This window comes from Pongo abelii, chromosome 3 (assembly GCF_028885655.2).
Source record: "Pongo abelii isolate AG06213 chromosome 3, NHGRI_mPonAbe1-v2.0_pri, whole genome shotgun sequence".
Classification (NCBI taxonomy): domain Eukaryota; kingdom Metazoa; phylum Chordata; class Mammalia; order Primates; family Hominidae; genus Pongo; species Pongo abelii.
Window position 1 is genome coordinate 103,730,115 of NC_071988.2, and position 114,947 is coordinate 103,845,061.

Here is a 114,947-nt window from a genome sequence, read left to right on the forward strand (position 1 = left end):
TAAAACCACAAATGATAATAAAAGGATGAACTTAATACCTTTTTTGGAAAGTTCATAGGCAGATGGCAGAAAAGGGTATATCTTAATGATATTTAAGGAGTAGTTGGAAAATGAAGAAATGAGAAGATTAGGCACTAGGATCTAGATTAGAAAGGAATTGAATAAAAAGGAAGGCACACAGCATCTAGCCAGCAAAGGATTGAGGTGGAGAGGCATTTTACCGCCCATGTACACTGAGTAAGGAGGACAGAAAATAAATAGATTTCAGGAATTAAGAGAAAGTTGAAGTATCAGATTTATTTTGCAAAGTAAGGGAAAAACTAGTTGAATGGAATCGTTTTTAGATCCTAGGAAAACCATTCACAAATGATAGAGAAAGTTCTTCACAAATGATGAGAAAGGTCTTCACAAATTCACAAATGATGGAGAAAGATAAAGTAGATTGGCAAGAGAGGAAAAATACCTATCACTTCCAAAAAGAGGACAAAGGCACTAAATTTCCTCAGCCTCTTGTTTGCAGAGAATACGGGGGACAAAAGCCTCTTAAAGTCGTGGCTCTTTTTATTCCTGTTTATTAATCCAGATGTACTTCTGTTGTTCTCTTTCCTACAGTAGCACTGATTTCCAATCTTGGGTCAAAGCCCAGGTTGGTTTTTTAGAAGAGAAGCCCTTGACAGAAAATTCTCTAATCTTATCAACATTTCTGGAGTAGCAGGACTTCCTTTTGGTCTGGAAAGCTGGTTTTAGTTGCTACGCAGAATGTCAAATATGTAGTTGCACAAGGAAAGGTTGAAAGCCACTGGCTTATTGCCAGGGCAGATGCACGGCAGCCTTTCCCCAGCAGATGGTGCTGTTTCTCCAGACTTGATATCAAGTATGAGGCTCCACCCCCCCACCCCACTCCCCCACCCACCGCCCCGTCGCCCGCCAAATACAGCAGATGGAGCTAAGAGAGAGAAAACTATATTTTGTTTATCCTTACAAGCCAAAAGCTTGATGTTGCAAGAGTTGGAGTAGTTCGGAAAAAATGGCAGCAATCCTGAATGAAATCCAACTATCTAATATTCCTTTTCCTCAATAAAAAATTAGTGATTTTTAGATAGCCCCTTTTTCCAGCGGCAGTGTTAAAAAGGGATTGTTTTCAGGGCTTTTTTTATTCCCACGAGTACAAAGTTGAGTATAATATATTCCAAAAGTTTGTTAACCTACCACCTGTGCCCAGATGGCAAAGTGATATTATCCTCAAACTAATATTTAAGAATAATGTGGAGTTTTTATTAAGACACTTGGAGTAACTAACAGAAGTAAAATTTCTACCTTACAAATTCAACCCAAATTTATTCCTTAAATATTTATTAAGCATTTACCTTGCATCCCAGATCTGCTATGAGGGGACAAAGTTCCTCTCTGCTCCCATTGTGCATGCATTCTTGGAGAGGAGAGACAATGGTGACTAATGACAAGAAAAAATTAGATACTAGTAAGCGCTCTGCAGAGAACATAGGGTAGAATAACTTTACGGGGGGGGGCGATGAGAAGGTGACATCTAATCTAAATGATATGGAAGACATAGGAAACTAGGAGAACTGGTGTTCCATGCAGATGGAACAGCATAGCACAGATCTAGGGCAAAGCTTGGCCTGTTTAAGGAATTGAGAGCCCAGTGGCTGGATACCATCAGAGAAGTGGGCCGAAGCCTGATGATAGTGCTTTATACTCCAGTAAGAAGTTTGAATTGTATTCCAAGTATGGTAAAAAGCCACTGGAGGATTTTGAGCAGAAGATAACCTGGGTGGTTTACATATTTAAGGAATTCTGTATGGAATGGAGAGTAGTTTATAAGTGAGCATGAGTGGATGCAGGAAAGTGAGTTAAGTGTATCAGGGTTGAGTGCTGCAGGCAAAAATCACAAGGAGTTAGGTGTATACAACATCAGTGGAAGAACTGGCAAAAGAATCAGGGCAACTACCACTGGACTGTGGAGTTAGAGGACACCTCACAGTGGTTAGCTCAGGAAGCCCGCTACCATTGCCACTGCAGCTCATGCCCACGACGCTGGCCAGACTCTGGAATGCCAGGCCCCATTGCTGCAACCTCTCCACACAGAACACTTCCATCTCTGACCTTGCTTACCAGCAGCGATAGCAATAGGAAGATTGCCTCTGTCTTGCTTCTCTTGACAAACTTTGCGCTAGTGCATTTAATTGACGATATCTAATTCCAACCCCAAACTACATGTAAGGGTGTCTGGGGAGTGCTTTTAATTTTCCAACTTCTGGCCGGGTGCGGTGGCTCATGCCTGTAATCCCAGCACTTTGAGAGGCTGAGATGGGCAGATCACTTGAGGTCAGGAGTTTAAGACCAGCCTGGCCAACATGGCAAAACAACATCTCTACCAAAAACACAAAAAATTAGCCAGGCATGGTGGTGGGCGCCTGCAATCCCAGCTACTCGGGAGGCTGAGGTGGGAGAATTGCTTGTACCCAGGGGGTATATGCTGCAGTGAGCTGAGATTGTGCCACTGCACTCCAGCCTGGGTGACAGAGTGAGACCCTGCCTCAAAGAAAAAAGAATGATAATTTTTCAACTTCTTCAATTAGGGGGTAAAATTGGCACTTGAGAGAGTCAATCTGCTGGGTCTAAGAAGGCTGTTATAGTAATGAAGGTAAGGGATGGTGGTGGCTTGCCTTAGGGTGGTAAAAGCAGAAATAGAAGTGGAAAGATTCAGAATAGGTTTTAGACACGACAGTGACCACTTATTGATTGGATTTAAAAAGGTAACTCTTATATTTTTAGCTTAAGCAACTGGATAGATGATACTACTGGAAAAATAGCGGTGCTGCTGATAATAACGTAAAGCTGATGTAGATCCTGATGTCGACCGAAGAGCAGTTGGATGTAAGTCTAGAGTTCAGAATGCTGGCCTGGCTGGAGATCAGATTTGAGAGTTCACTGGCATAGAGATGCTATTAAAAGCCATGGGATGGGGTCGCTTAGGAAGAGTCTGTTGATAGAGAAGAGAGCCTAAACAGCCCGTAGGCTCCAACACTAGAGGTCAAGCCAAGCAAAGAAGCCAGCAAAGGAGATGGGAAAGTATTGGGCATTGAGGAAGGAAAACCAGGAGAGTGGCAGGGGAGCCCATTAAAGAAGGAACTACTCAAATGTATCAATTGCTGCTAGGAATTCAGTTGAGAATAGCAGTGGCCCTGCAGTCTAAGTGGAGTGGTAGGGACAGAAGTAAGATTAAGTTGAGGAGGTGAGGAGGGCCTATGAGGTCTAGCTAAAGATTTATCCATTTTGTTGATCTTTTTAAAGAAGAACATTTGGTTTTGTTGATTCTCTATTTTGTTTATTTCCACTCTAATCGTATTTCCTTCTGCTTGCTTTGGGTTTAATTTGCGTTTCTTTTTCTAGTTCCTTAATGTGGAAACTTATGTAATTGCTTTGCGAGTTTTTGTTTTTTCTTTTTTTTGGGACAGAGTCTTGCTCTGTTGCCCAGGCTGGAGTGCAGTAGCACAATCTCAGCTCACTGCAACCTCCGCCTCCTGGGTTCCAGCGATTCTCCTGCCTCAGCCTCCCGAGTAGCTGGAACTACAGGCACCTGTCACCAAGGCTGGCTAATTTTTGTATTTTTAGTAGAGACAGGGTTTTGCCATGTTGGCCAGGCTGGTCTTGAACTCCTCACCTCAGGTGATCAGCTCGCCTCGGCCTCCCAAAGTGCTGGGATTACAGGCGTGAGCGACTGTGCCCGGCCATTTTTTTTTTTTTTTTTTTAATGTAGGCATTTACAGCTCTGAATCTCCCTCCGAGCATTATTTTCACTGTATCCCTTAGGTTGAGGTATGTTGTGTTTTTGTTTTCATGTGTCTCAATATATTTTCTAATTTCCTTTGTGATTTCTTCCTTCACCTGTTGGTTGTTTAAGTGTTTAATTTCCACATATTTGTGAGTTTTCCAAATTTCCTTCTGTTACGGATTTCTAATATCATTCCCCTATACTTGGAGAACATACTTTGTATGATTTTGATCTTTTAAAATTTAACACGACTTTTCATAGCCTAACATATAGTCTATCCTGGAGAATATTCTTTGTGCACTGGAGAAGAATTTAAATTCTGCTGTTATTGGGTGGAGTATTCTACGTGTATGTCTATTAGGTCTAGTTGGTTTATAGTGTTGTTTGACTCTTCTGTTTCCTTGTTTACATTCTGTCCAGTTGCTCTATTATTGAATGTGAAGTATTGAATGCTCCCTCTCTTATTGTTAAATTGTCTATTCTTTTCTTCAATTCTCTTTAGCTTCATCTATTTTGCTGCCCTGTTGTAAGGTGTATGTATATATGTTTATAATTGTTATAGCTTCTTGCTAGCTTCTTTAACATTATAATGTCCTTCTTTGTCTCTTTTAACAGTTTTTGTCTTAAAGTCTATTTTGTCCAGCATTACTGTAGCCACTTCACCCTCTATTTACATGGAATATCATTTTTTTTGAGACAGGGTGTCACTCTGGGGCCCCCGGCTGGAGTGCAGTGGCAAGATCATAGCTTACTGCCTCAATCTCCCAGGCTCAAGCGATCCTCTCACCTTAGCCTCCTGAGTAGCTGGGACCACAGGTGTGTGACCTCACACCTAGCTAATTTTTGTATTTTTGTTGAGATGAGGTCTCACTCTATTGCCCAGGCTGGTCTCAAACTCCTGGGCTCAAGCTATCTGCCTGCCTTGGTCTCCCAAAGTGTTAGGATTACAGCCCGGCCGAATTTATTTTACCATCCTCTTTCTATTTATTTCTGTCCTGAATCCAAAATGTGTCTTTTATAGATAATATGTAATGGATTATGTTTTTAATTCATTATGCCAGCCTCTGCCTTTTAATTGAAGCGTTTAAGCCATTGACATATAATTACTGACAAGCACTTAATTCTGCCATTTTGCTATTTGATTTCTATATTTTGTGTATCTTTTTTGTTCCTCAGTTCTTTCATTGCTGCCATTTTCTGTGTTAACTAGATATTTTCTAGCATACTGCTTTAATTTCCTTGTCATTTCTTTTTTGAGACAGAGTCTCACTCTGTCACCCAGGCTGGAGTGCAGTGGTGCAATCTCGGCTCACTGCAACCTCTACTTCCCAGGTTCAGGCGATTCTCATGCTTCAACCTCCCGAGTAGCTGGGGCTACAGGTGTGCACCACCACACCTGACTAATTTTTGTAATTTTAGTAGAGATGGGGTTTTGCCATGTTGGCTATGCCGATCTCGAACTCCTGACCTCAGGTGATCTGCCTGCCTTGGCCTCCCAAAGTGCTGGGATTACAGGCGTGAGCTACCATGCTCAGCATTGTCATCTCTTTTAATATATATATTTTGAATTATTTTCTTAGTGATTTCCCCTGAGGGTACAATTAACATATATTTATAACATTCTAGTTCTGATTAATACCACCTTAGTTTTTGTTTGTTTGTTTGTTTTGAGATGGAGTCTCACTCTGTCCCCCAGGCTGGAGCACAGTGGCGTGATCTCAGCTCACTGCAGCCTCCGCCTCCCGGGTTCGGGCCATTCTTGTGCCTCAGCCTCCCTAGTAGCTGGGATTACAGGCGGGAGCCACCGTGCCTGGCCAGTACCACTTTAGTTTGAGTAGTATACAAAACTTTGCTCCCACATAACTCCATTCTCCACCATTTAAGTTGTTATTGTCACAAATTACATCTGTATATATTGTGTACCCATCAACATAGATTTATTACTATTGCTTTATGCAGTTGTATTTTAAATCAGGAGAAAAAGGAGTAGCAAACAACAAATACATTTATACTGTCTTTTAATATTTAACTATTGTATTAGTTTCCTAGGGCTGCAAAGTATTGCAAATTGAGTGGCTTAAAGCAACAGAAACTTAGCCTCCCAAAGTTAAGCAACAGAAACTTAGCCTCCCAAAGTTCTAGATGCTAGAAGTCTGAAATCAAGGTGTTGGCAGAGTTGGTGCCTTATGGAGGCACTGAGCGAGAATCTGTTCCATTCCACCTAGCTTTTGGTGACAGCTGACAATCCATGCCATTGCTTAGGTCATAAATGCATGACTCCAATTTCTACTTCTATCTTCGCATGGCATTTTTTCCTGTGTGTCTGTCTTCACAAGGCTATCTTAGGAGCACACCAGTCATATTAGAGGAAGGGCCTACCCTAAACCAGTATGATCTCAACTAACTACATCTGCAGTGATTCTATTTCCAAATAAGGTTGCATTCTGATGTACTGGGAATTAGGATGCAGCATACCTTTGGGGTGGTGGGGGGACATATTTCAACCCATAACACCAAGAACGTCAGAGCTTTTCAAAGCCCTTGTTCACCAAAGCATCACTAGCCTTTTCTGTCAAGCGTTTGGGTTAGACTGCTGTTTGCTCCAACTATTATCCATTGTTCCAGGGTTGTGATTAATACATTTGCCTTTAACTGTTTTCATCAGAGGACCCTGGTAGCTGCCTCAGAACTGGCAGAGTTCCAAGTTAGGCAAGATAATGGTAAGCCTATTCAGCTAAGGAGCCACCAGATAAGTTGCTATGGACTTGACTGTGTTCCCACAAATTCATATACTGAGGCCCTAGCTAAGCCCCAATGTGACTATATTTGGAGATAAGGCCTTTGGGAGGCAATGAAAATTAAATGAGGTCATAAGGGTGGGCCTTAATCCAATGGATTGGTGGACTTATAAAAGGAGGCGGAGACACCAGAGAACTCTACGCCATGTGAGGACACACTGAGAAGGTGGCATCTACAAGCCAGGAGGAGCCTTCACTAAAAGCCAAATCTGCCAGAACCTTGATCTTGGACTTTTAGCTTCCAGAACTGTGAGAGAATACATTTCTGTCATTTAAGCCACCCAGTCTGTAGCATTTTGTTACAGCAGCCCAAGCAGACAAACGCACAGCTCAAAATGAATGACCACAATTCTTTGTGAATGAGATCCATTATTCTGCTCCCTCTGGCATTCTTACCTGTACTAGAAACCTGGGCTCTTACCTTCAAGGCCATCACCACTGAGCACAGGAGTGGTGAGGTAGAAGGAAGGTAACTTAAAACACCACAGAGCTTCCTGAGCTTTTGCTGAGATTCAGATAGTTTTGTAATTGCCCAGCTGGGTTCTTCTTGCCCACTGCCCGGAAAAGCTAATGCACTAAGAGCAGCAGGAGTGTTGCAGCAAATAATTTCATTATCAGAGGACTCACCAAGCAGATGGATAGGAAATAATTCTCAAATCCACCTCCCTGAGAATTTGGGGACTAGGGTTTTTCAAGGATAGTTTGGTGGGCAGGAGGCTAGGGAATGAGTAATGCTGATGGGTTGGGTCAAGGATGAAATCAGGGGGTTGCTATTCTTTTGCTGAGTTCATATCTGGGTGCAACTTTTTTTAATGGGTGGTGCCAGTTGGTCCATACAGAATTCAAATCTGAAAAATATCTCAAACATCAGTCTTAGGTTTTATAACAGTGATGTTATCCACAGGGGCATTTGGGGAAGTTACAAATCTTGTGACCACTGGCTATGTGACTTCTGAGTAGTAAAGAGTTTTTCTTTTTTTTTTTTTTTAGATGGAGTCTCACTCTATAGCCCACGCTGGAGTGCAGTGGTGCCATCTCGGCTCACTGCAACCTCCACCTCCCAGGTTCAAGCAATTCTCTGCCTCAGCCTCCCGAGTAGCTGGGATTACAGGCGCCCACCACCACACCCGGCTAATTTTTTTGTATTTTTAGTAGAGGTGGGGTTTCACCATCTTGGCCAGGCTGGTTTTGAACTCCTGACCTCGTGATCCACCCATCTCGGCTTCCCAAAGTGCTGGGATTATAGGCGTGAGCCACTGCGCCAGGCCAAGTAGTTTTAAAAAGGCAAGTTATAAAACAATGACTGGTTAGAGTTTAACTCTGCCTACATCTTAGCAGAAGAAACAATGGCTGATTAGAGTTTGTGCCTACATCTTAGCAGAAGAAACAATGGCTGATTAGAGTTTGTGCCTACATCTTAGCAGAAGAAACAATGGCCGATTAGAATTTGTGCCTACATCTCAGCGGAATTCAGGGTCCTATCACATTTCTAAGCTTGAGGCCTTTGGTTAGTTTTACAAAAGCAGTTTTGGTCCTGAGCAAGGAGGGGGTTAGTTATGAGAAGGAACTATTTTCATCTTTGTTTTAAAATTAAACTATAAATTCGTAGGCCAGGCACGGTGGCTCACACCTGTAATCCCAGCACTTTGGGAGGCCAAGGTGGGAGGATCACTCAAGACCAGGAGTTCAAGACCAGCCTGGGCAACATGATGAAACCCCATCTACCAAAACAAAACAAAACAAAACAAAACAAAAATTAGCTGGGCATGGTGGTTATGTGCCTGTAGTCCCAGCTACTCAGGAGGCTGAGACAGTAGGATTGCTTGAGGTTGGGAGGTCGAAGCTGCCGTGAGCCATGAGTGTGTCACTGCACTCCAGCCTGGGTGACAGAGTGAAACCCTGTCTCAAAAAATAAAAATAAAAGTAAATACAAAATTCCTCCTATAGTTAGCCTGGAATGAGCAAAGACAGCTTGTGAGGTTAGAAGGAAGATGGAGTCAATTATGTTAGATTTCCCTCACTGTCATAATTTTTGCAAAAGTAGTTTCAGTCTTTCTTGATTAAGTTCTTCTGGTTGCTGTAAGCTTTTGCTTAGGTTCTAGAATTCTGAGAAAGTTGATTCTGGCAGTTTTTGCCAGTTTATTTGTTGCTTTTTTGGAGGGACTTTTGATGTTCCTTATTCTCCGTTTTCACGGATGTCACCCCCACATGCTTTTCTTACAAAGTGACTTTTACACTCCTCTCACCAAGAGTTGGGGCCTATGTTCCATTCCATGAGACTGGGTGGGACTTATGACTGCTCCAACCAAAAAAGGACAACAGAGGCCATGCTTTGTAACTTTCTAAGCTAGGTTATGATACAGCCTCTAGCTGACTCATTTTTTCAAGAGCTGGGGTTAGACAATTGCTCTGGGGAAGTCAGCTACCACGCTGTGAGAAGCCTGGATTCACCCATGTGCAGAAAAACTAAGGTCTCAGCCAGCCTTAACCTCCAGACACAAGAACAGGCTGGTCTTCAGATGCTTCCAGCGTCCAGCCTTCAAGCTCTCTAGTAGAGACCCCAGACTTCAGAGAAAAGCTGTCCCTGCTGTGCCCTGTCTGAATTCCTGACCCACAGAATCTGTGAGTGTAATAAATGGTGGCTTTATGCCACTACATTTTGTGATAATCTGTTTGGCACCAATGTGAATCAAATAGTACTAAGCAGTGGACAGGCTTTTTCATCCCTTTCAGCACAGCGAGGCATTTAAAAGGCCTCTGCGGGGGTATGCAGTTAGGAACATCGAGATTGTCTCATCATTCTCCCCTCTCTCCTTCCAAATGGTGGCATCTCTTATTTTCCTACATTTTGCAAGTGTCCCCATCTTCCCAGTCATGCAGGCTTGAACCTTCAGAATGTCTTTGACGCTTTCTTCCCCTTCACCCTCCTCCACAGGCAGCAAGTCACACCTGTTGTCTTTTGCACAGTGCCTCTCAAATTCATTTTCTTCCCATTCCTAGCAGCCTGTGCTTGAAGCTCCAGTAGTTATTCCTACAAAATAAAATGCCACAATGGAAAAAGACTGCCGATAATAAGCATAGTGCTTTCAGGCTTTACACTAGAAAAGGGTACTGCTTAAAGCCTTCCAAGGGCAAGTAATGATAATGTTTATGGATACAATAAGGAAGTCAAATGTATTTTGAGAAAGCTATCTCCTAGGACAATGCAAAAAGCAAATCACCAGCTAGTCTCTATCTGGAGTACTTCTAGTCACTGAATCCACTTATTCCTGTGTTTAGTCAAAGCCCTTTTCCCCCAGTGCTCTTAATTATCCCCGGCTACAAATCTAAATATAGTTTACAAAAATCTAGTCATCTTAGATGTTATTCTAATATTGACTGGTAAATAAATCTCTTAGTTCTGCTTTATACAGAAGTATTCATTGAATACCTTACATCTTTTCTTTATTCTGACCCAGATAGCATTTGTGGGTGGAGTTGTTGTTGTTGCTGTTGTGTGATTGTTGTTGTTGTTGTTGTAATGGAGTCTCGCTCTGTCACCCAGGCTGGAGCACAGTGGCACAATCTTGGCTCACCACAACCTCCACCTCAAGCAATTCGCTTGCCTCAGCCTCCCGAGTAGCTGGGATTACAAGCATGCACCACCATGCCTGGCTAATTTTTATATTTTTAGTAGAGATGAAGTTTCACCATGTTGGCCAGGCTGGTCTTGAACTCCTGACCTCAAGTGATCCACCCACCTCAGCCTTTCAAAGTGCTGGGATTACAGGCATAAGCCACCGTGCCTGGTCTGTGGGGAGAGTTTTTGATGAGTTAAATTTTAAAATCTGAGTATGACCTACAGAGTCAGCTCAGCTTCTTATTTTTATTTATTTATTTATTTATTTATTTATTTATTTATTTATTTTTTGAGACAGGGTCTCACTTTTTCACCCAGGCTGGAGTACAGCGGCACAATCTTGGCTCACTGCAACCTTGACCTCCCAGGCCCAAGCGATCCTCCTGCCTCAGCTTCCCAAGCAGCTGGGACTACAGGTGGGCACCACCATACCCAGCTAATTTTTTTGTATTTTAATAGAGAGGGGGTTTTGCCATGTTGCCCAGGCTGGTCTCAAATTCCTGGGCTCGAATGATCCGCCTGCCTTGGCCTCCCAAAGTGCTGGCATTACAGGCACGAGCTACTCTATGCCCAGCAGCTTCTTGTCTTAAAAACATGAAACACATTTAATTTTTCTCAGGAAAGGACTTAGTTATCCTTAATATTTTATTTTGAAGCTACATGAGAGGCAATCAGGTACTAACTCAGGGTTTGCATTAGGATATTTCAAGTCTTATTTAGAATTTGGGTATTTAACATGTACTAGTTGCTGCAGACATCATAAAAAATAACTATAATTGACCAGGCACAGTAGCTCATGCCTGTAATCCCAGCACTTTGGGAGGCCGAGGCAGGCGGATCACGAGGTCAAGAGATTGAGACCTTCCTGGCTAACATGGTGAAACCCCGTCTCTACTAAAAATACAAAAATTACCCGGGTGTGGTGGCAGGCGCCTGTAGTCCCAGCTACTCAGGAGGCTGAGGCAGGAGAATGACGTGAATCCGGGAGGCGGAGCTTGTAGTGAGCCAAGATTGCGCCACTGCACTCCAGCCTGGGCAACAGAGCAAGACTCCGTCTCAAAAAAAAAAAACAAAAAAACCCTGTAACTTAGAACTTCCTCTGAAGGGGGTGGGTCGCCCCTTCACAGCTGTGGGTGTTTCTCGTTGGGTGGAACGAGAGACTTGGAAAAGGAAAAGACACAAAGTGAAGAGAAAGAAATAAGGGGACCCAGGGGACCAGCGTTCAGCAGATGGAGGATCCCACTGGCTTCTGAGTTCCCTTAGTATTTATTGATTACTTATCGGTGTTTTTTAGAGAGGGGGATGTGTCATGGTCACAAGACAATAGTGGGGAGAGGGTCAGCAGACAAACACGTGAACAAAGGCCTTTGCGTCATAGACAAGGTAAAGAATCAAGTGCTGTGCTTTAGAAATGCATAGACATAAACATTTCAATGCTTTGTTAAGCAGTACTGCCGCCCACATGTCTCACCTCCAGCCCTAAGGCAGTTTTTCCCTATCTCAGTAGATGGAACGTACAATCGGGTTTTATACCGAGACATTCCATTGCCCAGGGACAGGCAGGAGACAGATGCCTTTGTCTTGTCTCAACTGCAAGAGGTATGCCTTCCTCTTATACTAATCCTCCTCAGCACAGACCCTTTATGGGTGTCGGGCTGGGGGACGGTCAGGTCTTTCCCTTCCCACGAGGCCATATTTCAGACTATCACATGGGGAGAAACCTTGGACAATACCTGGCTTTCCTAGGCAGAGGTCCCTGCGGCCTTCCGCAGTTTTTGTGTCCCTGGGTACTTGAGATTAGGGAGTGGTGATGACTCTTAAGGAGCATGCTGCCTTTAAGCATTTGTTTAACAAAGCACATCTTGCACAACCCTTAATCCATTTAACCTTGAGTTTGACACAGCACATGTTTTAGAGAGCACAGGGTTGGGGGTAAGGTCACAGATTAACAGCATCTCAAGGCGGAAGAATTTTTCTTAATACAGAACAAAATGGAGTCTCTTATGTCTACTTCTTTCTATACAGACATATTAACAATCTGATCTCTCTTGCTTTTCCCCACATCCTCAAGACCGAGAAAGCTGTTTGATGGGACTAGCACGAGGACAATTGTATCCTCCGAAATTGATTACAATAGCACTGTTTCTTAAATGCCTCGAGTGACTGAGCAGCTCATATATAATAGACCAAGTATTTTAAAAACATCTGGGGTTGGGGGTCGGCAGCTACCAGTCATTTATTTTAGAAATAGTAAGTACTTACCTATATGCCAAGCACTGGTTCTAAGTACTGGCTGCATATATAGCAGACACAAATCTCTGTCCTCCTGGAGTTTATATTTTAGCGGTAGAGAGAGTCAGATAATAACAAAATAATAAAATGTGTCAGTATTATGCACGTTAGAATTTTAACTGATTACAGGGTATGTTTAAAAAATGCTATACCCAGGAGATCAAGGCTGCAGTGAGCTATGATGGTGCCACTGCACTCCAGCCTGGGTGAGCAAGATCCTGTTTAAAGAAAAAAAAATGCTAAAGAGCAAAATAAAACTGGAAAGAGGGATAGAGTGTACAGAGGTGGGCTTGCAGGGAATGAATTTCAGAGAGGTCGGGGTGTCAGTGAGAATGTAACATTTGAGTAGGTGAAGAAGGTGAGAGATTTAAATACATAGGGGAAGATTGCCCAGGGCAGAGGTCACAGCAAGTGCAAAGGCCCTGTATTAGTTCCTTCTCACACTGCTATAAAGAATTGCCTGAGACTGGCTAATTTATAATGGAAATAGGTTTAATTGACTCACAGTTCCACATGGCAGGGAAGGCCTCAGGAAACTTACAATCATGGCAGAAGGGGAAGCAAATACATCCTTCTTCACATGGTAGCAGCGAGGAGAAGTGCAGAGTGAAGGTGGGGAAAAGCCCTTTATAAAACCATCAGATCTTGTGAGAACTCACTATCATGAGAACAGCATGAGAGTAACCACCCCCATTGAGAGACAGGACTAGCTGGATTTCCTAGGCCGACTGAGAATCCATAAACCTAGCTGGGAAGGTGACCCCATCCACCTTTAAACACAGGGCTTGCAACTTAGCTCACACCTGACCAATCAGGTAGTAAAGAGAGCTCACTAAAATGCTAATTAGGCTAAAACAGGAGGTAAAGAAATAGCCAATCATCTATCGCCTGAGAGCACAGGGGGAGGGACAATGATTGGGAGGGACAATGATTGGGATATAACCCCAGGCATTTGAGCTGGCAAAGGCAACCCCCTTTGGGTCCCCTCCTGTTGTATGGGAGCTCTGTTTTCATTCTGTTAAATCTTGCAACTGCACACTCTCTGGTCTGTGTTTGTTCTGGTTCGAACTGAGTTTTCGCTTGCCATCCACCACTGCTGATTGCTGTTGTCGCAGACACCGCCGCTGACTTCCACCCTTCCGGATCCAGCGGGGTGTCTGCTGCACTTCTGATTCAGCAAGGCGGCACCCAGTGCTGCTCCCAATCGGGCTAGAGGCTTGCCATTGTTCCCGCACAGGCTAAGTGCCTGGGGTTTGTCCTAATCAAGCTGAATAGAGCTATAACACTCACCATCTGGCCCAAGATTCCATTCTTTGGAATCCATGAGGCCAAGAACCCCAGGTCAGAGAACAAGAGGCTTGCCGCCATCTTGGAAGCAGCCTGCCACCATCTTGGGAGCTCTAAGAACAAGGACCCTTCCAGTAACATTTTGGCAACCCAGATGGGAATCTCCAAAGTGGTGAGTAATATTGGACCACTTTCGCTTGCTATTCTGTTCTATCCTTCCTTAGAATCAGAGGAAAATACCAGGCACCTGTTGGCCAGTTAAAAAAACGATTAGCGTGGCTGCCATACTTAAGACTCCAGTGTGAGGCTGTCTGGGAAAGGGCTTTCTAACAACCTCCAACCCTTCTGGGTTGGGAGCATTGGTCTACCTGGAACCAGCTTCCACTTTGAATTTTCCTGGGGAAGCCGAGGGCTGAGTAGAGGCAGAAAGCTGTCGTTCCGAACTCCCAGTTAAGATCATGGCATAGCCAGAAGTCTTTACTCAACAGTCGCCCATGTCTGCACCCCTACCTCTCCTTCTGACCCATATCTCCTGGGTCCTGACCACGACTTTCTTCAAAGTGTAGCCCCAAAATTCTCCTTACCTCTGAATCTACTTCCTCTGATCCCTGCCTCCTAGGTACCAATGCTTCAGACTTTCACTTCGTCTCCCAAGCATTAGAGCAAGTTGTATCTCCAAAGGGATCTAGGGAAGCTCGATGCTGTGTCCTTGGGCATCTAGGCTATGAACCCAGGGAGTCTTGTCCCTGGTGCCCCTCCCAATTTAGGTATACAGCTCTCGACATGGGCAGTTATGTGAGACCCATTCCCCACCACCCTTGCCAGGGCCCCAAGTTTGTAAATGGCTAGGAGGATTGCTCTCCCATTGTGTAGATGCTCTCCTCCCCCAATTTCTACCCAGCTTACCCCTCTGCAATACAATCTCCAAGCCTTGGCTCCTTGGCCAGGGCCTTAGAACTGATAACCCAGTACTTTAACAACTGGAACTGGGTCTACGACAACATAATAGATCAGGATGAAAGTGAATTGAGTAAATTAAAAGGGAGGCGCATATTCCTATGGTGGATGGGGGCAACGAGCGAACATCCTTCTGCTGTGTTCCCAAAATATATCTACAAAGAAGAGGGAAGGAGAGAGAGAGAGACAGAGAAGAGAGAGAGAAAAAGAGAGATTCAAAGAGAGAGAGAGAAAGTCAAAGACAGGAAGAAAGAGATCCTAGTAGTAGCAACTTCTTTGCTAACAAAAGAAAGTAGAAAATTAGCCTTTAGAGGAAACCTCATTGTGAGCACACCTCACAGTTCAGAACTACCCTAAGTCAAAAAAAGCAAAAAGGGTAACTTACTAACTCAAAAATCTTAAAGTATAGGGCTATTCTGTTTAAAAAAGATAATTTAACGTTAACCACTGAAAATTCCGTTAACCCGGTAGATTTCCTAACAGGGGATTTAAATCTTAATTACCATACAAAAGTCCGCCCAGACCTAGGAGGAACCCCCTTCAGGACAGGAAGATAGATGGTTCCTCCCAGGTGATTGAGAAAAAAACACAATGGGTATTCAGTAATTGAGGGAAACTCTTGTAGAAGCAGAGTTAGGAAAATTGCTTAATAATTGGGTCTGCTCAAATGTGGGAGCTGTTTGCACTCAGCCAAGCCTTAAAGTACTTACAGAAAAAAAAAACTCTATCTCAATCCTGACTCAAAAGGTTACCCACACCCTCTCTGAAATGAATTTGCATAAGAACTGTTGTTTGTGGGAATGCATCTTGATGGGGCAACTGGGTTGTTAGGAAATACTCAGGAACCCAGCCCAGCTCTAGAATTCACCTCTGAGCGCAAAGGCAATGTTGGGCACACTGGTAAAGGACCACTAGAATCCAGCAGCCCAGACCCCTTTCTTTGTGGTCAAGAAAGGTGGGAAAACAGGTGCAGGACTTCTACGTCAGTGAGCGTAACTAATCCAATAAGCAGAGGTCCATGGGTGGTTATGCACCCTGGAAAGGAATAAGCATTAGGACCATAGAGGACGCTCTAGGACTAATGCTCATTGGAAAATGACTAGGGGTGCTGGCATCCCTGTGTTCTTTTTTCAGATGGGAAACGTTCTCCCTAAGGCAAAAACACCCCTAAGATGTATTCTGGAGAATTGGGACCAATTTGACCCTCAGATGCTAAGAAAGAAGCGACTTAATGAACTTCTGCAGTACCGCCTGGCCATGATAGCCTCTTCAAGGGGGAGAAACCTGGCCTCCTGAGGGAAGTATAAATTATAACACCATCTTACAGCTAGACCTCTTTTGTAGAAAAGAAGGCAAATGGAGTGAAGTGCCATATGTACAAACTTTCTTTTCATTAAGAGACAACTCGCAATTAGGTAAAAAGTGTGATTTATGCCCTACAGGAAGCCCTCAGAGTCTACCTCCCTATCTACCTCCCTACCCTGGCGTCCCCCCCCAGCTCCTTCCTCAACTGATAAGGACCCCCCTTCAACCCAAACGGTCCAAAAGCAGATAGACAAAGGGGCAAACAATGAACCAGAGTGCCAATATTCCCTGATTATGCCCCCTCCAAGCGGTGGGAGGAGGAGAATTTGGCCCAGCCAGAGTGCATGTACCTTTTTCTCTCTCAGACTTGAAACAAATTAAAATAGACCTAGGTAAATTCTCAGATAACCCTGATGGCTATATTGACGTTTTACAAGGGTTAGGACAATCCTTTGATCTGACATGGAGAGATATAATGTTACTGCTAAATCAGACACTAACCCCAAATGAGAGAAGTGCCACCATAACTGCAGCCTGAGAGTTGGCCATCTCTGGTATCTCAGTCAGGTCAATGATAGGATGACAACAGAGGAAAGAGAACGATTCTCCACAAGCCAGCAGGCAGTTCCCAGTGTAGACCCTCACTGGGACACAGAATCAGAACACGGAGGTTGGTGCCACAGACATTTACTAATTTGCATACTGGAAGGACTCAGGAAAACTAGGAAGAAGCCTATGAATTTTTCAATGATGTCCACTATAACACACGGAAAGGAAGAAAATCCTACTGCCTTTCTGGGGAGACTAAGGGAGGCACTGAGAAAGCATACCTCTCTGTCACCTGACTCTATTGATAAAGGCCAACAAATCTTAAAGGATAAGTTTGTCACTCAGCCAGCTGCAGACATTAGAAAAAAACTTCAAAAGTCCACCTTAGGCCTGGAGCAAAACTTAGAAACCCTATTGAACTTGGCAACCTTGGTTTTTTATAACAGAATCAGGAGGAGCAGGTGGAATGGGACAAACGAGATTAAAAAAAGGCCACCGCTTTAGTCATGGCCCTCGGGCAATTGGACTTTGGAGGCTCTGGAAAAGGGAAAAGCTGGGCAAATCAAATGCCTAATAAGGCTTGCTTCCAGTGCGGTCTACAAGGACACTTTAAAAAAGATTGCCCAAATAGAAATAAGCCGCCCCCTCATCCATGCCCCTTATGTCAGGGGAATCACTGGAAGGTCCACTGCCCCAGGGGACAAAGGTCCTCTGAGTCAGAAGCCACTAACCAGATGATCCAGCAGCAGGACTGAGGGTGCCTGGGGTAAGCACCAGCCCATGCCATCACCCTCACAGAGCCCCAGGTATGCTTGACCATTGAGGGCCAGGAAGTTAACCGTCTCCTGGACACTGGTGTGGGCTTCTCAGTCTTACTCTCCTGTCCCGGACAACTGTCCTCCAGATCTGTCACTATCCGAGGGGTCCTAGGACAGCCAGTCACTAGATACTTCTCCCAGCCACCAAGTTGTGACTGGGGAACTTTACTCTTTTCACATGCTTTTCTAATTATGCCTGAAAGCCCCACTCCCTTGTTAGGGAGAGACATTCTAGCAAAAGCAGGGGCCATTATACACCTGAACATAGGAGAAGGAACACCTGTTTGTTGTCCCCTGCTTGAGGAAGGAATTAATCCTGAAGTCTAGGCAACAGAAGGACAATACAGACGAGCAAAGCGTGCCCATCCTGTTCAAGTTAAAGGATTCCGCCTCCTTTCCCTACCAAAGACAGTACCCCCTTAGACCCGAGGCCCAACAAGGACTCTAAAAGATTGTTAAGGACCTCTTGTTTCCAATCTGGAGACAACCCATACCTCAAACCTCACCTGTGTAAATGTTAGCAATTCTATAGACACAATCAACTCCCAATGCATCAGGTGGGTAACTCCTCCCACACAAATGGTCTGCCTACCCTCAGGAATATTTTTTGTCTGTAGTACCTCAGTCTATCATTGTTTAAATGGCTCTTCAGAATCTATGTGCTTCCTCTCATTCTTAGTGCCCCCATGATCATCTACACAGAACAAGATTTATACAATTATGTTGTACCTAAGCCCTGCACCAAAAGAGTACCCATTCTTCCTTTTGTTACCGGAGCAGGAGTGCTAGGCGGAATAGATACTGGCATTGGCAGTATCACAACCTCTACTCAGTTCTACTATAAACTATCTCAAGAACTAAATGGTGACATGGAATGGGTCATCAGCTCACTGGTCACCTTGCAAGATCAACTTAACTTCCTAGCAGCAGTAGTCCTTCAGAATTAAAGAGCTTTAGACTTGCTAACTGCCGAAATGGGGGGAACCTGTTTATTTTTAGGGGAAGAATGCTGTTATTATGTTAATCAATCCAGAATTGTCACTGAGAAAGTTAAAGAAATTTGAGATCGAATACAACGTAGAGCAGGGGAGCTTCAAAACACCACACCCTGGGACCCCCTCAGCCAATGGATGGCCTGGATTATCCCCTTCTTAGGACCTCTAGCAGCTATAATATTGTTACTTCTCTTTGGACCCTGCATCTTTAACCTCCTTGTTAAGTTTGTCTCTTCCAGAATCGAAGCTATAAAGTTACAAATGGTTCTTCAAATGGAGCCCCAGATGCGGTCCATGACTGAAATCTACCGTGGACCCTTGGACTGGCCTGCTAGCCCATGCTCCAATGTTGATGACATCAAAGGTACCCCTCCGGAGGAAATCTCAACTGCACGACTGCTACTATGCCCCAATTCAGCAGGAAGCAGTTAGAGCGGTCATCGGCCAACCTCCCCAACAGCACTTGGGTTTTCCTGTTGAGAGGGGGAACTGAGAGACAGGACTAGTTGGATTTCCTAAGCTGACTAAGAATCCATAAGCCTAGCTAGGAAGGTGACAGCATCCATCTTTAAACACAGGGCTTACAACTTAGCTCACATCTGACCAATCAGGTAGTAAAGAGAGCTCACTAAAATGCTAATTAGGCTAAAACAGGAGGTAAAGAAATAGCCAATCATCGATAGATGATTGAGACCAGATGATGCTTGAGACCACAGTGGGAGGGACAATGATCAGGATATAAACCCAGGCATTTGAGCCAGTAACGGCTACCCTCTTTGGGTCCCCTCCCGTTGTATAGGAGCTCTGTTTTCACTCTATTAAATCTTGCAACTGCACACTCTCTGGTCCGTGTTTGTTCCGGTTCGAACTGAGCTTTCGCTTGCTGTCAACCACTGCTGATTGCTGTCATCCCAGATGCTGCCGCTGACTTCCACCCCTCCGGATCCGGCAGGGTGTCTGCTGCACTTCTGATCCAGCGAGGCAGCGCCCACTGCTGCTCCCAATCTGGCTAGAGGCTTGCCATTGTTCCTGCGTCGGCTAAGTGCCTGGGGTTCATCCTAGTCAAGTTGAATAGAGCTATAACACTCACCACATGGCCCAAGATTCCATTCCTTGGAATCTGTGAGGCCAAGAACCCCAGGTCAGAGAACAAGAGGCTTGCTGCCATCTTGGAAGTGGCCTGCCACCATCTTGGGAGCTTTAAGAACAAGGACTCCCCCCGGTAACACCATGATTCAATTACCTCCCACTGGGTCCCTCCCATGACACATGGGGGTTATGGGAACTACAGTTCAAGATGAGATTTGGGTGGGAATACAGCCAGACCACATCAGGCCCTGTGGCCACAGCATGTCTGACTGTTGGAAGAACACAAGGAGGCAGAGGGATGAACAGAGAGAAGGAAAGGTGTAAAGGCCGACCTTGTTAGGCCTTGTAAAGCATTTTAATGATTGGGGTTTTTAGTCTCAGTACAAGGAGTTCTGAGTGCTGAGTGATGGGTGCTGGAGGGTTTTAAGCAGAGGAGAGATGATGATGTAAGTTTTTTGTTTTTTTTTTTTTTGACAGGGTCTCACTCTGTTGCCCAGGCTACAGTGCAGTGGCACAATCTCGGCTCACTGCAGCCTTGACCTCCCAGGCTCAGGTGATCTTCCCTCCTCAGCCTCCTGGGTAGCTAGGACTACAGGTGTGTGCCACCATGCCTGGCTAATTTTTTGTAGAGTCGGGGTATCACAATGTTGCTCAGGCTGGTCTTGAACTTCTGGGCTCAAGTGATCCTCCTTCCTCAGCCTCCCAAAGTGCTGGTATTACAGGCATGAGCCACGTCAGGCCTAATTTAGCTTTTAGAGAGATCATTTTGACTTCTGTATTGAGGACACACCTTAGCAAATGATGGAAGAAGACAGACTAATTTTTATACGTTATTATAAAAATCCAGGAGAGATAGCAGTGGTTTGGACTAGATAGTGGCAGTGGATGAATTCTAGTATACTTTAAAGGTAGAGCAGACAGGATTTGGGGTGTGCAAGAGAGAAGATATGAGGATTGCTCCAAAGTTTCAGTGTGAGCAACTGAAAGATGGGTTGTCTCTAACTTGGGTGGGAGGAATACATTTAAAGAGATTAGATCAGAATGTGTTAAACTTGGGATGCCTTTCAAGTGAAGATGCTATAAGGGTAGTTGACACAGGTCTATGGTACTGAGGATAGAGGTCCGGCCTGGAGAACCTGGGAAACGTCAGCCCACGGCAATATTTAAAACTGGAATACTGGACGAGGTCACTCAGAGAGTGAGTGTGGGTAGGAGTGTGTGCCAGGACAGAGCCATGGGGTACTCCAGTGTTGGGATGGCAGGGAGAATGTGGCCCAGCAGAGGAAGCTGGGTGGAGAGAGAAGCAGGAGGCAAATTAAAAGGGCACAATATTCTGAGAGCCAAGTAAAAATGCTTTAAGCAGAGAGGTGGCGAGGGGGTGATCAAATTGTGAAGTGTTGCTTATCGATCTAGGTACGGTAAGAAAAGCACTGAGAATCAAATAGTGCCAACCCCACAGATGGTTTCTTTCCTCTCTTTCTGAATTATGATGGCTTCTCTAATGATTCTTTGGAACTTGCGCCTCAAAGGAATGACAATGACTAAAGAAGTTGAGGATCCTGTGGTGGTCACTGGGCTGTTCACAAATGCATCTCCCATTGTGGGCACATGGTAGGAGTGCCATGCTTAGAGAAAGCCACTTGGTTTCCTTAGCCAGTGAAACGTAAGCTAAGTAAAGTTTGCCATTCCTGGCAGGAGCTCTGAGAACCAGGGAGCAGTCTGCCACATTTCCTTGGCAGTGAGCAACTGTGGGAGCATGTGCCGAGAGGAAACATCTATCAGCCAAGGTCGGAGTTGTTACAATGAGCAGAACCCCCTACTGAACTTGGATAGACATCCAGTATGAGAAATAAACTTTAGTTTTATTAGTTTTATGTTGCGACAGCAAAACCTAACCTATCCTGAGGACGCAATGCCTAAATACAAAAATAATATAAACAGTGGTATCCAGTCTCCATTGATAACCAGTAGATTATACATTTCAGGATACGAAATTTTACTTTTCCACACCAGGGACGAGAAAATCCAGCAAATAACACAGATGATAAAACTTGACCTCATTGTAAGTTCGCCTTTTTTTTTTTTTTTTTGGAATGGAGTCTCGCTCTTTCTCCCAGGCTGGAGTGATGCAGTAGTGTGATCCCGGTTCACCGCAACCTCTGCCTCCTGGGTTCAAGCGATTCTCCTGCCTCAGCCTCCCAAGTAGCTGGGATCACAGGCATGCACCACCACGCCCGGCTGATTTTTGTATGTTTTAGTAGAGACAGGGTTTCACCATGTTGACCAGGCTGGTCTTGAACTCATGACTTCAGGTGATCTGCCCGCCTCGGTCTCCCAAAGTGCTGGTATTACAGGCGTGAGCCACCTTATGGGACCACTGTCTTATATTCAGTGCGTTTTTGACAGAAACATTGCTATGGGTGCATGGCTATATTTGGTCTTTGTCCCCAGTTCTTGCACAGAACTTCTAAAACCTTTGAAGTTTACTGAGAGAGGTGTCTTTTGTTCTACATAATAAGCCCTTTTTGCTCACACTTGAGTTTATGCTAATGAGGTCATTTAGGGTGGGGCCCCGGATAACCTCAGGCTCAGGCTGGTCAGCAGAAACACCACCTGACCTTTGAGCTTTGGGAAGAGAGGGCATCTGGAGATCCAGCTCCATAACATAAACTCTTGAATGGTAAGATTTGGAGAGCTCCCAGGCAGACGAACACAGTGAGGTGCTGGGGAGAGGATGCGCTCTGGGTGGGAGTGGAGCTCCAGGCACCTCCCCATGCCTTGCCCTAGCTTCTTTTCAATTTGGCTCTTCCTAAGTTGTAGCCTTCATCATAAACCTGCAAATGTAAGGATTTTCCTGAGTTCTGTGAGCTGTTCTAGCAAATTATTTGAACCTTAAGCAGGCAGTGTGTGGGAGCCCCTTCGACTTTGTAGCCAATATGGACAGAAGTGAGGGTCACCTGTGGACCCAGTATTTGTGACTGGCAGTGGAAGTGAGGCAGTCTTGTGGGACTCAGCCCTTAAACCTGTGGAATCTGACACTAACTCCGGGTATTTAGTGTCAGAATTGAATTGTAGATACTCAATTGGTGTCCGGAAGAATCAGAGAATTGGTTGATGGTGTTGGAAAACACCGTACCAATATAACACTTAAGTTCATTTTTAACATAATGTCTGACTGGGTTTTCACATGTTTTAATATTAGAGAAGAAATGGTGGTGTAAGAGACAAAGAAATAACAATTACGCATAAAAGAATTTTATTTAGTGGCCAGATCCCAATGAATAATGTCAGTCATTGCTTGGTTCTGCTAAAATGTGGTATTAGATATATTCTTAAGAAAGTGTACAATTGCATCACCAAAAGCTGTTTAATTTGGATTGTGTAGAATAAAAGAAAACTACATAAGTCTTTGTTCTTTGATAAAAATTTTAAAATATAAAAATGAAAAAAGAAACCCAAAAGCAGTATTCAAAACTAACAAATGTCACCTTGGACTATTTACAGTAAGACGCCTTTTTGACAGGAGAATCTTGTTCTCAGCTTGTTCTTTTCCTCACATTTTACTTACAGGGATTCTCACTCCCCCATCTGATCCCTATTCATGACTTCTTCCATTCCTGTCTCACATGAAACAGCCATCTTCCATGCTCTCTAACTCATCTTTGAGTCTCTCTCTGACACTCCTTTTTCCTACTCTTAAATTATCAATAATTCTATTCAACAGACATTTATTGAGCACCTAGTATGTGCCAGGCACTGTGCTAAGAGGTGGGGAACAATACAGAGATGAAAAGACATTGACCTTTTCCTCAAGAAATTCAGACTTTGGGTTGAATTAAAAAATGTTTTTCTTTCTTTTTTTCTGAGATGGAGTTTAGCTCTTGTTGCCCAGGCTGGAGTGCAATGGTGTGATCTCGTCTCACTGCAACCTGCCTCCCGGGTTCAAGTGATTCTCCTGCCTAAGCCTCTTGAGTAGCTGGGATTAGAGGCATGCGCCACCACGCCAGGCTAATTTTGTATTTTTTTTAGTAGAGACGGGGTTTCTTCACATTGGTCAGGCTGGTCTCGAGCTCCCAACCTCAGGTGATCTGCCCGCCTCGGCCTCCCAAAGTGCTGGGATGACAGGCATGAGTCCCACACCCAGCCTAAAAAATGTTTTTCATATTATATTCCAGGTAATCCCAGACCTCTATGGGGTAAATCTGGGGATTTCTTGAAAGAAAGTGCACTCGTGGAGGGTCTGTCCACTTGGCTCACTCCAACACAGTTTGAATTTGGAATTCTGCTCTTCTTCATGAAGCACAGTCTCAAAAGCCCACACATACAGTCTGAGTTCTGAACGCTCAGCAGGTGGGAACTGGGAACTGTGGGTTGGCTAGCAGCGGGGCCAGCTATGTCAATTTGGTTTTTAGGAAGGGTATTCTTTTAATTGGCTTCTACAAATTCCAAATTTGAAAAGCCCTTAATCCAAAAAAACCTACTAAATTTGAGCAAAAGATACATATTAACAGAGTCTCCTCTGATTTGGACTTGCAACAAGATACTATAAGATGCCTATCTTTGATAAATGTCCAGCAGCAGCTCTTTTTATTACCTCTGCACATTCATATTTCCTTCCATTTTTCTGTGATATTTTCTTAGTTTCCAACGTAAGCCTGCAGGTGACCTCAGTTTTTCTTTGATTATGGTTGAACCCAAAGCAAGCTCAGCTCTTGCATTTGGTCTACATCTTTGTCCATGAGGCTTAGAGAGACTCATGGTAGTTACTTAAAAGAAAAATAAACTATGAAATATAAAACACTGTACATGGCATACTATGAAAGCAAACACTAAACCATACCTTCACTGCCCCCATCTTGTTCCAGGCCTGGCAGACCACGTCCCTACACATATTCACATTTGGAAATCATTCTCAGTCACAGTGTATCAAGTCCAGATCACGGTGGCGGGCTTTGCTCTCACAGTCTGTGGCATATGTCTCTCCTGGGATCCACACAGCCGACCACTGAACAACGATGAAGGGGGCTTTCGTGGGAAAGTTCTTCTCACTATGCCTTTCCACAGGTGACACAGGGTCACATCTCAATACAATTTCTGTCCTATTCTATGATACACTATTATCCATTCAAGAATATTAGCGCCAGATTCAGAACTTCCTCACGAGCTGGTTCCAAGCCCTTTGGACCTGAAGGCAACGTCGGGAGTTGGCATTACTCCCAAGGAACATCTGGCCTGCCCTACTCGGTAGGGTGCTTGAGACATGTGGAAAGAATGGGAAGAGGTGGGAGTGCTGGGAAGGGGACGGATAAGAAGTGATCATGCACAAGCTTCTTGCTCTGTCGTGCATATATTTTCAGTGTAACAGCGTGTATTTCGACACATAAGGGCTTGTGCTTTTTCATTAAAGAAATAACTCGCCCTGAAAAGCTCATTTGGCAAATGTGGCCATGAATGTGTGTGTGTGTGTGTGTGTGTGTGAAAAATGAGGTTCTGTGTCAAGTCCCGTGAGTGTGTCCTACTGGCCCCTCCCCCACTGTCACACCCACCTCACCAGCAAGGAAAAACTGATGGTTTACACCTGGTCAGTCTGATATTCAGAAGCTTCTGACAGGCTTTCTGAGAAGCTTAGGAAATTCTCCTGGTACTCAGAGCAAACAATCTCATAGCGGTAATGCCGGAACTCCACGGCAAAGGTGCCAAAATAAGACAGGAAGCACATGACCAGGCCCCACTGGACCCTGGCTGCATACATGTGGATGCTTTGGGCCATGAGGATGAAGTCTGCGGAGAAGCAGTCAAGGAAAATACCCTTATCAGCCACATTAAAACTGGAATCTTTTCAGGGCAGAGACAGATTATAGGAAAAGTCTGGCTCTCCTCATCACCAGCAAAACTGGTAGCCTGCTAGAGCTTGTTGAACATGAAAATCTATATGAATAACAAGTTAACATTATTGAGCTCCTATTTGGTGGTAGGCATGCTTTTAGGTGCTTTCATGGATAGTATCACTTAATCCTCACAACAATCCTATTATCGTTGTTTTTGTTTCTCATTTTTAAATGTTCTATTTGCCCTTAAATACTCTCTTATCCAAATAATTGTCAGTTTGTTTAAAAATAGGGAAACTGAGACCGAATGGGTAAATAACTTGCCTGAGGTTACACAGGTATTAATTGCCCAGGCTGGGCTCAAACAAGCACTCTAACTCGTGCGCCATGTATTCAATAGCCGTACTCTGTAGCTGCTTACGAAACTGGGAGATTAGGAAAAGGATTACAATTCCAAAGTAATTAGTTGGCCAGAAAAATTAAGCTATTTAAAAAAAAATCACTGCAAATGGTGAGCCAAGACCGGCCACTGCACTCCAGGTTGGGGGACAGAGTGAGACTCCATCTTAAAGAAAAAAAAAAAAAAAGAAGAAAGCACTGCAAATGACTATGAATTCGTAGTTATCATTATATCTGCAGAAATAATTTTCAACATCAAATTACTAACTACCAACATGTAAGTTGTGTTTGGCTCTGCAGTGCTACTAACAGTGTCTGAGTGGCTGGCCTGTCTGTCTCTTCTAATTTTCACTATTGTTTTTCAGACAATACTGTATAGACTAGTTTCATTCCTCATATCACGTCTAAACTTGTATGATAAACAGATGAGGCCAGATGGGGTAGCTCATGCCTGTAATCCCAGTGCTTTGGAATGCTGAGGTGGGAAGATCACTTGAGCCCAGGAGTTTGAGGCTGCAGTGAGCTACGATTGCACCACTGCTCTCTAGCTAGGGTGACGGCAAGGCCCCATCATTAAAAAAAGAAAAACAGATGAGACTCTTATGCCTGGATACATATATGGAGTGTGTGTGTGTGTGTGTTGTGTGTATCTGTATCTGTATATACACAACAGAATAAATGGAGAGAGGAGCTGGGAAGAATGGTAAAAAGTTCATAGCATGATTTAGTGAAAGGTCAAGTGTCTGAGGAACTAATGCATTTACTTAGAAAGATCAGAAATGTCTCCTTAGAATTAGTTCTATCTTCTGAAATTAGACCTGAAATCGGGAAATTTTCAGAGAGCAAGAATGTGAAATTACTTCAGCCAAACTTTGCTTTGCTAACTGGGCCTTCATCCATTCACCTGAGAACCAAAGAAAAAAAAAAAGATTCCACGTGTTCAGAAAGAGCATGAATCAGAATCATTTGGTGAAAGCTCAAAACGGGATAGGCTGGGCAAGGTGGCTCACGCCTGTAATCCCAACACTTTGGGAGGCCGAGGAGTGTGTATCACTTGAGCCCAGTAGTTCGAGACCAGCCTGGGCAACATGGCGAAACCACGTCTCTATTAAAACTACAAAAATTAGCCGGGTGTTTTGGTGTGTGCCTGTAATCCCAGCTACTCTCGAGGCTGAGATGGGAGGATGGCTTGAACCCAGAAGGTGGAGGTTGCAGTGAGCCAATATCATGCCCCTGCACTCCAGCCTAGGCAACAGAATGAGACCCTGTCTTAAATCACAAAAAACATCTCGGAATGATTTAAAGTCTGCACATTCTTCTGAACAAGGGTGTAAATATTGCCAAAGCAATATTAACTTATTACTTAAATTAATAGAGAAAGCATATCTCCTTTTTTCTTATACTGGCAGAGTTTTGATCTTTTTGTTCATAAAGTATTTATTAGGTTGCTAGCAAGAACCAAGTTTTTTGGCTTGAACTTAAGTCCTTAAATGTTCTCTATCTAATGTGACTGTAGAACTTTGGAAAATCAGCAAAATGGTGGAACGGGAATTTGTGAATGAAGAAGAAATAAATAGTCCAAGTACTCCACTAACTAGAGAATGGGCTCTGAACTGTGTGTGTTTTCATATTTTATTCTTTCCCCCCCTCATCTTAGGGTCTGCTTCTATTCATATTTTAAAGCTACTTTCTCTTTCTTTGAATTGATATACTTTATTTTTTTCTAGCTATTTTTGAACTTTTAATTTATATTTATTTATTTATTTATATTTCAATAGGATTTTGGGGAACAGGTGGTGTTTGGTTGCATGAATAAATTCTTTAGTGATGATTTCTGGGATTTTGGTGCACCCACGACCCAAGCAGTGTACAGTGCACCCAATTTGTAGTCTTTTATCCCTTATCCCCCTCCCATCATTTCCCCTGAGTCCTCAAAGTCCACTGTGTCATTCTTAGGCCTTTGTGTCCTCACAGCTTAGCTGCCACTTATGAGTGAGAACATAGGATGTTTGGTTTTTCATTCCTGAGTTACTTCACTTAGAATAATGGTCTCCAATTCCAACCAGGTTGCTGCAAATGCCATTGTTTCATTCTAAAGCTACTTTCTCTAAGGTGGGGTCCTGAAGTGGTTAAGAGTGCAAGAGCTGAGCCTGAGTTGAAATCTTGATCCACCACACATTATCTGTGTGATCTTGGGCAAATTAAACTTCTTTGTGATTCACTGTTCTTACATGTTAAATGAAGATAAAAAGAGTTGATACATTTAAAGTACTTAGAATAATGCCTAGCACACTGTCTAAAAATTGGTGATTATTACGACTGAAGATGTGTAATTGCATTGTCTGTACAATCTACCCTTTAGGAACCTTGATTCCTTTCTCTGGTTTCCTGAGGAGGGCCTTACTGGAGTGAACACTTCTTTTATTTTTGCCTTTATTTTATTTTATTTTTTGAGTCAGGTTCTCACTCTGTCACCCAGGCTGGATTGCAGTGGCATGATCACAGCTCACTGCAGCTTCAAATTTCTGGGATCAAGTGATCCTCCCCCCAAGCCTCCCAAGTAGCTTGGACTATAGGTGCACACCACCACACCCTGCTAATTTTTCTAAAACAAATTTTTATAGAGACCAGGTTTTGCTATCTTGCCCAGGCTGGTCTTGAACTCCTGGGCTTAAGCAATCCTCCTGCCTTAGCCTCCCAAAGTGCTAGGATTACAGCATGAGCGATGGCACCAGGCCTTTCTTATTTATTTATTTATTGTTAGAGACAGAGTCGATCTTAGCTCACTGCAGCCTCAAACTCCTGGGCTCAAGCGAGCTCACCTCAGCCTCCTCAGTAGCTGGGATTACAGGTGCTCGCCCCAACACCCAGCTGATTTTTAGATTTTTTTTTTTTTTGTAGAGACAGGGTCTCCCTTTGTTGTCCAGGTGGATCTTGAGCTCCTGGCTTCAAGTGATCCTCCTGCCTCCGCCTCCCAAAGTGTTGAATGCTTCTGATTACTCCACTCCATGGAATGAGTGACTGATCTGACTGGTGGGATGGGAACTGGCAGGCTTCTATTGGGCCACACTACCAGTAGGTGAGGTCACTGCACTCCATCCTAAGCTAGACTCTCTCTGGGATCTGTGTGGGGCTAAGCGGAGTGAGGTGCTCTCCTCTGCCTTTCCCTGGTTTCTCTGCTTGTTACTGGGTGGTTAAGTTGAATTCCAAGGTGTGAGAGAGGAGACCTGCAGCATTTTCCTTTCCAGGTTTACTAGGATAAAGGCTGATTTCTTCATCCCCATCTGGCTCCTAGCATCTATTCTCAATTGGTTCAAACTCTGAGCGGAGGAAGGGAAATGAATAGCACCCCAAAACCTCAAATATTTGAGGAAAACTACACATGCAGCGTTAATCCAGTGCTTGAATTTGTCTTCCAGAAAAGCTTCATTATTTTCCTGAAAGATATAAATGTATTGGTTCTCTGAAATTCATTTCAGAGCTAATAAATGAAATGAAATAACAGGGCCGTTAATAAAGTCACAAATGCATTTTTTTAAGCTGGAGGAAAAAATGACAATTCTCTTTTGGCTATGCATTCTCTGATTTTCACAAATAAGAACTTTTACATCATTAGTGAAAGGAGAATGTATGACACCATTCCTGCAGACTGAAACAATCTGGAGAGGGCAGACCTCGTTTTATTTTTATTTCGCCATCTCCCCTTTGGCATGAAAAATTGGTGTGAGCGTTTTTGTTTTTATACCCATTTACCTTTGCCTTAAGATTCTGAGAAGATCTGGCAGAATATCCTAACCCACTGGGTTCTTCTACAGAGACAACTTACTTGTTTTCATCTTACTGGCAAAAGAAACTTTTCACATTCAAAGGATACAGAGGACCACACAGAGAGTGATAGATGCCGACAGAATAACCCGTGGAATTCCAACTCTCCGTCCTTCATTCTTGATGTTGACCTTGAGTGTCAGCGCAGCCTGGATCCAGCAGGTCAGTGTGCCAAATCCAAAGGTCAAGGAAGTTCCGACATTATGGATTTCTTCGTCATTCGTGAGCTTAGGGATGAATGGATAATGACACATGAAGGCCCATTCAGCAAAGAAGACAGGCAAGTTGAAGGAATATATCAGCAGAAAAGATAGGAAAAGAAATATCCCAATAATGGGATGATAGATTGTAGAAAGATTAGCTCCTTGTTCTATTCTCAAATGGTTTGAACTCTGAGGGGATGAAGGAAATAAATAATACCCCCAACCCTTAAAAACATTTGTGTAGAAAAAGTAAAAGAAAACAGCAGGAGAGTTACAGAAAAAGAAATGTTTCTACAAGCATACACCCCAAACTTTGCCAGGATAAGAAAATTAGACCAGGGATTTGGACATGGTTTTTTGTTTGTTTATTTGTTTGTTTGTTTTGAGACAGGGTCTTTACTCTGTCTCCCAGGCTGAAATACAGTGGTGTGATCACGGCTCCCTGGCTCAAAGTGATCCTCCCACCTCAGCCTCTGGAGTAGCTGGGACCACAGGTGCATGCCACTATGCCTGGCTAATTTTTTTGTTTTGAAGGAAAATTTGTATTATTTTGTTTTTTATGTACAGAAAACTCAACAGTGTACATTTAACCCAGCTTGGTGGCAAGTTCCTTAGCCTTTGCCTTTTTGAGCTTAGTAATGTGAGCCACAGACTTGGGACCCAGGACATTGCCTCCCCAGTGACGGCGGATCTCATCAGATCTGTTGTTGTAATTGGTCCTGATAGCTTCCACCAGCTTAGCCAAAGCTCCTTTGTCTTCCAAGTTAACCTGTGTGAAGACAACAGTGGTGCAGGTCTTCCTGTGGACTAGACGTCCCAGTCTTGCCTTCCTCTTGATAATGCAGCAAGAGACCCCCATTTTACAACACAGGGCAGGCAGGAAGACAACTAGCTCGGTGGGATCCACATCGTGTGCAATCACCACCAGCTGAGCCTTTTTGTTTTCCACCAAGGTGGTGACAGTGTTAACTCCTGCTCGAAGGGCAGGTGGTCTCTTAGTGGGGACATCCTCTTTGCAGGCAGCTTTCTTCTCAGCCCGGGCCAACAGCTTCTGCTTCTTCTCTTGCTTTGTCTCTGGTCTGTACCTGTGGGCTAGCTTAAGCAACTCAGTGGCTGCTTGGCGGTCCAGGGCCACGGTGAACTGGTTAATTGCAGGAAGCACTTACAGAGGTTAATTGCAGCCGCTTATAGAGGATGGCTGTCTGCCTCTGCAACCTGATACAGTGGGGCAATTTCACAAAGTGAGTGAGGTCACTTTTGGGCTGGATGTCCTGTCCAATGCCAAAATTCTTAGGCCTTTTCTCAAACCAGGGATTCACCACTTTCTTGGCCTTCTGCTTCTTCACGACAGCAGGGGCTGGAGCCACCTTCTTCACTTTAGCCTTCTTTCCTTTCAGCACCTTTGGCAGTAGGAGGAGAGCGCTAATTTTTTATTTTTTTATTTTTATAGAGATGGTGTCTCCCTATGTTGCCCAGACTGGTCATGAACTTCTGAGCTCAAGTAATCCTCCCACCTCGGCCTCCCAAAGTGCTGAGATTACAGGCGTGAGCCATCAATCCTGGCCAATATATATTTACCGATGGAGGACAGCCAATTCTAGGCAAGTCAATATTTAATTGGCACAGACAACTAAAACCCTTTAAGCTCTGTTCTTCACTCTTGCAAAACTGGCCCGTCTATGTAATGTGACTAATTCATCGTTTGTTTGTTTTTTTGAGACGGAGTGCTCTGTCGCCCAGGCTGGAGTACAGTGGCATGATTTCGGTTCACTGCAATCTCTGCCTCCTGGGTTCAAGTGATTCTCCTGCCTCAGCCTCCCAAAGTGCTGGGATTACAGGCGTGAGCCACCATGGTGCCTGGCCTAAATAATTGTTTTTTGTTGTTGTTGTTGTTGTTTGTTTGTTTGTTTGAGACAGTCTCACTCTGTCACCCAGGCTGGAGTGCAGTAGTGCGATCTCCACTCACTGCAACCTCAGACTCCTGAGTTCAAGCGATTCTCATGTCTCAGCCTCCCAAGTAGCTGGGATTACAGGCATATGCCACCATGCCCAGCTAATTTTTGTATTTTAGTAGAAACGGGGTTTCACCATGTTGACCAGGCTGATCTCAAACTCCCAACCTCAGATGATCCACCTGCCTCGGCCTCCCAAAGTGCTGGGATTACAGGTGTGAGCCACCACACCCGGCCCTAATTCATTGTTAATGAAAATTTTTTTTAGTTTTATTTTCCCATAGTAATAAGAAAAACTGACACCATGAGCTTTTGCCACATATAGAGACCCACGGTAGGACAACAGTATTTGAAGATTTATACTCAAGGCTTTTATAGAGGACTCCCATTTAGGTTATTGCCATTGGTGGTTATAGATGTAAACTCCCCAAATCATTACCCACTGATATTTAAAAAATATATCCATCACTTAAAACTCTTGTTGTATTTTCATGTGTATATATACATATATATGTATGTAAATATATATATTTTTCAGATTATCACCATTAGATCATAATTTTCTCAGTCACTCATACTTCACCAAGACTATCCACTTCTCCAAAAAAAAAAAAGCAAAGTCTATCCACGTCTTCATCAAACCTAGCGTATATGTTTGTATATATATATGTATTTGAGATGGGGTCTTGCTCTGTTGCCCAGGCTAGAGTACAGTGGTATGATAAAAGTTCACTATGTATTTACATATTTTTTAAAAATTTTCTTCCTTTTCCTTTTCTTCAACATATATTTTTTAATTGCACATATAAGAAAGTAAAATCTCTTGTTGAAGACATGGCTTTTAAACCCATTGTGAAAGTATTATTTTTTTGAATTGCTATTGCCTTCAGATGTTTTGCTGTTTGACATTGTTGTTCATAAAGGTTGCATCAAATCAATATTACTTTCCTTTTACAATTTTTCCTATTGTTTTTGGCTGTAGAATTTTTACCTCTTTTTTGGAAGAAGCCATGTTTTCTCTCACAGTTCAAAAGACATATTTTCAAAATTATTTAAAATAATGATACCTGAAATCAAATTTTGCTTCTAGAAAATTGGTTTTCCATGCTATATAAATCTATTAATTTATTATTTTTAATCTTTAAAAAAGATAATATAGTTACATAGTTAAACTTAAAAAAATTATAATGAGGGATAGATTGAAAAGTCTGTCTCCCATCCCATATACTAGCCACCTGGTTTCTCCATGGGAAACTGATTTGTCATTTCTCATGTATTCTGTTATATTCCAGCAAACGTTCTTCATAAGTAGTGTCAACATTCATGGTCTTGAGTATTTGTGGTTCACCAAAGCCACCCAATCTTGGGGATTTTTCTAGGACTTTCGTAAAGAACAAAATGTGTTCTTAGTAACTCATCAAAGCCCTGGTCGAGAGAAACAATAGTGATTGAGCACTTTACAACATGCCTGTACCCTCAGCACAGGCCAGCAAGTGGGGGAAAGACTCCCACCAAAATTTCAGTTAAAATGCCCCATGCCTTACATTTTGGATCTTAACAGGATAAATAAACTCTCAAATATTCTCCTGGTAATCACTGCCTCAGCCAATATATTCTAAGAATGCAGCTTTCTGGTTGCCTAGCTGGATATAGATGGGAGATAGAATAGTTAGAGGAATTGGTGGGATTGCCCATTTATAACTCACCAAGCAAAAAATACTTACTAGGTTGCTACTATGTGCCAGGGGAAGTCTTTGGGAATGAGTGATCCTGGTTTAATGAATCGGCAGTGCTGAGGGTAGGACAAGAAATGGCCTTCGAAAATCCACTACTATTTTCATTAGGAACATTACTAAATGAACACTAGAATGCTGAGGGGCTTGAATGCCTATGCCATTTGGGGTTTCATTCAACAGACAGGGGGAAGAGTGTCAGGATCAGTGTTTGCCCTCAAGGAGGAAGTTTCTAGCTGTAGTATAAATAGCATAGGTTGGAGGTTGGTGGGGAGGGAGGGAAATCAGTCAACCACTGTCATAGTACAGAGGTTTCCTTGTCTATTTCACAAATAAAGTCATTCTTGTCAAGAGTTGGGTAATGGTATTGGCAAGGAAAATTATGCTTAAAGGTTGTGACCTTGGGCTTCTGAATTTCTAGGAAGAAGAGTTAGGAGTAGTATATCTTTATACAAGTCGTAAGTGTTCTGGAGAAATTCTGGGCTTTCAAACTGGACTTCCACATAAACTTGCTAATCTGAAAAGCATGCTTTTATCCAATAAGGATGTCTGGTGTTTAGTTATAAAAAGGTAATGATCCTATTGGTTTGCTAGAAAGGTACATTAGGATCCAATTTGTTACGAAAAAAAGTATAAACCACTTGGAAATCCTCTGTAGAAAATATACAGCTGTTCTAGTAGCTGCTTTTCCCAGTAGCCACACTGTATTTCATAGGCATATTTAACACCCTCGCGCATTTAAGAGAACTCAGGAAGACCAGGCTGAGAGACTGGAAAGGCTAAACTCTGGAGAACCTGTGCATATTAGGAACCAGTGTTCCTAATTTTTTTTTTTTTTTTTTTTTTTTTTTTTGTGAGTCTGATCTTATTTGTTACTCAAAAAATCTTTTTCCTGACTAGATTCAGACTTAGAAGTAGAAGCTCGCAGAGAGGAAAGTCTGCGTCTCTTCACAGCTTATTCCTTGCACTTCTCTTTAGCCTCCTTCATTCTCTCGGCCGAAAGTTTAGCATATTCTGCAGCCTCTTCCCTATTTTTCTTAGTACACTGCTTCTTCAGAGCAATAGGCTGCCATTTGTGCTGCAGGACATGTGGAGTAACAAGACGCTGAATCTTGGGTGCTTTGGTCCTAGGTTTCTTACCTTCTTTGTTTAAGGGCTTTCTTACAACATACTGACAGACATCATCTTCTTTAGAGACACTGAAAAGTTTGACCAGGCGCGGTGGCTCAGGTCTGTAATCCCAGCAACTTGGGAGGCCGAGGCAGGCAGATCGTAAGGTCAGGAGATCAAGACCATCCTGGCTAACATGGTGAAACCCCGTCTCTACTAAAAATACAAAAATTTAGCTGGGCGTGGTGGCATGCCCCATGGTCCCAGCTACTCAGGAGGTGGAGGCAGGAGAATTACTTGAACCCGGGAGGCGGAGGTTGCAGTAAGCTGAGATCTCGCCACTGCACTCCAGCCTGGGCGACAGAGCCAGACTCCGTCTCAAAAAAGAAAAGAAAAGTTTGCGGATTCTGCTAGCTCTTTTAGGCCCCAGGTGACGAGGCACCCTAGTATCAGTCAGTCCAGGTATAGCCTTCTCTCTTTTTTTCACAATAACAAAGTTGAGAACGCTCAGATTGGCATTCACAATGCAACCACGAACTAATTTTCTCTTTCTTTCTCCAGCTCTCCTTGGTCTGTAACAGGAATGTAACAGGCAGGCAGGCATGGCCATGGGTCAAGATACCCTGCTTGTTTTTCCCACCAACAAACAAGAAACCTTGTTTGTTGTTCCCACCACTGATTCGGACTACATAACCCTTCCATTCTTCACCCAGAGCATAAGCAGCAACTTCTGTGGCCATATGCTTCTCATAAAAAGTAGGAAGTTTGCGTTCATCTTCCACTTTAATGAGTTTCTGGCAGCCAATGGCTAGGAAGGAGATGTTCAGCTTCATCTTGAAGCAGCTGAACGCCTCCGAGTTGCCATGGAAAAGAGTCTTAGTTTTTAAAAAAAGGTTTGTGCAGAATTATATGGGCCATATGGTGATTATACCTCAATAGCTTTGATAGTCTCAGAAGTGAAGGTCTTACCAGTGTCAGAGGGAGGTGAAAAAGGCCAAATCAAGTACCTGAAAATTACCAAGTAAGGTCATTCCGAAGGAAGCCAGACACAGAGCCACCAATCCACTAATATTCAGCCACGGGTTTAAAACCTTCGGTTTCAGTTGTATAAAGCGCAGAACAGCTACCACAAGGGCTAGGAATAAAGCAAAGTCTTAAAATGAAAGAAATTAAATCACACACCTAGACTGTGAGGCAGAATTCTATTATTATTATTTTTTTATGCTGCACTATTTTCTTAGGTAAGAGGCAGAATTCTAAAGCCGCAATGTGCCAAATTAAACTTTTCACCACAGCACAGTTTACATCTCTGGAATGATCCACAATTTTTCAAAGAAAGTTTCCATGCAATGCTTATGACTATTTAGATGTTTTATTATACTCAATCTGGGGAAAGCAGAGAGGCAGAGAGGACTCAAGACAACAGGGCTGTATGTTACTTGGGTGAGGCAAGGATGATAGGACTATGAATAGTGTTGTTCTCAGAGTTTTCAAAAACAAGGTCAGCACAGGACAGACTGGCTTAGGAGAGCACTGCAGAGGCTTGGCACACAACAAATAAGATGGGATAAAGACAGACCGACTCAGTCATCCTTTAGCTTAGAACAGTGTGGAAAATAATGACAGGGCAGGAACATAATGGGAAGAAGACAAGGTTACCACATCTAGACAAAACTGCTGGTGCCAGCGCCATAAACCATTCCTGGGAAGAAAGATAATGGAAAGTGTGCAAGTTCCTTTATTACTGGTTTTACTCTCACTTCCCTTCGATTCTACTTGGAGGTGTTCACTGTCAAACAACAAAGATAGTTAATCCAAATTAGAAAAGTGACAATATTTATACTTATGAAATCTGTATTTTAACATAGCAGATTGAGGGATTTGGTATGTACTAAAAATCGTACCTAGCATATCAAGAAAACTCAATCCCTGAAAATAATATTAATTACTCATTTTAAATGTCCATTCTATCTTTTGAAGCAAATTGGTATCTGAGAATTTGAAGAGAGAATGAGGGAAGTTACTTAGATTTCAAATCTGACTTCTAATAGTAACCTTGGGATAGTCCATACTCAAGGCCCTAATCTAAGGATGACCTTTTTTTTGCCTAGTGCAGAGGTATTTTCATATTTATACAAAGAGTTGGGAGAGGTTAGTCTATAAATGATGAAAAATCACTTTCAATTAATGTAAATTATATCTACATGTAAGGAAACAAACTTACTACTAAGATAATTTATTTTGATGTTAAGGTTCAGCAGGAAAGACAATTAGAAATTCAAGAATTACCCTATTTATACAGCAATTAAGTTGGTAATTATTTGCTAAAGGTTTTACTTTGATTACAGGCCATTATTAGTAGCCATTAATAAAGAAAATCTATCCATAAATTTGCATTTCCCAAGTATGTTAAATTTCATAGTGTAACCCTATGGCTTTAAGCTTGATAAGTTGACTTTTAGTTCTAAGTACTTCTGATCAAAGAGTGGTATAAAACTTGATTAATATTTGGATTTTAGAAACAAAATAGAGATAAATCATGATTTATAAAAATCTCAAATTGTTCAGCCCTGATATATCTTTTAGTATATGCTTCAGCTAGTACTGACTATTGACCAGAAAATTAATACGTTATACCTGAGTTGACAGTAGTTTCCCAAACTATTGGTTTGAGGGACCTAGGTAGGAGTTATATCCGAAATCTTTAACAATGACAATAACTATCCTAGAGGATGAAAAATAGGCACAATGTCTTATTAATTTTAGGATAGGAATAGGAGGAGGAAGTAGGGGAGAGGAGTAATTCAACACATAGCACTCCATCACAAAGTGATCATCAGCTAAAGAAGCCATTAGATTAAGCCTAGAGGCTCAATACAGGCACCATAGGATATCCTTCTAATAAATTGTGTATGGCTGTTAGGACATAATAACAAGACACTAAGACAGCACACTTAATTTTTTTTTTTTTTTTTTGAGACAGTCTTACTCTGTTGCCCAGGCTAGAGTGCAGTGACATAATCTCAGCTCCCTGAAACCTCCGCCTCCTGGGTTCAAGCAATTCTCCTGCCTCAGCCTCCCAAGTAGCTGGGACTACAGACCCATGCCACCACACCCAGCTAATTTTTGTATTTTTAGTAGAGACAGGGTTTCACCATATTGGTCAGGCTGGTCTTGAACTCCTGACCTCAGGTGATCTGCCCACCTCGGCCTCCCAAAGTGCTGGGATTATAGGCATGAGCCTATAATATAGACGGAGTCTCTCTCTGTCACCAGGCTGGAGTGCAGTGGTGCAATCTTGGCTCACTGCAACCTCCGCCTCCTGGGTTTAAGTGATTCTCCTGCCTCAGCCTCCTGAGCAGCTGGGACTACAGGTGCACGCCACCACGCCCAGCTAATGTTTTTGTATTTTTAGTAGAGATGGGGTTTCACCATGTTGGCCAGGATGGTCTCTATCTACTGACCTTGTGATCTGCCTGCCTTGGCCTCTCAAAGTGCTGGGATTATAGGTGTGAGCCACCGCGCCTAGCCAGCTAATTTTTTTTTAAATGACCACTGAAAAGTATTACTCTGAGAACTCTCTGCTGGTCATTTTGTGGGATAGGATGGTGCTGGAACTTGACCTAAGCCCTAAACCCAGTTCCTGAAATGGCTCTTCATGTTGACCCACCCAGTCAAAGAGTTTGTTCCTTTATGCCCAGAGGAACAGAGTTGTTGGCTTCTCTCTTCATTATCTATTTCTGTCCAGTCAACACAGAACATGCAACATCTCCTGGTCCCTGCTTTGCTAGCTGTCCTATTTGTAATATGAATGGTAAGTTATCTTATCATGAACAAATTATGAAATTCAGCAGGAAACAGAAACCTATTCGAAGACAGGGATTTAACCCAACACTCCTAGCTTCCAGAATTGCATTCTAAACACCACACTTTGCCCTTTTTTTACCTCTTAACTCCATTATTAATCAGATCAGGGGAGGCAAACTTTCCTTTTAAAATAGATTCTAGCTGAATTTTTAGAATGATGGATCTAATAAAGATTCTGCCCCATAACAGTTTTACTAACACTTAGGTATGAATAGAGGCAGATTTGGACTGTTATGAAGTCCATTTTCAACCAAGTAGTGATTTAATCATACCTTCTTGAAAAAGACTTACGGGCCATTTCAAAGCCATCTTTATATATGCTAACTTTTACTACATTCACGTTCTGATCAATAGATATATTTTTTTGTTTCATTAAAATTTTTAGATTTCACTAACAGTTTCAGAAAAGATTTTAAAAACTCATCCTTCTGTGGTTTTTGGTATTTGAAACAGTCCTTTGCTATACAGGTGTCCCCTACTTAATTTTCCTGTCTATTTTCAAAAGAGCACAAATAGAGGCCAGGCGCGGTGGCTCACGCCTATAATCCCAGCACTTTGGGAGGCCGAGGCTGGTGGATCACCTGAGGTCAAGAGTTCGTGACCAGCCTGACCAACATGGAGAAACCCCGTCTCTACTAGAAATACAAAAAATTAGCCGGGTGTGGTGGCACATGCCTGTAATCCCAGCTGCTCGGGAGGCTGAGGCAGGAGAATCGCTTGAACCTGGGAAGCGGAAGTTGTGGTGGGCCGAGATTGTGCCATTGCACTCCAGCCTGGGTGACAGAGAGAGACTCCGTCTCCAAAAAAAAAAAAAAAAAGAGCACAAATAGAATAACGGCTGATTTTTCTAATTACATTTTAAATTCTGAGTCTGACTGGGTTTTTAAAGTTCGAAACTCAAATAACGTCTCTTCCTTGCAGTTCTAAACTGGTACCTGGCCAAATTTTTGTTTTGTTTTGTTTTGTTTGACTCTTTATGCATCAATGATTCCTATTTATGACTGCGGTAGAACACAACTGTCAATATGTTTTGCCTGAAGGAGGGAGAGTGGCTGCTATTCGGTGACTGAAATCATTCAGCTATTAGCTTTATCCTCACAACCTCCCCAGGGCAGAAAATTATATTCCTTTGAAGAAATTTGTCTTAGGTCTTTTTCTCTCCCACCCCGTGGAAAGAAATGCAGTTTCAAGACAAAAAGCACAACTAATTCTCTAAAGAAAATAATTGAGCATTCAATCTTTGATTAGTCTGTCAAAAAGGATAAAATATCTTTGCTAATTTTAATACATGCTACACTGACTCATTTTTAGATTGTAAATTATAATCTATACGGCTGCCGAAAAGCAGTGACTAATAGGCGGTGTGGGTTATTTCTTAAAGTCAGTTATGTAGACTAAAATAATAGTCTGAAGTCTAATAAGGGCAGGCCTGGGGAGATGAAGGTATCCACAGTTTAGAGGAGGAATCATTAGTAAACTGATTATTTTTCACTCTCAGAGTTGATAAATAAATACTTGTTGGTTTGCTCCCATTGAACACTAATCTTAATCAATTTTATGTCTACCAGATGGCACTCAAAATGATGAAAGATAATACAGAATAAACACTGGATGTTGTAATACCTTCGAGCAAGAGCTAGCAAAAGCTTAATTGCTTCTTGGTAGAGCAGGAAGGACTGGAGAATAAGATGATGACAAATGTCATCTGGAAGAGGGGATCTTGCTTTCATTGCTTTGTTTTTGGAAATGCTTTTGTAATTAGCCAATCATAAGCCTTATAACTGGATAAACTTGTGAGCTATACAAACTGGGTTTTTAAAAATTATACACTTAAAGACCACTGGGAAATATCAATTTGTCTTAAGCATACAAAGGAAACAATATGTGGCTTCCAATGTGCTCACTGGTTTGTTTAAAGCCCAGTGTAGGACAGACAGCTGGTGACAGCTTTTTTATATTTCAGGCTTGAGTATCACCTTAAATGAGGTAGTATTTGCAAAGCACTTAGCATTGTTCCTGGAATAGAAATGATGGCTATTAATCATTGTTGTTGCCCCCTGTGGGAAGATCATACGAATAGATGGCAGCCTGCAGGCCTACATGCTATAATGGCAGAAGGGCCAGGAAAGGTCCCTGACCCTGCCATTCAAGGTTCACTCTTGGGGCTTTGTGCTCTGTTAAATGCAAATGCAAATGTTCCTTAGCAACTATTTATGTCTTGGGATGAATACGTTTATTAGGTCTTTTCAGAAGAATGGTGTCAAGAGTAGAAAAAAAGAGCACGTATAAAGCTCCTGGCAGCTCTGAGGCTGAAAGCAGTGACAACCAAACCTGACTGCCCAGGACTGGCCCTGGTTCCCACGGGTGCACCAGATACTGCAGGTGCCATCCTTTTGATACTTGTGAATATCTAGGATGTGAAAGTCCTGACTGCCAGGGGCATAAAGAGGAGAGCTTTTTTAAAGACTCGGCAACCCCAGCATCAGGGTATATTTAACTTTCTCCTTAGTGGTAGTGTAGCAGCCCAGGCCTTCTGGACACCTCCTGCTTTGGCAAATGGAATACGCTTTGGGGATGAATGGGGAGGGCTTTGACAGAAAGGTGGTTAGCTCCAGGGAAGAATCTTGCTAACTGCACAGAAGCTCCCCAGTGTACTTCTTTTTGAAGCTTCAGGTTCAAGAGAGGCCTGATGGGCCTGACGGAAAACATTCTCCATGTTTCTCATGTTCTGGGCTTTCTGAACCAACTAAGTTTTTGCCTGTGTTGCATGTTGGACCACCTGTCTCCCTTGATTTTCCACTGACTTCTAAAGGTCTTCCCATTCTTATAGCAAATATTAAAAAAGAATACATTAAGAGTGAGTAGGAATTTTGGGGGGTGGAGGTGAAATAACAGGTGACTTCTTTGGGAGACACGTCCCACAAAGGTTGAATATTCCCTCAGTAATAATACTACCTCTTACTTGGAGTGAAAGTCTCACCGTCAAAAGAACCACTTCCAGAACACCATTGTGGGAAGGGTGGGCTGTCTTTGGTCCTTCCTAACAGCATGCTGACAGCGACAGCTAGTTGACTCTTGGAGAGACACTGGGAAAGGCTGGCATTGAGGAGATGGTATACAAGGTAGATTCGAAAAAGGATAGAGTGCATGGCTGGTTCCCACCATCTCCGGAGGACTACGCAGGGTCATGGACGCACTCACAGAGGGACAGAATATTACAGGAGGGTCTTGGGCCCCAAAGAAAAAGTGAGGAACTGGGGCTAGATATGAGTACTAAAGGTTTCTTCTTCTTTTTAAGCTTACTTCTCCATTTGCCAGCTTACTATGTCTATAGGCACAGGAGAGAGTGTAATCCTAATGCTAATGTTGACCTTTAGGTTTAAAGACAGTATCTACACACATCAGCAAATATCACAAAGCCCATGCATTTTTTTCATCTTTGCTAGTGAAGGAATAAATAAAGCATTCTTTTCAAAGCAAACATATTATACAATATTACATTCTCATGCAGGATTTTATATCATGAAATATATTATTTTATGCAGCAAAATAGATCAAGTCAAGAGTATCTGAAATGATAAAGATGGTAAAGGGAAGAGAAAATGTAAGGACAGCAGGGTGAACATAAATGGATGTATGAGAGAAAAAGACCTTTAAGACACAGAGCTGGCTTCAGCATATTGACATCATATGATACTAAATGATCAAATAAGACCCCCATTGTTTTGGTAAGGGTTTGGGAGAATTTAAAATACAAAAGAAATGTACCAAAGCACATAAAGCATTCTTTACCCTCTTCTTACCTAGGAAGGCTGCCATGTTCATAACTTGACTAAACACACAGCTTGCAGGAGGATCATCACCTGCAATGCTTGAAAAAGATGAAATGTTTTATAGTTACTATATCAAAATCTATAATCCTCCTAACTTTTCCTATGGTCCCACAGGACAGAAGAGAATTGCTGGGTTACCTTATATATGGTGCATGCTTCACACCAGGTTTCCTGGATAACAAAAAAAACCACAGAAACTCAGGTTAAAGCACTGTCATTTGTGCAGTTTAACCTTCCCAGTGGGAAAGTTTTTGCTAAATCTCTTGATGAACAACGAATTACCCACAGATAAACTTTACCTTTCAGCTGAATTTAATGGTAAAATTTTGTCATCTTCCACAGCTATGAAGTATCTATCAAAAAAGAATAAGTTTATAGAACAAAGAAATTGAAAAAAAGAATCATTTGTTTCCCAGTTTTATTAAACTAACTGCACTAATTCATATTCATTTTTTCTAACTGAGAAATGCTCTTTTACAATTCTTTACCCATAGATCTTCTAGTTCTTTGAAGCTCAAATGTCATTATTAGTAATATTTCCTTAATTTTCAAAACATCCCCAAAGTAATGGCCATGCTTATAAACTGGAAACAAGAAAACAAGGAAATAGACCTTATAACTTTGAGCAAACTAAAATTAGGGTTCAGTTTCTAACTTCTCGGGAATATGTGTCCTACCCTTCCTAACAAACTTTGAGGAACTAAAATAATTTTCTTAAAGTGAATATTACCTAAAATAAGCAAGTGTGGGAACATTTTGTGGTAAGCCAGGACTTCCAATGTAATGATATTCATTTTATAAACATATCAGGCCAGGTGCAGTGGCTCACGCCTGTAATCCCAGCACTTTGGGAGGCCAAGGTGGGCAGATCACGAGGTCAGGAGATCGAGACCATCCTGGCTAACACGGTGAAACCCCATCTCTACTAAAAATACAAAAAATTAGCCGGGCGTGGTGGTGGGCTCCTATAGTCCCAGCTACTTGGGAGGCTGAGGCAAGAGAATGGCGTGAACCCAGGAGGCGGAGCTTGCAGTGAGCCGAGATCACGCCACTGCACTCCAGCCTGGCGACAGAGCGAGACTCTGTCTCAAAAACAAAAAAACAAAAAACAAAAAACAAAAACATATCAGACCCAGTCATGAATAACTGGACTATCAACTGGACTGCAGACGGAATCCATGGCATGTTAGTGTCAAATTCGAAAATCTTGCAAATAATTAATTCATATAACCTGTTTACAAAATGTTCATTACAACAAGAACACATGAACACAAAATAAACTAGTATTCTTCACCACCAGCTTTGCACAATTATTACTCACTCTTGTTACTTACTTTGGTTAATAGAAAATGGGAAAAGAAATGAGGACTTTAGCAAGGTTGAATTAGTAAAATATATTATTTTCAAGTATTTATAAATACAGTCATAAAGATATACCATCTACTATTTCTTTTGGGGGTGGGGACAGTCTTGCTCTGTTGCCCAGTCTGGAGTGCAGTGGCACCATCTCAGCTCAATGCAACCTCTGCCTCCAGGGTTCAAGCGATTCTTGTGCCTCAGCCCCCCAAGTAGCTGGGATTACAGGTGTGTGCCACCACGCCCGACTAACTTCTGTATTTTTAGTAGAGACAGGGTTTCCCCATGTTGGCAAGGGTCTCAAACTCCTGACCTCAAGTGATCTGCCTGCCTCAGCCTCCCAAAGTGCTGAGATTACAGGCGTGAGCCACCGTGCCCAGCTGCCATATGCTATTAAGGTTTACATTTTTATCTACATTGTACCTGAATCCTTAAATAATTAAATGAGCAAATACTCACACTATCCACAATCCAGCTGAAGTAAACAAAGTAAATACAAGAGGTAGGAACATCCATACGCTGCATTTCTTCCCATCCATGCCTGTACCACTGAAATAAAATAAACACGTATTAATAATTAAGGCAAAACATTTACTTCACTCTTTCAAGATAGAAAGTTTAGTCTAACTGGGCCGAGCACGGTGGCTCACGCCTGTAATCCCAGCACTTTGGGAGCCCAAGGCGGGCGGATCACGAGGTCAGGAGATCGAGACCATCCTGGCTAACACAGTGAAACCCCGTCTCTACTAAAAATACAAAAAAATAGCCGGGCATGGTGGCGGGCGCCTGTAGTCCCAGCTACTTGGGAGGCTGAGGCAGGAGAATGGTATGAACCCGGGAGGCGGAGCTTGCAGTGAGCCAAGATCGCGCCACTGTACTTCAGCCTGGGCGTCAGAGCGAGACTCTGTCTCAAAACAAAAAAAAAAGACAGTTTAGTCTAACTGAAAAAAAAAGTGTATTTTATGAAACCATGATTCAAATTGGTATCATTATTCTCACCTACTCATGTGGGAAATCCCTGAAACAGTTAACATGGATGATTGTTATCTTGCTTAAATGTTCCAGAGTTTTAGTTAAGAATTAATAGAAAATTTATTTTTAAATTTTTTTTGTAGAGATGAGGTCTAGCTATGTTGCCCAAGCTGGTCTTGAACTCCTGGCCCAAAGTGATCCTCCTACCTTGACCTTCCAAAGTGTTGAGATTACAGGCATGAGCCACAGTGCCTGGCCAGAAAATTTTTCATAAAAACATTTATCCTTGTATAAGTATTGATACATTTAAGAAAAGACAAAAGAGTTTGGGTTAGGTTAGGACTTTCGCTAGAAGAGCTAAGTACCAAAGGTATACTTCAACCTACTTTTAGTACTAATATTAACATTTATGTATGTATGGAGCTGATCTGTACATAAATCTATAGGTTGGCAGACAAAGGTGTTAAAAACAAATGGTTACTAAATAAATTAGCAATTATCAGGAGGAAATGACAAATGCTTTGCAAATCTGAACTTTTCTCATGACATGTTACTGAGCAGCAATCTCAGGAGACTAAAGATGAATGCTCTGTAAAACAATCATTGTGTATAACTTTAAATTAGTGCTAATAAATACACTGAAAAAAATACATATGTCTGGCGTTTTGGACGTTACAAAAATATATAAATAAAAAATCCCCCCTCACACAAATAAAGTGAAAACTAGAAGCTCCAGAAGTATCTATGAAAAATTATCAGTATTAAACATAAAGAAATAACTATCACTTTATGTCTTAAGTGCCAGACAAAATCTATCTGAGACACTGGATGCCAACATAATCCTTATGGCAAAAACACCTGTTCTAAGGAAATTAAGTGCCTAGTAACCTCCACTGGGGACCTGACAATCAGAAGAACAATGCGATTAAATGGCACCTCTAGGGAGATATCAATGCTCTTTATTTTGAGTTTTACAATTAAAACAAGTTTGTTTGTTTTTTACAATTTTTTACAAGTTTTTACAATTAAAGTAAGTTTGTTTACTGGTTTGAACCAGCACTGCCCCATTTGTGAATACCTCCAAGACATCTGCTTTCATATGCTGGGACTCTCTGGACCTTCCAAATGTTGAGACAAGAGAGGAAACATGATGCTCCTCACTTCAGGCTGGCGAACCAATCCCATCTGCAACATCTCAGGAGGTCTTAGTTCCCAGAACTGGTCTACCTGATTACATAGATCTTTCAGACTAGGAGATAGACACTGGGCCTAATAAAGTGTCTTTCAACAGTTGTGCCTTAGTCTAAACACATATCTGGGCAGTGGTGTTAAATAAATTACAGAATCTAGTTTACAGATCTAAATTACAGAATAGAGTTGAAAGACATTAGAGCCACTTTCAATAATTTAATTTGCAACTAATCTAATCCAATACAATCTAACTCAAAATTATGGACATCCTACCTGTGCCAGGTACTATACCAGGTGGCAGAAATACTGAGGCGAGGTTTAATGAATACGACTATTTATATGTAACATTCTACGCAATATATAAAAGCTATTGTATGAACTAGTGGTCCATGGCTCTCTAGTTTATATAATATGGAAGAACAGTGAACATTTTAAGCATACACAGTATTGCTAGTCAGTCTCTATTCATTTATTTATGTCCAAAAAGTTGTGGGCTTATAATAAAGCTATCCATTATGCCAACAAAAATAATTCCATAAGTAGCCAAATGTAGAGGGAGCACAGAAAATAGGAGTAATGATTGAGTATGTAAACCAATTATTCTAGGTCTGCCAATGAAATAGGGTCCTCGAATAGGATGAGTACAGCCAAGATGCTTAGGAGATCTAGTTCCCAACCTCGGTTTTCCCAATAACTGACTAATTGGGTCTGGGTTGTTACTTAAATCTGTGACACCATTTTCTTATGGTGTTACAGAATCTAGGAGCTGAAACCTAGATTGTGAGATTCAACTAAATGAACACTATTGAATGCAAAGAAAGGGAGAAGGATGTCAAGGTCAGACTGGCAGTACCTTGGAGGTTAAGCCAAGTCTGGTATTTTATACCTTTGCAAAAACAGAATGATCCAAAGTACTCAGAATTATCAGCCCCAGAGAAAATGTTAACTATTGTTACAACAGATTGATGAATAAATCAGAATGACAACTTGTTAATGTACAATGAGCGGCACAATTGTCAAATGGACAAATACTCATGCTGGCTCCCCTTTTAGGAATGTCTATACGGGAAATCGAAATTTTCAAGCAGGGAGGTAGAGTGAAGAGGGTTAACAAGATAATTCTAAGACTATGGCATCAAGCTACAATAGCTTTATATACTAATTTCCTGGCCCAAGGTACTGGGATGTCCCATTTAGCCACTGATTCTCATTTACCTGTGCTCGTCAGCCTATATTGTGACTAAAGAATTTACAATAGAGAAACGACTCTGATGTGCTCTCTGCTCCAGGTACTGGGGAAGGATTCCAGGAGGTTCCTGGAGATGAATGTTTAATTTGGTTTAGTTTCACAGGACTCTCTGAGCTGCCTTGGCTTGACAAGTTCAGATACCTGACTGAAAGTACCTTTTTGCAAAGGATAAACAATATATTAAATTAACTCTCTCTCTTTTTTTTTTTTTTTTTTTGAGACACGATCTCGCTTTGTCACCCAGGCTGGATGGGGTGTAGTGATGCGATCACGGCTCACTGCTGCCTCAACCTCCTGGGCTCAAGCGATCCTCCCACCTCAGCCCCCAAGTAGCTGGGACTACAGCTGCACACCACCACACCTGGCTAATTTTTTGTATTTTTTGTAGAGACAAGGTTTCACTACATTGCCCAAGCTAGTCTAGAACTCCTGAGCTGAAATGATCCACCCACGTGAGCCACCGCCCATGGGCAAATTAACTTTGTTAACTTTGCCTTACTGCTGCCTGAGAATTAAAGTTAAAAGTAGGAGATGGATCTTTTTCTTGCATCCTTCCAGACACCATGAAAATAAACTGGCCCATTGCTTCTAGTCACATTAGAAAGTGTCACCCAAACTTTACTTATATTTCCTAGCAAGAATAAGTTCCACTCTTTCCCTGAGCTAAATCACAAGTTTCCTCCCAGCTAGAAGAGTACATTTCCCTCTTTAAGGAAAGAGGGGGAGAAGAATGGAATATTCCATACTCCTAAAATATTTTTGTCTTTGCATTTTTTCTTTAAAGAGATGGCATCTCACTATGTTGTCCAGGCTGAACTCAAACTCTTGGGCTCAAGAGATCCTCCCACTTCAACCTCCCTAGTAGCTGGGACTATAGGCATGCACCGCCACACCTGGCTTGTTGTATCTTTACATTCTGAATTGTGCTTTTTTTTTTTTTTTGAGCTGGGGTCTCACTCTGTCGCCCAGGCTGGAATGTAGGGGTGCAATCTCGGCTCACTGCAACCTCCGCCTCCTGGGTTCAAGTGGTTCTCCCACCTCAGCCTCCTGAGTAGCTGGGATTACAGGCACCTGCCACCACACCCGGCTAATTTTTGTATTTTTAGTAGACATGCGGTTTCACCATGTTGGCCAGGCTAGTCTCGAATTCCTGACCTCAGGTGATCAGCCTGCCTTGGCCTCCCAGAGTGCTGGGATTATAGGTGTGAGCCACTGCGCCTGGCCTGTACTTCTTTTTTATTCTACATAATATTTACTCTATTGATATTAATCTTCCAATAATACTTCACAGTAAAAAAATTAAAGATAATTCTTCCCATGTCTTAAATGGTTAATTATATCTAGGACAACGTCACCTCATGAGCTTCTAACAAATGGAGGAAAAAAGCCAGAACTGCATAAACCTTCTTGAAAGGGTTCTGGCATTTAGATTTGCTTTGGAAGACTCTCCTCCAAATGGTATCATTTATCCAAATGATTTGCAAAGCTGTTATCCAGATGGTCAACTCTTCCTAGAGAGCCAATACTGCAAACTCTCTGTATATTTCTGTCGCATGTTCTTTTCTTCCAATAAATGTCATTCCCTAAGTCTGAGTTATCTTCACTCTCTTTTACTCAATCTGTGGTGTGAGTGAGACTGCACAGTGGGGCTCTTCAACACTTTGAGTCAGATGATGAAAATCCCCACCTTCTACCGCTCGCTTTGTGACCTGGCATCCCTGCAGTTCTCTTTGTTCCTCTCAGAGAAAATGACCTGTAGCATGAGGTCTGCAGAGGCTCCCGCTGTTGACATTTTTGTTGCTCTGGAAGTCTTCAAGCTGCAAATATCCAAGAGAACACCTGGCCGCTTGAAAATGTACGATTTTGTGGAAGTGAACAGAGTGTTACTATAAGCCCATATTAATTTATTATTTAAGACTCTTAACTCCTTTAGTTGGTTTGAAAAGGGGGTCTTTATAAAGTCAAAATTCAAGGCCAGGTGGGGTGGCTCAAGCCTGAAATCCCAGCATTTTGGGAGGCTGAGGTGGGCGGATCATCTGAGGTCAGGAGTTCGAGACCAACCTGGCCAACATGGTGAAACCCATCTCTAGTAAAAATACAAAAATTAGTGGGGTGTGGTGGCACGCACCTGTAGTCCCAGCTGTGCAGGAGGCTAAGGCAGGAGAATCGCTTGAGCCCAGGAGGCAGAGGTTGCAGTGAGCCGAGATTGCTCCACTTCACTCCAGCCTGGGTGACAGAGCGAGATTCTTTCTCAAAAAATAAACAAACAAATAAATAAATAAAGTCAAACTCACATGATTATTCATACTTCTATCATTAAATTCAAAACAGATAGTTTGTACAGTGTTAGCTACTGAAGCTACAGAGTGAAAGAACATAGCGTACCATTACCCATGCTAATCCTTGAGGACAAACTTTCTATTTTATCAAGCTGCAAATGGAAATGGAAGCTACAAATGGAAAAGTAAAGCCCAATCTTCATTTACAGCTTTAAAAACTTTATTAGGGCCGTGAGGCCAGGAGATCGAGACCATCCTGGCTAACACGGTGAAACCCCATCTCTACTAAAAATACAAAAAATTAGCCGGGCATGGTGGCACGCGCCTGTAGTCCCAGCTAACTGGGAGGCTGAGGCAGGAGAATCGCTTGAACCCGGGAGGTGGAGGTTGCAGTGAGCCGAGATCGCACCACTGCACTTCAGTCTAGGCGACAGAGCAAGACTCTATCTCAAAAACAAAAAACAAAAAAAAACTTGATTAGTGAGAACCACCTACAACAATGACTGTGAAGTGTCATTGTAGTTAATATTTCCAAGGGCTGGAAAGGACTTGCTTATTATAAATAGAAGGACTTTGTCCTCCCTGGGGCAATGGAGAGAGGCAGCTGTAGTTCACAGACTCTGGAGCCAGGCTACCAGGGCTTGGAATCCAGCTCTGCCTCTTATTAGTTGTGTGTCCTTGGTTAAGTCTTCTCTGTGCCTCAGTTTCTTCATCAGCAAAGTGGAAATAATAATGGTATCTACCTTACAGGGTTTTACTGAGGATTGAAAATATGTTTAAAGCACTCAGAACAGTGGCTGGCATACAGCCAGCATTTCAATAAATGTTAACTGTATTATGCTGAAAGTGCTGTTGGGAGTCTTTGGTTATCTTTTTTTGTCTTGTAATTTATCAGGAAATGAGCTTCCTGCTACAGTAATTTTTCATTCTGCTCTCAGGGCCAACTGGAATGAAGCAGAAATGATGAACGAGTCGCCCACTCATGACCACGACTGTCACAGTGCCCACGAACCAAGAGCATCCTTGGTTTGTTTTTTTAACCACCTGTAAATCTTATTTTTCTTTTGTGTCATGGGCAAGTGTGAAGGGCTTTTATTATCTTATCATTCATTTGTAATTATAAGGGGTAATGATGAGGACTGTTTATTTTGTTTTTCGCCTAAAATGTTTGCAGGCTCTCGGATATAAATCAGCCTGGGGAGATATGCAACACAACCAACAAGTGTCACACTTGTTCTGCTAACAAAGAAAATTTTGTTTTCACTGAATCCTAAGTTTGGGAAGGCATAATAGTCAGGTGACCTGGTGTCACTTTAAGAGTATATGACTTCCCTCCATCTGCAGATATAAACAATATTATTCAATTAATGAGGCCAATCCCCCTGTTCCTACAACATTTTTCATAAGTGCTGGCAAGAAACAACATGTAGTAAAGGATTTCTATTAAACATTACCATTCCCAAAAGAATATGATGATTCCTAAGAAGAACTAATGGCAACTAGTTTTTCTCCAATGCTGTCTTGATTTCTAAAAGCAATCACCTTCATTCAACTGACAGATGACTATAGGATTATAAGGATCCTTTCATGCCAGTGACCTAAGGATTCTTTTTCTCAGAAATCAATGGAGCACATTGTCCCAACACTTTTTTTTTTTTTTTTTGAGATAGGGTTTCACTCTGTCACTCAGGCTGGAGTGCAGTGGCATGATCATGGCTCACTGCAGCTTCAATCTCCCCAGGTTCAGGTGATCCTCCCACTTCAGCTTCCTAAGTAGCTGGGACTATAGGCGTGTGCCACTACGCCCAGCTAATTTTTGTAGAGACAGGGTCTCATCATATTGCCCAGGCTGGTCTTGAATTTCTGGGCTCAAGCGATCCACCTGCCTCGGACTCTCAAAGTGTTAGGATTACAGGCGTGAGCCACTGCGCCTGGCCTGTTCCTATACTATTGAAAGAATAATCCCAGAAGGAATTCCCTTCTACCAGCACTTTAATTCAATAATACTGTCTTAGAGTGTCTATGCCAAGATCCTCTTCAGAGTCCGTTTATATCTTTAATAATAATAAAAATATTGCCCACATGTGGCAGATATAACTGCCAACCCAACAGTCATTTCTCCTCTTTTTCTTAGCTAATAGAAGTCTAATTTTATTAGGGACAGCAATGTGCTCAGCCCAAGGCTATAGGTCACGAGTTGTTAAGCCAATCATAGTGATCTCATTTTCCTTTAACAAGTACCTTTCTGGACTCCTTTGAACCTGGCCCATGAGATGCAAGGGGAAGTCTACCAAGCAGCAAATGGGAAGAATTTGCATCCTTGATAGTGGATTGTTTCTTTTCTGCCCACCCTACTTCTCTCCCACTTGGGATGCTATAGTGAAAATATGGTACCTAGTGCTATGGCAGCCATAATGTAACCACGAGACAAAAAAACATGAGGACCCAAAGTCAACATACTGAGAATGGCAGATTAGACGGTGGGAAGAACTGAGTCTTTGATAACGTCATTAAGACACTACCATATGCTCAATATCACCTACCTCCAAACTTGTAATGTGAATAAATTAAAAGTCATTATTGCTTTACTACTGTAGGGTGGTAGAGCACCAAAATCCACTCTCTCCTTCCATTATAATTTGGTAAGCGGCTGCTCGCCTACCTTATACTTCGCAGCCTCCTTTGCAATAAGTGTGGCCCTGTGAGTAAGTTCTCTCCAACGGAAAACGAGTGAAGGCTCATATGATAACAGGATTGTATTATACAGGAAAATGTCCGTTTTCTAGAGGAGTATACTATTTAGCAGCCAATTGTCACAATGTCTAAAATTCACTTAAAATTTTCATCAGTGGGGTGATGAAAAAGTTTTAGAGACAGAGTGGTGATGGTCATACAACACTGTGAATATAATTAATGCCACTGAATTATACACTTAGCAATGGTCACAATGGCAGTTTTTGTTATATATATTTCACCAAAATTTTTAGAAGTTTAAAAAGCCACTTCAAAAAAGATGAAGTACCACCTCACCCATTAGGATAGCTAGTATCAAAAAACAAAAAGTGGTCTCTCGGCAGGGCATCTCTGAAAGAAAGGCAGGAGCCCCAGTCAGGGGCTTATGGATAAAACTCCCATCTCCCTGGGAAGGGCAACTTGAGGAAGGGGCAGCTGTGGGTGCAGCTTCAGCAGACTTAAATGTTCCCACCTGCCGGCTTTGAAGAGAGCGGCAGATCTCCTAGCTCAGCGCTCAAGCTCTGCTAAGGGACAGACTGCCTCCTTAAGTGGGTCCTTGACCCCCGTGCCTCCTGATGGGGAGACACTTCCCAGCAGGGGTCGACAGACACCTCATACAGGAGAGCTCTGGCTGGCATCTGGCAGGTGCCCCTCTGGGACAAATCTTCCAAAGGAAGGAACGAACAGCAATCTTTGCTGGTCTTCAGCCTCCACTGGTGATACCCAGGCAAACAGGGTCTGGAGTGAACCTCCAGCAAACTCCAGCAGACCTGCAGCAGAGGGGCCTGACTGTTAGAAGGAAAACTAACAAACAAAAAGGAATAGCATCAACGTCAACAAAAAGGACGTCCACACAAAAACCCTACCTGAAGGTCACCAACATTAAAGGCCAAAGGTAGATAAATCCACGAAGATGAGGAAAAACCAGTGCAAAGAGCCTGAAAATTCCAAAAATCAGAATGCCTCTTTTCCTCCAAGGGATCACAACTCCTTGCCAGCGAGGGAACAAAACTGGACGGAGAATAAGTTTGATGAATTGACATAAGTAGGCTTCAGAAGGTGGGTAAAAATAAACTCCTCCAAGCTAAAGGAGCATGTTCTAACCCCATGCAAGGAAGTTAAGAACCTTGAAAAAATGTTAGAGGAATTGCTAACTAGAATAACCAGTTCAGAGAAGAACATAAATGATCCGATGGAGCTGAAAAACACAGCACGAGAACTTCGTGAAGCATCCACAAGTATCAATAGCCAAATCAATCATGCGGAAGAGAAGATATCAGAGATTGAAGATCAACTTAATGAAATAAAGCATGAAGACAAGATTAGAGAAAAAAGAATGAAAAGGAACAAACAAAGCCTCCAAGAAATATGGGACTATGTGAAAAGATCAAACCTTGATTGGTGTAACTGAAAGTGACAGGGAGAATGGAATCAAGTTGGAAAACACTCTTCAGGATATTATCCAGGAGAACTTCCCCAACCTAGCAAGACAGGCCAACATTCAAATTCAAGAAATACAGAGAACACCACAAAGATACTCCTCAAGAAGAGCAACCCCAAGACACATAATCGTCAGATTCACCAAGGTTGAAATGAAGGAAAAAATGTTAAGGGCAGCCACAGAGAAAGGTAGAGTTACCCACACAGGGAAGCGCATCAGGCTTACAGCAGATCTCTCTGCAGAAACCCTACAAGCCAGAAGAGAGTGGGGGCCAACATTGAACATTCTTCAAGAAAAGAATTTACAACTCAGAATTTCATATCCAGCCAAACTAAGCTTCATAAGCGAAGTAGAAATAAAATCCTTTACAGACAAGCAAATGCTGAGAGATTTGGTCACCACCAGGCCTGCCTTACAAGTGCTTCTGAAGGAAGCACTAAATGTGGGAAGGAACAACCAGTACCAGCCACTGCAAAAACATATCAAATCGTAAACACCATCAACACTATGAAGAAACTGCATCAACTAATGGTCAAAATAACCAGCTAGCATCATAATGACAGGATCAAATTCACACATAACAATACTAACCTTAAGTGTAAATGATCTAAATGCCTCAATTAAAAGACACAGACTGGCAAATTGGATAAAGAGTCAAGACCCATCAGTGTGCTGTATTCAGGAGACCCATCTCATGTGCAAAGACACACATAGGCTCAAAATAAAGGGACGGACGAAGATCTACCAAGCAAATAGAAAGCAAAAAAAAAAGCAGAGGTTGCAATCCTAGTCTCTGATAAACAGACTTTAAACCAACAAATATCAAAAAAGACAAAGAAGGGCATTACATAATGGTAAAGGGATCAATGCAACAAGAAGAGCTAACTATCCTAAATAGATATGCACCCAGTACAGGAGCACCCAGATTCATAAAGCAAGTTCTTAGAGACCTACAAAGAGACTTAGACTCGCACACAATAGCAGTGGGAGACTTTAACACCCCCCTGTCAATATTAGATCAACAAGACAGAAAATTAACAAGGATATTCAGGACTTGAACTCAGCTCTGGACCAAGCAGACGTAATGGACATCTACAGAACTCTCCATCCCAAATCAACAGAATATACATTCTTCTCAGCACCATATCGCATTTATTCTAAAATTGACCACATAAAAAACACTCCTCAGCAAATGCAAAGAACAGAAATCATAACAAACAGTCTCTCAGACCACAGTGCAATCAAATTAGAATTCAGGATTAAGAAATTCACTAAAGGCTGGGTGCGGTGGCTCACGTCTGTAATCCCAGCACTTTGGGAGGCCAAGGCAGGCAGATCATGAGGTCAGGAGATCGAGACCATCCTGGCTGACATGGTGAAACACCATCTCTACTAAAAATACAAAAAATTAGCCAGGCATGGTGGCAGGCGCCTGTGGTCCCAGCTGCTTGGGAGGCTGAGGCAGGAGAATGGCATGAACCCAGGAGGTGGAGGTTGCAGTGAGCTATGACAGAGTGAGACTCCGTCTCAAAAAAAAAAAAAAAAAAAAAAAAAAAAGAAACTCACTAAAAACTGCACAACTACATGGAAACTGAACAACCTGCTCCTGAATGACTACTGGGTACATAACGAAATTAAGGCAAAAATCAATAAGTTCTTTGAAACCAGTGAGAACAAAGACACAACGTACCAGAAGCTCTGGGACACAGCTAAAGCAGTGTTTAGAGGGAAATTTACAGCACTAAATGCCCACAGGAAAAAGCAAGAAAGATCTAAAATCAACACCCTAACATCACAATTAAAAGAACTAGAGAAGAAAGAGCAAACACATTCAAAAGCTAGCAGAAGACAAGAAATAACTAAGATCAGAGCAGAACTGAAGGAGATAGAGATAGGAGAAATCCTTCAAAAAAATCAATGAATCCAAGAGCTGGCATTTTGAAAAGATTAATAAAATAGATAGACCGCTAGCCAGACTAATAGAGAAAAAAAGAGAGAAGAATCAAATAGACACAATAAAAAATGATAAAGGGGATATCACCACTGATCCTACAGAAATGGAAACTACCATCACAGAATAGTATAAATACCTCTACACAAATAAACTAGAAAACCTAGAAGAAATGGATAAATTCCTGAACACATACACCCTCCCAAGACTACACCAGGAAGAAGTCGAATCCCTAAATAGACCAATAACAGGTTCTGAAATTGAGGCAATAATTAATAGCCTACCAACCAAAAGAAGCCCAAGACCAGAGAGATTCACAGCCGAATTCCACCAGAGGTACAGAGAGGAGCTGGTACCATTCCTTCTGAAACTATTCCAAACAATAGAAAAAGATGGACTCCTCCCTAACTCATTTAAAGAGGCCAGCATCATTCTGATACCAAAACCTGGCAGAGACACAACAGAACGAGAAAAATTCAGGCCAATATCCCTGATGAACATCAATGCAAAAATCCTCAATAAAATACCAGGAAACCAAATCCAGCAGCACATCAAAAAGCTTATCCACCACGATCAAGTCAGCTTCATCCCTGGGATGCAAAGCTGGTTTAACATACACAAATCAATAAATGTTATCCATCATATAAACAGAACCAATGACAAAAACCACATGATTTTCTCAATAGATACAGAAAAAGCCTTCAATAAAATTCAACACCCCTTCATGCTAAAAACTCTCAATAAACTAGCTATTGATGGAACGTATCTCAAAATAATAAGAGCTATTTATGACAGACCCACAGCCAATATCATACCGATTGGGCGAAAGCTGGAAGCATTCCTTTTGAAAACCTGCACAAGACAAGGATGCCTGCTCTCACCACTCCTATTCAACATAGTGTTGGAAATTCTGGCCAGGGCAATCAGGCAAGAGAAAGAAATAAAGGGTATTCAGATAGGAAGAGAGGAAGTCAAATTGTCTCTGTTTGCAGGTGACATGATTGTATATTTAGAAAACCCCATCGTCTCAGCCCAAAATCTCCTTAAGCTGATAAGCAACTTCAGCAAAGTCTCAGGACACAAAATAAATGTGCAAAAATCACAAGCTTTCCTATACACCAATAATAGACAAACAGAGCCAAATAATGAGCGAACTCCCATTCACAATTACTACAAAGAGAATAAAATACCTAGGAATACAACTTACAAGGGATGTGAAGGACCTCTTCAAGGAGAACCACAACCCTCTGCTCAAGGAAATAAGAGAGGACACAAATGGAAAAACATTCCATGCTCATGGATAGGAAGAATCAGTATCATGAAAATGGCCATACTGCCCAAAGTAATTTATAGATTCAACGCTATCCCCATCAAGCTACCATTGACTTTCATCACAGAATTAGAAAAAACTAGTTTAAATTTCATATGGAACCAAAAAAGAGCCCGTATAGCCAAGACAATCCTAAGCAAAAAGAACAAAGCAGGAGGCATCACACTACGTGACTTCAAACTATGCTACAAGGCTACAGTAACCAAAACAGCATGGTACTAGTATCAAAACAGATATACAGACCAATGGAACAGAACAGAGGCCTCAGAAATAATGTCACACATCTACAACAATCTGATGTTTGACAAATCTGACAAAAGCAAGAAATGGGGAAAGGATTCCCTATTTAATTTTATTATTAAAAAATTAAATTATTATTTAATTAGCTGTGTTAGGAAAGCTGGCTAGCCATATGCAAAAAAGTGAAACTCTACCCCTTCCTTTCACTTATACAAAAATTAACTCAAGATGGATTAAAGACTTACATGTAAGACCTAAAACCATAAAACCCTAGAAGAAAACCTAGGCAATACCATTCAGGACATAGGCATGGGCAAACTCTCCATGACTAAAACACCAAAAGCAATGGCAACAAAAGCTAAATTTGACAAATAGGATCTAATTAAACTAAAGAGCTTTGGCACAGCAAAAGAAACTATCAGAGTGAACAGGCAACCTATGGAATGGGAGAAAATTTTTGCAATCTATCCATCTGACAAAGGGCTAATATCCATAATCTACAAGGAACTTAAACAAATCTACTACAAAAAGGCAAACAACCCCATCAAAAAGTGGGTGAAGGATATGAACAGACACTTCTCAAAAGAAGACATTTATGCGGCCAACAAACATATGAAAAAAGCTCATTATCACTGGTCATTAGATAAATGCAAATCAAAGCCACAATGAGATACCATCTCATGCCAGTTACAATGGCGATCATTAAAAAGTCAGGAAACTACAGATGCTGGAGAGGATGTGGAGAAATAGGAATGCTTTTACACTGTTGGTGGGAGTGTAAATTTGTTCAACCATTGCAGAAGACAGTGTGATGATTCCTCAAGGATCTAGAACCAGAAATACCATTTGACCCAGCAATCCTATTACTGGGTATATACCCAAAGGATTATAAATCATTCTACTAGAAAGACAAATGCACACATATGTTTGTTGTAGCACTGTTCACAATAGCAAAGACTTGGAACCAAACCAAATGCCCATTGATGATAGACTGGATAAAGAAAATGTGGCACATAGGCTGGGCGCAGTGGCTCAAGCCTGTAATCCTAGCACTTTGGTAGGCTGAGGTGGGCAGATCACCTGAGGTCAGGAGTTCGAGACCAGCCTGACCATCATGGAGAAACCCCATCTCTACTACAAATACAAAATTAGCCAGCACGGTGGTGCATGCCTGTAATCCCAGCTATTCGGGAGGCTGAGGCAGGAGAATCACTTGAACACGGGAGGCAGAGGTTGCGGTGAGCCGAGATCGTGCCATTGCACTTCAGTCTGGGCAACAAGAGTGAAACTCTGTCTCAAAAAAAAAGAAAAAAGAAAAAAAAAAAAGAAAATGTGGCACATATGCACCATGGAATACTATGCAGCTATAAAAAAGGATGAGTTCATTTCCTTTGCCGGGACATAGATGGAGCTGGAAACCATCATTCTCAGCAAACTAACACAAGAACAGAAAACCAAACACTGCATGTTCTCACTCATAAGTGGGAGTTGAACAATGAGAATACATGGACACCTTGAGGGGAACATCACACACTTGGGCCTTTCAGGGGGTGGGGGGCGGTGGGGAATAGCATCAGGAGAAATACCTAATGTAGATGACTGGTTGATTGGTGCAGCAAACCACCATGACATGTGTATACCTATGTAACAAACCTGCATGTTCTGCACATGTATCCCAGAACTTAAAGTATAATTAAAAAAGGAAAAAAAAAGTAACAAGTGTTGGCAAGGATGTGGAGAAATTAGAACCCTTGTGCATTGTTGCTGGGAATGCAAAATGTTACAGCTGCTAGAAAATGGTATGGCAGTTCCTCAAAAAATTAAAAATAGAATGACCGTATGATCCATAAATTTTACTTCTGTGTATATAACCATACAAATTGGAAGCAGGGACTTGAACAGATATTTGCATACCCATGTTCATAGCAGCATTATTCACAATAGCTAAAAGGTAGAAACAAGTGTTCATCAACTGATGAAGGGGTGAATAAAATGTGGTCTAGACATACAATGGAATATTATTCAGATTTATAAAGGAAGGAAATTCCAATACATGCTAAATTATGTATTAACTTTGAAGTCATTGTGCTAAGTGAAATAAGCCAGACACAAAAGTAGTGAAATTCACAGAATTAGCATTCACAGAAGCAAAAGTGGAATGTTGGCTGTTAGGGGGTGGGGGAAAAGCGGGAATGAGGCGTTATTGTTTAATGGGTATGGCGTTTCAGTTTTGCCAATGAACTGCACACTTAAAAAATCATAAATTTAATGTCATGATATTTTACCACAATTAAAAAAAAAAGACAGTCATAAGGAAAATGTGTGACTAAAATCTGGTGTGTGCCAACAAAGTCTGTTGACCTTAAAAAAAAAAAACCTGTCACCTGACCTAACTTGGAAAGCAGACCACATTTCTACTGAGCCTCTACCCGGACTGATTTGCAAAGAGAGATACAAAGGAAGAGGAAGAGTTTAGAAATGTGGTGTCTTGAAGGGTTGGAAAAGCCAGTGACTTCTAAACCTCAAACAGCAAGAGACTGGAGATGAAAATAAGGATTTTGCCTTCCCTCCCAACTCTACTGTCTCAGAGGGCTCCGTATAGCTGCCACTACATTGAGAGAGGAAAACATGGAGGGCAAGGAAGCAAAGAAATAAAGCAGGCAGATAGCCCAAGTCTTGGAAAGAAGGTTGGGAGAGAAGGCAGGCATGTGAACTGGCTGGAAGCTCTGAGTACCTGAACTGCATTAGCAAAGGGACCATAGCCAAGCCAGTAATATGACTGTTGCACTCTCAAACTTCCAAATTTGCACCAGCAGGCAGTGGGCTGCAAAAGCTGAACAGCCACCAAGCCGGGGGATAACCCCAGCACTCACTTCAGATTTGGCGAAGGAGGAAACTGAACACAGAGAAGCCCCTTCCCCAAGGGCAAAGCCTAGGGACACCAAGAGCATGAGCAAGGGCTCTCCTGAAGAGCAGAACCAGAGTCTAGTCAGGCAAGCTCCTCTTCTGCCAGGGCAGGGGGCCTTCCCATTGCCTGCTGCAGGATCCCAGCCTTGCTATGGACCAGGGGCTGCTGTCTGCATTTCCTCCTCTTCTTTTTCCAATAGGAGTTTTAATTGTGTTTTTCTGCTCCCTGTTCTACCGTGGTATATTGAGTGTATGAGTGCAGAAGCGGGGAGATAACTTGCCTTTTAGTTCACAGGTTGCAAGACCATCAGGAACCATGTTGGAATGTAATGGAAATAATTCATATGTTACCCAGTGACCATGGATTTTCAGGCAGTGCATTTACTTGATAGGGCTTTGGTTTGTCTCCCTTGGGATGAAGCAAGTGTGTTCTATGTGTAGAAATTGAGGCGTTCACTGATTCTTGGTGGTCAGAGGCACTGACTCCAGCAAACACGGCCAGCTGACTATGAACATCCATCCTTCTCTTCTTCCACTGTGTCAGAAGAATAGCTAGGCACATGGCTGCCTGGCTACATGACTCTCCCCATCTTCCTCTGCACTGTGAAGTAGCCACATGAATTAATTCTTGCCAATGGAATGTAAGCCTGCCTGGCACATACTCATTTCCTATGAACTGGGACATGATGACCAAAAGACAGGAGTTATGCTGCAGATGGCCTGGTTATCATGAGCCCCTTCTCCCCTCACTGAAATGAAATAGCCACCATGGACTGTTACGTGAAAGAAAAAAATTCATTTTTAAGCCACATTATTGTTGCCTTATTGTTGTTATAGCAGCTGAAACTTTCACTCTAGCTAATACATTCAGATACTCTGTTAACTGAAGCCCAAACACCTCACCTGATGTTTCACCCTATTCTCTATAAAAATGACAAAGTCACTCTGTCCACTAGCTACTAGAGAGGTACATTGATTCTGAGGTGACACTAACTTAACAGAATGATTCTGAGGTGACACTAACTTAACAGAACCTTACTCTGGTGAATCCACTGATACCCAAGAGTTCCAAGTGACTAGGTGGTTCCCCTCAGCACAGGGAGGAATTAAGGCCAGGGAATGGGTTCCTCACTTAGCAGTGGCCCACCTTTGACATATACAATTTTTAGAAAGGTTTTATAAATATGCACACATACGTTTTCCTTAAAGATTTCACTGTATTTTATTCAGCACAGCACCCTGAGAAGTATAGGAATGGCTGGGTAACATGACTAATTTCATTTTATAGATGACAGTGAAGTGATTACTCCCAACATGACTGACTCAGCAGTTCTAAAGAAATCTCTTGGCCGGGCGTGGTGGCTCACGCTTGTAATCCCAGCACTTTGGGAGGCTGAGGTGGGCAGATCACGAGGTCAGGAGATGGAGACCAGCCTGGCTAACATGGTGAAACCCCATCTCTACTAAAAATAAAAAAAATTAGCCGGGCGTGGTGGCACACGCCTATAATCCCAGCTACTTGGGAGGCTGAGGCAGGAGAATCACTTGAACCCAGGAGGCGGAGGTGGCAGTGAGCTGAGATCGTGCCACTGCATTCCGGCCTGGGAGACAGAGTGAGACTCTATCTCAAAAAAAAAAAAAAGAATCTCTTCTAGTCCTTCAGCCATAGGCAGTGATTTCATGTGCCTTCCTATCCCTAAGGCAAAAACAAACAAACGAAAAAACCAAATCTGTACGGCAGCCTGACCACAAGCTAACTGAAAATGAGATCCTTGTGCCTGGAAGCCCCTGGTCTACAGCTTTGAAATAGCATCACAGCAACCCTCTTTCTGGCCCATAGTCACAGCTCCAAGTGCCAAAACAAACAGTGAGCCTTCACAATGCTGGCTCTCCTTGCTAGGCTCTGACATCAACACCTCAGGCCTGGTTCAGTGAAGAGAAACAACCAAACATGAAGCAAACCAGAGCACAACAAGAAATGCACCACTCAGATCCCCAGAGGACAGACAGGCCCAGAAAGTTCAAGAGATGGGGACCTGAGAAGCAAATTCAGGTTGGATCTTATGTGGATAATGGTAGAACACGAAGACTGAGAAATGCCAGGCAGATGCATTTGACCATCAAGCCCCAAACACTAAACTCGAACCTCCTCCTCAAACAAGCTGGCAGCTGATCAGTGGATGTGTTATACCAGGGTGATAGTCAAAATGATAATTCTTCCATGCTCCATTCTAATGGGAACTCAGAACAGAGCAGGAACCACGAGCACATAGCCTGGATCCAGATTCTCTGGTTTCAAATCCAGGCTCTGCCACTTAGTAGCTGGGTGATACTGTACAAACTGCTTAAACTTCTTTAAGCCTCAATTTTCTCATGGGATCATAATAGTACCTATTTCCTAGGGCTGTGGTGAAGATTAAGGGAGTTAACATACATAAGACTATTTGATAAGCACATGGCAAGCATTCAATAATTGGAAGCTGTTATTGTTATAAATGGTTGTCTCAGTACCACTGATGCCCATCCCATTTGCGGTCCAGGAAAAGAAGGTAAAACTGCAGATCTATTCCAGCTCAAAGATGACTGCTTAGGAACTCAGTGAGCAACCTGACAGAGAATGTAGAATATGCTTTTAATGTCCTCTTGGTGAAGCAAAAGGAACAAATCCTTCAAATAGTCTCTTAGAAATTACTTTACGCTGATGACTTCTTTGGAAGGACAAAACACATGTGAAACATACCAGATCACAGGTTTCTTGTTGGAGTTCAGACTGATGTGCGGAAGGTTGTACATCATCCTGCATCCTTCCTATGGCCAGAAGAACTAATCAACAACTCAGAACCTGAACTCCCCAGAATGCTTAGGACCACTACATGACCAGAATGAAAAACAGTGAGACCAGGGACTTGTAAAATGCAGTTAACTGCCTGATGCCTGTCCTTCCAAAGCCTGTTGGCGCTCCACACACCTCGTGAAAGGTGACCCAATGTAGTTTCTCACTTCATACAGTACCCTGTACAAAAACTGACCTGGAACAGACCTTGTAAATTATCAGCCTTCCCTATCTTCCTCAAATCCTCTCTCATTTCCCACCAATGATGTCATTTCATGTTTATTTTAAGCACTTATAAGGTTACAGGATATGAATAAGAGTGTGTCCTCAGAAATAGGAGCAAAATCAGGAAGATCACTGTGATGGTTAATTTTAGGTGTCAACTTGTTTAGGCTAAAGAATGCCCAGGTATCTGGTAAAACATTATTCCTGAGTGTGCTTGTCAGGATGTTTCTGGAAGAAATCAGCATTTGAATCAGTAGACTAAGTAAAGAAAACTCATCCTTACCAATGTGGGAAGGCATCACCCAATCCATTGAGGGCCCTGATAGAACAAAAAGGCAGAGGAGGGATGAATTCTCTCTTTTCTTGCGCTGGAACACCCATCTTCTACTGCCCTTGGACATCAGAACTTCAGTCTCAGTCTTGGGATTCCAAACACATACCTGCACCCCTCCCAGGCTCTGAGGCCTTCAGCCTCGGACTGAGAGTTACACCATCGGCTCCCCTTGCTCTCAGGCCTTCAGACTTGGACTGGATTATAACACCAGCTTTACGGGGTCTCCAGCTTGCAGATGGCAGATCATGGGACTTCTGGCCTCCATAATTGCCTAAGCCAATTCTCATAATACATCTCCTCTTATATATCTCTATATATCCTATTGGTTCTGTTTCTCTGGAAAACTCTGACTATACAGTCATCAGCAAAAGTGGCTCCATAGTTAACCAAGAAAATGAAGCACGTAGAGCAATAACATATTCTAACAACAACTTGCAAGCACACTGCTAAGAGGACTGACATGTTTCCCACCTCTCCTTACAGAGACTAGCAAATATTCTCAGAAAGTAGTGACCAGGCTGGGCATGGTAGCTCATGTCTGTAATCCCAGCACTTTGGGAGGCTGAGGCGGGCGAATCATCTGAGGTCAGGAGTTCGAGACCTGCCTGGCCAACATGGTGAAACTCCATCTCTACTAAAACTACAAAAATTAGGCAGGCATATTGGTAGGCACCTGTAATCTCAGCTACTGGGGAGAATGAGGCAGGAGAATTGCTTGAACCCGGGAGGTGGAGCTTGCAGTGAGCTGAGATCAAGCAACTGCACTCCAGCCTGGATGACAGAGTGAGACTCCATCTCAAAAAAAAAAAAGAAAGTAGTGACCGGCATGAGCTGCTCTGTGCCCTGGCCTGGCCTCTGGCCAGTGTGCCCCTCAGCGGCTCTCCAAAGGCTCCAGTGTTGCTTACCAGACCCAGGATGCACTGGGCTTTGTCCTGGGCTACCTCTAGAGGACGGTCCTCTCCTGGCTGTCCCTTTACAGCTTTTTATGCCAGCTGCCTTCTTCAGCCGCCTCTACTTCCCTATGAAGCGGATCATACGTTGACACCATTTTCCTCTCCTACTTGGGAGGGTAGGGCAGGGCGGAGTTTGGGGGGGATCATCCTTTCAGACATACAAGGGGTTTCTCTTTTTGTTCCCTTTACCATTCCTAGACCAGCAGGCTCCTCCCTACTGGGGTTTGGCTGCCCAGTTTCTAGACAATGGGCACTGTTGTACCTTTCAGGACTTGCCACCTGCCTGCACAACTTCCTTCCCATGATTGGAACCTGACTAATTCACCTTTAAAGCAGCTCTACGGTACTTGGTAGAGTACAAAAAAATGGACTGAGAGAATATTCTTCTTTTAGAAGTGGCTCATCAGTTATTAGATAGCCTGTTCTCTTCCTTAGATAACTATTTATAGCATATTATTTGGATTCTCAAATCAGTTATATTCCCCCCAATATCTTGAATTGTTCCTCGCCTGGGGTGAATTAAGGGCATATTCATTGACTGAAGAAGTTGAACCATTAGCATTCTCAGTGTGTCTGAACAGTGCCGTATGGGGGAAAAAACTGCTTTGATTCAGAGGACGAGTGTTAGTCTTCTGGAAAGAGACAACCTGTAAAGAACAGCAATCTGCCAAACTTGCTCGACAGAAATATCCTCACTTCTTTTGTTGTAAATCTATATTTATCATGTCACCTTTTGGCCTGCAACATGGTTTTCTGAACAGAGTTACTCACCAGAAAGGATTTTCCTAAGCAAACAACTATTGTTGCTTTAGCCCCATAGTGAATGCTGTAGTACCCCCTTATCCACAAAGGACACACACATTCCATGACCCCCAAGAGATGCCTGAAATCTCGGATAGTAACAAACTCTATATATACGATGTTTTTTCTTTCTTTCTTTTTTTTTTTTTTTTTTGAGATGAAGTCTCAAGGATAGAGTGCAGTGGCCAAGATCTCGGCTCACTGCAACTCCTGCCTCCCAGGATCAAGTGATTCTCCTGCCTCAGCCTCCCCAAGTAGCTGGGATTACAGGCACGTGCCACCACACCCAGCTAATTTTTGTAATTTTAGTAGAGATGGGGTTTTACCATGTTGGCCAGGCTGTTCTCGAACTCCTAACCTCAAGTGATCCACCTGCCTCAGCCTCCCAAAGTGCTGGGATTACAGGCATGAGCCACTGAGCCTGGCCACGATGTTTTTTCTATACATACATGCATACAATAAAGTTTAATTTATAAATTAGGCAGAGTAAGAGAGTAACAACTAATAATAAAATAATAAAATAGAACAACTATAATAATATGCTGTAATAAAAGCTATGTGAATGTGCCCCTCCCCATCTATTTCAAAATATCTTAATATTTTTGGACCTCAGTTGACTATGAGTAACTGAAACTGTGGAAAGTGAAACTGCTGATAAAGGAGTCTACTCCTTTATCAGAACCATTCTGGTTTAGAAACCATTTTGGTTTAGAAAACCATTTTTGGTTTAGAAACCATTTTGGTTTAGAAACCATTCTGGTTTAGAAAACAGTCTTATAAATTTGTCATTGTGAGGTGTTCTGCAGTTTGTGCACCTTCTAGTGAATGATGAAAGAAACCTGTCACACTGAGGGCTTAGACAGTGGACCAGGGCAGACTGGTCTTAAGCATTTTTGTTACCTTTATATTATCTGGACTTGTGAATTATATAAACATGCAATTCATAATTGGAAAGTAAAAACGCCCAGTAGTGCCACGCCTGAAACAGTTAACTGTTAATGGTTCAATATACATCCTCCCAGGTTCTCCCCCACATATGTGTAAGTGTGAAATTTTTTACTTAACCATGCGATGTGGACATCTCAGTGTGGACACCTTTCTATGTCAGCACCCACAGTGTCCTCCCAGTCTTGCTCCCCAAACTTGCTTTGTCCACACTCTGCCTTGCTCCATGAATGGTGGCTCCATCCTTCCTCTTTCTCAGGCCAAAAACCTTGAGATCATCTTAGACACCTCAATTTCTCCCACACCCCACATTCCTTCCACACCCCACATTCAATGTGCCCAAAATCCTGAGCCAAAATAAGAGTTCAAACTGAACCACTCCTTGCTACAGCAGCCAGGGAAATACTATGACAGCACTGATCAGATCATGTCATCCTTTAGCTCAATACCCTGCTAAGGCTGGGCACGGTGGTTCACACCTGTTATACCAGCACGGAGGTGGGTAGATCGTTTGAGGCAAGAGTTCAACACCAGCCTAGGCAACATAGCAAGACTCTGTTTGTACAAAAAAATTTAAAAATTAGCCAGGTGTAGTGGCAGGTGCCTGTAGTCCTAGTTACTCAGAAGGCAGAGCCTTGAGCCCAGGAAACTGAGGATACAATAAGCACTATGGTCATACCACTGCACTCCAGCCTGGGTGACAAAGTGAGACCCTGTCTCTAAAAATAAACAAACAAAACACACACAAAAACTGGCTAAGCCCCTACCTCAGAGCAACTCTCCCTTCCTCTCTGACTTTACGCACTACTCACCCCTAGCTCCAGCCATTCCAGTCTCCTTGCATTACTCGAACACATCAGACACCTCCCTGCACAGGCCACACATATGGTGTACTGTCCCCTGTCCTGCCAGAAAGGCACATGGCTGCTCCCTCACCACAAGTCTTGGCCAAAATGGTACCTTCTTGGTGAGGCCTTCCCTGAGCATCCCATTGAAATTCCCCTCACCCCTAGAATTCCCTGTGTCACCCTGCTATATTTTTCTCCATAGCACCTAATATTACATTTTATCTATTTTAATCCCAGACTTTCTTCTTTCACTAATTGCAAGCTCCACGAGGGTAGGGATTTTTACCTTTTGCTCCTTGTTTTTCCACAGTCTCTAAAACAAGACCTCACCCATAGCAGTGTTCAATAAGTATCTGGTGAAGAATGAAAGGCACTGTGCTACCAAATGGGAAATATAAGATTGAAAAAAGCAAAACAAAAGCAGAAGCCTTGGCTAAGGGAACAGAAATGTAAACAAATAACTACAGCATGCGTAACAGCCTGAAAATTGCAATACACACATAGAAGATGAATTCTTACATCCACACAGTACAAGTGATTAATTCTGACCATGGGGATTAGAACAGGGTCCATGGAGAAGGTAGCATTCAAGCTGGGCCTTGGGTAATAAACAGAATTGTAAGATGCTGAAAGGGAATGGAAGGCTATCAGCAAGAGTATCTTGGTGAAAAGGAAGTGCAAAATGTTTGTGGAGGAGACTCAGTGATGCAGAGGGGATGACACACAGGGTAACTGGTTGAGATGTGACGTGGGAGGTGAGGTTGGAGAGGCATCCACAGTTAGACTGTGTGGGGCCAGGACAGAAGGCTCAGGAGGGGGACTGAAGGGGGCCATGCTTGGGCAATGGGCAGCACTGACTTATTAGTGATAAAGTGAAGGTGGTGCTTGGAGGATTAAATTTGCTCTTTGGGCTGGATGCAGTGGCTCACGCCTGTAATACCAGCATTTTGGGAGGTTGAGGTGGGAGGATTGCTTGAACCTGGGAGGTCGAGGCTGCAGTGAGCCATGATTGCACCACTGTACTCCAGCCTGGACAACAGAGCGAGAACTTTATTCAAAAAAAATAATAATTTACTCTTCGTTTGCTCTTTGTTTATGGTATTCTCCAAAACCATAAAAACACGGGAGGTAGAAACAGGTCAGGAGGCTACAGGAAGAACTACCACCCCCATATTCTAACCACAGCTCCCTGCCTTGGGAGGCCACTGGTCTGAAATGGTAAGACTGAGTGTGGCCAGTCCTGGTTATCTCACCAAAATCCACAAGCGACCAAAGTGAAACAATGTGGAGAGACGAAAACACTGGATACTTTTGAAATGGCTTTGACAAGATGGGAGTAAGCTCCAATAACACACCGCAGAACACATTCTGGCAATCAGTTAGCAGGCAGTAGCCCTGGCAATTTTATTTCCTGCTGAGTTAAATGATAAAATTACAAAGGAAAAGAGATGCTTGCAGGTTTATTTGGGTACAAAGGAAGTTCAGCATCTTAAGGCATGAAATCAAAATTTGTACTTCCCTGAGAGGCATTAGATAGCATGGTGTACGGTCTTTAGGTTCTGCATAATGATAAAAGAATGAAAGGAAAGAGATGTTACAGAAAAAACTATTTAATGACACTCGTTAAAGCACAGTAAGACTGACTTTCTTCAGGACCATGGAGACAGGTACGGGGACATGTGCAATGCGATTTGCGGTTAGGAAGTGAAATTGGGCTCAACTCCAAATACAGCATGAGCAAGTGGGAATCTATAGCCAAGAAGCTGGGTGGGAGGCTGTGGATAGAAAATTACTAAGAGGAAATATCAGGGGTAAGAGGGGATTCTGGCTAAACCAACCTAACAGGATTCTTGCCGAAGACACCAGGGTGATCAGATGTCACCTGGGGGATGGTGGAGAATAGAAACCCGACATGGAGAATGATCAGGTATTGAAGGCTGGGGTTTTTTTGCTAAAACGGGATTTTACAAGGCATTCACAGGTGGGCCCAGTAGAAGGTTCAGGAGCCCTTACTAAAGTTTAGTCACACGAAGAATCTTTGTCAGAGGGTAGGGTCCAAATGATACAGCTTTGATGAGTGGAGGAACATCAGGGTTCTTGGTCCTCATGCCAGTTTAGATAAAATGACAAGGACACACGAGAAGTGATTTTAAGGAGTTTAATAGGCAAGAAAGAAAAGAGAAACGCAGAAGGAAGAGGCTCCCCCGTACACAGCCAGAGGGATGGGGGCAGGATGGTGCTCCAAAACCAAAAGAGGAGGTCCCCACCTGTCATGGATACCAGTCAGGTATATATACAGAGGTTGGAGGAGGCGGTGTTTGATTTGCATAGGGCTCAGGGGATTGGTTTGACTAGGCATGTCATTTACGTAGCCCTGCGAAAAAGCTGGCCTTCTCACCCCAGCCTTTTAATATGCAAATGCATTGCCATGATGTTCTACACACGTGGGGATATGTGGGGGTGGCCATGTTGCCAGGAACATGTGAGGCAAGGGCGAGAAGCCTGCAGGAATCACCATTTTGGGTGGACCCAGTTTCTAATGGCCTGTATTTGTATATCAAAGGTTGCTGGCCTGGTGGGACCTTACAAGAAACTTTCCGGAAATGCTTTAAAAAATGAAAACTTCCCAAAGACCCCTTTTCCTCTCTATTTGCCTAAAATAATTTCTTAATAACTCCTACAACACAAATAACCTTTTTTTTAAAAAAAAAAAACAAAAACTCAGGCTGTTATTTTTTAAAAAAAAATAACAGTGATGTGATCTCAGCTCACTGTAACCTTCATCCCCTGGGTTCAAGTGATTCTCCTGCCTGAGTCTCCTGAGTAGTTGGGATTACAGGCACCTGCCACCACACCTGGCTAATTTTTGTATTTTTAGTGGAGATGGGGGTTTCACCATGTTGGCCAGGCTGGTCTCGAACTCCTGACTTCAGGTGATCCGCCCACCTCTGTCTCCCAAAGTGTTGGGATTACAGGTGTGAGCCACTACACCCAGCCTCAAATAACCTACCTTATTAAAACACAACTTTGGGAGGCCGAGAAGGGCAGATCACGAGGTCAGGAGATTGAGACCATCCTGGCTAACACGGTGAAACCCCGTCTCTACTAAAAATACAAGAAAAAAAAAAAAGGTTAGGGCGTGGTGGTGGGTGCCTGTGGTCCCAGCTACTTGGAAGGCTGAGGCAGGAGAATGGCGTGAACCCGGGGGGTGGAGCTTGCAGTGAGCCGAGATCACGCAAAAAACAAAACAAAAACAACACAACAACTAAAACATGACCATAATTCAAAATTAGGTTACAGAATCTAAGTTTATTTCAGAAGTATTTTATTTTTTGATTTTTGTGTTGAAAAAAAAATCTGTTTTTTCTTTTTCCAAAAACATTCATTGTACATTTAGGTAGACATTTCTAAAAAGAGAGACATGTGTCTTGGGGCCATGTTTCATTATTTAGCTGTGAATGGCTACCCATTTCTTTTAAATCATCTCTGCAGAAAATTACTCAAGTAATTGTCTTTATTATGTCTTTCCTTCTTATTTATATAACCACTGAAAATGGAGATTTTCATTCACTTGACAAGTATTTACCCAGTGCCTTCCCTGGGTCAGGCATTGTGTTGGGTAGTAGGAAGGTACAATTATGAAAAAGGCAGACTCTGACCTGAAGGCATCTAGAGGAGGAGACAGACACAATCACGTAATCACGAATGCAAATGTAGCAACTTTGATAATGCAAACAAGTTCTACAAAGCCCAGAGTAAGGCAAACATAATCCCACCTGAGGAAGCTGGGACTGATGAATAGAGGAGGTGACATTAAGATGGTCTGGAAGGAATTCGTCAAGTAGATAAAGCTAGACAGGCATCCTGGGTAAGGGACCGCTCAAACAAAGCCACAGAAACACGGTGTGATTACAAACTAAATGAGAAGGATTTTTACCGATGAGGAGGATTACAGCATGGCTATAGTACTGGGGGAGCAGGAACCTATTGCAGTGTTCTCAGAGAGACACAGGTATACTGAATCAAGCATTGTGAAATCAATGAATTCAAGAAATATTTTGGAGGTAGGAGGTGACAATACAAAGAATGCTTGAGGCATTTCATTCTTGCAAACGCAGCTGAGACAGGGCCGGCAGTACACACCTTTCAATGAACAGAAACTTTAAAATGTACTCTGCTAGTGAATTTATGTGTTTGGAATAAAGTCAGTTGGGGCTTGGTAAAGGAGAAAAAAATTGTTGCATTGATAGGATCTGTAGATTTTGTTATAAAAGATAGATATGTAAATGAAAGTACATTCTGAGAATCTGATCCATGCTGAAATTGAGTAATAAAACCAGAACTGTATTGTTTCCAAAGTCTAGTTCAGTGATTTTTCTCCACCTCAAGTGGCTACAAACCAGAAAATCTAATTAACGATGGGAGGTAGGAGGGATGAGGCTGAAGATTTACAGGAGATAAAGATTTATGAAAACTCGATACTCAGGATAAAGAAAGGGAGGTAGAATAGCTCCTTAATTAAAAGATAACATTCCATTCTTTGTTTTTCATTGTTTAACAAAGATGAAAACATATCCAGCCCTTTCTCTCTGGCAGAAAAATGCTTAACAGCTTCTGAATATGGTTACGAAATGACACCCATGGCTGTGGATGGACATTAGTCTGTTTTTCCGAGCCCCCACAAGACAAGTCCCTAAATTCTGCCACAGGGAGGCCATATGATCACATGCACACAGCCTCATGAGTGGGCAGGGTGGCTGTGGTTTGCTCCCTGGGTTGTAAAACCGTCCTTGCCCAAGGCCTGATAAAAGCAGGTAGTGGAGAAAGGCTGCAAAGCCCATTTCTTAGGCAAAAGAAAAAAAATCCTTTTTCTTTTGTTTTGGTTTTTGCTTTTCAAGCAGTGTTTTGCTCTGTCACTCAGGCTGGACTGCAGTGGCATGATCAGGGCTCACAGCAGCCTCCACCTCCTGGGCTCATGTGATCCTCCCACCTCAGCCTCCATAATAGCTGGGACTACAGGTGTACTCCACCACACCTGGCTAATTTTTGTATTTTTAGTAGAGACGGGGTTTTACCATTTAGCCCAGGCTGGTCTCGAACTCCTAGGCTCAAGCAATCCTCCCACCTTGGCCTCCCAAAGTGCTGGGATCACAGGTGTGAACCACTGCTCCCGCCCAAGGTAAGAAACTTTGATAGGAAAGTACAGAAAAACATTTTGGGGTTGTGGATGAGGAGATGAGGACAACTATATTTGAATCCAAGGAAGCAATAAGAACAAGTAGAACACATTTCTTCTGGCAATCAGCGCTAGATCCTATCTGCTCAATTGGCCAGGTACTTTGAATGGTCAAACATATCATTTGGCCTTTGGAATCACCCTGCCTAAAAAAGCATTTCCTTGGGAAATAATAACGACAACAATAATAATGATGACAATGATGATGACAGGATATTGGCAGCAGTTAATATGCCCTGTGCCTAACATTCTGCCTAGTACTTTACATGGATTCTCTTATTAATCCCTTACAGCAACTCTGGAAGGTGGAGACTATTTTTACTGCCAACTTACAAATGAAAATATAAAGGCCTACAGAGGTTTAATATCTTGCTCAGGGTCACACAGCTAGTAAGTGGTTGAATCCAAGCTCCTGGGCTATTATCACTACAACTAAACTTTATTATCCCTTATGACACTCACCACTTACAAAAACCTCTCAATTAATTATAATGCTTAGATGGTCTTCTAATTAATTAAAACTAGATGGCCTTGCTTTCGATCTTTACCGACAGTCTTTCTAAAGTCTATCCTACCTCAGTAAAGACTACATACTGAGCGTAATTATGCCTTTCACTGGTGAGCGAGGGTCTTCGGGTTAAGAATCATGATTTTGTCTCCCCTTGCATGTCTTCCCTGTGTAATTCTTACCCATCTTTCCAGAACCGATTCCACTGTCAGCCAATCTAGGAAAGGTTTCCCTCACCACCCAGACCATACTGGGTCTTTTTTTTTTTTTTTTTTTTTGCAAATAATTGCCCATATCTCCTATTTTACTTCACAGAGTAAACCTCAGGTATTTCAGCTTCAGTCATGTAGATATTGTGGTGGCTTTGTACTGTGTCACTTTGGCTCACCTGATCTGTGTTTCCCAGAGTTTCCTTACCTGTGTGTTTCCGGTGAGAATGGACACAAGAGACATTTTCACACGTAATTTGGAGGTGAAAGTGAAGCAGCAGCCATTTACAAAAATGCTATTTTATTTTGGAATAATTTTAGATGTTCAGAGCCACTCTGTTCTTATGCTCTGAGGATCAGGGCAGGTGCTTTTGCGGCTCGCACACGTACTTGTTTTTCTGTGGCTCCCCTGCTTGGTGTGGGGCATCTGCTGGGCCTGCCACTGCTCCCCCTTCCTCTAGATGCTTCTTGGGCTTCTCTGACTGCTGGGTCAGGAGTGTGTTTAGCTCCATGACGAAAGGTACTCTCTTTCTGCAGGACACTCACACCATCAAGGTTGACGAGGGCTGACCGGGTTCCAGTGTCCTCGTGGGTCCGGGTTGACGCTCATGAGTTCTAGCTGAGCTTGTGGCGGGTTGTTTCCCTGTGCTCTCCCTCCATGCCTGCTTCCCATCCATCTGTCCCTTCCCAACTCTCTGCCCAGTGGATTTCTAACTCCAGCATCAGAAGTGAAGAAAACAGCTTCACACAGTTTAACCAGCTCTACAATTAAGTAAGCTCAAATCCCTGTAAACTGTGTGTGTATCCATCATGGTTTTGCTTCTCTTTGAACCCTGACACAGATAGATATAAAGGGTTAAAGCTTGAATCCAATGAAAACATTACCTTTGATTGGTAAGGTCTCATTCTGGTAATTTATTCATATCCAGAAGTCAGGTTCAAGCAAAGAAGAAAGGAAGAAGAAAAGGCAAGGAGAGAGTGAAAAGGGGTCATAGGAGTAGGAAAAATAAAAGTAATTTGTGATAATGTAATATATGTCCACTTTGCACAGGCACCAGGCCAGTGCTAGAAATACAAAGATTAATATTAACCTTAGACCTCATAATCTATGGAGGAGGAGGATTCTTAAAGAGCTAACTATAATAGAATAAATGCTATATAATTGGCATGAATAAAGTACTACAGGAACATGGAGGAGAAAGTCATTAGTTCTAACTGACAGGACCAGGGAAGGCTCTGCAGGTGAAGCAGCACTGATGCTGGGCCATGAAGAATGAGTCATTCACCAGTGCAGGGGCTCTCGAACTTCAGCAGGCATCAAAATCACCTGCACGGGCTGTTGCAACAGAAATTGCTGGGCCCCACCTCTGAAGTTCTGGCTCAGTAGGCCCCAGGTGAAACCTGAGAATTTGTATTTCTACAAGTTCCCAGGTGATGCTGATGTGCTCCTGGCCTGGGGACCACACTTTGAGAACCACAGCTCTAGTGAAAAAAGGTGGGGATGAAGATGGCATGTGTTCCAAACAGAGCAGGGGCAAATGGAGACAGGCATAAAAATTCATTGGAAATTTATCTCCCCTGCCCACAGCCCCCTCTCTCATTCTTCTCTCTCTCTTACTATTTCTAGTTACTTTTCCTTGTCCCTTTGTTTTTTTTTTTTTAGATGGAGTCTTACTCAGTCGCCCAGGCTGGAGTGCAGTGGTGCAATCTTGGCTCACTGCAACCTCTGCCTCCTGGGTTCAAGTGATTCTCCTACCTCAGCCTCCTGAGTAGCTGGGACTACAGGTGTGCACCACCAAGCCTAGCCAATTTTTGTATTTTTAGTAGAGACGGGGTTTCATCATATTGGCCAGGCTGGTCTTGAACTCCTGACCTCGTGATCTGCCCCCCTCGGCCTCCCAAAGTATCCTTGTCCTATTTACCTACTGTCTTGGATGCATCAAGTTGTATGGTGTCTTTGAGGCACAAAGGTGGAGATGTACAGAAGACAGGAGGCAACCAGGATCTCAAGTTCAGGTAAGTGGTCAGGCTGGATGTGTTGATTTGGGAGTCTACACAGAGTGGTAATGGAGGGAACGTGAAAGCAGGGGCAGTCAGCACACACGGAGAGTGTGTGAAGGGAGAGACGAGCCAGCGGGACGGCAGGGGAGGAGAGCACAGAGCACAGGAGAGCCAAAGACAGAGAAGCACCCGCAGTGGGAGGACAAAGTGGATGCTGCCAAGGAAGGGGAATGGGAATGATCAGAGAAACAGCAGAAGCACAAGAGAGTTGTTTTTTGTTTCTTTCCCTCCCTCCCTCCCTTCCTTCCTTTTTCTTTTTTTTGAGACAGAGTCTTGCTCAGTTGCCCAGGCTGGAGTGCAGTAGCACAATCACAGCTCACTCCAGCCTCGACTTCCTAGGCTCAAGCGATCCTCCCATCTCAGCCTCCCAAGTAGCTGGGACCACAGGCACATGCTACCATGCTTGGCTAATTTTTTTGACATTTTTCTAGAGATGGGATCTCACTATGTTGCCCAGGCTGACTCAAATTCCTGGGCTCAAGCGATTCTCCTGCCTTGGCCTCCCCAAGTGCTCGGATTACACGTATGAGCCACTATGCCCACCTGTAAGAGTTTTGTTATGGAGGTCAAGGAGTGGTCAACTGTCTCAAATGCCACAGGTGAGGGCTGGACAGAGGCCAAGGAATTGGCTAGTGAGTCGATCAGTGATGGCCTTTATCAGAGCAGTTTCAGCAGGACTGTGGAGACAGACTTCCCACTGCAATGATGTAAGATGAAAGGGAGGTGGGGAAGTAGAGAAAGTAAATGTGGGTTACTTTCAAGAGAAGCTTGGCTGTGAAAGAAAGGAAAGATGTGCAGGCATGAGTAAAGGGAAACCTATCTAAAAATTAAGAGAGAAATCTGCTTTTCAAAAAATAGAGAATTGAGCATATTTTATGGTCAATAGGAAAGAAGTAGAGGCTGAAAGTATGGAGAGAGGGTGGGAATGTGCAGGCCTCCATGTGCTGCAGGAGAATTCAGAGGAGGGGCTCTCAGCCCAGGAGGGGAGGGCTGAGACACAAGAAAGTGAAAGGCTTGGATCATGCCTTTCGCTCTCTTTCGATCTCTCTCTCTCTCTCTCTCTCTCTCTCTAGAGTGAGAGAGATGGAGTCAGAGGGAGGGCAAAGGAGGGATGGAGGAAGCAAAAGAGAGAGAAGGTAGTGGGAGATACAGGGGAGTGAAGAGATATGAGTTTGGAGTAATCACTGAGGTGTGAGGAGAGTGAACAGACTTATAAAAACCATCCTGTTCAGGGGCCAGGCATGGTGGCTTAAGCCTGTAATCCCAGCACTTTGGGAGGCAGAGGTGGGTGGATCACGAGGTCAGATCAAGACCATCCTGGCTAACACGGTGAAACCCCATCTCTACTAAAAATACAAAAAATTAGCCAGGCGTAGTGGCGGGTGCCTGTAGTCCCAGTTACTCGGGAGGCTGAGGCAGGAGAATGGCGTGAACCCAGGAGGCGGAGCTTGCAGTGAGCCAAGATCGCGCCACAGCACTCCAGCCTGGACGACAAAGCGAGACTCTGTCTCAAAACAAAACAAACAAACAAAAAAAAACACATCCTATTCCACACTGAAGGCCTAAATTTGCCTGGAATTCCTAAGTTTGTCTCCACAGGGTGATCAGCAGCCAATATACAATGGCATAAAAGGTAGATGGCTGTATGAATCCATTCTCACACTGCTATAAAGAAATACCAGAGGCTGGGTAATTTATAAAGAAAAGAGGTTTTGTGGGCTCACAGTTCTGCAGGCTGTACAGGAAGCATAGTAGCTTCTGGAGAGGCTTCAGGAAACTTACAATCATGGTAGAAGGCGAAGGGGAAGCAAGCACGCCTTACATGGTCGGAGCAAGAGAGAGTGAATGCGGAGGTAACACACACTTTTAAATAACCAGATCTCATGATAACTCTATCATGAGACAGCACTAGGGAGATGGTGCTAAACCATTAGAAACAACCCCCATCATCCAATCACCTCCCACCAGGCCTCACCTCCAACACTGGGGATTACATTTTGACATGAGATTTGGGTGGGGACACAGATCCAAACCGTATCAATGGCAAATGGAGCCAAGGCAGGGCAGATACAGCAAAATAAAAAGCAGCAAAGATGGAGACTTAGTAAGGAGTAAAGATCTAGTAACTAAGACAGGAATAGCAAGAAGAAAAATAAGGTGCCTGAGGAAACCTGTCTGGATGAGCTGCACTGAGATGCCTTCGAGACATTTAGGGGAGAAGTACAAGGATAGAAATATAACCTGTAGTTCAGAAGAGGTTAAAGACAGAGGTTTGGAAGTCAGCTGCATAGAGGTGCTGATTCAAGTCAAGGTCACTGTTGCAATAACCCAGGTGGACTATGTAGAATGGGAAGAAAGGATGGAGCCAAGGAGAATACTCATGTTTAGGGGGCAATGGAGGAATGGAGGCTGAATAAATGGTCATGGATGGGCCAGGCATGGTGGCTCACACCTGTAATCCCAACACTTTGGGAGGCCAAGATGGGTGGATCACCTGAGGTCAGGAGTTCAAGACCAGCCTGGCCAACATGGCGAAACCTCATCTCTATTAAAATACAAAAAATTAGCTGGGCATAGTGGCGCGCACCTGTAATCCCAGGTACATGGGAGGCTGAGGCAGGAGAAGTGCTTGAACTCAGGAGGTGGAGGTTGTAGTGAGCCGAGATTGTGCCATTGCACTCCAGCCTGGGCAACAGAACAAGACTCTGTCTCAAAAAAAAAAAAAAAAAAAAAAGGTCGTGGAAATAGAGGAAAATGAGGAAAGAATGTTGTCATGAAAGCCAAGGAAAGAAAGGTGCAAGACAAAGAGGTGGTCAACAATGTCAAATGTCCTTAGAGTTCAACCAGGACTAGCACTGAGAGGAGTCTGCTGGATTTAGCAATTCAGAGGTCACTGGTGACATTGGCATGAAAGGTTTTAGTAGGGCACTGGGTCAGAAACCAGGTTATAATTAAGTTGAGAAAGGGATGGGAGGAACTTTGGCTGTAAACAAACAGATGGAGCAATAGTTCAAAGAACAGTCAGGATCAAAGAAAGATTTTTTTTTGAGAGAGCTACAGTAAAACAGCACATTAGTACTGAGCATTTGTACAGGCTGATAATAAGAAGCCAGTGGAGAGCTGAAAAGAGAGTATGAATAAGACAAGATAACATGTTTGCTTATCAAGTTAGCAAACTTTTAATCGAAATGACAATGCTGGTGAGAATACAAATTGAAATGCAAATATTTGTCAAATATGTAGGAAGATGCAGCCCAGGCTATATTCAGGGATAAATTGGTGGTCTTATATATTTTCATTATAGTAGAGAGAGAAAGGAGGGAAGGAAGAGAAAAAGATGCACGCTCTTCATGAATTTAGAAAGAAACATATAAGGAAACCACGAGGGTGACAATAACAAAGTAAAAGCAACAATCAGTGAGATTTTTTTTTTTTTTTTTTTTTGAGACGGAGTCTCGCTCTGTCACCCAGGCGGGAGTGCAGTGACGCAATCTCGGCTCACTGCAAGCTCCGCCTCCTGGGTTCACGCCATTCTTCTGTCTCAGCCTCCCGAGTAGCTGGGACTACAGGCGCCCGCCACCACGCCCAGCTAATTTTTTTTTTTTTTTTGTATTTTTAGTAGAGACGGGGTTTCACTGTGGTCTCGATCTCCTGACCTCATGATCCGCCTGCCTCGGACTCCCAAAGTGCTGGGATTACAGGCGTGAGCCACCGCGCCCGGCTCAATGAGCTTTTTAAGACAGCAAAATTAACATGAAGAAATCCTAGAGCTGCTTCTAAAACCACTGTCTCCACCATAGAAAATTGACATATCAAGTGTCTTCAGAAAGATATGCAAAGTAGTGTTATAAAGTATCTATAATATATGTTTGTACTGATGGGGGTATGTGTGTGTATATATGTATGTATATACATACATCTATAATTGTATATACATAGAACTTTAAGTTATAGGTTACAGCAAGGCAAAATAATTCTTGTCTATAGACATGCAAATTCTGTTCTGTCAAGTAAACGTTTTTTTTTGTTTTTTTTTTTGAGACGGAGTCTCACTCTGTTGCCCAGGCTGTAGTGCAGTGGCATGATCTCCACTCACTGCAAGCTCCACCTCCCGGGTTCAGGCCATTCTCGTGTCTCAGCCTCCCAAGTAGCTGGGACTACAGGCGCCCACCACCACGCCCAGCCAATTTTTTGTATTTTTAGTAGAGACGGGGTTTCACTGTGTTAGCCAGGATGGTCTCGATCTCCTGACCTCGTGATCCGCCTGCCTCGGCCTCCCAAAGTGCTGGGATTACAGGCGTGGGCCACCACGCCCGGCCTCAAGTAAACGTTCAATTGACTCTTCTTTCTCCCACCCTCCCACAAAACAATGACTTTTGCTTCCATTTGCACATTTATTTCAATATTTGTTTATGAATCAATGTTGCTGGTCCATAGATGTGTCCACTTTTTGAATTCTCTTTTTAACTGGTTATAACATCTGCCTGATTCCCTCACTGATTAACATGTACCATAAAGTAACACGTTCATTTATATATTTGTATGAGAGCCATGAATTTATCTTTTTCTGACAACTATCCTTTAACAGTTGCAAACTTTTAGGGAAAAGCTAATTTTAATGCTAAATCAATTATGCTCAAATATGGAAAATTATGGAAAGCTACTTAAACTTTTTTATAGGCTATTTCTGATGCCAAAAACTGATAAGCATATCTCCAAAGAAGAAAACTACAAGCCAATTTTATTTCTGAACAAAATATATCAGCTCTCACAGTTTTGAGCTGATGCAGTTTTACAGTTACCAACTTTTTTACATATCCACCGTTTATGTCTTAAACAGACAAACAAGAAAGACACCAATTATTACTGTCCTTAGATCTTGTAAGCAGTTTTATCAATTGGTACTGCAGAAAGATCTCTTTTAACTCCATCTTTTCAATATATGGATTGTCAGGCAGCTTTCCCAAACATGCCAGTGAGTACTTTGATAATTTTTTCAATGACCATAGTTTAAGGAGTAGTTAAGCTAGATTTGTAGAAACAAATAAGGAAGACCAAGTCCAAAGCATCAGCCTCTCAATAAAATATAAAGCCGCAGAAATGTTATCCGCACAATGAAAGAATGTAAATCAGGAAAAAAGTTACCTATCAGCCCAGGTTTCGATACTAACAAATCTGGTTTGTTTTAGAAGAGGTTACCATCTAGAACTTTCACATTACTGAATTTAGTTACAGATCCAAAACCAAAGTTGGTGCTTTATCCCTAATCCCCTTTGAAATCTTGGTTCTGGTAACTGGAGTTCTGCCAGACAAGCTACATTTTAGAACAAAGTCTCTCACAGTTGGTAAGAAATTGCTATTCTAGAAAATAAAACTTAGAATACAGAGAAATAGTAGGCCACCACAACTTACAGGGTTGTTATGGGAACAAATTAAGGGTGGGTTCTATTAGTGTTTATTTTGCAATGTTTATTTTGCAATGTTCTGGAAGCTTTGGACAATGTGAACAGCTAGAAATAACAAGTATAATTCTGTAAAGGAGGAGGCAAAAATAATTTGTTTCCAGGTGATAGGCTTATTTACCAACCAAGCCCCTCACCTCACCCCTACAAAAGATTTAACTGAAAAACTATTACATTTAACAATAGAGCTTAGCAAAGTGGCTGAATACAACACAAATATCTAAAAATCAACAGCTTTTCTATGTACTCACAAAAATAATTAGAAGATATAATAGAAAAAAGAAGCCATTTACAATGTGCAAGATGTAACATATAAAGGGAAAACTTTGCTAAAAGATAAAAAGACATCCCAAATAAATGGAGAGACAGTAAAAAGTTATCAATTCTGTGCAGATTACTTTACAGCAGTGTATCTCTAAATGGGGTCCAAGGATTACTGCCTCAAAAATCACCTCAGATGCTGATTAGAATGCAGATTCCTGGTTTACAGGTGCCCATCTTATAGAATTGGAGCAGAGGGAGGGTAAGTTTTCAAGAAACTCGTCTTCTTAACATGCTCCCCAAGTGATTGTAATACACATTAAAATTTAGAAACCACAGCTTTATGTAGGTTTCATAAAATTCCACGAACATCCCAACTTCATCTAGAATGAGAGCCGTGAAGGGGGCTGGCCTAACATATGTTAAAGTGTATAATACACTTAAACACAAAGTATTTAAAGAAAGTATATCGTAAACTTTAGTAATAAAAATAATGTGGTTTTGTAAAAAACCCAGCAAACAAATCAACAGAACTGAATAAACAGCACCAAGACAGACTCCTACATTAAGTTATGACAGAAGTAAAATTGTTTCTGTGTCAATTCTTGCATTCACCACAGAACTGCTGCATCTTTTTCACCCAGTTTGGAGGGTTTGTTTGGATGAATCTGATGCTACATAGTTGTCTTAGTCCATTTTCTGTTGCTATAACAGCATACCACAAACTGGGTAATTTATAAAGAATAGGAGTTGATTTGGCTCATAGTCCTGGAGGCTGGGAAGTCCATGATCAAGGGGCTGCATCTTGTGAGGGCTTTCTTGCAGAGACAGAATACGGCAGAAGGTGTCAAATGGTGGGGAAGGGCAAGCACAAGACGGAGAAAAACAGGGCTGAACTCCTGTGACAACTAACCCACTCTCTCAATAACAGCATTAATCCATTTATTAGGGTGAAGCTGTCAAGACCTGATCATTCTTAAAGGTCCTACCTTTCAATACAATCACAATGGCAATTAAGTTTTGGCATGAGATTTGGAGGGGAGATTCAAACTGTAGCAATGGTATAGAAGCAATTCAGGTGGGGAGGCCACAGGTACACCTCAGAGGTACAGTGACAAGGAGAAACCATGCAATTCCCAGTCAGGATGTGTGGCCCATATGTATAAAAATGTAATAAGACATCTAAAAGGGCCTTCAAGTTGGAAGAAAAAAGGGAACACCCAAGGAAATGTAGGCATTGACCTGGGATTGAGTTGTTTCTCATATGAGCAACTCTTTGTAGTAGGTTCTAGACTGGGTAGCAGCAGTAGTTTATGCATTGAAGAATATCTAATATAGGGAAGGTTGCTAGTGTAAGTTAATTTTTAAAATAGGGTTTCTCAACAGAGGCACTATTAACATTTTTAGCTGAATAATCCCTTGTTGTGGTGGCTGACTTGTGCATCCTAAGGTGTTTAGCACCATACCTGCCTCTACCCATTAGATGTATGTAGCACCCCCCTCCCTGCTGCAACAACCAAATATATCTCCTGACATTGTCAAATGTCCCAGGCAGGGTTGGGAGTGTTGTGGGGAGGGGCAAAAATCACCTCTGGTTGAAAACAATTGCTTTAAAGGAATCAGTGAGGAATATAACAATTATTTAGGATGGGCGTGGTGGTTCATACCTGTAATCCCAGCACTTTGGGAGGCCAAGGCAGGTGGATCACGAGGTCAAGAGATCGAGACCATCTGGCCAACGTGGTGAAATCCGATCTCTACTAAAAACACAAAAATTAGCTGGGCCTGGTGGCATGCACCTGTAGGCCCAGCTACTCAGGAGGCTGAGGCAGGAGAATCACTTGAACCCAGGAGGCGGAGGTTGCAGTGAGCTGAGATAGCGCCACTGTACTCTAGCCTGGCAACAGAGAGAGACTCCATCTCAAAAAAAAAAAAAAAAAAAAAAAGAATTATTTAATAAATGTGTTGGGAACATCAATTTTTAAATGGGGAGAAAATGACCCACCTATTTAGATACTCATATCACACACCTACACTGTAGGTGAAATAAAGAGTAAAAATGTAAAACTTGAAAACTATAACATGGCTAGAAAACTTACATAAATATTTAGCTAATGTCTGGATAGGGAAGCATTTTCTAGGTTAAAAAACAAAGAAAGAAAAGCTGAGCATGATGGTGCATGCCTGTAGTCCCAGCTCCTCAGGAGGCAGAGGTGGGAGGATCGCTTAAGCCCAGGAGTTGGAGACCAGCCTGCGCAATATAGCAAGACCCCATTAAAAACAAAAAAAAATGAAATATTGATATGTTTGACCACAGAAGGCTAAAATTCTGCAAAATTAAAAGGTAAATGACAAACTAGAAAAATACTTATAAGCAATAGGACAAAGAACTGGCTAATATTATTCATATATAATGGTAGTATCTATAAGAAGAGCACTAATGCATCGAAAGAAAAATGGACAAGAGATGTAAACAAAGGTTTTACAGTAGAACTGCAAATATTCATAGTAAGTGCACAAAAATTTTGTTCAACTTCACCAATTATTATTATTCTTATTATTTTTTGAGACTGGGTCTCACTGTGTCGCCCAGGCTGGAGTACAGTGGCTTGATCTAGGCTCACCACAAGCTCCGCCTCCCAGGTTCACACCATTCTCCTGCCTCAGCCTCCCGAGCAGCTGAGACTACAGGCGCCTGCCACCATGCCCGGCTAATTTTTTTTTGTATTTTTTTAGTAGAGATGGGGTTTCCCTGTGTTAACCAGGATGCTCTCGATCTCCTGACCTTGTGATCTGCCCACCTCGGCCTCCCAAAGTGCTGGGATTACAGGCATGAGCCACCGCGTCTGGCCCAATTATTAAAGAAATAATGAATAATGAATTTGCAATTTTACTCTATCCAAGAAGAAAAGATATTTTTTAACATGGTAATACTTAATGCAGGCAAAGAGGTAGACAAATGGGTATTCTCCATACCATTGATGATAAATGAGCAGGTCCTTTTACACACTTTGGAAAACAACTGGTTAAAAGGCATCAGGAGGCTTAAAAATGCTCCCATCCTTGACTTCGTATTTCTGCTCACACAAATTCACAGTAAGCGTACTGGACTGAATTGTGTCCCTCCAGAGGATGTGTCCAAGACCTAATCCCCATTACCTGTGAGTGTCATCTTCTTTGGAAATAGAGGCTTTGCAGATGCAATTAGTTAAGGATCTTGAGAAGTGATCTTCCTGGATTTAGGGTGGGACCTAAATCCAAAGACTGATGTCCTTATAAAAAAGAGGAGAGGAAATAGACACACATAGGGAAGAAGCACACATGAAGACAGAGGCAGAGATTGGAATAATGCTGCCAGAGAAGGCCAGGAGCCACCAGAAGCTGGAAGAGGTGAGGAAGCATTCTCCCCTAGAGCCTTCAATAGGAGCAGGGCGCTGCTGACAACTTGGTTTTGGATTTCCGGCCTCCAGGACTGTGAAAGAGTAAGTTTCTGCTGTTTTAAGCCACAAAGTCTGTGGTAATTTGTTGTGGCAGCCCTTGGAAACTAATACACTAAGGAAACAATCCAAGATATGAACAAAAGTTTATATATAAAGATGTTCATCTTTGCATTATTTTTATTTTATTTTATTTGAGACAGAGTCTCACTCTGTCACCCAGGTTGGTGTGCGGTAGCGCGATCTTGGCTCACTGAAACCTCTGCCTTCCAGGTTCAAGCGATTCTCCTGCTTCAGCCTCCTGAGTAGCTGGCACTACAGGCACCCACCACCACACGTGGCTAATTTTTGTGTTTTTAGTAGAGGCAGGGTTTCACCATGTTGGCTAGGCTGATCTCGAACTCCTGACCTCATATGATCCACCCATCTCAGCCTTCCAAAGTGCTGGGATTACAGGCATGAGCCACGGCACCCAGCCTATGCATTATTTTATAACAGCCAGAAAGTTAGAAAAAAACTTGAAGCAATGAAAAACAGAGGAAGGAGTAAGTTATAGTGTACCTATAATTAATTTGCAGCCATTCAAATATGTTTTTGAAGAATTTCTAATGCCATAGGAAAATGCTTATATATGCAGAAAATTCAGGATATAAAAGTGTATGTACAATGTAATCCCCAAATGTAATTACATATGATATATACTTATTGCCCTGATAAATAAGATGAGTTAAAAAAGTCTGAAATAGAAAATAGCATATGTCAACAATATACTAGAAGAAAAACAAACCATGACCCCGGAGAGTTTATCCCAGAAAATTTACAGTTGTTATTATCAACACGTAATATACTAATGAGTCAAAGCCTTAGAATCAACTCAAAAGACGTTAAAAAGACATTTGAGGGGCCAGGTGCAGTGGCTCATGCCTGCAATCCCAGCACTTTGGGAGGCTGAAGTGGGCAGATTGCTTGAGCTCAGGAGTTTGAGACCAGCCTGGGCAACATGGCGAAACCTTAACTATACAAAAAATATACAAAAATTAGCCAGGTGTGGTGTCACATACCTGTAGTCCTGGCTACTCAGAAGGCTAAGGTGGGAGGATCACTTGAGCCTGGGAGGTCAAAGCTCCAGTGAGCTGAGATCACGCCACTGCACTCCAGCCTGGGGAACAGACCTAGACCCTGTCTCAAACAAACAAACACAAAAGATATTTGATAAAACTCAGTGATCATTCCTTACAAAATAGCTAAGAAAACCAGGAATAGAAAGATTCTATAATTAGTATCTCTCTTTTTCAAACTATCATCCAGCATTATTCTTTGGGATGAAAGGGGAGCTTTCCTATTAAACAAAATTAGGACGAATGAATACTATTATCATGATCATTAACGCTGTTCTGGCAGTTTTTTACCAATTCAGTAAAATGAGAAGCAAAAATAAGATGTCTAATTACAATAACATAGAATTATTATCTGCAACAGCAAGAGCAGAGAATTGATTAAAATATTATTGGAATTAATGAGTGTTCATATAATGAATTGGATAAAGGATAAAAATCCAAACAACTTTTTTTTTTTTTTGAGACAGAGTCTCGCTCTGTCGCCCAGGCTGGAGTGCAGTGGCCGGATCTCGGCTCACTGCAAGCTCCGCCTCCCGGGTTCACGCCATTCTCCTGCCTCAGACTCCCGTGTAGCTGGGACTACAGGCGCCCGCCACCACGTCCCGCTAATTTTTTGTATTTTTAGTAGAGACGGTGTTTCACCGTGTTAGCCAGGATGGTCTCGATCTCCTGACCTCGTGATCCGTCCACCTCGGCCTCCCAAAGTGCTGGGATTACAGGCGTGAGCCACCGTGCCCGGCCACAACTTTTAAATATACAGAAAAATAATGAAAACATTTACAATAGCAACAAAACCCATAAAATGTTGAGGACTACCTATAAGAAATGTACATGAACAAATCCCACAAAACTACTAAGAGACACAAAAACTTGAATAAATGTTCCTGGAAGGTAAATTATTAATAGAATACTGTGAAGAAAACCACTCTTGCCAAATTTAGAGATACCAGAGAATTCAAGAGAAAAACTTAAGGGGATTAGTTTGGAATTTGACAGTGTCTCTAATGTTCATCTGGAAGAAGGAACTGTTGAGGCAAACACCTGCACATAAAATTGGTGTCTAAGCCCAAATAAGTCATAGTCATTCAACGTTTCTACCTATTCTTTTTTTTTTTTTTTTTTTTGAGACAAGATCTTGCTCTGTTGTCATGGCTCACTGCAGCCTTAACCTTCTGGGCTCAAGTGATCCTCCCATTTCAGCCTCCTGAGTAGCTGGGACTACAGGTGCATGCCACCATGCCTGGCTAATTTATTGATGTTTTTGTTGAGATGGGGTCTCACTATGTGGCCCAGGCTGGTCTCAAACTCCTGAGTTCAAGCAATCCTCCCCATACCTCAGCCTCCTAAAGTGTTGGGAATACAGTGTGAGCAACCGCGCCTAGCTATTACCTATTCTTTTAATTAGTGTTTCACTATCTGGGAAGCTTCAAAACTGAAGGGTGTTTTCTTAAAAAGGTTTTGCTTTTTTCCCTCTAAGCATTATTATTATTAATATTAATATTTTGCATCTTATTCCTTTTTATCCTGGCTAAGTTCTTCCAGGGAAATGCAAACCCTTGCAAAGCTCTGTGGTTATTTAAAAGAAGCCCCCATTAAAACATTTTTATTTACATAATTACTATATTTTTATCCTGACATAAAGACAGGTTGATTTACTGTTGTGTGCTATTTTTTAATTGACAAATGAAAGTTGTATATATTTTATGGTGTACAACATGATATATGTATGTACTGTGGAATGGATAAATCAAACGAATTAATATATGCATTATCCCACATACTTATTTTTCTGTGGTGAGAACACTTAAAATCTACTCTCTTAGCAATTTTCAAGTATACGATATATTGTCATTAGCTCTAGTCATCATCATGTACAATAGATCTTATGAACATTCTTCTATCTTGGCAACATTCTTCTAAAACAGGTTGATTTGAATCCCAGCTCCGTCTCTACTAGCTGTTTGAATTTAAGCAATTTATTTAATCACAATGCATTCCAATTTATTTATTTTTGAAAAGCAGATTAATGTACCTACCTCAAATATTTGTTATGGGGATGCAGTCACATAATTATTATCTAGTGCAGGGTTTGGCACATACTAGAAGCTTAGTAAGGATGACTTATTATAAGTTATATACTTTCTAACCTTCTATTCCTTTCTCTGTATTTCCCCAAAGTTTTCTTATGTAAATATTTAACCCTGATTTGATTCAATCTCATAATATGGGTAGATCATAGTTGTTCACATGTATGTCTGCTATGCTCAGCTGTAATTTCTTAGAGAGAGGAGGCAATGTTTCATTCATCTACACGTCTATATGGCTCCTAGCTCATTGCTCTCCTCATTTCAGATAACCATCGATGTGAAAAAACAGAAGAAAAAGAAGGAACAGAGAGGGGAAAAGAAAAGGAAAAGGTTGTTGATTATAATGATGGATGTACTATGTTTGTACTCTAGCAACAACATTTTATTTCATTATTTCTTAAATTTAATAAAACTTCAGTATTAGATGATATTCTAAATTAGTACAAAGAGATGACTTGAAATGTACAAATCAGACTAAATCAGTGAGGAGCCCAAAATAAGCCACAAATCAATCTGTACACATTTATTGAATTCCCACTATGTACTTAAATACTGAATTCCCACTATGTACTTAAATGACGGTGGGTTTCCGGCTCTTCATTCAATAGTCTATCCATGGTTAAATAGTGACAAAATGTTGATATACTAAAAGAGCCCAAGTCTCATGTATTCTAAAAAGTCAAGAAATACGTACTTACAGTTCTCATAAAAAGTCAACAAATATATACTTATGGTTCCCATAATAGTAACAGCCCTGCTTTGCTCTATAATATTATTTTGTTTTACCGCATATGGTCTGGACTCTAGGGCTATACTTAATGCGCAGTGAAGTAGAAATACAGCTGCCAAGAGAAAAATGTTATTCATTTATTTTTTTACTTACACATACAAAATGAGGACAGTTTTCCTAAATGCCTAACTGGAAAACTTATAATAATTTTAATATTATCAACTTGGTCTGAGTCTTTAATGAGAAGATACTAATAAAAAATGGCATCTAATAAAGCTCTTAATTAAATATAACCAAATGCAAAAATATAGGAGGAAGCCAGTCAATGTTTAGGAAAAGGTAAGGTTTATGGAATAAGTGGGTCTTAAAGCTGTGGACAAATGTAAATAAATAGAATGGGCCAGGGAGGGCATTTCAATGTGAGAACCATGAAAACAGAAGAAGACAGGACAGGGTTCAGATCAGTGGGCAGTAAAAGTCTACATAAGCGAGGAACTGGAAGAAAAATGTGGACAAACAAAATGGGTTCAGATTATACGTGGCCTTGAATGCCAATCCCTGTAGCTTGGATTTGGTCCTATAAATAAATAGTTACTCAAGAGGGCTCCGGGATGCAGGGAGACCTTGTGAAAGCGAAGTTCAGGGAAGATGAAGTAAGCAGGACCTATGCATGAGACTCCAGTGGCCAAAAGGCAGGAGGCAGGGAAACCAGTGTGGAAATTACTACAGGGGTTTCACACATCAAACCATGGTTATTTAACATTGTCTTAAAAATTTGTAATTCATGGGAGTTATCAGACTTATTTCTAAATAGCAAGTGGTGGAAGAAGAGAGTAGGTAGAAGAGTTCCAGGCAGGGCAGTTCAAGCTCAGTCCTTCTTGGAACCTTATATTTGCATCAAGGTGATCGCCAGTGTCATTAAATGGATCCAGGTGAAAGACACACTAGCTGGACCGAAGAAAATGTGAAACTGAAAGGAATTACCACTAGTTAAGACCAGGAAAGACACAGTACTGAAAGTACTTCACGGTGTGAAGACCTTCCATGAGCAAGACCTCATGGAATACATATTACCTTTATGTGAATAGCGCTTTGCAAAACATTTCATGCACTGTATTAATGACTGTTATGTATATAGCACTTACTATGTGCCAGGCACAACTAATACAACAACCCTAGGAGGTAGGTACTAGCATCCACTTTTACAGATGCACAAAAGTAATAACCTGTCCAACATCACATTGCTGGGAATACTGGAACCAGGATTGGGCCCAGGGGGTCTAACTCCAGGACCTGTGCTCTTAACACTACACTCTGCTGCTTCTCATTCTACTTCCTCTTTAAGATCAATCTTACTTGTTCAACAAATATTTGCAGAGTTCTTACTTGTAAGGATCTTTCCCATATATTGAGTTTCCAATGGTGGATGAGCCATGACCCCTACTTTCAACCACATACAGTTTAGAGAGCCAGACAGACAAGTATATCCACATTTTACTGCTGAAAAATGGAAACCTAAGCTAAAATAAATAACTTATCCAAGCACACAGCCAATATAGCAGGTGATCAGGCCAGGACTTGAATGCTGATATTACATCTGCAAGTCTAATGCTTATTCCAAGTAACGCTGTTACTACTTTTTCTAGCCTACCAGAAAAAAATGAAAGAAAACAACAATATAAAAACCAGAACTAACTAGTCTAGCCAGATTTCTACAAAAGGGCCTGATCTTGGATGAAGACAACATTGAATGAAGAGGCTGTGACTCTGATGCAAAGAGTACAGGTTACCTATGCCAATATACAACATACTCATTCAAGAGCTAAAAAATGTATCATTTCAAACATGAAATGTCCTGTCATCAATCAATATTTTTCCTAAAATTATTTCAGATGCTCTGGGTAAATCATTCATATAGGGCCAATTCTCTCAAGGAAAAATCAAGAGAAACCCTTGTGGGCTGAGAAGCTGAAGACCACTCCAATCAGTTCATTTCCACAATAATTAAAACTGTCTTTCATTTTTCCTTCTGTCCTTTCAATGTCCCCTAAGAGAGGCCTACAGATCCTCCTTTGATACATAAGAATAAATTTTCCCAAACTACCTAACTACACCATTTTGCAAGATTTGTTTTACCAAATTTTGATGGCCTTTCTGAGCTTGTCAGTGTGAACCACTGTTACGAACGATCGGATATTAACTGCCCCTCACCGTCCAGGTGTAGCTGGCAACATCAAGTGCAGCAAATATTCATTAAGTTTTCACCTACTAAGGTGCTTAAACACCCTAGGGTGCCATGTCAGTAGCAGATCTTTTGATTTGTTTTTATTTCCCATAAGAGTCCTGTTCAAGGTCAATCATACATGTAGTGTGAGCAGCTAGTCACTATCGCATGACTTGGAGGGTGATAATAGAGGCCTCCTTTGCCATTAAAGAACTCTTGTCCCAGCCTGTCAAAGTGGATGAATTTAAGGAAGAGAAATTTGATCATAGGGAACTAGCAGGGTTATTAAGGAAGTTAACAGGTATTTATTGAACATGCCTGATGGGCCGAACACAACAGAAGGCCCTGCCCACCTGACCCAGCATAGGCGCCAGAGTTGACCAGTATCATTAGGATCGAAATGTATGGCCGAGCACAGTGGCTCATGCCTGTAATCCCAGCATTTTGAGAGGCCCAGGCAGGTGGATTCCTTGAGCCCAGGGGTTCGAGACCAGCCTGGGCAACATGGCAAAACCTCATCTCCACAAAAAATACAAAAGTTAACCAAGTGTGGAGGTGCACACCTGTGGTCCCAGCTACTTGGGAGACTGAGGTAGGAGGATGGCTTGAGCCAGGCAGGTCGAGGCTGCAGTGAGCCATGTTTGCACCACTATATTCCAGCCTGGGTGACAGAGTAAGACTATGCCAAAAAAAAAAAAAAGACTGAAATGTAGCAGTTTTTTTTCAGTCTTCCAAGATTGAATCAGAAAGTGAAACTCTGGACAGACCAATATCAAGTTCTGAAATTGAAGCAGTAATTTTAAAAAATCTACCAATGAAAAAAGCCCCAGACCAGATGTATTCACAGCCAAATTCTACCAGATGTACAAGGAAGAGCCGGTACCAATTCTACTGGAACTAGTCAAAAAATCAAGGAGGAGGGACTCCTCCCTAACTCATTCTATGAAACCAGCATCACCTTGATAACAAAATCTGGTAAAGATGCAACAAAAAAAGAAAACTACAGGCCAATATCCCTGATAAACGTAGACACAAAAGTCCTCAACAAAATACTAGCAAATCGAATCCAGCAGCACATCAAAAAGTTAATTCCCCGTGATCGCATAGGCTTCACTTCTGGGATGCAAGGCTGGTTCAACATATGCAAATCAGTAAATGTGATTCATAACATAAACAGAATTAAAAACAAAAACCATATGATCATCTCAATAGATGTGGAAAAAGCTTTCAATACAATCCAACATTCTTTCATGATAAAAATGAAGAAGCTAGGCATTGAAGGAACATACCTCAAAATAATAAGAGCCATCTAGGACAAACCCACAGCCAACATTATACTGAATGGGCAAAACCTGGAAGCGTTCCCCTTGAGAACTGGAGCAAGACAAGGATGCCCACTCTCACCACTCCTATTTGACATAGTACTGGAAATCCTTGCCATAGTAATCAGGCAAGAGAAAGAAAATAATAAATAGGAAAAGAAAAAGTCAAACTCTCTCTTTGTGGGCGGCATGAATCTATACTTAGAAAATCCTATAAACTTGGCCAGGTACAGTGGCTGATGCCTGTAATCCCAGCACTTTGGGAGGCTGAGGCTGGCAGATCACTTAAGGCTAGGAGTTTGAGAACGGCCTGGCCAACATGGCAAAACCCTGTCTCTACTAAAAATACAAAAATTAGCTGGACATGGTGGTGCACACCTCCCAACTACTCGGGAGGTTGAGGCATGAGAATTGCTGGAACCCAGGAGGTGGAGGTTGCAGTGAGCTGAGATTGCACCATTGCACTCCAGCCTGGATGACAGAGGGAGACTCTGTCTCAAAAAAAGAAAAAAAAAGCTAAGAGCCAAATCAAGAACACAATCCCATTTACAATAGCTGCAAAAAACAAAATAAAACAAAAAATCTAGGAATATATCTAACCAAGGAGGTGAAAGATCTCTACAAGGAGAACTACAAAATACTGCTGAAAGAAATTACAGATGACACAACCGAATGGAAAACATTCTATGCTCACAGATTGGAAGAATCAATATTATTAAAATGGCTGTTCTTCCTAAAACAATCTACAAATTCAACACCATTCCTATCAAACTACCAGTGTCATTTCCCACAGAACTAGAAAAAACCTATTCTAAAATTCACATGGAACCAAACAAGAGCTGGAATAACCAAAGCAATCCTAAGCATAAAGAACAAAACCAGAGGTATCACATTACCCAACTTCAGACTATACTATAAGGTTACAGTAACCAAAACAGCATAGTACTGGTACAAAAACAGACAGACTAGTGGAACAGAATAAACACAGAATTAATGCCACACATCTGCAGCCATCTGATCTTTGACAAAATTGACAAAAAATAGGCAATGGGGAAAGGACTCCCTACTCAGTAAATGCTGCTGGGATAGCTGGCTAGCCTTATGCAGAAAAATAAAACTGGGGCCGGGTGCGGTGGCTCACGTCTGTAATCCCAGCACTTTGGGAGGCCGAGGCGGGCAGATTACGAGGCCAGGAGATCGAGACCATCTTGACTAACAGTGAAACCCTGTCTCTACTAAAAATACAAAAAATTAGCCGGGCATGGTGGTGGGTGCCTGTAGTCCCAGCTACTTGGGAGGCTGAGGCAGAAGAATGGTGTGACCTGGGAGGTGGAGGTTGCAGTGAGCCAAGACGGCGCCACTGCACTCTAGCCTGGGCAACAGAGTGAGACTCTGTCTCAAAAATAAATAAATAAAATAAAATAAAACTGGACTTCTACCTTTCACCATATACAAAAATTAACTCAAGATGGATTAAATATTTAAATGTAAGGTTTCAAACTATAAGAATCCTAGAAGAAAACCTATGAAACACCATTCAGGACATCAACCTTGGGAAAAGAATTTATGACTTAGTTCTCAAAAGCAATTGCAACAAAAACAAAAATTGAGAAGTGGGACCTAATTAAGCTAAAGCGTTTCTGCACAGCAAAGGAACTATCAACAGAGTAAACAGACAACCTACAGAATGGGAGAAGAAAATGTTGGTAAACTATGCACGTAACTAAGGTCTAATATCCAGAATTTATAAGAAACAATTAAACAAGCAAAAAACAAATAACCCAAATAAAAAATGAGCAAAAGACATGAACACGCACTTCTCAAAAAAAGACATACAAGCAGCCAACAAACATGAAAAAAAAAAAAGGTTTAATCAGCTGGGCGCAGTGGCTCACACCTGTAATACCAGCACTTTGGGAGGATGAGGTGGGCAGATCACTTGAGGTCAGAAGTTCGAGACCAGTCTGGCCAATATGGTGAAACCCCATCTCTACTAAAAATACAAAAATCAGCCGGGCATGGTGGCACATGCCTGTAGTCCCAGCTACTTGGGAGACTGGGGCAGGAGAATAGCTTGAACCCAGGAGGTGGAGTTTGCAGGGAGCTGAGATTGCACCATCGCACTCCAACCTGAGCATCACAGCGAGACTCTGTCTCAAAAAAAAGAAAAAAAAAAGAGAAAAAAAAAGGTTTAATCATCAGAGAAATGCAAATCAAAACCACGATGTGATACCATCTCCCACCAGTCAGAATGGCTATTATTAAAATGTCAAAAAACAACAGATGTTGGCAAGGCTGCAGAGAAAAGGGAATGCTTAGGAACTGTTGGTGGGAATATAAATTAGTCCAGTCACAGTGGAAAGCAGTTTGGAGCAGTTCAAAGAACTTGAAACAGAACTACCATTCAACCCAGCAGTCCTCTTACTGGATATATAGCCAAAAGAAAATATATCATTCTACCAAAAAGACACATGCACTCATATGTTCATCACAGCTCTATTCACAATAGCAAAGACATGGAATCAACCTAGGTACCCATCAATGGGGAACTGGTCAAAGAAAATGTGGCACATATACACCACGGAATACTATACAGCCATAAAAAAGAATGAAATCATGTCCTTTGCAACAACATGGATGCAGCTGGAGGCCATTATCCTCAGTGAATTAATGCAGAAACAGAAAAACAAATACTGTATGTTCTCATAAGTGGGAGCTAAACAATGGGTACTCATGGACATAAAGATGAGGACTACCAGAGAGGGGAGGGAGGACAGCAAGGACTGAAAAACTAACTATTGGGTACTATGCTCAGTACCTGGGTAATGAGAACAATTGTATCCCAAACTTCAGTATCATGCAATATATTTAGGTAACAAACTTGGACATGTACCTCCTAAACAGCTGAAATTACTTAAAAAATTAAAACATAGTTTTTCAATCACTTAAATATCAAATTTATTTTCAATAACATCTCATTTATTTTTAATAAAATGTAATATATTTAAAAATCTTTACATTGTTCGTGCAAGGTGCGGCAGGGTGTTGTGGAATGAAGGGCCTCAGGGCACGTCTACCATCTCCTTTCCCACTGCCTTTCTGAGCATGCTGCAGTCCAGTCCCTCTGAACCAAAAGTGGCTCCCTAAATTGCTGAGCTTGCTGGCTGGGCTCTGTGCTAGATGGAGTGAATACAAAGACACAGTCCCGCTCCCATGCAACTCATAGATAATTAATTAGGAAATAAGTGCAGCAGCTGGAAATTGGTACTGGGAGCTCCAAAGAGAGGAAACTAACCCAGCACTGGGGCAGGTGGTGGGCAAGCGAGGAGGCAATGGCCCTGGGCTGGGTCTTCAGGGATGTGAAGGCTTTAAGTTGGTGAGGAGGCACGGCATGCAGATGCCAGGGCATAGGCAAGGCTGCAAGGCTCCCAACCACTTGTGTGTGCAGGAAACAGAGTTTGTGATGCTTAAAGAATCATGAGTAAGGCAGGGAGTGGTGATAGGTGAGCCAGAGATGTGGGCAAGTGCCCCATCCTGGGGGTAATGGCATTGCAGCCAATGATTTGGCTTTCACTATAGGGAAATGTGTTCATTGGAAATAGTTCAGAAGGTAGAGATGGTGATAAAGAAGAAGATGAGAAGTACTAAAAAAAAATCCCCAATTCAGAGATAACCACTGTTACATTTGATATGCAATCTTTTGCACAAATATATATGTGTGCATGTTTGCATGTAATATATTCATATGAATATATACACTTAACATATACTAACAAAAATATTTTTCTTCAAAAATAAAATGATTTGAAATGTGGTATATATACTATGGAATATTATTCAGCCTTAAAAAGGAAGGAAATGATGACACGTACTACAACATGGATGAATCATGAGGACATTACACTAGGTGAAATAAGCCAGCCACAAAAAGACAAATACTATACCATATGATTCCACTTATATGAGGTATCTAGAGAAATTAAATTCATAGAGAAAAGTAGAATAATGGTTGCCAGGGGCTAGGGGTAGGAGGATATGGGGAGTTGTTTAATGGGTATAGAGTTTCAGTTCTGTAAGACGAAAGAAGTTTTGGAGATTGGATGTACAGCAATGTTAATATACTTGGGACTACAGAACTGTACACTTAAAAATAGTGAAGGTGGTCAATTCTGTTATGTGGATTTTACCACAGGTAAGGACTAAACATGTAAGTAACTAAAATTTAAAAAGGAAATAACTTAACAAAGCTCTTTAAACTTTTTCACTTCTTTTTGTAATCATCTCTTTATTGGAGATATATACAACTCCGTCAACATTTCAGATGACTGTAAGTATTCTATTGTAGAGATCTACCTTAATTTATTTAACCCAGGAGAATTATTTTTTAGAATGGAAGAAACTTGCAAATGCTTGTCTGATGGGAAGGACCTAGCAAAGAGCAGAGAGAGGTACAGGACCACAGAAGAGAGGAATATAATAATAGAGGAAAAACCCCAGACCCAAAGGAGATGAGAGGAGATGGCATTAGGGGTTCAGGTGATGTGCTCGTCTTAAACACAAAGAAAAATGGACATCATATCCTCTGAGGAAAGGAGGGTGATATGGTTTGGCTGTGTCCCCACCCAAATCTCACCTAGAACTGTAATCCCCATAATCCCCGTGTGTTGAGGGAGGGGCCTGGTGGGAGGTGATTAGATGAAGAGGGCAGTTTCCCCATGCTGTTCTCATGGTAGTGAGTGAGTTCTCACAAGATCTGACGGTTTTATAAGTGTTTAATAGTTCCACCTTCACATGCTCTCTCTCTCTCTCTCACCTGCAGCCATGTAAGACGTGCCTGCTTCCCCTTCTGCCATGATTTTAAGTTTGCCGAGGCCTCCCCAGCCATGCAGAACTTTCCTTGATAAATTACCCACTCTTGGGCCGTTCTTTATAGCACTGTGAAAACAGAGATACAGATGGATATATAAGAGTTTGGGCAGCTGTGGGAAGTCAAGAGACTAGAGGTCTCAATGAAAAAATAGATTGAGGAAGTAGGGTATGAAAGCGCTGGAAGGAGCCGGGCATGGTGGCTCACGCTTGTAATCCCAGCACTTTGGGAGGCCGAGGTGGGCGGATCATGAGGTCAGGAGATCGAGACCACAGTGAAACCCCGTCTCTACTAAAAATACAAAAAATTAGCCAGGCGTGGTGGCGGTCGCCCGTAGTCCCAGCTACTCGGAGAGGCTAAGCCAGGAGAATGGCGTGAACCCGGGAGGCGGAGCTTGCAGTGAGCCGAGATCGCGCCACTGCACTCCAGCCTGGGCGACAGAGCGAGACTCTGTCTCAAAAAAAAAAAAAAAAGAAAGAAAGAAAGGAAGAGCTGGCAGGATGCACAGTTATGTTCAAAGGATGCACAGTTATGTTCAGAGAATGGGATAGTGGGGTTAAGATTTCTGAGGTGAAAAAATAGCAGCCAGACAGGAGTTTGGGTGGAGGGTTGAGAGTGAGTAGGTATGGTTTAGTGGAGGTGAAGATGCTAAGAAGGTCCAATGGAGTTTGAGGCTGAATTCAGCGGTCAGACCCTCTAGGATGATGTCATTGCAGTAGATTACTGCAAGAGTTGGGGGAGAAAGGGAGGTACAGGAAGACATGGAGCCAGATTGTCAGTTCTTTAAGAAATAAACAGGAGTCCCTGGGAGTTGAATGAAGAGTTGGGATGAGAAAGGGTGGAAGGGGATTGCCTCATTCAGCAATGAGACTTGTAGTTCTTAGAAAACATTCTCCAGCACCCCCAAATTCTTTACCATGATTTTTTTTCTCCATAGCACATACAGCATACACTATACTATTTATTTATCTATGGTCTGTCTTCCCCACTATAACGTAAAGCTCCCTGAGGACAGAAATGTCCATTTTGTTCAGTGCTCTATCACCAATACCTAGATTATGTCTACACATAGCAATGCTTCAATAAATCATATTTGAATGAATGAATGAATGAGTAACTGGTAAAGTCCGGTTAAAATAAGGACATTCCATGAGGTTTGCTAAAATAGCAGGGAGAGTCTTCCTTAGGAAGGAGCTATCTTATGGTGTTTAGACTTAGAGGGACAGAAAAGTCAGCCAGGGCCTCATCCCAGTGTGTATCTGCTTTTTTTCATTTTCCCCTTTTCATGTGACTATTCTTTTTGATCCTATAAGACTCAGCTTGGGTGTCACCATCTCTGGAAAGCACCACCTGATGTCTCTCCCCTTATCTATCCAGGGCTGCTGCCCCTCATGTTCTCATGGTACCCTAGGATGCCTCTCAATTAGCATGCTTACCCCACTGTATGGTAACTGTTTACATGGTGGTCACCCCACTAGACTGAATAAGTGTGGCATATCTTAAACATGCAGTAGGCACTCTGGTATAGTTTGGATATTTGATCCCTCCAAACCTCATGTTGAAATTTGATACCCAATGTTAGCGGTGGGGACTAATGGGAGGGGTTTAGGTAATGGGGCTGATCCTTCATAAATGTCTTGGTAGCAACCTCACAGTAGTAAGTTTTTACTCTATGAGTTCCCAAGAAAGCTGGTTGTTAAAAAGAGCCTGGCCCCTCCCTCCCTTCTCTCTGGTTGCCTCCTCTCTCAGCATGTGATTTCTGCACACACTGGCTCCCCCACACCTTCCACCACGAGTGGAAACAGCCTGAAGCCCGCACCAGAACCAGATGCTGGCACCATGCTTCTCGTACAGCCTGCAAAACTAGGAGCCAAATAAACCTCTTTTCTTTATAAATTACCCACCCTCGGGTATTCCTTTATAGCAACACAAAAATGGATTAAAACGTGCTCTATAAATGTTTTTGAATATATAAGTGGAAAGCACTGGATGTGTGAGTTGGAAGATCCTGCATTTTTCCTTCTTTGAAGCTCACCTCTGTCACACACAAATCTACACTTTGGCCCTACTGAGCAAATGGGCCCTGGTGCTAGAGAAACCAGGTGGGAAAACAGCTCAGTCCCCACCAGAGCCTTCCTGTTAAGCTAAGCTAGGGGTCCACTGGCCTTCATGTGTCCATTTCCCTGCCCATCTGCCCATAAGCATGCCTGTGATGACCTGGTGGAATTCTGAAGTACACAGGCTACCTAGCTCACCTGTGATGTTGCCTAGCCAGTAGAGCACAATGAAATCATGTGGGAAGCTTTAAAAAAAAAGTTTGGTGTCTGAGCTCCCCAACCCACCCAGAGATTCTGATTTAATAGATTTAGGGCGCCGCTGGAATTGTAGAGTTCGTCAGATGATTTTTTGTGCAGCCATGGTTGAGAACCTCTGCCCCCGCCTCGCTTGCCATCTCTTCCGGGCTTGTGGTGCTGTCCAAAGTAGCAACTCATTAAGAACTTCTTCAGTCCAGGGTCTGCCCAGGCCAGCCATGGGCAAAGGTCAATGGTCTGTCTGAAGAACCCAGTGGAAGGGTGCTGCATCTTAGGGCAGCACAAGAAGTCAGATCACATTAGTTAACTGGCCTGGAGGAAAGAACACCTTTGTGTTCCATCTGAAACTGCTGTCCAGTAGCCACAGAGGCTATTAAAATTTGAATTAATCAAAATTAAAAATTCAGTCAATAACAGGCTAGCCAGTGCATTGTCACCTTTATGGGCCACATGGTCTCTGTTCCAGTTACTCAACTCTTCAGTGTTCATGTAGAGGCAGTCACAGGTAACATGTAAACAATGGGTATGGCTGTGTTCCAATTGGACTTTATTTACAAAATAGCTGACTCCTATCGAAAAAACATTAAATGCCCTAAGACAAAAACATTTACTTAATATAATTTCTAAACACAAAGAGATAATGATTTATTTGGAAAGGCAAGGTAAATATGCAACAAGCAAGCAAACTAGAAGCTGGATGAAACCGAAGTAAGCCTTAAGGTACAACATCAGAGTCATGTTAAGTTGGCCTGGACAAACAATATGTTGAGAACTAATATAAAATATTCATAGGCCAAAGTGGAATGGAGTCTCATCCTTCTGTGATGGCCATGGTCAAGCCAAGACTCTAAGAAATAAATTGCGTGCCTTCCAAAGGCATTTTCTAGCTCTGAGATGCTGAACAGGGGAGAAGTTATCATCCAGAAAATCCTCTTTAATTTCCCATTTCGATAAAATAAGTTAGAACTTGTGTTATGAACAAGAAAGAAGAGTGAAAAAAAAAGTCACTCTGCGCCAAGGACTGTGCTAGGGACTTCACAAATATTGTCCAATAGCTAACAAAAAGCAACATTTCTGAATTGCTACATTTATGGTTCTGTAAGTGAACACTGATTTGGGTCAGTGGCTTGATCTTAAAAGATCACGATGTGCCACTGTTTGATCATAACTGTATCATTCTGCGAATCAGTTAATGGAGAATTTTCATCTTTATTTTTATGTGCATACATATACAATCAAAATTTTGTTATAAAATGGCAAGCCACTCCTTTTCATATAAATCAATTTTATGCCACATGTAAGCTGAAAGTAAAATGGGGAAACACCAATCAAAATGTCACAGAAAAGATAATCAGCTTTCTCAAGAACAATTCGATTAGCTGCTAAAATTACAGGAGATAAATATGGTTTTTGTGAATACAGTGCTGTCAATGACAAGACTGGAAAATGTTTCAAAATGCCATACTTTTGAAGTCTATGGTATGTGGGAATATAATACCACAAAGGCAGAAAAAACGTCACCCACAAGTTAATATTCCTGCTACTACATGTAGGTATATTTTAGTTATCAGTGTTTCTATATAAATATACTTTAAGTTTCAGTGCAAACTAGAATTTAGAAATTCCAGGAGATATATTTCCATTAGAAATTCCAGGATGATTATATTACAGAATTCTAATTTTAATTTGCAAATACTCCAAGTTCAGTAAAAAAATACTATTTCTATTTGGATTGCTTTACAATGGTATCAACATTTCTTAATTAACACTATTCACTCATGAATCAACAGAATGAAAATAACTTGAAAGACTATTTTATCAACCAGCACAGTTTAAAAAATATATAATGTTAATTTTAGCTACATACAGTTTTAATTTATGCTTTAAAACTTCCAATTATTGCCATTTAAATATTTCTTTGTCAGTCAAGTCATCATAAGTGTAAAAAAAGAGTAAGAAATCTACTTTTTAATAAATGAAATGTTTGATGAATAGTAAAGCTATGCTATTTTTGGAGACATTTACGTTTATATTCAGTTGATTGTCATTATAATTCATTATAATTGCTTCAAAGTTAAATAATATCATTTAAAGTATGGGCTAATTTCCTATACTGCCATAGTTAAGCATAGTTACTTCTTAAGCTTTGTCTACACTTGTCTAAAAGTATTACCCCACTTTCAATGTTTTCTCAAAGGCAGTTCATCCTGCCCCTTTGTATTCCACAGACAGAGTCTGGATCACTCTCCTCAGAGATGGACGATTCTACAGCCTTGAACAAAATCTGAATAGCTTTAGAATTTTTCACATGTTAGACACAGCTTCTGTACTTTTTAAAGGAAAGTAAGCATGATGGCAAGCTGTCGCTTCTTCTAGTCTACCTGACAAAGTCTATGGACTTGAAGTGATCCGATTACATTAAGTTTGACCTTTAAGGAAAACTGAAATCTACTTCCAAAATGAAATTAGTTTTACTTTCTAGATTGCACTGGAGAAAACATATTTCCAGCCTCACTTTCAAGACTTCTTTTGTCATATGAAATTCTTAAAACAACATTGTTTTCTATTTATTTTATTAAAACTATGTCACGAGGCACTTGTGGGCAGGAGGTGATTTTGAAAAGACAAATAACTTAGGATGTAGTAAATAGTGGTAGATTTATAAGATGGACGTATCTATTGAGACCATTTGTCACTATCTGCTACAAACAAATGTGTGCAGAAGTTAGGAAGTGGTTAGCAGGGAAGGAAGACAGCTCTGGAGACACAATCTGTAGTCAGTCTCTGGGACAAGCATATTTTTTTGGGCATATAGCTGTTTTTTCAAGGGCATTAACCTTCAGAGACCACAGGCTGGCAGCAGTGAGGTCTCTTCCTGCCTAAATGTGCAATGATTCCCCTATCACCCATCAGGCCTCCTCTTACACAGAAAATAACTGGCATCAGCTTATTTCTGCACTTGTACAATGCTCTACAATTGCTGAGCCTCACAGTTTTGTAGATGTACATCTATGTATTGCTCACATTGTAAGATGGGAGGTGAGGTGGTTGAACGCTTGGGCTGTCACCAGATTGCGTGGGTTCCTATTCTGCCTTCACTACTTACTGGGATGTAGGTACTGCAGGATAATGGCAATACCTACACCAAAGGACTGTTGTGGGAGACAAGATAACAGATGCAAAGCATTCAGCATGGAGGACTTGGTAAGCACTCAATGTTATTCACTGTTAGCTATTACTTTTGTCTTAGGTCAGTGTTTCCTCAAGTGGATCCCAAGCCTAGTTTCATAGGCAATATTTTACATCATGAACCAGTATACACATATACACTTATGTAATAATAATGCAAATCATAAATATGTATATATGCTGCTTATTACATAAGGACTGAGTGGTACAGAGTTAGGATTTGAACCTAAGGGTCCGGGGTCCTGTTTTTCTAGTGTTGTTTTTTTTTTTTCTTGGAGGGGGGCTTACAGGCACACATCACCACACCCGGCTAATTTTGTATTTTTAGTAGAGATGGGGTTTTGCCATGTTGGCCAGGCTGGTCTTGAACTCCTGACCTCAAGTGATCCACCCGCCTCAGCCTCCCAAAGTGTTGGGATTACAGGCGTGAGCCAAAGTGCCCAGACTGTCTAGTGCTCTGAACCACTACTCTCTACTGCCTTGTGGCCTGGTACTTGTTATACATGGAGGATCCAAAGTTTTATCAAACACTAGTAACCCTCACTAAAAAGGATAGACAGTGACCACTTCTATTACACATTTTATTTCATCAAGAAAAATGCTGATCCTAACCTGCTCAATTGATTTTATGACCCAAGACATGTAATTTGAAAAATACTACAGTAAGTGTTGTAAGAAAAATTGTTTTGAAAACACTAACAGCCAGGCATGGTGGCACACGCCTGTAGTCCCAGCTACCTGGGGGGCTGAGGTGGGCAGATCCCTTGAGGCCAGGAGTTCAAGAATGCAGTGAGCATTCTGGGTGACAGAGTGAGACTATCTCTCTATTAAAAGAGAAAAGAAAAGAACAGAAAACAGTAACAATAAAAAGTTAAATACGTATATGTATCTCATCGTAGAGGCTTTACCATGCTATTGTGCATTATAAATCTCCAAAAAAAATAATAAAAAAGATTACATGGAGCATTTATTCAAGCATCCCCATCACCCTGTGGGATGGACACTAATTTGGGAAATGTTATCAGGGGGTGTTAATACCTTCAAGACAGAGATAATTTGGGAGTTATTTCAATCTATAATTAGTAGGCACAAACATAGTCAATACATTTTTAAATAATTGATTGAGGAAGAGTCCCTTCCAGAGAAGGGGAACCCCCAGGACCCTGAGCTCTGGCCTGGAGAGACGTACCCTAGATACCTATGCTGGGTGCGGGAGCATCACTCACCCAAGAAACATGAGAGGCAGTGTCTTGTAAAACAGTCTAATTAACAACATGTCCCTCTCCATGATCAAAATAATGGCTTTAATCAAAGCAAATTAGTTTAAAAATGGAAACAACATGCTAAATCAAATCCCATTTTAATGGCTTTACTAAAAATAATGGTAGGTTACACCTTAAGTGGATTTGGTAATCTCCACAGGCTGGACTTCAGCAAGAGGATCTGGGTTTGAAACCTAAGGGAAAGAAACCAGACAAGAAGGGCCCAACAGAGGCAGAGGCTTCGGCTGCTCCTGGAGCCAGGGGTACCCATTTGTCAGACTTTTCACAGGGTCTCTGTGATTGTAATCAAGGGAAGAGCGCGAGAGTTGTGCATCACTACCTACTTCCTACCTTTCTCTAAACCTCCTCTCCCTTGAAAAATTGAAACGTACAGAAACCGACTCTAAGAATACATGATCTATAATGTGCAAAAGAGCAAATAAGCTCAAGTTCATGAACACTGACACGAGGGGCCAGGCATCTAAACAACTCTGGGTGATGCTTATTATTGAGGCTAGCAGACACATAGAAATTAAAGAGAAACTGTTTTTAGAGTAGAGTTGAACTTCAGCACAAAATATCTTCTTCAGAGCAAGTACAAGTGGTTTTTCTTTTCTTTTTCTTTTTTTTCTTTTTTTTTTTGTTTTTTGATATGGAGTCTAGCTCTGTCGCCCAGGCTGGAGTGCAGTGGCACGATCTTGGCTCACTGCAACCTCTGCCTCTCCCGGGACCAAGCGATTCTCCTGTCTCACCCTCCCGAGTAGCTGGGATTACAGGTGCCTGCCACCATGCGCAGCTAATTTTTTTTTGTATTTTTAGTAGAGACAGGGTTTCACTGTATTGGCCAGGCTGGTCTCAAACTCCTGACTTCATGATCCACCCGCCTCAGCCTCCCAAAGTGCTGGGATTACAAGCGTGAGACACTGCACGTGGCCTCACAAGTGGTTTTTCATAGCAATAGGATTATGAAGTCAAATCTCAATTCTGGTACTATCGATGCCAATTGCCACTTTTTTTTTTCTAATTAAGGGATAATTGCCTTTAAATGCTATCTCTCTAGGAAATATGGGGAGAAAATTTAGAACTATACTGTCCAATATGGTAGCCACTAGCCCCATGTGGCTATTTAAATTAATTAAGGCTAAATAAAATTTAAAATTCAGTTCCTCAATTACACTAGCCCACATTTCAAGTGTTCAATAGCCACATGTGGCTCATGGCTATCATACTGGACAAACTACAGAACATGTCCATCAATGCAGAAAGTTCTTTTGGACAGCACTGATCTAGAAAAGGCTGTTTATAGATGCCAAAAAGGAAAATATTAATTTCTCACTTAGTAAAAGAGCTTCAAGCCCTGCCTACCAGAGCTGGTTTGACTCAGAATAGTTTGGGGCTGAATTTGAAGGCTACTGCCAAAGATTTCACGATTATCTCAAAATATTCTAAATGGCTGATCTAAAATCTCTTTGCATGATGATTGATTTTCCACTGTCACAAGTTGTCTTTCAAAATCTAAACATACCAGAAAATGATATGTGGTGATAACAATAACTTAAAATTCCAATAATTTACAAACAAGTTTTAAAATACTTAGAACAACTATGAAAAAATATAAAGATACATGGCACCATCAGCTCCAGGAGTAAAAATTTGTAGTTAAAATAAGTAGGAGCTGTCACGCCTCTGAGCCCAAGCTAAGCCATCGTGTCCCCTGTGACCTGCAACTGAAGATCCACAAAAGAAGTGAAAATAGCGTTAACTGATGACATTCCACCATTGATTTGTTTCTGCCCCACCCTAACTGATCAATGTACTTTGTAATCTCCCCCACCCTTAAGAAGATTCTTTGTAATCTCCCCCACCCCTAAGAAGGTTCTTTGTTAATTCTCCCCACCCTTGAGAATGTACTTTGTGAGATCCAACCCCTGCCCACAAAACATTGCTCCTAACTCCACCACCTATCCCCAAACCTATAAAAACTAATGATAATCCACCACCCTTTGCTGACTCCTTTTTCAGACTCAGCCCACCTGCACCCAGGTGAAATAAACATCCTTGTTGCTCACACAAAGCCTGTTGGTGGACTCTCTTCACACGGACCCATGTGACAGGGGCTGGGCACAGTGGCTCCTGGCTGTATTCCCAGCACTTTGGGAGGCCGAGGCGGGTGGCTTAATTGAGGTCAAGAATTCAAGACCAGCCTGATCAACATGGTAAAACCCCGTCTCTACTAAAAATACAAAAAAAAAAAAAAAAATTAGCCAGGCATGGTGGTGGACGCCTGTAATCCCAGCTACTTGGGAGACTGAGTGTGGCGAAAAGCAAGAGAGATCAGATTGTTACTATGTCTGTGTAGAAAGAAGTAGACATAAGAGACTCCATTTTGTTCTGTACTAAGAAAAATTCTTCTGCCTCGAGATGCTGTTAACCTGTGACCTTACCCCCAACCCCGCGCTCTCTGAAACATGTGCTGTGTCAAACTCAGGGTTAAATGGACTAAGGGTTGTGCAAGATGTGCTTTGTTAAACAAATGCTTGAAGGCAGCATGCTCCTTAAGAGTCATCACCACTCCCTAATCTCAAGTACCCAGGGACACAAAAACTGCGGAAGGCCGCAGGGACCTCTGCCTAGGAAAGCCAGGTATTGTCCAAGGTTTCTCCCCATGTGATAGTCTGAAATATGGCCTCGTGGGAAGGGAAAGACCTGACCGTCCCCCAGCCCGACACCCGTAAAGGGTCTGTGCTGAGGAGGATTAGTATAAGAGGAAGGCATGCCTCTTGCAGTTGAGACAAGAGGAAGGCATCTGTCTCCTGCCCGTCCCTGGGCAATGGAATGTCTCAGTATAAAACCCGATTGTACGTTCCATCTACTGAGATAGGGAAAAACCGCCTTAGGGCTGGAGGTGAGACATGCGGGCAGCAATACTGCTTAGCAAAGCATCGAGATGTTTATGTGTATGCATATCTAAAGCACAGCACTTGATTCTTTACCTTGTCTGTGATGCAAAGACCTTTGTTCACGTGTTTGTCTGCTGACCCTCTCCCCACTATTGTCTTGTGACCATGACACATCCCCCTCTCTGAGAAACACCGACAAATAATCAATAAATACTAAGGGAACTCAGAAGCCAGAGGGATCCTCCATATGCTGAACGCTGGTCCCCTGGGTCCCCTTATTTCTTTCTCTATACTTTGTGTCTTTTTCTTCTCCAAGTCTCTTGTTCCACCTAACAAGAAACACCCACAGGTGTGGAGGGGCGACCCACCCCTTCACTGAGGCAGGAGAATCGCTTGAACCTGAGAGGTGGAGATTGCAGTGAGCTGAGATTGTGCCACTGCACTCCAGCCTGGTCAAGAGAGTGAGACTCCGCCTCAAAAACAAACAAACAAAAAAAGTAGGGACACACTTATTACACACCTGTGTCTAGTCCTACCCTTTTCATGAACTTAGACCCGGATTCAATAACACTTGGACCCTATAATGTTTTGGGAACTTCAGCACACATCTCATTTGACCCGTACCAGAACCTAATCACACTGTAGGGCTGATTCTAAGTGTTACAGATTCTTCTGTGAAAGGGGATGACTGAGAAGTAATACATTATCTTGTCAGTGTTTGTCTTGCTTAATTGGTTACTGAACTGATCCCAAATGGCCAGATTACAGTGAAACCAAATGGCTGAGATTGCAGGGTCCAGCTAGCTTTTCCTCTGTCACGACTCCAGGCTGCTCTGCTAATCTGACCCACTGTACTAAAGAGGTGTGGGACACAGGGGAGACAAAGCAGGCAGACAGACAAGAGTGTAAAGCAAAGGGCCTTCCCTCTTGACAATTGCAAAGCAGGTAAAGTGAGCCCAAAAACCCCTGCAAGGTCATTGTGAACATGATTGTGGTAGTTCTACAACAAAGGCTAAATATAACGCATTATTGTGTTCATGCAAAAAAAAAAAAAATTACCCCATAGAGCAAATTATCCCCCCACAAAGCAACATGGAAAAGGCATTTGTGAGAAATGCATGAATTAAACAATTGCTCTGAAGACTTAAATGCCAATTTAAATAATCCAAACAGATTGCATTCAGCTAATGGAAGATTATAATAAACATGCATTAAAGTGTTTTTCAAATACTTTAATATATTTGTGAATATCATAACATCTATCAACTAGTCATTATTGTTAGCAAAACTTCTTTACCCTTTTATTTACCATATCCAGTTTGTGAGCTTCCAACTTGGGGGACTTGCGAAACATTTATTAAATAATGTATAAAGGACGCACCATTAAAATTCCTATGCTTATGCCTTGAAGATTAAACTCACATTTCTAGCTCATTAATAGATGACAGCTATAGTTAATCCTGGAAACATGGAGTCTCTAGAACACATACAAGAAAAAGTTTGGGATTTGATACATGAGAGCTGAGACCAAAATTCTTTGATCGGTCACATATATGGGCCTAACAATTTTTCCTTGAAATAGGAAACTTTAAGTAGGTCAGTTTAATGACTGCTACCATGGAGTTTATAAATCCACACTCAACTATCCTTTCGATGAACTGCTGCCCAGAATGGAGTTATAGCCCTGCACTATTAAAATGTCTTTGGTTCAAGCAGAGAAAGAAGCAGAAACTGATCCTGCCATTTAGGCTTTGTTATTGTTTTAGATCCAATAACTGTTTGGTTTTGTTTTTCAACATGGCATTAGTGTATCTGGTTCCCCAATAGGACCTCGCATGTAGGACATCGGAATGGGTTCACTCGGGAAGATGGACTTCCATTCTACCTGAGCTATGTTCCCACATGCAGTCACAATCCTGGCCCAACCGTGAAAGGTGGTCTGGCCGGAGTAAACCTGACCAAAAAGATCAGTGAAATGTTTGGGACATCATAAAGTGCTGTGGGGGTAAGGGTGGAGGAAAGGAATGAGTAGAGAGAAAAGGAGTATGAATTTAAAATGGGAAAACCCTCTCATTCTCCATTTGATTCATTTAAGGAGGGGAAAACCACCCAAGGACTCTCTCCGGAACCCAAAGCTAATCACTTTTTTATTGCAGCAGATTATCAAAGAGCCTAGGTAACCCACCTACCACGGCCTCCCGCCGAAAAACCAAAAATCCCATTTCTTCCCAAGTGTGCGCCCAGGAAAGGAAGGAAGACTGTGCATTTAGAGTGGAGGGCGGTACACAGGGCAAAGCAAGTTAGTGCCTCCTTCCCAGATCCCCTGCTTCCCGAGCCAGCCTGACCTGGCTAACGGCAAAGTGCAGGGAGAATGGCACAGGGACCGGGAGGTCACACTTGGGGTCGCTTCTCACCCGAGTCCACCCGATAACGAGATGATGGGGCGGCGGGTGGGGACACCTGTCAAAGGACGGCGCCGGGGCCGGGGCCGCAGCTGGCTGGCTGGCTGGCGGCACTGAAGCGGCGGGGACCAAGGCGCGCCGGCTCGGGCGTTCGCAGCTCGCAGGGCAGAGCCGGCACCGACTCCTGGACTCGCTGGGGAGCGTGCGCCCTCGGAGGGCTCGGGCAGGCGGCCTCGCGCGCGGGACGCTATGGGAGGGGGCCGCAGCCGAGCAGGGCCCCGCAGCCGGGCGGACCCAGCCGCCCCAGCCGCGCTGCAGCCCCCGCCGTCCCCTGTCTCCGCCTGCGGGCTGCGCGCGGGGCCGGGCCGGACGCCCCCTGGCTGCGCGACGGGCCCAGGCAGGGGAGGGGGCGCCGCGCCTACCTGCTCTGGTGCGGCGGGGCCGCTGTCGCCTCGAGGGGCTGTGACCTGCTGCGGTGGCGGCGGCGGCGGCAGCAGTCGCGGCGGGTAGGGCGCTTCCTTCAGGAAGGGGTGGGATCTGCTCACCCGCCCGCCCGGCCCCCTCCTGCCGCGCCGGGGCCCGCCCCCGACTTATTCTGGGGTTCCCGCTGCTAGGCCTTCGGGGATAGTTGATCCCCTGGGTCTCGGGCTTATGCCACCCCCCCCGGGGCCCCTAATAGTCACCCAGGGCAGCCGGGTGTGGACGGGCGAGCCGCTTCCTTCCGAAGCCTTTGGGGACGCGTTTGCCTGGCGCTCCTCATCCAACAAAAGGAAGGACGGAATCTTGGATCCTCCGCCTGGTGGTTATTTATTCCTGACCTGTTGTAACCTTCTGCCTGGCTCTCTTTCGTCCGCACACCTAGGGTTTTTGCACAAAGCAGCTAAAATTCATTTTCATGCCCATTGGCTGAATGTAGTTCTCCTCTACTCAGCGCTGTCCCGCGGTTTTTGTTTTTTTTTTTTCCATCCTATTCAACAAACACAGAGCCAACATCTGACCCTGGCAATGAACAGCAGACACCAAGGCCGACCTCCCAGCGCCAGCTTGCAGCTTTCCTCCCCGGGTCTCGTCTGAGTCCGTCATAAACTGTGTTCATCAGCGTTTTGACAGCTTCCCCCACCCCGGACCCCCAACCTACCATGGGACCCCATGGCACCATGTCAGTGACCTCTAGCAGCAGCATGGATCAATGCCATTTTTATCTTAGGCTCATCATGAGCCTGGGTTCCAAACACAACCTCTCTGGCCTCCCACAGGCGGCCCTCCTTTATCAACCGGCCTTTGTCGGTCCGCCCTCTATTCTTTCGGGGGCTTCCGCATCACACCTGTCTCCTTTAAACTGCTGTCTCTACACAAGCAGGCATTCCCTTTTTTTTCTTTTTCTTTGTCTTTTTTCTTTTCTTTTCTTTTCTTTTTTTTTTTTTTTTTTTTTTTGAGACGTAGTCTTGCTCTGTGGCTCAGGCTGGAGTGCAGTGGCGCAATGTCGGCTCACTGTAACCTCTGCCTCTCGGGTTCAAGCGATTCTCTCGCCTCAGCCTCCTGAGTAGCTGGGATTACAGGCGCCCGCCACCATGCCCGATTAATTTTTGTATTTTCAGTAGAGGCGGGATTTCACCATGTTGGCCAGGCTGGTCTCAAAACTCCTGGCCTCAAGTGATCCGCCCGCCTCGGCCTCCCAAAGTGCTGGGATTACAGGCGTGAACCACCGCGCCCGGCCCAACCAGGTGTTTCTAAGAATCTTCTCCAATTCGGCATATTCAAATTCTGCAATTAATGTTCGGTTCCAGAACTCTCCCTTCCCCACAATTCTTGTGATTATTGTCTACTATGTGTATATTGATTCTTTTTTTTTTTTTTCTGTATATTGATTTCTTGTTACTGTTTTCTCCTGGCTACTAGACTGTAAGCTTCCTGAGACCAGTGATCTTGCCTTCTCTTGTTTTCCTTATTTTAATGAGTGGGACTGTTATCCATTCAATTAAAACAGCAAAAGCAAAAACTGAATGTTAGTCTAGACTCCCTTGAAAGTATATGCTCAATTTTGTGGGAATTAGCTTATGTGTATTTTTCTGAGGAGAGTAACTACACATTAATCAGACCCTCAAAGTGGTCTGACTCCCCCGAAGTTATGATTGCTTGAGGCCCATCCATGAACCCCTCTTCTGATGATACCTCTACTCCCTGTCCCCATGCCATTCATTTCTCTCTGCAATAACGGAAAGAGTCCTCTAGCTAGACCTTCCAATTCATTCTTTCAGAAGTAGATCCAGCCAAAGAATTAGCTGTCCCTCAAACACAGAAGTGGTACTCTGTATTCACATCAGAATCACCAGTGGGGGCTTTAGAAAAATAGAGATGCCTGAGTTCACCTCAGACCCAGAGTCAAAACCTGATTGGAGGTGGCGGGGGAAATCAGAACATAGGTATTTTGACAAAGAACCGCAGGTGATTCTGACATGGCCATGCCATATCACTCCCTTTCTTGGGAATAGGGCTCCCCGATTTGTAAAATGCCCTTACTTTCCCCTCCCCCATTTTTTTGTGGAAGGATTGAGAATCCATGCACTAGGTTTAATTTATTTCAACATTTTCATTTTCATTTAGAGCCAGGCCTGTGTTTCCTAAAAAAAACCAACTTGAGTTTGTGAGGATCGCAGGCTCAGTGCCACTCCTCAGCACCACTAAATCACCGCCGCCTTCATCTCCAAAATGTCCCTCCAAATAAACCCAAAAAGCAAAATGAATTACATTCCTGACAGTGATATTACCAGCTGAAATTGTGTGTTAAAATGCTGGCCATGAAGGAGAGTTGGTTGCTATAAGCAGATTCTGTTAATGTCATGAGAGTTCGAGTGAAGCTTCGAGAGTACAAGCAAAACATGGGCTTCTCTGTGCCTTTTTCTTGGTATCCCATCTGTTAAAATTTGTTGTCCACCATGTACTCAATATGACCTTGGATATTTTAAATCATATATGGGTGTAAGACTGAAATACTTTTCCAGAACTGGTTGTCTTTTTTTCTTTTGAGTATTTTTTGGGGGATGAATTTTAAATGAATCTCTGAAGGCTTCCAGCCAGCACTTGCTTCTACCTCACAAAGACCAGTAAAGGCTCCAAGGCAGCTTGGTCCTGAGTATTTGGGGAGTGAGAGTGAGGAATTGTTGTGTTGATGAGGCAAGCACATATTTGTGAGGAGGAGCTTCCTACATCCTCTTCTTACTCCTTTTTTTTTTTTTTTTTTTTTTTTGAGACGGAGTCTCGCTCTGTCGCTCAGGCTGCAGTGCAGTGGCGCGATCTCGGCTCACTGCAACCTCCGCCTCCCGGGTCCATGCCATTCTCCTGCCTCAGCCTCCCGAGTAACTGAGACTACAGGTGCCTGCCACCACGCCTGGCTAATTTTTTTGTATTTTTAGTAGAGACGGGGTTTCAGTATGTTAGTCAGGATGGTCTCAATCTCCTGACCTCGTGATCTGCCTGCCTCGGCCTCCCAAAGTGCTGGAATTACAGGCGTGAGCCACCGCGCCTGGCCTCTTACTCCTTTTTATAGGAAGCTAGCTCTCGGAGTATGTACTATGCCTTGGCATCACTTGGGAGGTTGTCACATTGGTCCATTATAAAATGTGACATTGAATAAAGGTTCTGTCCCACTTCTGCCTCCAATTCAAAGGCCATCTATGGAATGGCCATTGGCAGTGAAGGATTTAGGTTCTCTGTCTAACATCTGCAGCACTCCCCCTGTTCCCAAGAACTCCTACACCACTGAGCTTGGTTCTGCCCTCTCATATGTGAACTCTCTTCCTCTTATCTCAGAACTCTTGTGTGTGTCCTACCGATGGTAAGGAGTTTGATCACAACTGGCTGTCTTTTTAAAAAATGCATACAAATATTCATTTTGTACCTTTAAATGATCTGTTGATATGTTCCAAAATGATTCAGTCTGTGAGGAAAGACCAAGCACAGAGTTAGAGACTGGGGCATGGAAGAAATAGAGCGTAAGGCCCAGAAAGAGATGCCAGCTACAAACTTTGTAAAATTTTGTGTCAAATGGAGAGCCATATTCAGAGGCATCAACATTCTACAGAACCACAACGAGGCATCCTAATTTCAACACCATGTTGTTCCACAAGGCTGATGTCCTAACTCTGGTGAACAGCACAAACATCCATCTATCTGAGTTGGGGGGGCGGTTTCCTGATATAAATGAATTTATTATCTAACTGAAACCACTACAGAACATTTAGAATTACAAAGAAATTTTATATTCTTGCTCATTTTCTTTCTCTTGGGCAGTCAATTTGTTTTTGTTATTTTATGATTCAAATCACTTCCCTAATTCATTTGAAAAAACAGAATTGAGAAGCACAGCTCATGAATAACGCTCTCAGGGATTCTGGAAATCCCTGCTGCTGGTCCAATTGCAATGACTTTCATTATAATAAAAATCTCTGTATAACAAAGTTATTGCCAAACCTTATCCAACAACTGGTAATCCAAGTAGTCTCTGATAAACAACAAAATCAGCTGGGCGCGGTGGCTCACACCTGTAATCCCAGCACTTTGGGAGGCTCAGGCGGGCGGATCATGAGGTCAGGAGATGGAGACCATCCTGGGCAAGATGGCGAAACCCTGTCTCTACTAAAAATACAAAAAATTAGCTGGGTGTGATGGTAATCCCAGCTACTCAGGAGGCTGAGGCAGGAGAATTCTTGAACCAGGGGGTCGGAGGTTGCAGTGAGCCAAGATCACACCACTGTACTCCAGCCTGGGGACAGAGCAAGACTCCATCTAAAAAAAACAATCAAAGAAAGTCATTGGAATGGCATTTTATTGTTATCAAAACTGCCTATTAAAGAAAACCTTGTAAAAAAAAAAATAATAAAATAAAAAAAAAAATAAATAAATAAATAAATAAATAAAAAAAAGAAAACCTTATAAGGGCAATTGGAACGATAGTGAGAGTACATTTGGTCACAGGATGTTAAATGGAAGCCTTTATTTTATTCCCATTTTTAGAGAGGCCTCAGATAATAGTTGTCAACCGCACTCACATGCCAAACAAAGTTCTGTATTACTATGTAGAATTTGCAAAGGAGTGTTCCTGAATTTCTCGTTTACCCTGTCATGTCATAGATGTTCTAAGAGGCCCTTTCTCTGCACTTAAGAGGGAGGGGAAGGGGCTTTTCTCTCACCTTAAGTCTAGTGAGAAAGACTTCAGGAAGACCTCTTGGAGAGCTCCGTGGATGTCCCCTGCAGTTTAGGGAATACCATGGACTGGTGCCTGGCTCATGCCCGAGAAACCTAAAGGACCAGAGTTAGCAAAAGTGGCCTGAATATCAGGTAGGGACTGTGGTCGGGGAAGTAATTTACTCTCACAGAAGACAAGTCTAAGAGAGTGACATACGGCAGGATTGACCTTGATTGTACCCAAGAGGATTGCTTGGAAAGGCAGGGGTCTCTGCAGAAAGAGGCCAGACGTTTGCCTCCAAATGTGCAGGGTCCAGGGCAAGACTCTAAAGCGATGAGGCAGAGGCAAAATGAACCTGCTCATGCTGAGGGGATGAATGGGTGGTGAGAAGCTCCCCAGCAGGGTGGCTGTGGTAAGCGATGTCCAACAAACCCATCACAGGGATCATAAGAGAAAGCGTCAGCTGGAAACATCTGCCATGGCCAGAGGCAGCCATGGTAGCGAGAGCCATCCACCACCTTTCCAGCTTCTCAGCTCTCTCTTCCCCTCTTCCATCCTGGAGGAACCGGGTAGCCAGTGAGAGTAGAAAGAGGTGGAAGCACCAGGCTGGAAGGAAAACACAGAAAGCCTACCATTACCCACCTTTTCCCACTGAAGTGTGGAATTTTTAAGATTATTTTACATACCACACATTTTTAAAAAAAACTTTTAGGTTCAGGAGTACATGTGCAGGTTTGTTATATAGGTAAATGGCATGTCACAGGGGTTTGGTGTACAGATTATTTTGTCACCCAGGTAAACGCACATAGTATTCAATAGGGATTTTTTCAATCCTGTCCCTCTTCCCACCTGCCAGCCTCAAGTAGGCTCCATGTCTGTTGTTCACTTCTTTCTGTCTATGTGTACTCAATGTTTAGCTCACACTTCTAAGCGAGAATATGCAGTGTCTGGTTTTCTGTTCTTGCATTAATTAGTTTAGGATTATGGCCTCCAGCTCCAGCTATGTTGCTGCAAAGGACATGATCTCATTCTTTTTTATGGCTGCATAATATTCCATGGTGTATATGTACCATATTTTCTTTATCCAGTCTATTTTTTTTTTTTTTTTGGAAACATAGTTTCACTCTGTCACCCAGGCTGGAGTGCAGTGGCACTATCTTGGCTCACCACTACCTCCGCCTCCTGGGTTCAAGCAATTCCCCTGCCTCAGCCTCCTGAGTTGCCGGGATTACAGGCACTCGCCACTACACCCAGCTAATTTTTTGTGCTGTTAGTAGAGACAGGGTTTCGCCACGTTGGTCAGGCTGGTCTCGAACTCCTGGGCTCAAGTGA

The 114,947-nt window shown here is 42.4% G+C and overlaps 1 protein-coding gene and 4 pseudogenes across 7 annotated transcripts; 2 read left to right on the top strand and 3 right to left on the bottom strand.

Moving 5' to 3' along the window:
- Window positions 1-14,021: 14,021 nt before the first annotated feature.
- On the top strand, window positions 14,022-17,907 carry LOC129058805 (uncharacterized; annotated as a pseudogene).
- On the top strand, window positions 17,256-19,252 carry LOC129059181 (syncytin-1-like; annotated as a pseudogene).
- Window positions 19,253-22,744: 3,492 nt separating this feature from the next.
- On the bottom strand, window positions 22,745-110,162 carry TMEM150C (transmembrane protein 150C). Of its 7 annotated transcripts, none has more exons than XM_054553482.2 (10): window positions 109,114-109,192; window positions 49,152-49,269; window positions 48,711-48,840; window positions 44,071-44,160; window positions 42,555-42,608; window positions 42,394-42,426; window positions 42,226-42,293; window positions 35,563-35,690; window positions 29,607-29,784; window positions 22,745-25,286 (listed from the first exon to the last, which is right to left on the bottom strand). In XM_054553482.2, exons 3-10 carry the CDS (start codon window positions 48,737-48,739, stop codon window positions 25,078-25,080), a joined length of 789 nt encoding a protein of 262 aa, XP_054409457.1. In that variant the 5' UTR covers window positions 48,740-48,840; window positions 49,152-49,269; window positions 109,114-109,192; the 3' UTR covers window positions 22,745-25,077. The 7 variants fall into 7 exon arrangements, with proteins under 7 accessions (XP_054409457.1, XP_054409456.1, XP_054409460.1 ...); XM_054553481.2 differs by lacking the exon at window positions 109,114-109,192 and adding an exon at window positions 108,853-108,962; XM_054553485.2 differs by lacking the exon at window positions 48,711-48,840 and having other exon boundaries at window positions 109,114-109,186.
- On the bottom strand, window positions 29,796-32,724 carry LOC112133066 (large ribosomal subunit protein eL8-like; annotated as a pseudogene).
- LOC112133126 (small ribosomal subunit protein eS6-like) lies at window positions 34,311-35,542 on the bottom strand (annotated as a pseudogene).
- Window positions 110,163-114,947: the final 4,785 nt, after the last annotated feature.

Excerpts from the sequence above, each read along its gene's own strand:
- TMEM150C (XM_024246371.3), bottom strand. The coding sequence starts at position 109,190 with ATGAGGAGCGCCAGGCAAACGCGTCCCCAAAGGCTTCGGAAGGAAGCG. Across the intron at positions 42,609-44,070 it reads TCAGCTGGATTGTGGATAGT|ATACTTCATAGCTGTGGAAG; the intron begins GTGAGTATTTGC and ends CTTTTTTGATAG. Across the intron at positions 42,427-42,554 it reads CCATTAAATTCAGCTGAAAG|GAAACCTGGTGTGAAGCATG; the intron begins GTAAAGTTTATC and ends TTTGTTATCCAG.